The following is a 124,425-nucleotide window of genomic DNA, read 5'->3' as shown; positions in this document are numbered from 1 at the left end:
AATGCTTTTGCAAGAACTCTGGCTCTCCAAAGCAGCAGGGCTTGGAGAGGTCACCCATTTGCCCAAAGCAGTGTTTGGTATCTGTTATTAAAAGTGATCTCAGGATCTGACAGCTTCATGAAAATAATCTCACCTTTGTAGATAAACAGTTGGAAACAAAACACGGAACAGCTCGCCTGCCTCCAGGGGATGTGCCAACAGGTGACAGCAGCAAAAATGCATTTTTCGGGAGCATGTTGAGGCGACGAGGCAGACATGCAGCACGCAGCCCACATGTGCAAATGCAATGGTTTCCCTTCTGCACTCCCATCAGTTTTTTAACTTGTACAAGTATGCTGCTGTGTTCCTCATTACGCGCTTTGGTGAGTAAGCTGGGGGTTACGCAGGCAGCCCCCTCCCCAAGCCCTGCGTGGGCGCATCGCTGACCTTGCCCAGCAGGCAGCGAGGAACCCCCCAGGCAGCTGCTGCTGCACTCGAGCCCTGCCCTCGGTCCCACGACCCGCTGATGGGGTTTGCACCGACCGCCGGCACCAGCTTTGCACCGCAACTGGGTGGGCTTCCACCCAGCACGGCCCAGCAGGGGCACTGCATATGGTTTTGATGTAACTGCCCGAGCCCGTGAAGACCTCATGGTCAGAGCGTCCCTGCCTGGTGCAGGCTGACACGGCTCCTGTGTCCAAATTTAATTATTATTTTGCAGGGTGGTAAATGAGCAGAGCAGCGTGCTCCGGTCCTGCCCGGGTCCACCGCAGGGCCGAGGCTGTGGTCGGGGCTACACTGTCCTATTTCCACGCCCTGGAGCTATTCTTGAACGAAACCTCAGGGCCAAAAATAAGTAAAGAAAACAAAACCAGAAGGACACTTTGAGCATGGTGGGGAGAGGCCAAGGTGCTGCTGCAGGCAGGGAAAGGGGCACCCCTGCCATGCAGCACAGTGGCCAGGGCACCTTCAAAATGGCAGGGGGGAGGCACCAGAGGCAGAGCTTTTCCCGGCTCCCACATCTCCCTACACGCTGTCAGGGACAGGAGTGTGTGCGCCACGGCCACGAACTGGGGAGCAAAGTGATGAGCAAGGAGAGGGTGTACCACCAACAGCACAAGAATAAAGGATCCATCTCCAATCCCCCTTACCTCTCACAGCACAAACCCAAATGCAAACCAACATCAGCTGGGCACGCAGCTTGCTATTTTTTTGCAAGCAGTCAATTTTAGAATAAAAGCGGGAGGGGAGAACACCTAAAATGCACCACATATCAACCTGTTATCAGTACACAACCTTTGTATATCGGCCCTCTGTAACTAAACGTTTCATATGATTTTCCTTTTTCTCTGAGGCAGGAAAACAGATAAAGAAAATTAATGCTATTTACATACCTGGCAAAACATGGGCCACGAGTAGCTCTGTTATGCCAGCACTTTGAGGCAGCCTGAACTCTGGGGAGCAGAAACCCAGCAAATCACTGAGGCAAGGTCACAGCATTATCACAAAACCCAGCACTCGCCGCCGCCACCCAGATCCTCACATGTTTGAGCAATATCTGTATATCAAATTTCCTCTGTTTTTTCGCTTGGGGTTTTTTTGTTGTTTTGGTTTTGGGTTGGTTTTTTTTTTCAGGAGGAAGGAACTGTGCACCAAGTAGGATAAGTTACCAGGACTGGTCCCACCACCAGTCTGCTGCCTCCATCCACATGTGAGAGCCCTCAAACACAGCCACATGACAGAAACAGGAGGAAAAAAAACCAAATAAACCCCCAAAAAGGCTCCATTTTTGGGAGGAGAGCAGGCAGACACCCTGGGTTCACTGCAGAGCCACCCACTAACAACCTGCACACTCAGCTCAGGTATTGAGCTCTCTGCGAAAGTCAAATCAGTGTCCCCGGACAGTCAGACATCTGGATGGCGTGGAGGCGTGCTGCTCCCAGCACTACGCTGGCGATGACTGCCTACCTCCCGGCCACTGCACACACTGCTTGAACCTGCAAAAAACCCCACGGTTGGGCTTAAAAATTTGCCATATGCAACAGAGGCAGATGGCGCTGTGTGTCAGCACAGAACTGCTGCACTTGTACTGGTTTTGTTATTTTGAACATAGATGAGTTGCACAACACTTGTGTATGTATCCATATATACACAGACAAGTCCATGTCTGTTGCAATAAATACCTTAACACTCAGGCACTCATTTTATTTTCCAAAAAGAAGGCTTTGAAAGTTTTCACACTATAATGAACATACTTTTTGCTCTAGGTGAAACAGCATCAGGCCTGGGACAGCAGAGGGCAGGTGCTGCCTCCGCTCCCCAGTTGCAGGTTCAGCTCCTGTTTTCAGAAACTTCATGCGTTCTGCTAACACAAAACGCCAGCTCTTTGCAGCTTTGTATTTCAGTGTGTGAAAACAGAAAAAACTGAACTGCAAACCACTTGCTTGCTCTGCAGCTTTAAGGTCTCTGTAGCAATTTTGGGGGCACAGTACAGGTGGCTGCTAATGCTTGCACTTCACGTGCCATCCTGTATGTTTGACTCCTTGGGACAGTGCTGGGGAGGACGACAAAACTCCCAGGACATGGCTGAGCTGGGCTGGGGGTGTGGGGGGGGTGTAGTTATTTCCCACTGAAGTGCATGGCAGTAAAGGGAGCTGGAAGAAAAATTTCCTTAGAGCATTCAAAAGGTTTGTAACATTTTGGGGTTTCACTGAGGTCAGATGCTGTTTTCCCATGGTTGAGACATTTCTTCTGTTCACATTGATGGCAGCAGCAATTCTGTCAGAAGTTTTTCTGATGGAAATTCTGACGGAACTTTCTTCCCATTGAAAAGGGCAGAGAAACACAATCAAATTCTCCTGGCCTCACCACGTGCTTGGCAAGGAGCAGTTCCTGTCACAGAAATCCATCACAAGGGGCGCAGAAGAGACAATCCCATCGGACTGTTTCTTCCAGAGTTATTCCCATTTTGCTAAAGACAATCAGGGGCCAAGGAGAAGCCCTGCAGCTGGCTGTGGTGCTCAGCCCAACATGGGAAGCTCAAGGCACTTGGCTGTGCTGCAAAAAATGCCACTGCTGGATGGAGAGGTACTCTGAGGATCATGAGGGTCTCTCTGTTTCTCCCACCAAAGCCAGGAAAATAAGGGGGTTGAATAAATGCAGCCTGCGTGCTGTGGCCGCCCCAAGTCCAGCAGCTGTAGCTGGGCTCAGCGCTGCTCCCTCCCACTGCTTTGGCCACACCGGCTACTTATTAAAAATAGATTTTTTTCTTCTTGGAAAGGACAAAAATATAAACAAGAAACCTTTTTTTTAAGATGATGCAAACTCATGTTTCCAGAAACCTGAATGCAAGCAAAAATATCTGCTTTAAACCCCAGTGCTGATTCCTGGGTAAATCACCACATTCAGCTCTAGAGGCCACCCCGAACGCACAAAAAATGCCATGTGGGTGGATAAGAAAAACCTATACGTTGACGTGGCCATTTTTTATCCTTACCTAACCCACTGGGCAAGCTGACCCTTACAACTTCATTGCACAGTCAGCCCAAAACAGGATGCAGGAACACCTCCAGCGATGGCAGAGCCTGCAGTCAACGCTCCCAGCTGCTTTTCTTGCCTGCCCTACAGCAGAGAATGGGAGTACTCCCCTCAGATGCTCACTGCGCAAAGGCACATGCTGCAAAAACCAAACACGCAGGCTGCTGCTAAAAAATGTCTTAAAACCCTCAACGTGAGCGTCTTTTGCCCACGCTACCTCTGGCCATCCAAAACCTCACCCTGTGAAGCGCTGCCTGCCACCAAGCCCCTCCAGACGGCAAGTGGGATCCCCTGCTCGCACACGGATGAACAGCATTTGATGGGGACAGCCCAGTGCCACCAGCGTCCCCAAAAACCTGCCCATCCTCGCAGGCACGTGCTGCCAGGTGCTGGGCACATCCCCGCACAGGGCCAACACAAGCGGGTCCCTCCCTGCAGCCAGGCGGGAGGTTTCCCCAGCCAAGGGCTGAGTTTCCCCCCCCCCCCACCATGGTCCCTGGCAGGGACAGTCCTGCGGGAAGCTGTCCTGGCAGGACCAGCAGGCAGCAGCCAGCTCTGGCACTGGCTCCCTGGCCTTTGGGGAGCAGCCAGCCAGCGGGAGGCAAATTTCAGGCATCGCTGGCGGGGACGTGCGTGCAACCGCAGCACATCCCTGGGAAGGCACGCGAAGGGGACCCACGTGCAGCGGGAGTGCAGCCAGCTACCCGTCCAGCACAGGGTGCAGCAGGGTGCCACATGCCCTGTTTGCAAGGAACACGCCCCTGCCGCTCAAACTAAAGCCAAATCAACCCGGTTTTTCTCTCTGTGCACGAAACAAGGAGGGCAAGCGCTCGTTGTCCCCTTTGGGGAGGGGGCAAAGGCAAGCAGCCCCCTCCCCAGCTGTGCCGTGCTGCCGCTCACCCCAGTGCCACTTCCACAAGGATGAGGGTGGACAGGGGGTCAGGCATAAAGTGCAAGAAGCAGTTTCACAGAGCCCGTTCAATCCCACCCTTTGCCACCTCTTGGCCATCCTGCTCACAGGCTGGGCTTACCACAGAGCTGTGGGGCACCCCTCACTTTCCCGGACAGACCCGAAAAAAAAACACCTCCCGATCCCCATGCCCAACAGCTGTCCCCAGGCAAACACCACCTCCGATGGCCCTGGGGATGCAAACCAGCCCCGCGGCAGAGCCGGCACCCCGGAATGTCCCCGCTGCCGGAGCAGCGGCACTGCTTGCTGGAGACGGGAGAGTTGGTGCTGCCGTGCAGAGGAGCCGGCAAACACATCATTACTACAATTTTAAACCAAAGCGGCGGCTGTCACCCAGCCCTTTTTGCACCTCTGGGCTGCAGCCAAATCCGTGCTTGCCATCTTTCACCCCAGTGATGGGGCTGTGCACCAGCGTTTTTGTACCCACAACCCTGACGGGCATCGTCACCATCACAGCACCCCAACTCCTCAGGCAACGAATGGAAGGGGTCCAAACAATATGGGGCAAGTCACAGCCGAGGTATCCGCTGTGAAGTGGGGACCAGTGGGGTGAAGGAGGCAGGGTCAGGAAAGAGGATTGTTCCCAGAGCAGCTGCATGGGGAAGCTGCGCTTTTCAGAGCTGATCTCATACAGAAGCAGAAAAAGGTTACACAAGGCAGAAATTAAAACATAAAGTCCACTAAAACCAGGAGCTGTTCAGCTCCCAGCTTTTGTAGTGGTGGTAAGAGTCTACAAATTAAGTGCAGTTTTGCTATAAGTAGTAAAAAATTATTTAATTTCTTTACTGGTTCTTGAATTCAGTATTGCAATGCCCAGCAATGATACCACTGACCCCAGTCAGCTGAAAAGCATGCACCCACTCACACTGACCCTTTGGAGACTGTCCCCTGCAGAGCCACAACTCCATACTGTAAAACTGTGCAGCTACGCAACAGCCCGCGGCTTCCTCCGTCAGCATCAATACCCATGCTGTACAGCTTGTCATACACACATGAACGAGAAAGACGGGCCTGGAAGGGATTTTAAACAAATAAGGTGTTGTTTACTTGCTTGCTGGTAGGAGAAAAAAAAAAAAAAAAGGCACACTGAGTAAAAGAGGCTTTACCCAATATGTACCAGCCCACAATAAGCCCTTTTGCCCTGCTCACCTGCATCTCTGCTGCAGGGCACCTGGCACCAGGGGCCACTGTGGGCACCCAGAACCAGTGGTCTGGGAGAGCCCCCACACCCTGTGGCATCTCCTTTCCAGCACCTCAGGAAGAGCAGAGCAACCCTTGCTCACACTGCAGCAGGTGATGGCCATAATATAGCAAAGCCCCAGGCCCAGCTTGCTGGGGTCATTAGCCAGCTTTTCAACGTCACTGCTGGGTCACCTAGGGGCAAGGGTGGCCCTTCAGGTGCCTGGAAATAGGGGGCTAGGAACACCCCTCAGCCTCTGCTTTCCCCCTCAGCCCAGCATGCTGCGGCTCCCCATGCAAACAGCCTGCCCTTTGCTCCCTGCTCCCTCCAGTCCAATCCCAAATCGCAACATCCGACTCCCCCAGGAGAGAAAAACAGCAACACCTCAAACCACACCATTGTGGAGTTCGTTGGTTTTAATGGTAATTAAAGAAATCAACAGGGTACCTTTCAGCTTTGAAATACAAGTGCAAAAAGGATACAATAGAATGTTTTCTGTACATTTCTTACAAAATATTACATACATCCCATTCTGAAGTGGTACTTCACACACCGCTGAGCCCACGCACCGCGTGTGCACGCCAGCTGTAGCTTTTGCTGCTTATGTGCAGGACATGGAGCTAACGGAAAGCTCCCATTGGAGTCTGGACAGATGCTTTTAGGGCAGTGGTAGGTAAATATAAGAGGTGAACACAGGGATCTTTCTGCCCAGTATGCTCAGGCAGGGCTCCCAGAGAGCCGAGCCACCACTGTGCCCTTGTGGCAAGTGGGCAGCATCACCCTGCTGGCACTCACAGCTCTCAGCTGCTCTCTGGTTTGGTATAGGAAATGGTTTTTCTTGCTGTGGTTTGGCATTTTCCCCTGTGTCTGGCATCACCTCCCACTTTGCACCCTGTGTAGTTGTGCCCAGGTTGAGCTCTGGCAAACCTGCCTCCATTTTATCCACAGCATCTTCTCAGAAAGAAGTCAACCAGGCTATATAGCAAATAAATTAAACCCCTCCTCCCCCCGTACCCCCAGCACCGACGAGGCTGCGAGGCACACGTCAGTACCCATCCTGGCAGTCGTTGTCATCGTAGTCAGCAGCAGGCTTGTGGTAGGCACCCGGCCGCCGTTTGCGGCTCCTGCTCTCCAGGCTCTGCAGCGAGCTGTCATCCCCGCGGCTGCTGGACTCACGGGTGGCATCCTCCTGGGAGTGGCTCTCGTCCTTATCATCATCGTCGTCCTCCTGGGAGTCGCTGTTGTTGCTCTCTGTGGACCTGCTGTCCTCGCCTACGTTATCCTCTTGACTGCCGTCATCTTCCGGTGACGCGCTCTGGCTCTCCGCTGATGTGCTTGGCATGTCCCCATCAGGGTCAGAGTCATTCTCGTCCTCCTTTGACTGCTCCACGGTGTCCTCTGCAGACTGGCTCTGGTCGTCCTCATCTTCCCCGGACTCGCTGTCAGGTGCGGATGGTGCACTCCTGTCCTCGGCAGACTCCCGGTCCTCCTGCCCTTCCTGGGACCGGCTACCACTGCGCTCGCTCGACGTGCTCACCACTTCCTGGGAGATGTCCTCCGGGGACTCTCCCGGCTCTTCATCTGACTCCTCATCAGTGCCGTCCCTGGACTTGCTGCCGTCGTCCTCCATGGAGGGGCTGTCCTCCTCGGAGCGGCTGGCACTCTTTTCCTCTGACTGGCTGGTGACAGGCTCTTCCGACTGACTGTTGTCCTCTGTGGACAGGCTGTCTTCTCCTGAGTCGGTGTCCTCCACCTCCGGGGACTTGCTGTCACCATCCTCCCAGCGGCGGGAGCCAGCCCCCCAGCCATTCTCTCGGCTGCTCCCCAGCGCGTGAGGGCCAGCACGGCGCCCCTTGTAGCTGCTGCCCGGGCCATCGAAGATGGAGGGGTCGTCACCCTGCATGGCTTCGTCCTCAAAGTCGTAACTCTCCTCCTCCTGGCTGCTGCTACTGCCCCCTCCCTGCCTGTAGGTCCGCTCATACCGGCTGCTGAGGTAGTTCCTGTACTGCCAGTGGTCCGACCCAGTGCTCTCGCTGCTGCTGCTACTGCTGCTGCTGTCTCCGTGCCCTCTGCCAGCCCCGGCGTCCCCACGGCCAGCGTCATGGTCATGTTCGCCTGCCCCATCGGCACCAGCTATGTAAGTAGGACCTTCACTCCCCTCCTCTTCCCCATTCATATCAAAGGTGTCATCCCCACTGTCATCCTCCTCATCCAGGAGCCCGCCAGCGTGGGAGGGAAGCCCATTGACTCCAGTGCCACGGTGTTCTCCGTTGTCACCATCATCAGCATCACGTGCATCCTCCTCCTATGGAGGTGACAAATGAAGACAAATGCAAAGGCTTGCAAGTCGCAGGCACTATCGGCACTGCTCACCATGCAGGCCAAGCACTACCCTGACCAACACCAGATTTGGGGCTAAGTGTGCTTTCCTGGCAGAGCAAAACACCTCTCTCCGCTCACTTACCAGGAAACCAAGGCTGTTCCCATCCCGGGCACTTGTGTCCTTGTCGTCCACCCAGTTCAGGCGCTGAGTGTCCTCAACTCTGTCTCCCTTCTCTCGGCCACCATGCTCACCCAGCTCCTCACCCACGGCATTCCCACCTGCCAGGTCCCCGGCAAGGGCATTGTCCCCTCTCTCGGCACTGGCAGGAGGATGTCTGCCATCTCCACCACTCAGAAGGTTGCCCAGCTTGTTGAGGTAATCTTCACTTGCTGTGTCCTGGAGGCAAAACATGACACGGTGCTTTGGTTTGTTAAACACTACTGCATGTTTACTGTTACTGCTGCAGGATGATACATCACTCCTAAGCCATGCAAGTGCTCAAGCCTTTTTCATTGCTCACACCTCAGCCCTCCCGTTTTTTCTGCTGATGCAAAAAAAAGTAGCCACCAACAAAAGGACAACCCAGAAAAGCCCAAACCATGATGGTTCAGAGCACAGAAACTCCTTTTTTCAGCACCAACACGGGTGAATTGGGAATGTGCACAGGGAAGCAAGGTAACATGATGTGAAACCAACCCAGCTTGAAAAGACTGAGTAGATGGACAAAGCCCAGAGACCAGCAGAAGCAGCAGCTCTTCCCCCAGGTGCCTGGTCCAAAGATGCCAGCTGGCTCCCCATCCCAGACTTGCTCTACAAGCAGCTGCCACCTGTGGGACTGGGGCACCCACCCCCACACCCCCCCGGCTTACCTCCTGCTGGGCACTGCGACGGAGGCGGGCAAGCTCACGGCCAGGCACCTAAACACATCCAGGAAACATCTGATCAGCGATCCACGTGCCTTGGCTGGGCGAAACTGCTGGGGTTTGGGGTTTGAGTACCTGCCCGGTGGGTACTTACGGGGTGAGCGCAGGCTACAGCCCAGAGGAGCAGCACCAGGAACGTGGCCCTCATGGCAGTTTTGGTCCCTGTGGCTGCAAAAGGAAGCAAATTATTTGCACGCTAGAGCAAAGCTTTGCACGTGCCCCTGGCTGTAACTTGGCCCCATAAAGCCCTTTCAACTGATACAGCCTTGCTGTGCCGGCACACGGTGCTCAGCCTGGCACATCATCCAACAAGCCAAGGATTGTCCTCGTGCCACCTCCTGGCATGTCCTGTACAGGAACTTCCCTTTAGTTTGGGATTTGAAATACCTGGCCATGTTCTTGCAGATTTTTTGTCTAAGCATCATTAAAGAGTGGGAAAGCTCCTCCGTAATTCCCTGTTCCCGCAGTAATATCACCTAACACCCAGCTGAGCTTGGTGACCATGACAGGAGCTGGCACCACAGATGGGCAGCACCGTGAGACCGCCGGCTGCAGAGCTGCGCCTCCCACCCAGTGCGGTCCCCACAGCCCTGTAAGACCTCCCACCATCCCAAAGCGGAGCACCCCGGTAAGATAACCCTGTGGAGCGGTCTCTGGGTCAGTCGGGCAGCCCAGCGGCACTGCTGCCTGCACAGGCAGGTAAAGCAACGGGGCGATTTCCTCCAGCTCTGCTCTCATTTTCCAAGTCTCTTAAGCAGCCCAGCACTGCATCCCCGTGGGGCACGCTAACCGCACTGCGCATCAGCCTGCGCCCGAAATGCACTGGAGCGGAGTATCACGCTTCTCATTTCTTCCCTTAGGAAGCAACACCTACATGCCAGCTTACAAGTTTCTCCTGCTTTGTACCAAAACTTGCAAGGAAATCTACAACCCCTATCCCCAGAGGCTGCCGTTTTCACTCCGTGCAATGCCAAAGCAACCCAAAGAAACCAAAACCTTTACCTTGAGGTGTGGTACAAGCTGGCATCTCTTCCGGTGCTCGGGATGGGACGAGCTGGCTGCCTGTGTTGGGATGCCCCGGGCTGTGTGCCCCAGCGTGGCCGCACGGGCATTTAACCACTGGCTGGCGCCGGCCCCGGGCAGGGGGCAGCCAATGGCACCGGCGGGCAGCGCTGCCACGCGTGGAGGTGTCACCGGGAACTGGCCTCCCACGCTTCCTCCGGCCTCCGCCGGGACGCCAGCCCTAAAAAAAGCTCCTTGTGGTTGCAGGATGACGAGACGGGCTGGCAGTTAATGACCAACTGTGCCGGCCCTGTGTTTTGACTGCTAAATTTATTCCATTCACACACTTCCCGCCATGACACACACAAACAACTACAGCGTCACCCACGCCGAGCACCGGACCCCGTCCCGGGGACGGCATCCTCCTAACACGTGCACTTCGGAGCGGCATTTGCCCTGTGCCATGCACCAGGGTTCTGAAACCCACGTGGGACTGTTCACCTGCTGGGACTCGGCCTCCCCCAGCACCTTGGGGCAGGAGCACAAAACGCTGTGCGAGGAGGAGAGGACGTATCTATTTTCATGCCCACACACGCACTCTTACGAGGGAGAAAGGAAATACTAAATGGAGGTGCGCAGGGAGGATCCCACCCCCTGTACAGAGGGAGTGTAGCACCCCCAGCACTTCTTCCAGCTGCTGGCCAGGGGATGAAACCGCTGCTCTGGAAAACATGGGCAACACGTGCACAGGTGTATGGGCATGTATACACACAGGCATGTACATTCAATTATATATATGAATACATATACACGCTCCACATACACCCTAGGGTTTCTTGGCGTAGCATGAATTTATCTACTCCAAACAAGGCAGTAAGGAAGCAGTGCGGATAGCCCCTGCTCACTCACAGATAATGGGAGAGGGAGTTTGCAAACCTCCACGTGTGCACACATGCACGTGCCCTGACACAGCGCAACTGCACCTCTTTGCCCGTGCAGTTTAGGACAGGACCAGCACGTCCCAGCTGTACGCCCGGCTTTTCCCTCTGCCCTAACTTGGGTGGAAGGAAGGCAACTTCCTTGCCTGTATTTGGGCATTGCTAAATACTCCATGCCTGCAACATCCCCTCTCTGCTAATAAAAACATGCCACAAGCGCAAATAGGTTGCTTTGAAGCAGGCAACGAATCTCTGCTCTGCAAGCTGGGTACTCCCCACAGCCAAGCCACAGATGATGGGCACAGCCGCAGGTGAGGGGGCCAGGAGGAGGGTGCCTACGAGTGGTTTATTGGGGGAGAAGCGTAAATGACGACATTGATGCGCTGTGAGGAGCATTTGCACGTCCTCCCTGGGTGGGAGGAGGTGTTTCTGCTGCCCTGGGTAGAAGAAAGAGGCCTTCACACAGCAGAGCCCCACTCCGGGGAGCCACCGTGGCAGGGGAAGCCTGCGAAACACAGTTCACTTTCAGCAGCAAACAGCTCCTGGCCTGCCCTGCTGTAAAGCCCTGGCAACCACAGTCACCTGCAATGGCTTCTCGGCACGGGGCCCCAAATTCCCAGAGGTGGGGGTGCAGACCAGGAGACATGGCGAGGGCTGTAGGTTTACAGGAATTCACAGGAGATGCTGGTGCTGCAAAATCAGTGACTATAGGAAACTTGAGCAGGGTGAAGATTGTGCCAGGGTTCTATAAACTGCAGATTATCTGAATTTGCCTGGGATGTATCATCCGCAGACAACAGAATCCAGAAAGCATCTCCCGTGCTGTGACACCACCACGGCTCAACAGAGCATCTTGTGAAACCAGACAGGTCAGTCTACTGTTGCAGATGCCCGCTTAATTCTGTCCTCCAAAATCTCCTGCCTTTTGCCCCCATCATTACCAGCCAGGGGACCACGCGTGTCTGCCCTGTGAGGACCGTGCAAGGACCACGCAGGTGCCGAGTGCGACAAGCATTTTTTTTCTCCTTCCTCCTGCCCCCCATGCAGGGAGGCCCCAGTGCTGCCCCGGCCCCGCTGCTCTCCCCACAGCCCCTCGGCCTCGAGACGGGCACCATTAAGCTGCTTGCTCTCACACATGCGCACACCTTCAGCAGATGTTTTCCCTCTTCTTCCCTACCCGACCCCTGCCGTAGATACCGTGGGATGTATTTTCCTCTCAACCTGTGACAAAATTATACCCCTGTCCCTGGCCAGATATGAGTTCACATTGCCAACCTTTTTTAGGCACCTCCAACAATTACCATGTTTTGTTGTTTGGGGTTTTTTTATGTCAAACCTGCATTTAACTCAGCCCCCAAAGACCTGGTGCTGCCTTACATACAAGGGCCGCTGTGCGAGAAGGGGATAAACACCAAGCTGCGCGTACCCAGCTTCTTTATAACACAGGTCACTCACTGCCCCACCAGCCACCCGCCCTGAGGTCACCTCCCTCCCCTCTGGTGGCTCCAAAATGCCCATGGCACCAGCACACCCAACAGCACTCGCTGCCAGCACCCCAACCTGACCCCAAGTCCCTGCGACCTCCAATAGCCCTGGGTCTGTCCCCCAGATCCCTTCCCGAGAGCACCCCACAGCATCAGCCAGACCACCCAAGCAGCTCTGCCTTTGTTTTGCAAGGAAAAGAAACCCCAGCTCACACATTGTAACCTTACAATACACCTTTTAAAAAAAAAACAAACAAAAACAAACAAAACCAAAAAACAACAGTAATATTTAGGATTATTGTTGTTACAGCAGAGGTCAGAAATGGACTGAGGGTGGGGGAAGCAGCTGTCTGACTCATGTTTTAAATGCCACTGTGCATTTCCTCAAGTCCTACTCTCCCGAGATGCTCGGTCCCTGCAGATAGCTGGGTCAGGAAGCAGTGGGGCAAGGAATATGGGGGGGAACCTGGCCAGGCTAAAGCTGGCACCCTCAGGCTACCGGGGAGGAGGTGGCTGAGTCAGAGATGAGAAGACTGGCAGGGCTGGTAAAAAGATGCAGGAATATCACTTTTTGGTTTGACAAGTTGGACTGTGCAGTGTTCATGAGGACAGAGAAAAGATGAGCACAGACAGCAGGAGGGATTAGAGACACCAAAACCAAGACAGAAGTTGGCACTGCAGAGAGCAATCTGATGGTGGAGGCACATAACAGCTGCTCTCCTGCGTTAACTGAGACACCTCAGCATTGAAAACTCAGGAAATTAATATTGTTCCAAAAAAACCACTGTTCCCTCTCTTTTTTTTTCAGCCCAAGGTATTTTTGTAGTATTTATGTTTCTGGTGCGCTTCTCTCCTGATTATACCTATGGGTTTAACAGCAGCATCGAACGGAAAAAGATCAATGAGTGAACTGGAGCAGGAGAGACCAGTACGAGAGGAGGATTCAAGGCATACATCCTCGGCCCTTTCCCAGACACTCAACACCAGCTCCTGCCTTATGCTCAGATCCAAATCCAAATCCCTTTGCTGAGCGCCTACTGGTGACAGCTGCTACAATGCAGTGCTGCATTTTCAGTTGGGAGCAGGCAGGAAAAACCTTGCCTCCTAAATATTCGTTTCCCCACTATGTGCCACATTAGCACCAGGAATTACCCAGCGCCCAATCCCAGGGGACTCAATCCCACACCGCTCCTCTAATAAAGGGCGTTCAGCCTTGCAAACCAGCCAGCTTCCCACATTGCTACCTGCTTTGCAAGTGGACAGGCTACAGCTGGCAGCTGTGGCCACAGAGGGGAGAAGCAGCCTGGCTTTGGCTCCCCTGCACATGTGAGGGATCTGAGCAAAGGCGTCATGCCCATTCCCTGAAGTCTGAGTAAATATTACCTGCGCTTCATGGCATTAATGTGACACATAATGCAATAGCTAATGATAACATTTTAGGTGTTTGAAGAACAGAATTGATATTTCAACTCTTCCCGGCAGCAAGCCTCAAAGTTAGAAACACTGCGATATATGGCAGATGGAAGTTACCGTCGTGTTTTTCACAGTGTGGAGGTGTGCACAAGTTTGGTTTATGCTAAGCCTTTAAAATATGCAATTTCTCCTCACTGGAAAAAAACACATCATAGGAGCCTGAGTCCTGGAGCCTTGAATTGCACACACAGGGTCCCCCTAATGCTAGACCCCTGCACATGACCAACAGCCCACTCCTCTTGCCCCCTGACGGCACAGGGGTAGGATCATTAACCCACCCTTAGGTGTCTAACATGGAGTTTCCTTTACAGCCAGTGAAAAAAAGCACTTTTAAGGCACCAATCATTTACCCTATTTCAGGTGCCTATTTCAGGCTAAAATGCATCGCAGACTTTTTGAAGTCTCCATGATGCTGTCAAAGGAAGGTGACCAGCGTGCTGATCTTGTCCTACCAACAAGATGCACCATGCTCTTTCCCAACACACATGCAAGGCGAGTTCCCAAAACGCCTCTCTCCCCACCTCCCATGCCAGCCCCATGCTCCCTTCACTTCCATTTCTAGCATTTTTATACCACCCTCCTCTGAGCAATGGGCTCCAGGCTCTTCACAAATGTTTTTCCCTCAGAAGAAAATGCCACACAGAGGCACTTGTCAAAACTAAACCTGTGTGGCCATGCCCATCTCTCCTGGAGGCACACGGGCTGGACAGCAAGGACCCAGCCTGCAGGCTGGGCTCCACGCAGAGAGAAGTGATTAACTCTTGAAATTAAAAACAACTACAGGAGTAACAATGTGATTACTTTTTCCAGATGCAAAATATGCTTGCCTAATAGGTGCCAGCTCCCTTTCTTTTACAGGAGCCAAAAGTGCTACTTGTGAATAATTGGGTGTGCTCCTATTGCCAGCTGCTGGTTTTTGGGCACACTCAACCATCACATGCAAAAGCCTCTTCCCAAATGCCTGCAGCAGCTGGGAAGTACAAACAGAGCCTGCTCAGCACCTTGTACCTACATTTTTGGGGGCAGGACAAAGCTGGTCCCTCTGCAGCCCCCATCCCTCCTCACTAGCATCTCCACACACACAGCTCCAGCCTCTTCTGGGCAGGGGAGCCACAAAACCAGCACATCACCTTGACAGTCTGTTTGGATGAAGGTTCACAGGTGTTGTACGTGTTCTGTGCTACTTTGCAGTTTGTGCTTCTACTTGTTGCTGGAGCGAAATGCATGGAGCAATAATTGGTATTCACATTGTGCCCATTGCAGCTGCAAGTCGTGGCTGGGCAGGTACCTTGTGCCATCTCTGCCAGATGCGTGATAACAGATCCTCAGGCCCTATAAATCCATATTCATCAGCCAGCTTGTCTGAGTTCTCTAATTGGAGGCCATGACTTCATCAGCTGTGGACCAGGTGCCTGGTTTCTCTCTGGCTGCTGTCAGATCTAGCACATCTTCCTGCACACAGGCACCCCTGCAGCTTGCTGCCCTCCGTCAAAATAAGGGCAGGGACAGACGCCCAGCTCTGTCCCACATCGGGGACCGGTGTTGACACTGCTGGCACAGGCACCGGGCAGCCCCAATAGCTCAGCACTGACAGCAGTAATCATAGTGACAGCAATGGGTAATTACGGCTCCTAAAATTTCATTCAGAGTACAATATCTTCTACAACCATTCCCTGCTCAGAAGTCAGTCCCTTGGGATGTGGGAGCAATAAGTATTTGTCAATCACAAGCTGGAAATGGAGCAATAACAGCCCTAACGTGAAAAGCTCTCTTCAGCCATCTCCCTGTGCTTGCCCCCGCTCCAGCTGGAATTGCGGAGATCTGTGCCAGACACCAGCAAAGCAGTGCGATGTCAGTGCTCTCGGGAAATAAAATACAGCAATGAGCTGGAGCCAGCTTTGCCCACACATCAGCTGGCAGCTTGGGGTAACCTGGTCCAAGTTGCAGGTATGAAATCTCGCCAGCTGCACTGTGTGTACCTGTCAGATCTATAAATGTTTCACAGTACCCTGATTTCTTGTTTCAGAGGAAAAAAACACTAGAAGGAAATAACTGATTGAAATGATCATATGAAATAAGGACTGCATGAGTGCAGAGGCACAGGCTGCCCAGAGTGGGCAGAGGGGTCAGGATGGGGTTGGCAGCTCGAGGGATGAATACATCTGTACAGAGAGCCAGACCCTCCTCCTGGAGGGCGGTCAGCACTCCTCTGGTTTGTGTGCTGTCATTATGGCTCACTTGGTCTAAATTTATCACTGCTTGATGTAGCTGGACAGGAAGCATTACCACAGTCCCCTGGGAGTCTGGAAAAGCTGGATAGACACCATCAACATAGCCCTGAACAAGAGACCAGCAGTAATTTGGCTTATATCTCCAAAGGACAGAAGCCAGTTTGCACAGTTTTTCCCACTACGAGCTTCATCCCATGAAGATGTTGAGCAGCTGTGAGCTGGGGCAGCCCAGCCTTCAGCCAGCCTTCTGGGTGCAGAGTGCACAACTCCATCAGGGAACAACAGAGGAAGATGGTCCCCGTCACTGACTAACCCTGTGAGTGGAAAGCCTGCCCCACAGTCAAAGCATCATCTGTTGTGACAAGGTCTGCAAACTCCTTGCAGATGTGTCCTGTGCCAGGCCCCATTGGAAAGAAGGTTACCAGACCCTTGGTCTGGCTTGGGATGATAAATTGTATCTCCAAGTTTGTCCAGTTTGCAGTGAGCTAAATCCCTGAAATACTTGAGCTGACATGTTCTGCCCTAATGCTGACAAGGTGCCTTTCCTTACTCTTAGTCATCTTTGTTTTAATCTTTACAATGTTAATACCTTTTCTTTTTAAAACAAGACCGAAAAAGAACCAAAAAGCAAACAAAAAAAACACTACCAAAACCCAAACAACCCCCAAAAAAGCCCAAAACAGAGAAGTCTCAACCAATAAAACCACAGAAAATAAAAACAAGACAGAAGATATTAAATCTCTGGGACAGCAGAAGTGCTTTCCATCAGTCAAGAAGACTTATTTCTTTATATGCAAATTTCCTCCTGTGCTTACAAAGTAATTAAACCCTCACTGTTCAAAACCCAGCCCAAGCCCAACTGTAGGACCACATCACACATTGGGTGAGTTTCCCTTTGAGCTGAGCTCATTCAGCACAGCACCCGTGCTGCACACAGCCAGACTGCTCGTCTGATGGCAGAGAAGGGAGTCAAACCTTCCGCAAAAGGATGCTCAGGGCAGAAGAGGCAGGAGAAAAGAAAGTCTGAAGCTGCCTGCTTCCTTGGTGTAGGAAGGACAGAGGAGGAAGGTGGAATCCAGATGGGTCCTTACCCACAAACACTCTAGGCAGGTGTGAATCCTACAGCTTTGCAATAGCTAAGGAGCCCCATCACTGCCCTTCTGCCCTCGCCAGCCAGAAAGGCAGTGTTTCTCCGATTTAACTCACCAGGAACAGTCTCATTTCCAATGCCAAAATGCTTAGCAAACCCTAAAGGCGTTTCACAGATGTTTTGGCAAATCCTCTTCACTTAGTTGATGATCTAACTATTAACTATTACTACATGAGTCCTGTAGGCACATCTTCCATGATATTTCATAATGTATAAGGATCTATATAATAAAAATCCCATAGAAGTTATTCTACATTATATAGGAATCTACATGCTTACATTAAACTGCTTTCAGTAAGAAACAAGTATTAAATCCAATGAGATGTTTCTTGGTTTTCCTTAGTTCCTAAAAGAGCGATAAATATGGGGCGTGGGTGGGGGTGGGTGAAGCAGTGTTTTGAATGTCAGAAGGACAAAGGAAAACCTGGAATGATTAACTGGAAATACTTTTCCTGAAAACAACAAGTGGGGTTGTAGGTGACAAGTCCACACGAGCGCTCAGCCAGCAGCTCAAGCGCTGGTGTGCATTTCCCAGGGAGGCTGTGCACAGTGCACTGCCAGTGCACTAAAAGGCAGCTCAGGAACATCACCCCAGCACTTGACAGCAGCCGCCTTCAATCCTGAGACAGACATCTGCATTTGTACTCCACATTCACATGGACTGCAACAGGAATTGAATCTTACTGCTTTTAACACCTAGATTTAGAATCAGTTTACCCAATTCAGATACCATTTATAGGTCTGGATCAACCATTCATTCTCAACAACATGATGACTTTAACACTCCTCCTCGTTTGATCTATTCATGAATAAAGCTTCCACCTCCCCCCATTTGTTCTTTGTAATTCTGTACCAATCAACTTAAATGACCACACTGTAAATGACAGACTGAAGTCTTACACAACAGACTAATTCTGCTGGACAAGTATATTCACACTCTGTTAAACTTCCAGCTGAATTCAATGGTACACCTCAAAGGAGTTAAGTACGTGTCATTGCACGTGCTAATCGCAACCTTTTGATTCAGGCTATTTCATCTTCACTATTCTGACTGGAAACCCCTCTTGTCACACAATGCTTTTTTTCCTGCATGCTGAATGAATAGAAGAATATTGCACAGGCCATAATACAAGCAGAAATCTTAAAAAAAAATTAAATGCTCATAAGAAATGAATACTGGATAAGCAATTACCCTCATGCACAGAATTCACACTTTTGCATAACCGGTCACAAACAAAAAAGATGTGGAGATATGTTTGATAACCAAGCAGGGAAGACTGATGCAAACAAATGCAGGCAAGGTACTGGCTGGGGAAGCAGGGCCAAGAATATCTGCCTGTTCCCAACCTGCGTGGTTCCACAGCTGGAGCAGATACACAACACTCCCCTGCAGTTTGGGGGGATTTTTTTGTATCTTCAGGGCTCAAGTCACTGACAAAAGTTTTCCTGAGGGTTTGTAGTATTTGTGCCTCTTGAAATGTATGCAAGCCCTGGCACTGCCTGCCTTCTCAAGTCACATATGCTAACTGTAAGGTGCCTGTGCTGCGGGAGCAGCCCTGCTCTGCCCAGATGTAATTACATGGTACACTTTGGGGCTTTCTGTAAGGAAGTGGCATCACCAGCTCTGTCTTCCACCAGGCATCTCTCCAGAAGCAGCCCAAATGAGAATGCAGAGCCATGAAAGGACTTCCTCCATCCGCCCGGGGAGAGAGTGGGAGGATCCCTGGAAGCATCACCCCAGCTTACATGCCAGGGCATCCTCTGTCTTCAGCAGAGTCTGGCACTCCTCACTGAAGAAATCAGGCCAGAATCACAAAAACTGATCCATCTCACCCATAGTCCTCTCAGCATTGTGAGCTTAAGCACTTCACTACCCAGCCCACACTCAAATCTTGCCCATGCCCACAGCAGTCATCTCTTCATATGACTAATGTGCTCTAGCAGGTAAGCTCAAATCTTTCCATTCCCTCCAACGTCTAATCATACAACTGAAAAATAAATGGAATAAAGGAAGGTTTTGGTTTGATTCTCCTCCCAATTATTTTTTTCCTTTTAATGAAACCAAACCCCAAAATAAAGCTAGTAACAGCTGGCCGAGTATTAATGCAAACTGTGCACTCAAACAGGCATTGTGAAAAAACACTCAGTTTTGTGAGCTTTTCAAGAAAACCCATTTTCCAGCATAGATCCATTAGCAAAAGCAGCCCATGCCAGCTGCGTATTGTACCAGGGCAGCCCTGCAGCACAGCATCACTGTTGCTGGTGGCAGACATAAGATTTCTGCTGAGCTGGTGCAGGCTGGGGACTGACGCCAGCCAGGCTTGCTCTGTCTGAGCTTTTCCTGACCTGCCTGCAGCATGTGCTGTATTAGGTTTGGCTATGACGGCCGTTTTTCTAGCTGACCAGGCACTTACAGCCACAACTCCAATGCAGTGATACAGCGTAGGGAAATGCTGCCGTAACGGAGGTGCGGGATGCAGCACAGAGGGGCACAGGTGTGGGGGGCAAGAGATGGGCACAATCTGTGCACAGCTCACTGATGCTTGGCCTTGGAGCTTTAGGGGTAACAAAATAGTGTTATTGAGAATTTTACATGTAGAAATATTCTAAATTAATATTCTTTCTTTCCGTTTCTGTCACAATTACATCCTGATGCGACAGCCACGGAGATCTTGCTCTACAACGTGTGGTGCTGCTGACAGGCTGTTTTATTCTGGCTGTGGACCTCAGCAGCTGAATTACTGGGGGAAGGCAGGAGACAGTCACAGCTCCCTGCAAGATGGTGCCTCTGCACAGTGCAGTTTGCTCCTAGTTTGAGTCCTGCTTCCCTTTGGGCACAGGGAGACAGGCACCCATGCCCACGCAGGGAGAAAGTGCAACATCCTTCTTCCCACCACCTCATCCTATGGTAAAACTATAATTTAATTCCTCTCCCCACAGCTAATTTTGGTGTTTCAGCACTGAAATTAGTATAACTCGTTCAGAGAGGAAGTCATTGCTACAGCACTAGAGGAGGGTAATTGGAAATGAATACCAGTCTTTGATTAAAAGATAGATGTCTAAAACCCTTTTAATAAAACATACCAAAACAGACATATAAAAAAGGCCTATCAAAAGAACACTCTAATCCCTTATCCTTACTCCATTTAGGCAAAAGGCAATGGAAACACTTTTATAACAGTACTGTATAATTTACCAAGGAGTTTCTGCAATGGCAAGGAAATGATCAAACAAAGCTCTTTAAATAAAAGTAAATAACAAGAAAATGAAATAAGTAGAAATCAAAGTTTTACTATGTAAGACACATCTTGAAAGTCCAGAGTAAACACAACCATCTGGAGTCATCCATGAAGCCTTCACTCAAAAAAAAAAAGTTCAGAACACATACAAAAGAGGTGAGATGGATTTGTGTAAAAATCCAAGGAATTAACTGAGGACCAGTCAGAGACACATCTTAAACCAGCTCAACTACATCAAGCCTTTACTAACCCAAAACCTCTCCCCAAAGGGGAAACAAGCCCACGTAAATGCCTTGTGCATTTCTGGTGCTGGGAGAGCCAAACACAATGGACATCTTATGACAAGAGTGTTTTTCTCTCCTCACTCCTCCCTTCTTGCCAGAAGGTCCCTGTCACCCTCTGACAAGCAAGCTGCCTGCTTATTCCCCTCCCAGCTCACCCCATCTCATTGCCCCTTTGCTCCCCTCTCCCCAGTACACATCCAGTGACCTGAGCTGCCCCAAAGAGGGATTGGGACTGCAATGAAAACAACCAGACACTGCAACACTGATGCTGCTTGAGTCCACAAGATATTTATTTCCTCCCAGTGTCCTGTTCCCTTCATGTTTAGTTCATTTTGGTTTGAAATAAAGATCTCTCCAAATAAAAACGTGCGGGGCGTGGACCGCCTTCTAAAACTGCTCCCATCAGGTAATTCACAAGTGGTATTTTTAAATCCATCACTCGCTGAACAACAGATGTTACACCCACCCACCCACAGACACTTCTTCGCCGTGTGAGAGGAGGCTGTAAGCAGCGAGACGTCACACACGCAGATGGCAGATTTGATAGGAGCTTGACCTTCGTGCTGTCACGGATAACACACGCTCCTCAATATTTATTTTTATTTGAGGAAAAGGCCATTGCGCAAAGTCAAGGATGCATGCAGCAAGGGAAAAACGTGAGGGAGGAGAGGAGCAGTCAACCTGGGCAAAAGTCGGGGGCACAATGCCGTGGGCCAAAACCCCCCAGTGCACTGCAAAACCCTGAGACCAGCTGCCTGCTCCAGGGCGATGCCTAGCTGCCCTCAACCGAGTGAAAAAAGCCCTGAAAAAGAGCTCCCAGCAGCAAGGGAAGCTCCCTGAAATGCTGCCTTGGAGGCAGGGTAAGAGGGGCCCAGGAGCAGGGCAGGGCTTGTTTAGCTATACAAAACCACACTTAGTTTTTGCTGGTTCCTGAGCAAGAGGGAGCCAGCATTAGAGCTGAAATAAGCCACTTGCAGGCTATATGGAATATTAGCAGCAGAACCAGGACCATGACGGGAGACACTGATACTCCAGGCTAAGGCCACGCTGTTCCTGAATCAACAAGGAACTGTGCAACATTGCACAATTTTTATGTCTCCTTTCGGACAAAGGCTTTGCTGCTTGTCATCACCAAAGATCAGAGCATTTACTAAATAAACAGTCTTGACAAACTCCTTTGTGAGTCTTGACATGCTTTTTACATCAGCTTCCCCATCACAAGTGGATATGGCTTTTTTTTCTCCACTTACATTTGTTTCTTGGTGTTCCCAAACAGCTGCAGAGCCATTTCATGTGGCATTAGGGTTCAATACTGAATGAAGCAGCATCCATCCATAACATGAAACGTGTTTGATCTCCTGCCCTGAGACTTAAATCCATCTACACAGGCAGTCTTAAGGCAAGTACTCAGTAAAACATCAGCAACGAGGTAGATGAGCCACAACAACATCCAAAGCTATTTGGACAGCAGTCTCCACTGTGTAACTGTCTGCTTCTGCGTTACGCTTCCCCAAAAGCCTCTAACTGCACTGTGTGTCTGAAACAATTAAGCAAAGTAACCACCAACTCTTGAGCCTCACTTGAAGATTGCATGATTTGTGCAACATGAGTGCTTTCAGCAGAATTGCCCTTAAAACATCCACGCTGACCTCAATCTCTGAGTCTCCTTATTAAAGCAAAGGCAGCCTTTAATATGGCAAGATGAAGCACACCTCTGCAGCCTCAAACTACAGAAGGGTTCAGGTACAGATAAGATCACTTCAGTTTAGAGCCATGTCTACCTCTTGGTGGTTTAAGGACTTTTCCTGTACTTTTTTTCTTCTTCTTTTTAAGAATTTGGTCAACAAAGCATTTTGAACAATACAGACCATTAGCTGAGTCTGTCTGGCTGAGGGGCAAAAATAGCCATCCCTCAGTCTGAGCTTTAAAATAGCTCCTCCCCAATGGGAGTCAAATGTTCCCCAGCTGGGAAAGATGTTTATTTCCCTCCCTTTTTTTAAAACATTTAATTTCAGCTTATGTAGGCAATGTGGTCAAACATGACACAGCCCAGTGCAACAGCTCTCAAGAGACAGTATGAGAGTCTCTAATACACTGACTGCATCATGCCTCGAAAGATGAAAGCCTGATTTAGCAGCAGTACACACACAGCCTCGTCAGAGCCTTGGCCCGTTTTGGAGTCAACTCCCGCACATTATAAGTGTGATTCATGTCCATACATTCAGGCGAGAAGAATCCTGGCTGACACTTGTTCTCTTCTCAGGTTATCATGAAAATCATACACAGAAATACACTCAGTACAACATTTAATAAAGATAGATCAAGAAATAAAGAGCAGCAATATTTAAAAAAAGCAATATATGGTTTTGACACATCGAGATTGCTGAAGGATTGGAAAACACCAATAAAGGAATTGTAATATGCAAGTAGACAGAACTCTTGCTATATGGAGTAAGATATTGGTGGTTGGGAGCTCCTGGTCTAGTGCATAAGATAAACTGTGAAACCACGTAGTCTGTATGGCTCTTGAACCTGTTTTTAGATGCAGAGCTGACCAAGTAACAGGCTAAAATGAACACATGGGATGACTTTTAACTTAGTCTCTCTGTGATTTTTTAAATGTTTTTAATGATATGCCACACTTTTGAGACTTTTCACTGAAAAACCTCTTAGGAGATAGCTCAGTTTCAAAATATTCATCATCAGCTCACATGCATTTATTATTACACTCCATCTTAAGAGATGCTTGTTAATCTTGAAAGGACTCAGGGCATCGCTGATCTCTAATTGAGAAGGGCAGTTTTTAGAGTCAAAAAAGCTGTGCTGGGATTTAATTTTTCAGAGCATAAAAATTTCAGTCCAGATTCAGTACAAGGAGCCTTCAGAAGACAGCTGAATTTTCTTTTGAGGTAAAATAGAAGGAAGGAGTAATGTACTAATACTATTTCATCCAGAGGATTCAATATATATGCATACATATATATTATATAAACACTATAATTATCAGTGATTTATTTTCAGTAGATAATTAATTTAGAAAGCAATGCATGCAAAAATACTTGGGCAAACTTACCTGTCAGAATATCTATCATGACATACCTGATGAGCCACAACTAGCCATACACCAACATATCTAGATATTCTGCTGCCTCCTCAAGAAGGCAGCACAGAAAACCCCTCACAGTATCGCTTTGGTGCAGCACAACTGAACTAAGGTTGAACAGAGCTGCTCAGAGGCACCAGCTGCCTCCTTTCCCCAGCACTGTCTCCAAACAGTTTTTCTACCTGGCTAACTCAAGAAAACTAAACTCCCCATAAAATACATCCGTGGTCCACACAAACCCAAACAATTATTTCCAATAGAAAAGGACAAGCAATACTTACCAACCTTTCCACTAGGAGCTCGTACAGGCTGTGGTCTTTTGAGACTCTAAACTATTTATACAGGTATCCTAAATGAAGATCATTTCACAGGCTCATGAAAGGCTTCAGGTGCACCATTTGGTAAGGAAGTTACACAGAGAATTCCCTTAATTTCCTGATCAGCTGTTAATTAATAACTTAACAGGCAACCAGAGATACGCTTAGAGCCCTACCAACACCATCTGGCAGACTATGATCTGCAACAACCTGGGAAGCCATGGTACATCCACATCAGCACTCCATGATCAGCCCTGGCTGTAATCAGACTCAAACTGTTTCATGTCTGTCTGTTGTTTTGTGGTTCTTTTTTTTGCCCTCCAGTAAAAAGAGAAAAAGCAAGGACACGTAAGCTAGGTACGATATCATGGATACAATAGCCAGTATATGTGCATAGTTTCTTTATCTACTCTAAAACCTCCACTTGAATTCCAATTTGCTTACATTTTTTCATTTCAGGGTAAAGCATATTTGGTGGAAAAGTCAAACTTTATTTGCGAATCAGAACTAGCACCGAGGTTAAAACATACTTTACATTTAAAAAAACCTGTAAATTCAACCCTTGTACCTGGTATGGAAGTGGATGGCTCAACACCACTCTCTTGTGGGCAAAGACCTGAAGGCCTACGGCTGTACCGAGCATGCAGATGTGCAGACGGCTCCAATAAAACAAACACCTTTTCAGTCTAACTCCCTCTCCCCCACAGTCAGTTATGCCCACAAACCTTTTCTGCCAGGGAATACAATGCAAGGCAGGCATATTAATAAATGTAACACAAACTTCTCTGAGCTTTTCCTCTGTTTCAAGTGTCTGTTTAGCAGCTGTCACAGAGAGACACGGATAAATCAGATTTTCTCACCTCCCTGTACTCATTTGTCTTCTTTCTTCCATGTTTAATCTTTCTTTATGGTTTGCTTCAATATTCTCCCTTTGACTTTCCTCTACATGTAGTTGTTTTCCTTCCAACAGCCATGCTCCTCCTCACTGCAGGTTAGACTCACTGAAGACCGGCATGTAATATTCACCAGTAAGCACTCATTTTGCCTGAAAATACTCTTAAGGAGAGCCCCACATGTCCAGTTTTCCCATCCTCCTGCTGGATAATGCACGACTTCACCATAACAGTGTAGGCTGCAATTAAAGAGCCAAAGTCTAAAATGAAACCAGGCATTTCATGTGAGGTACATCAATAATTGCACAGTACAGCAGACAACCAAAACAGGACCCACTGATGCTCCAATCAGTGATACATCAATGCTTCCCAAGCACATGTTGATGGAAGCTGTCACGTTCACTGCTGTCTAACAGCCATGCATGGATCAGGCAATTTGGGGAATATCTGGTCTTAACTAATTAAATCGAGGTCTAGTCCAAAGTCTACTGAAATGAGAAAGCATCTCTCCACTGACATGGCTGCTGAGATGCGTCCCACGTTTTTGCATGCAGCACACAGGCTACAAGCACAGCACTGAAACGCAAATGGAAACCAAAGCAAAGATCAAGCCGGGATATCAGGACCTCTGGCATAATACTGGTATTAAATTAATTCATGCCCTTCTATTGTTGAGCCAGAATTGATGCAGCCATACACTTCATTAAAAGGTCATCTAGCTGTCAAACACACTAGTCCTTCCTCCTGAGTAAAACAGAGGTGGGGACAAGATATAATTATTCTTTTTCCAAATGAAATCATCTAATGCCTCACAACAATAATTTCTAGGTTGCAGTTTTCCAGCACAGTGACTACTTGGCTTCCCCCTCGCCTGCATACTTTACCACGATGGTACAGCACCTCTTTCTGGTGAGAAAGCTATTAATTCATCAGTGAAAGCGTTTCCAAAAATTATGCTACCTGACAGAGTGAGACTGGCTACAGACTTCCTCGCTAGTACTGATGGTTCTGAGACAAGCTTAAGCTGCCTGCCTGATGACACTCATAAAACAACCAGGGACCTCTTCCAGGCCAAAGCGTTTTGTCATCAAATGCAAACCCAGAAATTTTGATTTAATGAAACATTTTGCTAAAATGTAACAGCTTTGATAAACAATGTATAATCCTTCAACATCCTCAAAACCAAAATGTTTCCTCCCCCACTGCTCTATAAATACCAGGAAAGCTCTTTAAGCACAGAAACAGGCAAAGCTTAGAAATCACATACGTGTTTTCCAGTTATAACCTTCAAACCCCTACAAATTTCAGCTTCAAGTTCCTGCACAGTTCTTCGCAGTCTGACACTTTTTTGTGAATTAACAATTTCAAGACAATGTTAATAGCCATTATCTTATAATCTTACGAGTAAAAGAGATAAATACTTATCTAGCATAAGATTAGCATTGGCGTATTTGTCCTAATTTCTGGGGAGCCATCTGAATATCTTTCTTCTATTAGCTGAGGATCTCTCCATACCTGGAATATCTAAAAATCACAGAAAAACACTTATCTTTGATCCTCCTATAAAACTAATCTGATAGTACAAAGAGGGATGCTCATGGCACACAACAAAGTTTTGAATAGATAAAACCAATCAACTTTTAGTAATGCACAACAAAAGAAAAAACAAATGGGAAGTTCTGAAATATCACCACTCCTTTCAGACGCTGTCTAGCTGACAGACCAGCAGAATTTCAACTCCAATAGGCATGAATTAGTTTCCAGGCAAAGAAGCAGAGATAAAAGGGGAAGGGATTTAAAGAATTTCTCATGGGGTTTTGACAAAGTTTTATTTTCTGCTTGGTCTACAGAGGGAGGGTTCAGCTGTGATTTCGGCCTCTCTATTTTTTTATTTTTTTTATTTTATTAACAATAAACTTCAGAGTTGGCCACATAAAACATGCTAAGTTTTCATAGATTTCTCACTGTGTCCTGACTAATCACCTTCACAATGTCTATTACCTTTTGGGATGAACAGAATAGAAGCTAGTAAAACTGTAACCTTAAAAAAAACGTATTAAAACGTTATCTAAAATGACTGAATTTTCAGTTATTTGCACTACATTCTTACCATTCATATACTTTATTTCATTTTACTTTGACCTTTCTACCAATCGTGTCATCACAATATGCAAAGCGTCCTTGTTAGCAAGACACGATATTGACAGAATGGAAAATTGGAGGCCTGATCCGCTGACTTTACCACATATGCCCCTGGAAGTGCCTCTGGTCTTAGGCTGGTGCATCAGCTCCTCTATTTCTGATCTGAGAACCTCCCAGAAAGTATTCCAGTTCAGGAGGTGCGTTTTATGGAATAATGAAATGAGAAGGAAAAAAAGAAAGATTAAACTCCTTAATACTGAATCATTACAAAACCAAAAGCCACAAGGCATCTGTTGCAGGCAGACACCACTTGTAGAGGTTTTCGCACTTATACCAGCTTGCTCTGTACTGTTGCTATCAAACAGACGGTGCAGCCATGGCAACAGCTTCAAAATAGCTAACTCCTAAGAGTTATGTAAGTCTCTCCGACTGATCCTATTTTCTACATTTTTTAAATTAGAGCTTTGCTCTTCACTCATCTACCTTCTTGCTTTTTACATGCTTACACATACCACGTACAGTATATCGAAACAACACTGAAAAGTTTAGCAAGGACCAGCATCCTCTGTGCTTTCCTTTCCCCCAGGCCCGCAATGTGACTGCCCCGGCTGATCCCTTAGTTCAGCTCTTCTGGGGACAGCCAATGCGGCAGAAACTATTGCACCCGCTCCCTTGGGCTCCCCTCCCCACAAAAGACTAAATATGTCCTTCCCACACAATGGCTGAGCTCCACTGGCCCAGAGCCTGTGAACACTGAATGGTCTTTCTGATTCAATTAATTCAGCAGAATTACACTAGCCCATTAACCCCCGCCTCATCCCATGGAAGCCTAGAAGATTGTTTCCTTTAGTTTTAACAAGACCCATAGAGTACCATCTTCCTTCACTGAAGCTTACGGCAAAACACACTTGCTGAGAGAGTCTATATCAGACACCAAAATATATCACAGGAAAAGCAGCAACATTTTGCAAGGCTCAAGGATTTCCAGTTCATCGGTGGCTAACCAAGAAGGAGCACCTCTTCTACTGCTATGGTACTGTTTCTTCTTTATTTTTAATTAAAACCTTAGAATGCCTTGTATCTAACCCTCTGCAAATTTTTTTTTTCACTTACTGTGAAATAGCTGAAGCTTTCAAGAGTATTGTTGTTTGTTTAAGGATAAATAATTTCAGACATTTATGCCTAGAACAGAAAGAAATTTCTTTGTATTAGAAAACACTATATAGTTATTGTGTTGAGGAAGATGACCTTTATTTTACTGCTGGGACCATTATTTTCCCTGTGCTCCTGCAAAAAAAAAAGCATTATGCGATGGCCAACAAGAGTCAAGCAAAATACATGCCTCTTGGAGAAGCATACAATCATCCAGCTGAAAGCCATAGTGCGATCTGATTTCCCAACACTTGTCAGAGTCTCCTGTAATATCGGTTCAGGAGCCTTAATCCAATAGACAAGGCCACAAAAAAGCAGATTCACCTTTCTGTTTTCCCATAACAGAGAGGAGAGATAGAAACTGTGGCTGGTCTTGGAGGAACCTTTCACAAAGACATTGGTAGAACTGGTAAAAACCTGTAGTAAACAGGACATCCATGAAGGAAATGCAGATTCTGGGAGACAACAAAACCCACCAATTGTTATAAAATATAGAAAATAATTCTGGCTACTAAAGAGGTCTCATTTTGACCCTTCTCACATTAAATCAAAGCAGCTCGCTCTGAAAAAATACCCAACAACCTAAAAACCCAGATCTCAACAAGTAAGAAATAAAATCAAATGGTAGAAGGGAAGTATAACAGATCAAACAATTACATTAAGTTAATGTGAATGGTTTATTTAAAAACTGTTTTAACATGTCATGAAATACTGTTGGGTTGGGGTGTTTTGCATTCAGCCATCAAGGACTTACGGCCAATGGCTTCTGCAGCTGTAAAACTGGTAGCATCAGAGGGATCGATTCTCATTAGCAGCTATTTACTGGTACAGAATGAGTGGGATAGTTTTATGCTTTGGAATTTATTTTTTATTACAATCTCTTCTTTTACTCAGATCAGATCTCTGCCTTTTATTTTTATATATGTACACACATAAGCCAGCTTATACACATATATAACATGTATACACACACACTCTCACAAGGGCTTTTGAAACAGACCTAGACATAAGAATGTGCTGTACCAGTTACAATTCAAGAGTATGTGTACATCTTGGTTATAGAAAGAACAGACTTTGCACAGAGGATTCTCCATTTCCACACTCATGAGTTCGCCCTTGCACACAAATACTCGTACACAACACTCCATCCACTCGGAGTATTAGTGCTGTGATCACCACCTGGCTATGAGGACTACATCTTTACAGCATTTATCAGTGAGAATGTGGGCATCAGCATTTCTTGCTAACAAGCTTGACACGGCACCAAGCAGAGACCTTTTACAATAATTACAAGACATCCAAATTTATTGCAGTCCAAAAAAGTTTCAATGGGGTGATTTAAAAAAATCACATTACATGGTTTCTCAGTGACACTTTGGGTATATATGAAAGAAAGCTCAATTCTAAAACTTCTCTATCATTTTAATAATTAGGAAAATAATTTCACCTGGCTCAAGATTTTACAAAAGCTTATTACCCAAGTCTCATCCTCATGAAATGAGCATTCATGCCCATTTTACACAATGAGAAACGGAGTTCCAAAGTTGACCTGTTGTCTTCCAGATCTCTTTTCTAAATTCCAGACAACATCCACACTCATTAGCGATGGCAGAGTATTGGGCAACTTCATCTTCTAGAGTTAGGTCTAACAACAAAAGCCTACACAGACTTTTCTGCCAATGGTACAGCTGAAAGTAGGTCAGTCTGCACAATTTCTTTTGTTAAACATAAGGCATTTGTCACCTTCCGCCACAGCTTTTGCAAGTTAATCACTTCAGGGTGCCATTTCAAAAGGCAAGAGAACCTGCTAGGTCACAGCTGCATGAGGTTTGCTATTTCAGTGGCTGACAACAATGCTGAATCAGAAACAAAATACAGAGACAGCAGGAAAAACTGCACTTGGTACCTCGTCTACTCTTGAAATTCTCTCTAATTTTCAACTAAAGATGCAGACTTCCTGCTATGAGCAATGAGAAACAGTGAACCCTGGTGAAATTCCTGGGTGATTGAGCTAGGCTGGTGTACAAATTGCATGTGGTGCAGCATAGCTGAGAAGGACAGGCAAGACTAGCAGGCATGCCAGATGCCATTACTTCAAGCCCTCTAGACAAAAATAGTATCATTGATCAGTGTTTCAAGCGGCTGCTGACATACTATTAGAATGGCAGCCCTTGTGCGGGCTTGCTTTCTGTCAGGGATAAGCTCACAAGTAGTCTCTCTGATCCCCAAGAGTGCATTGCTTGAGGTTCAGCAAAGATGCTGGCAACTGCAGAACCCCAAGGAATGAAATAAGCCCTGAGCAGCAGTCTCCGCAACTGAAGGTCACAAGCAGTCATCCGAGATGACTGCTAAAACTTGAACGGTTGAGTTATAACCTTTGGGTTTCCAAACAGAAGACACACAGTCATGAACCTTTAAATGGCACTTTTTTATGCACTCATCTTAAGGATAAACTGATGTTTAAGTCGTGATCCATTTTTCCAGCTCTCCTTACTGGAGGGGAAAGCGTTATTGTTTGCAAGTTCAGCAAGCCAAGTAGATGGATAAGCATTCAATCTTTTAAAACCTACTGATGTATCAGAGGTTTCGGTTGCCCCATCATACACTTCTGTAAGCCTGATCATAGGCTGGGACTGATCTTTGCCATGCTCAGCAGGCCCTCAGACGCATACAGAGATGACAGGGCAGGACTGCTGCCTGCAGCCCGTACTCAGACAGGCAACCCTTCTCAAGTCCTGGCAGAGGCTCTCCAGAGCTGGACGTACTTTGCTGCGCAGCAGCTGCAGGACCCTACCTCGGAGCAGTCTAACGGGGCCCACTGCATCTGTGTTCAGTAAGACTGAGTGCACCAAAGCACCCGTAGCTCCATCTCAGCTCAGCAGCTGTGCACTGTCCTCTGAAAAAGGGTCATTCAAGGGTTGTTTACTTAGAGCAATTATCACATCCACATCAGGAAAAGCAATTATTTTTTTTTCCCCCATTTTAAGCTGAGCTACATGTATCCTGCTGGGAACCCACTGCAATGGAATAAACAACTTGGAGCTTTTGCCTCCTCCAAGTTTCAGGCAAGACTATTCTTCTTTCCAAGCCTGAAAAAGGGGTCAGGGCCTAGTTAGTGTTGCTTTCTCAATACCCGAAGCTGAAGTATTGTTAAATTCTTCATTTCTTGGTTAAAAAAAAATCATACTCAAGAAATTTCATATTCATCTTTCAGCTAAGTGTTCCTACAGATTTTCCTGCAGAGTATAGCAACTGCCTTTTTCCAGGGGGGTGTCTGCTTGCTTTTAAAATAGCTTCTTGTGTAATTGTTCTTTACTGACAGTTCTATTAATCTTATATGTCACAAAAGCTTCTTTTTAGAAATTCTGTTCTGTAGGACAAATTGGTAAATTAAAGTAAGAACAAAGTATCTTCACACTTAGATTTCAGTGTAAAAAAAGTGAACACCACAATGCAGATCCTTGCTGCATATGACAGTTAGCTAATGCTTAATTTCTTCCATTGCCATAATCTTAGTTGCCATATATTACATACAACCCATTTCTCATCTCTGCACCTGCTCAGGCTGGCTATTCTATTACTTCAGCAAAAATGACTTTTTCTTTCTAACACTGAAGGACTAAACGAGCAAGTACCAAAATCCCATTGCCATGAGCCACAACCTTTGCAGCAAAAAGGGCTGTAGGCTTGCAGGAAGAGTTGTGGGGTTCTTTCCCCTCACTAAGAGCTTTACCCTTCAAGCTGAAAATCCCTTGGCTCCTGCTCCAGCAAACCACCTAAAACCCTTCACATGGATTATGTATAGCAAGCAAAAATGTTCTCCTGGATTCTGGCAAAAGGTCTTGGCATATTGCGCAACCAAGCCCCCAGAGGCTAACCAAGCACGGAGTGACACCAACAGAAACACTCCTTTCACCCCTGGAGGACAGAAGGGACCACACTCCCTTGTACAAATATATTTTTTTTCTCTGCCTGTTGAAGCAGCTGTTGTGATTGATTTTGCAGCTTTTATAACAGTCACCCCAACTTCCCCTACTGGTCTCCCTTCATGAGTACTGTCAGCATTGAAAAGATCTTTGTGACTACGGCTATTGAACTTGTCTGGCAGTTTCCAGCCACGAGTCACAAACAGCTCCCTGTACTGGCTGCACAATGGGACTGGTATCACAAGAAGGAGACATAGAATTACATGGTTAGCTTAGAGCAGTCAGGTCCACTACGAGGCACCATCGAAACCCCAAAACTCCTTGCTCTGAGAACAGTGGGAGGAGACACTTCTTGCACAGGAACTGGTAGTGCTGCCATATTCATAAAGGCAAAACCCAGCAATTAACACTGGCAATACTTGCACATGCATTACAGTTTAAGCGTGTGTTTCGAAATGCTACTTAATGTTTGGGGCAGATTATCCTACTAAAGGAAATATAAATCCTTGCAACTCATTTGGACTATCGTGACTAGAAGAAAAAAGATACTCAACTAGACTATGTTCCTATACTCTATTCAAGGTGGTCAGACTTCCCCAATAATTAGACTTATGCTTCCTATGGGCCACTGTGGGCTAGTTACTAAGAGAAAAATACAAAAGCCCTGTCCTGCCACCTTCACTCAGGTTTATTGCAACCACTTTTTCATTATTTGGACAAAGGTGGTAGAGGCAACTTTTACAGCCAGTGACAGAGCCAAATTTGAAAACTGTAATTATAAATAAAATACAACTTGCAGAGCTTTTCATTTATTTCATTTATTTAGCTTTTCATTTCATTTCTCAAACTAGTTTACCAAAACAAATATGACAAATGACATTTTTAGAAAAAGAAACTCAGTTAAGTGACATGCCCAGAGCTGTGTTGCTCACCAGGAGCAGAGGGAAACAGAAATCAAGACTACCTGACTAATTCAAATAACTTTCCTCAGGCACTTGCCAGGCCTTCAAAAGCATGGTATACAGTTTTTAGGGCTGTACGTGAAACTGGATTATGCCCCTGCATTTCTGGCAAGTCGCCTGCATGACCCTCAGTCTAACAAAACTTGCCTTAATCTGAAGTGACTGCCCATACACAGTCCAGTGAGGCATTTTGTATATGCTCATTAATGGCTTTTGTGGTATTCTGTCTTTCCCTCTGAAAATATCTTAAACAACTAACTCTTGGATGCCAAAGAGATAATAGATAATTAGATAAGAGATAATGTGGGGACTAAATCAGTTAACTGCAAGAAAAATAGTTTGCATACTAGATATGCCCCACTAATGAAGTATTTTGCTCTTCATTAGCTAAAAGATATTGGCATTAAATAACATATAACTTTTCCAAAGTATACACTTCAGATCTAAGCACAGCAGTAGCCAGGATGCTTTTGTAAGCTTCTACACAAAAAATCAATGTAATGCTCAATGTAATGCTTCCTTCTTGTTTCGCCGTTCTGGCTCCCATAAATACAAGCTCCCCTGGAATTCTCCTTTTCAGGTTTTGGGTTCCTCTCCCTCCCCGGGAAAAAACATCTAGGTGACCAACATTTTAAAACCATACATTGAGTGTCATGTGATTGAATACAGTTGACCTAACTGGCTGAAACCGCTGCCAGTTTCTTCATATGCCAGGGAGTTCAACCAGCAAAAGACAAGAAGTTCTTCAACTAAAGCAAGAAGATAGGTGTTTCATTAGCAAAGGGAGAAGCAGTGAAAAAGGGTATGTGTTAGGTGGAAAGTGAAAATATTTTAAAGGGCAAGGGGGGCTGAAGACCAAGAAGACAACTTCCAAGGAAGAATAGCCAGTAGAATGACAGCAGAAACACAAGCAGAGTGAAAATCCTACTGATTCCATACAAACACAGAAAAAAGAACAGGAGAAAATTAAAAAGAATAAGAAAGGAATACAGTAAAAAAAAAAAAAGGGTGGAAACAGAAAAAATATGACTTGTTTATTTTTGCTTTTACCAGTGATACCACTACAGCCATAGAAACTTTCAGTTCATGTGTGCTGCAAAAGTGAGAAAATTTGTTGGTGACATCCGAGGTAAAAATGAGTTGCCTGTCTCACTCACATGAGGGTACTAGCATAGACTGAAGAAGTTCCTAGTGCATTGTGTGTTCTTCCAGCCATTCATCTTGCACACTACTGCGCAGCAGAGTTGGGTCTGTTGCTTCCAAAGCAGGACTGCACCTGTCTGTCAAGCAGCCCAGACAGCATTTCTGGGCTTTGAGACCTGCTGAGCAGAACTTCACCACTTAATTCTTCCTACTACAGCCACAAAGGAGAGCAGCCAGGAGACACCTTGGCTGTAGAGATGACACAAATAGGCACTGTCTTAGAACTAAATAAAAAGGGACATTTTTCACAAAGTATCTCAGAAGAGTGGATAAAGATTTACAGGGCTGAACCTATGTACATTCATAACTCTGCCTTTCAGTAACACCACTAGACTTTGTGAACACAGTCCTGTAAAAGAACTAAGACCAAAGTGTCCTCTAGATAAGCTGGTCTAACACCTGAGTTGACATAAAACTGAACACTGCTTGGAAATTTTGTGGGTCTTCAAACTAAGCAAATTACAGCAGCCACTACATTGCTTCCATCAGTCATTTCTAGATCATTATACATAAATTCTAACTTTATTTCTTTTCATATTGCTTGCAGAAAGGAAGCCTCTAAACCCTACCACTGTACCATTAACTATTGTCCTCCACGAGATCTGAAAAGCATGAAGGCTGTAGCTCTCTTCATTTGTCTTATAGGATCAGCTTTTGCTATTCCAGTAAGTCCTCATCATGCTGTTATTACTGGGCACTTAATTTCCCATTCTGTGTTATCCCATTGACCTATACAAGATTTTTTATTTACATGCAGATATTGAATATATTTGTCTATTCTAGACCCATCCCTTAAACTACAAACTGGGAACCCATGGACAGAAAACTCCAGAAAAGGTACTCTTCTTGTTCTTTAAACATTAAGAGGCAACCTATATTATTAATCTCAAATATATAAAACACATTAGCACATATGTAGTGGTTGGCAAATTGATTTAGGTTAAAAAAAAGTAGGCCCTCTCACCCCAAGAATTAGTACCAAGCATCTCATGCATTGCATATTACATAGACAGAAAAAGAACAGGACAAAATCTAAAGCTCACAACAGAAGTTTCACTTATTTGAAAAAACTACCTTAAATGAATCCATATAATCATTACATCCATATCCATACAAACAATAAGCTCCACTGACAGCCAAATCTGTGGTTATCGCTGCTCCAGTAAAAAAGGATGCAAACCTCAATTTATCACACCAAGTGATCATATGCAGTCTCAAACATGTTAAAATTTCAGCCATCATATGTTTCATTATTCACAAATACAGCATTAGATACAGCTCATCTTGCAAAGTACAGTGTGGCTGACAAGCCAGATATACAGCCCTGATGCTAATGAGACAGATGAGTTCACCAGCCCTATGCCATATATGCATGCTAATGACAGAGCTCACAGTTTTGCGTTCATGGTTGACCCAATTAAAATTCCTTTTTATTGCACCATTCGGGTGAGCATTTGTGGTTCAGATACAATGGACCTTGGCTCCAAGCCAATGGATGTTTTGGGAAAAACTAAATTCAGAGCATGCTCTGTAGTAAAAAATGCAAAATCCCAACTCTTATGCTAACCTTTTTTTTTTAATTATGAATTATATGCCACTCTGCACAGCTTTCCACATCCATTTCATTTCAACCCCAATGGTGCTCTGCATTATGAAAACAAAAAAAATTAACTTTTCCTAATGAAGTATCCAGCAGAACAAATTATGGTATAAACACTAGTTTGCAGCCTACAGCTGTCTCCCAGAAACGACTCACACAGAAGACACTTGCATGAACACAAAACGTTGTAATACCTGACAAATCACCAGTTCCAAGTGAATATGCAACATCTATTAAAGTCCAGTTGTCCCCTAACAGTAGCTAATTACAGCTACATTGACCAAAATTTGCCATCATATTAAGAGACCCAAGTATCTTCACGAGCAACCGAGTTCTAAGTATATTCTATCTTGGGGACAAAGGTATAACAAAAAGCAGCAGCTGAAAGCCACATCCAGGCATGTCTCTGCATTGAAGTTGTGGCACATAACAAGGCTTCCTGTCAAGACATGAGCCACATCTTTCTCAAACTACTGCTTCAAATACAGGCACCCATAATAGACAATTTTAATGACTGTTTGGTCTTACATTTTCTAACTCTATAGAACTGGAAGCCCTTCAAAGATGACTGCTTTTTGCTTAAAGACATATAATATGTTGTACACAGTGGTGCCCAAAAACACATGTAAAAAAAACCCCTGCTCTTGAAACTTTTCAAATGTTTTAAAATCAGCTTGAGATGCTTGGTAACACATAGATCACTTTTTATAAGGTCTTCAGGAAATGTGCATTTAATCTGGAAAAGCTCTTCACTGAATTTTATTAGATTTGAGCAAACACAGAGTCTTTCCCTGAAAAAGTTAGAGTTGGAAATGACAGAGCGCATATATTGCCTAGTACTTCTCCTGCATCAGCAAATACACTAGGCAAAAGACAAATTTGTAGAACATTCAGATGCCACCTGACATTAGGAAATACGATATAGCTGATCTGCCAAGAGCCAAATTAATATTTCTAATCCTACCATTTAAATTTGTATCAGTATTTGTTAGTGGAATGTTTGTTTCCAAGCAGTCATGACTCTGCCCACACTAAAGGAAATGCTATCGCAGCAGCTTGGGCACTGAGGTCTCATCTTCACAAATAAACCCGGCAAAAGCTTTAAGGAAAATCAGCATCAGGTGCTATATTTTATAAGCAATAAGCAGCACTGAACATCCATAGGTGTTGTTCAGAAATACATCGGATGTTGCTGCTGTTGGAAGTGCCTGTACTCACGCAGCAGCTGCTGTGATGCTAACAGCAGCAGAAAGACAATTGCTGCAGCAAGAGCTAACAGTCATTTTAGTACCTGCTTTCTCCCCAAGCATTTGAACCTTTTCCACTGAAGTTACTCTTTTGCTATTGGCTTGACAGCATGCAAAAAAACAAAAAAAGCCACTCAGCAAATACCTACGACTCCTGCTAGTGAGCTTATGATACAGTAGTTGCCACCAAATACAATAGTTCCTGACGGAAGGAATGATGTATCATACTCAAAGTAGATGAATGCATTGATTGTGAAATAGTTAAGATGCAGTGCGCTCCTCAGGAATTGCTACGATGACACCTTGTGAAAGGTGCTGTCTCTCTCCCCTGCCCCTCTTTTCCCAGGCCTCTAATTTATCTGTGTAGGAAGTTGAGTATCACATCCCTCTTCTCTGAGGTAAGTGATAATTACTGCAGCCTACAAGTACCTGAAGTTATGACACTAAATTATTAGTTAAGCATTTTGAGATTTCACAAGACACCCGTATGCATCTATCTCCTCTGAGGTCTTAAACATAGGCTTCTTCAGAAACTCCAGCAATAAAAGAAGGAACAGAAACAAATTTGCTGAGAAATAGAAATGACATCAGCTGTGAATTTCATGTTCTGGACTACCTTAAGAGGAGCATTTACAAAAAAACAGTCAGTGTCATGTTTTGCAATACAAGGCAAAAATAACATTGACTTCAAATAAATTCTAAGATTTATTAATCTACTTGTTAATTTTTATTTTTTTTTTTTTAAGACTGAAGATATTCATCCTGAAGCCCCAGAGGAAGAGAACACAGGGTATGTAGACAAGGGTGATTTGCTGCCCAGTCACAAAAACCTAAAACCAGAGGTATCAGTACCAGAAGCTGAGCACAGGGCTGAGCCCCAGACCACTAGAAAACAAGGAAGAACTGGTAGCGAGCATCCAGTGAAAAATAGCCTAAAAAGCATCAATTTCCTTGCGCTGCACAATAAACCAGGTTTGGCTTCTGGTAACCAGGACAGTGACTCTGGAAGCAGTGGCAGAGGACAGTCCAGCTCCGAGCATTACCAGTTCAGGAAGCATGAGAAACACAGCAATACAGCCAATCGACATGTTCTGGGCAATGCAGAAAACCCCCTGGATGCTCTCAGTCTTGATCGTGAGCATAACATGTGGAAATATAATAAAAATACAGTTGGCCTATCTGAAAAAAACAGCGAAAGTGATGAAGAAGAAGGTCTGGAAGAAGAGGATGAGGAATGGGGGGAAGAAACTGATTACAGAGATACGAAGCACAAAGGCCACCAGAAAAATCAAGGTAACCAATACAAAAGACAGCAAAATGAAAACCATATGCAATCCGATGAAATCCTGAGAGATTCCAGTCAAGCAATCCGGATAACCAAGAGACATGGTGAGAAAACTGACCTAGAGGAAGAAGAGAAGGAGAACAGCCAGAAGGCGGCCTATGAAGAAGAAATCCCCCTCTCTCAAAACCCCCATAATGAAGATCAGGATGATAAACAGCAAGGACAAGAGAGGAAAGACAATATTCAATATCAGAGTGATCATGACACAGTGGTGAAAAGACAAGATATGGAGGACAGTAATGTGGATGATGATGGTCACGACAGTGGTGATGTTGGAGGCGAGGAAGATCTCAGCAATACCTGGAAAGAAGCAGCCTATGAGGAAGAAGAGAGAATCCAGAGTAATGACCAGGAGAGCACCAGTACTGAGCATGAAGAAGAAAGAACCACTGAAGATGACACTGCAGTTCATAGAGACACCAAAGATTACCAAGATGTCAAGATTAAAGACCTTACTCACTCTGAACAAGATTATTATGAACATGACCCACCTAATTCTGGCAGCGAGCAACAACTGGAAACGAGTAGCTCTGTTCAGAGCATGAATTCAATGGAAAGTGAAGATAAGGTAAATCCTCTTTAAAATAAAGTTGGAATACTAGAAAAAGGGGGGAGGGGACCAGTCTCAAATTTAAATTCCTGATGACTGAATGGACATTTTGGAGAAAATGAGATCTAATAATTTATTAATATGCAGAACTCTCATCTCCCCTCTTATTCACTATTCATCTGGTTCATGCTGTGTCACTTCACATGTAACATTTAGATGAATCGTACTAGAAAGGAAGTGAGCACAACTCATGTAAGAGCTCCAGCCCTCATGAGCTGTGTAACGAAACATACAAATAAGTATGGACACACAGACACAAAACCTGGAACCCAGTCTCAAGCTGACTAGGAAAGCCTGTTTGCTCCTCTCTCCCAAAGATTTTTAAACACTACCATACAAAAATGAACAGCTTGGAAAGGCAGGGCTAGAGTGCCTGGAATAATTACCATCCTGGTGGCTAGGGCACTTTCACACAAGATGAAGGATGTGGGTCCTGTCCCTTCAAAGGAGGGTGTCCCATACCCTGGTCAGCCATTAGATAAGTAGTGGACTATCAGGGGTGTTCTTCAAAAGAAAGGAGTGAGTTTTCCCATGGCTGCTAAATAAGGATAATATTAAAAAAAACGATGGGACGCATCCATTTGAAAGAGGGCAGGCACCTCCCCACAGCAACAAAGAAGGGTCAGAACTGAAGATGTGTCCTTCCCTTCTCCTCCTGCTTCACATGTCTGGCCTGGCAGCTCCCGGTGCTGCTGCTCCCAGGCACCATGGAGAGGCAGTTCATGCTCACTCACCTGGAGGGCCTAGTACAAACTAAGACTTGAAGCACCAATTCTGCCAACCTCAAAGCACCATGCTACTGTATGTCAAATACTGCAGAACCTCCAGATGCTCAGGCCCTTACTGAGCTCCTGTTTCACTCTCTCCACCTCCTACTTTTTTTTTTCCCCCAAATAACTGAGTGCCTTAATACTACCAGAGGCTTTATGTACTTCTCGTGTATTTTGCATAGCAAGCTCTTTCTGCTGAAAGCCAAGCAAACTGTGCCTCAGTCAGCTCTATATTTGTACCTGAAAAAATTTTGTCCAAGTATTTTTTTCTTCCCAAGATTTACTACAACTTCTGCTTATGTCTCTGTGACTGTACAGGTTAAGACTACAGGCAGTTCCTATGGCAAGATGGAAAGTGCGAGCAACAGGAGTGAGAAGACTTTCCTGGGTAAGCCACAAGCAACGCCATCATGTAACTGCTAACTCTCTGCAGCTGGGGAATCTGCTGGTCTGCATTTCTTTTCTGCCTTTGGCAGCACATGATTTCACATGACTGAACTGTGCTTGTGCATAATCCTGCATTGCAGTTATGTTTGCAGAGAATCCTTTCCATACACCCTTGGATTTACCCATTTGTTTGTGAAAAACATGTGTAGACAGTGCACAAATTTGTGTCAGTTATACAGGAATGGGAATTACCTTGCATTGAACCCATTCAGTTTCAGAATAGTAGCTTGAATTCACTAGGAGTGGGACAAGTACCAGTGCTGGATTCAGCAAGGCCAGATGGGATATGTTTCACCAAAGGAAGCTGGAAGTAAATGTCAGTCCTTACAGAAGAAACAGCTTTTTCTGAGAAATTTATTTCCCCATCCAACTCAAACCTGGGACTGCTAGAAGTCTCACAAAAACCCTCATTTAAAGTTTGGTTTGCTTTATTCAATTCAGTTGCATTTTAACAAACTTAGAAAAAGCACTTGACTTCCTGGTGAATATCGGGCTCTATTTTGCTTTGACTGTGAGTAGTACCTGACAGAAACACTTAGCTTGTCCCATCCCCTCTAACAGTCCCTTCTTCTTGCTATGATTGCTAGACCCATGTAGGAACTTCCACTGCAAAAGAGGTAAAGTCTGTCATGTGGACAAACAAGGGAAACCCAGCTGTATTTGCCAAGATCCTGCTGCTTGCCCTTCTACCAAAGACTATGAGCATGTAAGTATTTCATTCAGTGCCCAGCATGGGGGAAAGCCAATAAAAATGTTTACAAGTTAACACATTCCCCTGCTATTATTTAGAATAATTCTACCCTAAAAAGCATGCAAGTAGGTTTGGATGATTCCAGTAATTGTAGAAGTATAAAGTAGCCAAACTCACTGACTATAGCTTGATAATAGTATGAACACATGTAGATACATTGTACCTAAAGTGATTTGCTTCACTTAGTCTCTCAGGGATCATAGCTTTTCCATGTCACTAAAAGTTCTATTTATCCATTTGATGTTTTAGCGCATATATCGAATACTAGTACATATCTAGTGTAATAATCCTGTACCATCTCAGAAACCATATTACTGCCACACTTGTATTTATTTTTGTGTCTCGAAACTGGGTAAGTACAGACAACTAATCCTTACATAAGCTTATAACAACTACAATTTTTAATACTTCTAATCATATGTATTCCCTGTGGGTATTCACAACTGCTACACCACATGTTAATGATACTTTTATTATTGTAATGCCTAGATGAACGACCAGAATTTTTCTCAACACAGTGGTGGTGGTGGTTTTGGTTTTCATTCCTCCTCTAGGTTTGTGGTACAGATAATAAGACTTATGATGGCACATGTCAACTCTTTGGCACCAAATGTCAACTTGAAGGGACAAAAATGGGACGCCAGCTGCACCTAGACTATATGGGCTCCTGCAAATGTAAGGCTTGATTTTCTATGAAGAATTCACCTAGGTATAAAGAGTCAGTAACCTTAACATCCAGCTAGCCCTAAGTTATCTGCTTTCTTCCTGTGCTCTCCCCCTTCTCCATCAATTATCTGCTAATTAAGATCTTCAAACCCTCAACATGTCTAAAAAGTCACTTTTTCTACAATTGAGGGTATTAAGCATCTGAATCCTAAAGACATCCCTCCTGTGCTTACACCAATTTGTCGTCAACTCTGTCTTCCTCCTGCACTGTCTTACACACTCCCATTGTTATAGCATCTGAAGATGTTTTTTAATACCTTGACCAGAAAACCAGTATTTACAGCCAGTTAATAAATGAAAGTGCCAAGTCCAAAAAAAAAACCCCAAAAACTACTTAGATGCCAAATGCAGAAGTCAGAATCTAAAAGCCAGAATTGATTTCTAAGCTCTTCAATTGCTGCGTACTCTGGGAGGAAAGTGCATTCCCAGCCACAATATTCCTTTGCTGTTGAGAACTCTGCTTTCATGCAACTGACTGGTAAGTTTCACTGCACAACTCTGCTCAGAAGCTGCACAGATATAAAGGTTGTGGCTTGTACAACTGGTTAAAAGTGTGCACCAAAGAATTGTATATTCATAATTCAACCCATTAGTTGCATTCCCAATTTTATGTATGAACAGCTCCATCAATTTTAAGTTTAACTGGAAGTTTGCTAGTGAGAATCAAATCTAACTTGGCTCAGAAATGCTCAAATGGGGACTTAACAGATCACTTACTAACAAAAGCTTTCCTGTTTGGCACAGACATCCCCTACTGTACTGATTATGAAGTGGATCAGTTCCCCCTCCGGATGCGAGACTGGCTCAAAAACATCCTTATGCAATATTATGAACGTGATCTGGATACTTCTGGATTTCTAACTGAAAAGCAAAGGAGTAAGGTCAGCAACCCCTTTCAAATAAGATCATGCAGTTACATTGTTAAAGCTGGACTAACCATGTGAAAAAAAGTGATTCACCTTTTATGAGTTCTCCCATTTCCTATGAGCATTCACTTTCTGGTTAAGGCAATTTAGACTCAATTAGACTCACAAGTTGCAAAATACATTTACACATCCCCTCACACACATTTAAGCTGAGACATTTCTGCTATGTTTCTTTTGTCCAAGCAAATGCGAGCCAAGTGTATTAACCTGAAGTCAGTGTCTACAGACGAGAGGCACAAAAGTCAGAATTAGTGCACACTTAGATAAACATCATTCACTTGAGAAGACACGTGTCACAACCTGGACTAGACAGACCAGGGAGTCCTGCTGAATTCAGAATTCCCTCAGGCTAACTTAAGGTGAAATGACACCAATCGATCATCAGTTAAACATTTTATTCATGACAGAAGCAAACTGAATTTGGGCAGCATAACAGTAGGTGGTGTGGTTTCTCACAACAGGAATTGGCATGGAACTACCTCAGTGAACCCTGTAACCCGTGGTAACCATGTACATCAATTCATGGAAGACAGTAAGGAGAGCCCTCCCGTTGAGTCAGGAGGTTCAGAGCGGACCCCCTTGCTTTCCAGACTCCTCCTCAGAGAGGAGCCTAGGGACGGCTGGATCCACTCCTAGTCCCAGACTTGGTCAACAGTTTGTGTCTAAAGGGATGAGGTGTAGGGATTATGGAAAAGGAAAAAGAAAGAGAGAACAAGACAGGAGGAAAAAAAGGAAGAGAGAAAGATTTCACCGGTCCTGGGTCCAGCATTGGTTCAGTCAGCCGAGGGGTCCAGTTCTGGTGGGCTTACACACATAGAGTTTCAGTTTGTGTCCTTTTATTATCCTTGCCCCTCCTATGGGTGGGCACTCAAACTCATTAAGCTAATTAGGTGTCCTGATCAGTTTGTGAGCCTTTGGGAAATGGGTCAGTGAGCTTGGGGGTTGTTTGGGGAGTAACTTCCCCTTCCCTGCAGACATGATCTTTTGCCATGCATGGTGACCTGTCCTGCTCAGCATATCAGAACATCATATCAAAACGGCATGGTGAATTGCCCTGTTCAGCATATCAGAACAGGAAACTGCACCCTCCAGCATGCACTCCCCATCCTGTTGCTGATCAGCTGCTTTTCACCTGTGGTTCCTTACTAGGCAGGGTTTGTTATGTAGAGATCGTAGTTAGGCAGAACTTGCCCCACCGCGATGTTTGAGATGTAAGAGACTGAAAGAGTTAACAACATGAAATGGCTTCTGTTCAGGGAAGTGCTTTGTGACAAACCTCTTGGAAAGGTCAACTAATACATAGATAAGGATGACCCAATTCATGCAGTCAATGCCATTTTCCAAAGGACTTGAGGAAACTAAGCAGTCATAAGATTGAAGGTCTCGATATGGGTAACTTATTAAGAGACAGAATAAGAGGGAACAGCCAGCCAAGAGCTCACCTGTGAAGTCCCATGAGTTGAAAAGACTTGTGCCATTCAGCTTTCGTTAAGTGACCTGGAAGATGAAGGTAGGTGAGAAAGTCTGAATACCTGTGTGTTGCCAGCAAAGGAAGGAAGAAAGGCTTGGACTCACCATCCAGAAAACTGCTCAAGGACCTCACAAGGTTGACTGGGCAGTCATGCAGCAGGATTTGAGACAGAATTACAATAGAGAGTTTAGGGGACCCTCATGGGGGCAGGGGATCCCTGCCTTGGACCAACCAAAAGCAGCTCCTCTTCTGTTCTTGAGACACACCTTGTACTTGGCCATCAATACTCAAATACCTGAAAATGCACTCAACAGTTAAGGCTATTGTTTACACTTCTTAATGCAGTCACATACACTGTCCATCTACACCACGATATTCGAGGGCTATAAAATTACACAAGTCTGACACTCAGTTTTAAAAGACCTGCTTTCTACCATCCAGTTAGACCTCCAGCATCACACCACATTGGCTTATAGCTGAGTAAGCATCTATTACCATTAGGCCTTTTTTTTTTTAGAGAAGGATTTATGTCAAGTGAATTGGTGACAGTAGTTTGTTTTTGAAGATAGAGATGCCATAACTGCCTAAAAAGCCATAACTGTTAGAAAATAGTTTAAGTTAAACCAAGACCTGGGCTGCTTTAACTCAGGAGTAGGAGGTGCACGCACTAGGTCACAGCAGGTTTATAGCAAATATGCTTGAGCAACACCAAAGACTACTTACACAGTTACCAAGAGGGACATTGACCTACCCAGAACATCTCATACTAAGTATATGAATTAGATGACTTCTGAGATGGCTTATTTCACACCAAAAGCTGACTTGCTTCCCTTGGGAGAGAAGATCAACAGATGACAAAATTGGTTTTATCTCCTACTAACCTGAGGCTACTGCCCTGCTTAGCTGGGTCTGACAATTAGGTCACAGGAATTTCACTTCCTTTCTAGTTACTACCAAAGTTGACGTGGAGAACAACAAAAATCATCTGGACTACTTGAGGCAAGCTTTTCATGCTGTGCATAGTCACAAACACTAAAACACATTTCCCATGGTATTTTATCAATTTTCATTTCTCCAAACCACCTCCTTGCTGGATAGTTCTCTTCAGGACAGATCTTCATCCATAAACAAAAAAAAAATATCAATTTCTCTGTTGTGTTCAGGTCAAAAAAATCTACCAGAATGACAAGCGCCTCATGGCTGGCGACCACGCAGTTGAGCTGCTCCTGCATGACTTTGAGAAAAATTATCACATGTATGTGTACCCTGTGCACTGGCAGTTTCATCAGCTTGATCAGCACCCTGTTGACAGGTAAAAAAAAAAATCTTTGCATGTTCAGTCAAAGGATTCTCTACAAACAGGACCAGTCCCTCAGCTGATAGCAGCCAGTATCCCCCTCTAACACAGAACTTCTCTCATTGTTCTGCTAGAGCCATGTCTTAGGTCAGAACCTCTTGCCTTTCATAATCATCATGTATCACACCTTAAGCTATACAGTGTCTTAATAGATACTAATGCCCTGATCCTGGAAGAAAACAAGGCTCATGAAATCCTGTTATTACTGAAGCTAAGAGCTACAGGCTAAGTACAAAGGGCAGAGGTCTGTCAGCAATAATTCACTAGTGAGGTACCCATAGTTTTCAACTAATACAACAGAAGTCTCTCACTTCACGAAGCAAATATGGTAAGGACAGCACCAGTGTCACAGTTCAGAGGAAGCCCCCAGCTTCTGAGAACGACTCAGATTTCAGGCTTTTGGTCATGACACTCAGTGGTGCGATCCATGTTTCAAGGCTGCAGGCCCTCAATAACTCATGCTGATCACACTTACTGTCTTAGAACAGAGCTAAGCACCTTTGCAAGCTTGGTTTCCTGAAGATTAATGGCAAAACTCCACAACTGATGAGTTGTGAACAAGTCACAGTAATACTTGTTCTAGAAAAAAGTTAGTGAACAAATAGCAGTTAAAACATTTTAGTTCATCAGGTATTACACATCATTGTCACAACCTGGGACATTCACTACAGAAGGAGCACAACAGAATCCACTGGGGCATCTCTGTCAAAGCCATCATTGTCAACTTCTAGCAGCTTAGATCTTTGATGATCCTGATGATTTATTAATGAAATACATACTAATGAAATGCTGCTCTTTGTTTCAGATTATTAACACACTCAGAGCTTGCACCTTTGAGAGCTTCCCTTGTTCCCATGGAACACTGCATAACCCGTTTCTTCCAAGAGTGCGATGGAGACCAAGACAAACTCATTGCTTTGAAGGAATGGTGCCACTGCTTTGGGATTAAGGAAGGTAAACCTAAAAGAACAGGCAGATGTACAGGACAAAGCGTTCCTATCAAGACTAGGCACATTCTCAGACCACAACATAGGGGAGAGAAGTTGTAGCCAGAAGCTCATGGCTACTGTGCACAGAGGCAAATGGAACAGTAACAAGACAACTGCAAAAGGTGCAACGTTCATGAATTGTTTTATGAAGATAGGAAAAAGTCATGTTTTCCATGAGGAAAAATTTGGGACATAGTTTGTAGTAAATACCAAATCATTCCTGTGTGGTGTCTGACCCTATGCTCTGCATGTCTCGCTCTCAAAAAAGTCTATTTTATCCTTCAGTACCAAAGGAAAGGCAAAGCGAGCTTGTACTATTAAATCAGTGGTCAAAGCATATTGATTGAAAATGCATTTAAAGATCTCAAGCCAAGTAGGGAAAACAACCAAGATCTCTCACTGATTAAGTAACTATGCTCACCTCTAGATTACTATATACAACACAAATGTTGTCATCACAGTGTAGTTGCAGGTCAAACCATCTATTAGCTAACCTGCCAGATGCAACACGTGCTCAGATGGTGCCCAGCAGACTGCATGCATCAGGAGGCTTAGGCAGGGACAGTTTCCAAATCCTAAATGGGTTAGGCATATGTTTGGTGCAGCTCAAACCATATCAAGACATCTCTAGGAAAGCAAAATGCTAGGTACTACCATGCTGGTGATGTCTCTAGAATTAGGCAGCAGCTGAACAGAAGCTGTCATGACAGCAATTTGAGATTTACATGACTACATTTAACCTAAGGCATTCTTTTCCAATCTACCTTCTTCTGATCTAGCTCTGAGTAATAGCTGAACAATACTGCCAGTCATTAAGCAAGGGTAGCGGTAGCACAGGTTAATCCTAGAACAGTTACATGACAGAAGGCATTTAGCTAAACATGCAGACTAAAAAATGTGTTCAAAATCCTACTAGCAACTCCCTAATTTTAAGTGGAGGCTGATTCTGGTCAGAGGTCAGACATGCAGAGCCTTCACTGTGCCCAGAATTTTTCCAGCTCTTCTGAAGACAATTTACTTCCACATGTGGTTTGTGACTGGTAAGTTGCAAGGAGTTATCATAATACACATGTACTCCTGCCAGTAATTGTTCATCCAAAGAGGGGTTTAGGGTCAGTCATTTATGAAGTGGGGGGTGGAAAGGATTCTTGGCTCACAAACAGATCAAGGAGACCTAACACTAGAAACACCTATCAAGAAGGGACTAAATGAGTGGCTCCTGAATATGACAGCAGCAACCACACTTGTTTTTTGTTATGGATAGTGTTCCCCTACATAAGCCCTCTGAAACTTTAGTGTATCACTTTCTTGATAGTGGTACAGCATAAAAATGTCTCTTTGGCATCAAACATTAATAACATTTTCTTCTTTGTTGCAGAAGACATAAATGAAAACCTCCTGTTCTGAGCCTGGCTGAATAGAATCCTAGTGCTGCACTAAAAGTGGTGAAATATGTGAATCCTGTTTATTTCTGTAATTAACGGCTTCATAGTTTTCAAGATAAAGGTGGCATAAGGTCAAATAACACAAGTACAGAGAAGTTCTACATTCATAACAGCAGAAAAATTTAACTACTTCAAGTGGTACATAGACAAACAACCAGTGTTTTCTCCCACATGTACCCCTGATCTCTGAACCAATAAATAGTACTAACCTGATGACTTAGCTGTTCACAAAACCCTTCAGTAGAATTATAGGAAGTGGATTTTACCATACGCTGAAGAAAGTTACCTTGAAATAGGACTTGTTTCCTTTAGTTACTGTATTGTCAGTTTAACATGCTGCATAGAAGCCTCAAATAAAATAGAAGTCTACCTAGATATATGGTTTTGTCAGAACTTTGTCAAAGAAAAGGTATCAAGGCAATGGTTCAATGGTGTCACAACCCATGCTGGACAAACCAGGGAGGGGTTGTGCTGAGTTTGGAATTCCCTCACACTAAATTCAGGTGAAGTGACACCAAACAATCAGTTAAACATTTTCTTTGTGGCAGAAGCAACCTAAACTTGGAAGACAATAGTAGGCAGCATGGTTCCTATTGAAACATCTGCAGAGGTAAGGAAAAGAAAGAGAAGAAAAGAGAGAGGGAAACAAGAAGGGGGGGGGGGGGGCAGGGAGAGAGAGATCACCACCTTTGGATCCGGTGAAGTTAATGGTCAATGACACTGACAGTTGTGGTAATCCTCCAGCGATCGGCATGCAGAGGGCTCCTCCTGTCTGCATCTTTTATAGCCCAGTTCCCACCTTTTCTCACATCAGTCATGCTCCTCTTGGTTTTCTGCACACCAACTGCTAAGTACTTATATAAGTCTCAATTTTCTGTGCAGGCACCATCATGGGGGGTGGTCATGAGCCCCTTCCCCAAATAAACTCTGGGTGACCCCTGGCCATATACAGTGAGTTGTTCCACCCAGTTCATCAGGACACAGGACTGCGCATCCTCCAACATGTCTCTGACAGTGCCTTGTGAGCAAGTTCAGTTCCTTCCCTCAACCACAAAAGCCAGGCCCCGGTCTCTGTCCATCACTACAGGTGTTTGAGGCATTAACTCTGTCCAGTCTCTCACAAATGGAAATTTAATTTTAGATTTAAAAGAGGAGAAGAAACTAGAGTGTAGGTCATATACACCAGTCCTTAAACCATAATTCCTAAAATACATTAAAAAACCCATGCTTTTCAGTTACTTCTTCCCTCACCTCTTGAAACATAACAATAATAGTACCAATGCCACACAGCAGAATTCCTGCTGATAAACTGTGTAATAAGGTAATTGTATGAGTATGGTGAGTGTGGATACATGTCAAAAGACTGATTAGCAACAGGTCCACCATCACAAGTAGAGGATGCAACAGCTCCAACACCTCATTCTCCTTAGCAAGCACATTCTTTCTTCCCTCCACAGAAGAACCAACTACTGCTACCATTTTTCCTGAGAAAGAAATGCTAACTATTTCTTTCACCATCTCCCAACTTTTCCTTGCCTGAAGACAGGCACAACTTAGGCATAAAAAAACAGGACAGAATAAGACTATTCCTGAATCTCATTAACTTTGTGATTTTAAGCCAAGTACTTCACCAAAACCACTCCAGGCATGCTCTGCTGTAAACAAGAAGCCCCAAATGCTATTCTTACAAAGGAGGATCAGAAAACACCTTTCACTTGAACCATGTCACCTTTCCAATGAAAAGAAAATGGGATTCAGAAATGCTGTTTCGGTAGCTCCAATAGTGAAAGTCCACTTGCACGTTGCTAATTTGCTCTTGAGCCAGCAAGGGCTGCTAATTCTAGTCCAACTCCAGTCTGATGCCCTGGGAGACAATGAATCAAGCTATGATTATTTTCAACACAGGAACTTCCTACACAAAAGATTATTTCCCACCAAAACCAGTTTCTCTGACAGTTTCTCTTGTAAGCCTGACTTGTTGCCCACTTTACATTCTGTAACATCACACAACAGTGTATATAAATCAACCTGGATTGCAAGTACAAAAGCGTATTCTCTGTGCTAATTCCATCTGAAAAAGATCCTTTCTCTGGAACTTCAAATGTCTCAGGGAAAAAGTAATTTTGACAGCATTTTTTCTGCCTGAGTGTAGTCTATTGCTTATTTGCTCTTTCTACAGCCAAGAGTCAGCTACCTTAAAACAATCAAATGTAGTTCACACAAGGGCAACTCACAGGGGATTGACCTATTCTCCACTGAGGCTAACACTCACCATTGCTCCACTCTAACCAAGCACTAGAAAGAGATACAATGAAATTTAATTTATCAGGGCAAACAGGAAAGATTTTCCTTTAAACAGTCCAAGTTCTGCAGGACAAACAACCATCACCAAGATGATTATAGCTGTGGATATATGAAGCATCTAACTATTAGGGAGCAGATCAGCATCCCACATGTTTTGAAATTCTCAGTGGTGCTGCCACTTCTGCTTTTCCACTGCAAGACACAGAAAAGGAGCATTTGCTAATGTATGCAGATGTAGATGCTACAGTACAGTCACAGTATGAGAAAAATTTTCACCTGAGCTCTTGGTCATCTGCAAGGGGACAAGCACCACCAATATTTAATCTACAAATTATAAGACCATTAAGAGTAAGGATGACAAGTGAAAGCTAGTTTCCCGATCAGTACTTTAACTATATTGTTACCATTCTAGCTTAACTTATAAATATTTTAATCTTTATTATTTCTTCATTTTGTGAAGTAGATAAAGTTAGTGATAATTTTATTGACCTTCTGCAGATGTGATTGTTCCCATTTAGTTTTAATGAACCTAAATTAAACATCTGTTTAGTCATAAGTATTTTCCCTCTCTACAAGGGAGCATATACAGTGAAATCACATTCCTACCAAGACTCAGGCACCCTTTGAGACACACACAGATATTCATATACATATGCACATATAGAGAGTACAGTCACAAATGCACTCACTGCTCACACTTAAACCATGGTACAATCTTATATGCGTGCAGCTGGTTATAACGTGAACGGGACTAAAATTATCTGACCTACTGACCTTCCCTCTATTTCAGCTAAAACAGCGGGTCAGTGTTAAGTGAGAAGAAAAGCAGATGGGGATAGATGTTTTTAGACAGGTACATTAAGGTATATCAAAGCCCAGGATGCAGCCATAGCTTCCAACCCTAATGGAAGCCTGACAGCACATGGGATATTCAATGAGAAACATGAACCTGCACTTCCCCTCTCCTCATATTCTAAGCCAAAGCACCCACTGCTACAGACATAACACCCAACCAGACAATGCTTCCCTCTGATCCAGGACAACCACTGCCAAGTTCTCTGTAAATCAGGTCTGTCCTCAGAACCTAGAACTGTATGTGTCAGGGCAGGCATCATTATCAGCTACATGCACTAATCCTCACAATAATAAATTCAACAGAAATGGCCTGCTCTCATCCATTTAGGTCTCATCTGCTACGAGGCAGGACATTCAGCTCAAGGCAAGCATGAGCTCCTCCTCCATTAAATGGGGTTTCTTTGAGTCACTGTGAGTAGAGTTTTCAAGACAACACATAAAAACAGAAAAAAAGTTTAGCTATATTTTGTTAGCTTAGTCTTAAGAACAGACAGAACACCATAAATACCACAAATCAGCAACACCAACTCCGTCTGGTTTCCACCAACTGGCACCAAACAGCAGTTAACTCACAAAATCTTTCCTCCAAAATTTAGTGAAATTGCTCAGTTAAGTGGGTTCCCTCTGTGCGAAGAGCTGCAAGGATCTGATCCAACATTAACAAACAAGAAGGCTACAGTTGCCAAAGGCAAGCTGGCTTACCTCTTCTCACTGACTTGGCCATCTGAATCTCCTTTTCAAAGGAGATCAATCTCCTTATCACTGCTCTACTGATACCAGATGTGTTTGCATTAAGTTTAATTTTCAGTCCTCCTGCACGGCCACATGGAAGACTCTGAAAAGGAAATACAGGTGACCACTATCCTGCCTGTGGATTCTGGCTCAACAGTCCATGCCAACAGGCATGGGGTCAGAATTTTACACTTTGTGGCAGAACACTGATCAGCACTACATGAATGCTTTCCCAAAAAAACCATCTTTATGCTCTAAACTCTGGATAACATGTTCTTACTCTTGATGGCCTTGCATGTACTCTATGGGAAAAGAACCTATTAGCATTTCAGCACATTTCCCAAATATATCTGAAGTGTATTTCCATTTTGTGTTTTGTTTGGGTTTTTTTTTTGTTTTTGGGGGGTGGGGTAGGAGTGGTGGGTTTTGGTGGTTTTTTTTGTTGTTGGTTTTGTTTTTTGTTTTTCACAGTCACTGTTAATAGTTATTTTCATTGAGGATGAAGACAATCTTTCCAACTAGTCAACAAATAACTATGCAAACACAAAAAGAGCTAATGTAGAAAAACCTATAAAGCGCATGGTTTCTTTCTTTCTGCTCTTTCATGAGCAGTATGGTATGATTCATGACATCTTGTGGTTTTCTGATGCAAGTGATATTACTCAAAACTCTGTATATAGACACCAGCCAGTCACACAACACTGTCACTGGACCCAGACAACTTAATCTGATCCACTGACCAGCTGTTCAACATGCAGTCCAAAGGTAATACAGATGCTTTAAAGTTACCTGGACCAGATTTCATAACAAAAATCATTTGGGGTGTGGCTGTAGACTGCATGACTGTGAATGGGAAGGAAAAAAATTTTTCCATGGTGAGAGCGGTCAAGCACCGGCATAGGTTGCCAGAAAGGTTGTGGATTCTCCATCCTGGGAGATGCTCAAAACCTGACTGGACAGTCCTAGACAACTTGGTCTAGCTGACCCTGTTTGAGCATGTATGGGGAATGGACAAAATGATCACCAGAGCTCCCTGCCAACCTCAACCATTCTGTGAGTCTGAAGAAAAAGAGCATGTGACAAGAACTACTCAGAGAAATAGCAATGCTCTGCTGCTGTGCCTATTGCTTAAAACAAAAAAATTGCAAAAGGCTTCCATAAGCATTGTTAGGAAAGAATAAAATTAGGGAGAGGTAAAATCAAAGACAAAAATAACGAGAAGTAAAATGCTGTCAAGATCTCAAAGTACAGCAGGAAGCAGAAGCATAGCAAGCTTTATTCCATAATGACTTATCCTGACCAAGTACGTGAGCAACTAAGATAGAGATGACAGTTAAGGTCATGCCACAAGCCATACTCAAGAAGGAACAGCTCCTGCTGTCTGATTTTACTTTCTCTCTACATCGAGATCCATACGCCCCACAGGTCTTTCCTTTTGCCAAAACCAGGACACTGTAACTTTGTTTTCAATCTGCTTCACAGGACTCTCTCTCAAGTACTAAAGAAGAAACTAAATGGGCATCCAATGGGGGAAACATTAACATTGTAAACTGGAAATCACATGCTTTTAAACTAACACAGCAGCCTTAAAAATACTCCTGTTTGCTACAGGCCTAAACTCATTTGCATTATTACCATTCCAGATTCTCAACTTATTATTGAGCCCTCCTTAAACTTTAAAGAAAAAAAAAATAATTGTAAGCACTAGCAACAAGCTCATACCCAGCCCAACAACAGGGATGGTATTTTCTCCATTAGCTGTTTCAGCTGACAGTATTACAGATGTTGAAGATTAGTAAGTTCCCTTCGCAGGACTATCTTTGCTTTCTAACAAGAAAAGAAAAAAATCAAAATCAAAATGAAATACTTTCTATTTTTTTTAAAGAAATACAAACAGCAGGAATTACACTGTACTCTAAAACAAATTTCATTCTTTTTCTGTAGGGTGGCAGCAGTGAAAGCTCTGGTACAGACAGTATGGAGGATGTAAGTCTTGTCTTTGTAAATTAACAGAATCTCACTAGTTCTAACATTTGTATTTAACTGGGGATTTTGGTACTGAACAGGAAAATACTGACACAAGATGACTTTCTTTCCACAGCAACCAAACAGGTTCATGAAAGCTCTTCATCACTTCTTTGGACACCCAGGCTGCACAGCTGCTCTGCAGGCTTATCAAGCTCAAGTCTGAGGTAATTAAACTGTCTGGTAGGACAATGGGACATAAGACTGCAGGAAGCTCTAGCTGGCCAGGGAACACTCCATCAGGGATACTGAGAGAACAGCTTCCGAATGACAAACTACCATAGAAGGGAGCTGGGGAGGGACTGCAATTTATCTTTGAAGCTCGAGAAGAATAATCCACTTTGCTTTCTAATTAGTAGATATGCATTCTATGGGATAACTTTTTTTAATACAAAACCCCTCTATTTCTTCAGCTTGAAAAAAGGTTACAAACTCTCTCAAAATTCTGCTGCTGTTCCTTAGATACTCTGAGTATTTGTCTGGGTATCCCAGTCCTTGAGGGTAGATGATCTCTTAGGTATTTTTAAAAAGTAGTTTAGGATAAGTTAGAGGCACAACACATAGGACTGAAAAACAACTTTCCAACATATCTAACTTGTATTAATATACAAGCTAACATCACCCACGTAAAGAAGTTGACCATTTTCCACAAGATTTACCAAATGAAAAAAAATGCCACTACATTTGACTGAAAGAAAAATAAATAACTCTTAACATTACCTTTTCCTTTGAAAGGAATATAATAACTCTACAAGATTCCCAGGGTTCCCCATATAAACATATGTGACTCCTCCAGATTTCATTAACTAATTGGAAGGGGTAGTGATGAAAAGGAACAAGCCCTAAAATCATTCGTTAGTTAAGCAGGATGTGGCCTACAGTCTCAACAATGCATGAGCATGTCACAGTACCATTACAGAAGGTAATGCCATACCATGACATTTATCAACACCTTACTTCAACACATGGATCAAAATTCATTAATATCCCCTCTCCACATCTCAACCACAACTTTTAGCTGTTGCTGTCACCAACTCTTGACACTTTTAATCAATTAACATCAATTATCCCTTGGTTAAAAACACAGGGAGAAATGTCAGCAATTGCTGTGCAAGCTCTTATCAGCATAAATGCTATAGAAGGCTCACATCAGCCTCCTGACTGCAAGTTACTCACATGACCTGAACTGTAAAAAACCCACAATTTACAAGATTATACTTTAAGGCTGCTCTTTCCAATGATCCTGTTTATGGCACAGTCTCCCAGCAGCTGTACTGCTATGAGCAGTGGGGAGAGAGGAACCTCGAAATCCAGCTCCTAAAATCAGTCAAGTCACATCCTCCAACAGTTATCTTTTTCAACAGAGGCACTGTCAGACATTCAGATGTGAATACCATCCATACTGTAAACTAGAAAGCAATTAAATGTGAAAACCAATCTCTCAAAACAGAAAAATCACTGAAAAGACATGCTAAGTGAAAAGAAACTTCACTTTATTTTGTAGCACTTAATTTAAGTCATTATTCAGGCTATCATCCTACAAGACTCACTTCCCTTAAGGATTCATACTCCTGGTGAGAAATCAGTGCAAAAATACAGAGCTGAGGTGAACAGCCTCTGAACTACAACCAGGCAGAATCCCAGTGCTGTCACGCAAGTCTGCAGATATGAAATAGCTGCAAATAATGAAGACAAGAAACCAAAACAAAGTAATAGCTCCACATTCATCTCACTTCACAGTAGCTGAGAAATCAAAAGCAGCAATGTGAAGTCTCTGAAAAAGCCTCTATTTATCACTGCCAAGTGTTTTTGCCAGCTGAATTTCATGGATTTTTCACTGAATTTCCACTGAAAAGGACAATGTCATCTGTTTCAAAGCTGGAAAACATATTCTCCCCTTGGTGCCTCATTTACATCACTCTCAGCACTCAGGACCAGGATCCTCACTCCAGTGGGCTCCCCGCTTCTCAGTCACAAGCTTAATGAAGTAGCTATGACTTGCATACAGCTTGATCTTCTCGCTGATGTCAACCCACTTCACTACTCCAGCATCATCACCTGCTTCCAGAGGCAAATTATCCATTGTCTCACCTGTTCACAAAAAAAGTTAGGATATGCTGTTACATTCTTTCCTGCTTTTTCTTCTCACATGTCATCAGTTCTGCCCTTCCACATGGCTCCTTCACAGGCAGCAAACTTCAGCTGCTTCTCAGAGAAACCAACTAAGTTGCACACTGATACTGTGCCAGAAACCTTTTTCATACTTGCACTATTTTAAGGCAAATCTGAGTGGCAGAGGTGGCATTAACTCCTTGTTACTACTCCTAGGGTACCATCAGCAGCACAATAAGTTACTAGAAATCATTATGACAACTTGTATAGACTACCACAAATTTAGCCAATCCCTCTGCCTTGATTTTTGACTAACATTTGACTGCTTTCTTTCTCAGGTACTGTTCTACAGGACAAACTGAATTCTGAAACTTATATATGCTTATGGAAAACCAGAATAATTAAAATTTTACTAAAGGCTCCAAAATAAAAAAATAGTACTTCAGGAGCAATGTAGAATTGCTCTCTGAAGTTTCTTACTCTGTTTCCAAAAAGTCCCAGGAGTTCACAAGACAACAACCAAATAAATACTTTTAAAAGTATCATAAAATGTTGTATTGGGTCTGGCTGAGATGGAGTTAATACTCCCCACAGCAGCCCTCATAGCACTGTGCCCTGCATCAGTAGCTAGAAAGGTGTTGATAGCACACCAGTGTTTTGGCTACTGCTGAGCAGTGCTGGCACAGCATCAAGGCTGTCTCCCCAACATTTTTGCCCTCCCCTCAATGGCAGGCTGGGGCAGGGCAAGATCTTGGGAGGGGACACAATCAGGACAGCTGACCTAAACTAACCAAACAGATATTCCATACCATATGACGTCAGCTCAGATATAAAAGCTAAGTAAAGGGAGACGGGGGGGGGCATTTTGTCTTCCGGAGCAACCACTACGCGTACTGAAGCCCTGCTTCCCGAGAAGTGGCTAGACATCGCCTGCTGATGGGAAGTAGAGAATAACATCATCTGTTTTTTTTTCTTTGCTTTCGCACGCGCGACCTTTGCTATCACTGTATTAAACTGTCCTTATCTTGACCCACGAGCCTTCTGTTATATTTTCTTCCCCCCCAGCTGAGGAGGGGGAGTGATAGAGCGGCTTTGGTGGGCACCTGGCATCCAACCAGGGTCAACCCACCACAAATGTATATTAGAAACAAAGACCGAAGGATCAGTTTCTTCACTGTTTCTGGGGACTTAGAAATCAAGGACCAGCGACATGTGAAACTTCACCACTGGTATCTACTACCCAAATCACAGTGGAAATGTCACTACATGAAGTCTCTGACTTGAACAAGTCAGACACACCTAGACTGATTTATCTTAAAAGGTGAGAGATGAGAATCCAAGATAACAGGTCAATCTAAGAACTAGCAACATATGCCCATTCCTACTGATTTATAGAAACAAAATAAGGTCCAACAATTACTCTGGCAGAGTAACTGAGATAAAAGGTCTCAGAGCAATTACAACACCAAACCAATAAATGCAGTGAAAATCTGCGAGCAGCCAGAGGCAACATTCCTGAAGCACACACTAGCTACTAAAGGAAAACTAACAAAAGAAACAGACTATCCTTCCACCTCAGACTCATTAAAAAGAGAAATTAAACCAACTCAAGATAAATACAGTGACAAGGAACCCTTGTCCAATGTTCAGTCTCCATACAAAGGTACATGGTCCATAGCTTAGAACTAGCTAACAAATGAATAAATAATTTGCAGCCAAAGTCCATATATTCTTTATTTCAAGACCAACAGAAACCAAACTGTCAACAACAGGGAACAACTGCCTGTCACAGCTGAACATCTTGGGAGACAAGAGACCCCCACGCCCATTGGTTTTAGCCCAGTATTTTACACCTGACTTGCATGCTCCCCCAATTTCATTGCCAACCTCAGCCCAACATACATCCCAACTTCAAACCAACATATAAAGTAAAAGGCAAAGACGAGCACATGTGGAGATACCCACCAGTTTCATCATGATAGTTCACAGCCTCTGTCTCCATCCAGGCATTATCAGTGTTACGAGGGTCATCCACATATCCTCTGTACACCTAAGGCCCCAAACAAACCAAAACAAGCTCAGTGTCACAACAAACAAGGTGGAATGAATAAGATTTTTTCTTTCTCTCCAATACATTTGCCTTTAGAGTTTTCAATAGTCCCTTCCACTTCCTACACCATGACAACCCTAGCATCACAGCTTATTTTCATTTCAGCTACATTTTTTCAAGTTCCATACAGCTGCGAGTTACATGCATAGCTCAAGAGGCTATCACAAGAGACACAAAGCTCACCACAAAGTGCTCCTGGCTGAACAGCTTGTGGAGCCGTTTCTCCAATTCTGCTTTCTCCTCAGGTGATTTCTGCAAGGAGTTCAAGGCCTCCTCCTCAAATTCTCGCTTCAGGGTAGTGCTAATCTTCTCCCCTGGATCCACCATCCCCTTAGAGGGGGGAAAAGAAAAAAAGAAGTGACTATCCCTCAGATTCCACTTGGGTTTACTCCCCTTAGACTGGCTCTTGGTATATTACATCCACTTGCATTATACTCTGGACATGGAAGGAACTTTACATGCAGTTGTAAAGAGCAAGCACATACATCCTTCAAAACCTGCAATGGATTAAATTGTGCCTACATTAAGCAAGAGACATGGTGAGAATCAAATACGAATACTGCCTTGCAATGCAGAAACAGCAGAAGGCATACCAGCTGATGCTTGGGCAAAGCTAGTTTAAGGAGCACTTCTCACCTCTGCAACATGAGGTTGTTCAAAAAAGCACAATTCTATCACACACACACCAGTTATCACCTTGTGGCCTTACCAGCAGGGAAACATCTACCATCTCTGGAGCTTTGCTCTTACCCCTGGAATGGCCCACTCCCCACAGTCTCTTCTCTTGATAGCTACAAACTGTAAGATGTTTTTGCCAGTAACTGGATGAGCAATTTTATTGCCACTTCTGTCCCTCTTCCACCTGCAGCAAATGACAAACAAGAACATGCTTTGCTGCTTCTTGACACAAGGGCCTGGGAGAGGAACAGCAAGGCACCCATGCTGTTACCTGTGCAAGGGCAAACAAAGCAGAGAGAACAGTCACGGGCAGGGTGGGGACAGGACCAACAGATGGCATCTGGCAAGATTGCCACCAAGGGCACAACACCGAGCTTTTCACGCACCTCCACCAACTGTGTTTTCCTCAGCCAAAAGGGCAGAACCACCCAAGAGCCACATTTCTGTAGCCATGCTGATAGCAGCAGCTCCTTTGAGAGCTATGTCCAGCACATCCTACCAGCTGTGATGCTCACCAAGCTGCACTTGTGCCTATCCCTCACAAGCATGCCTTCTGCTAGAACAGAACATACATGCAGGCTGCAACACCTCCGAAGCACCTCACCCAGCACCAGCGCACCACCACAAACACCCACTGTTGTCTTCAGTATAGAATTAAGAAGAACTACCAATAGTTAAAGCAAAAAGCTATCTAAACAAAGACAAAATAAAAGCAGCATTTATTTTACTTTCAAGGAAACAACTCAACAGCATTGGCAGCCTTCTGAAAAGGGGAAGTAGTAAAATGTATTAGGATGATTTTCACAATGGTTCTATCTTCAGCATGGCACTTCTCAGCTTGCACCTTTGTTAACTATGCTATCTTTTCTGAACGCTTTCTGTGTGTACAATTGTTAGCACGTACACACAGATCCTGGCAGCAAAAGCACCACTAAAACAGAGCATACACTGACAAAAAACAAAAAAAAACAAAAAAGAGAAACATAACCCTGCCTCCTCCTATAACATACTAGGCCAAGTTAGTATTTCTTACAGAGCAAAAGCAGGCACACTGCCTTTTTTTTTTTGCAGTTGAGTCATTATGACAGAAAAACCTATTCTTGCAATTTAACATGCCTCATCTAAGGCCTTTTGGCATATTATGCATATGATATCAAAGTAACACATAATCCTTTCAGTTTTTACATTTGTTACTGAAGATTATTTGTAAAATGTATTTCTATTGAATTATGCTTCCTGGTTTGTTGATTTTCTTTTTAAATCTGCTTCCTCAGCATTTCAGAAGTGACTGCCTGTCATTAGCAGTGAGTCCTTACTCTTTTCCAGAGACAAAGACTAAAAAATTATGGCATTCATGTTCTACATGTCTATGTATCTCTCCAGACACCCATACCTGAATAGGCTTACACATAGAGGAACACACACAAAGGGCCTCTGAAAAGTAATAGCCTGTCCAGAGATGCACAGAAAAAGCTAAATGCATGGGGTTTTTTTGCTGTGCTGCAGGGCGCCTTTCAGTCACCTGACACTTACCTAGTTACAATAGGATCAGCAGCATGGTTTGGTCCCCAGCGCCCTAGCAGTCCTCTGCCTGTGAGGCCAGTCCTTCCCACCGGATTTCTGAAATAAGCGGCACAGTACATTAAACATATTTACCTCCCCACATTCAAAATATACTGCAAGTATTCTAAAAGAAGCAGCTTCCAAGAAGCTTAAATAACAACAAAGAAAAGGATAGCAACATACATTTGGTGCCACCATATGCTTTAAAGAGCAAGAGAGACAAAGCATGGTTTTCTCCATCAACCTCTTTGTGTCTGATTGTACAGGGAAAGGAAATATACCCAATGGCTTTGTCACTTCTCAGATCTTGTGCCCCAAAATGCTCCTGATCAAACATTACTCTCATTGCACGCACAACGTTGTCTGAAAATGGAATCTAGTTTCCAAGACTACAGATGAACAGAGCATTCAATTATGTACAAATGGCAGAAAGAAAAATTATTTTTAGGTGAGATTACCCATCTGTGCTATGCCAGGATTTGTCAATGGAAGCAAATACTCTTCCACTCCGCCATAGCACACAAGTGGTACAAAAGCTTCAAAGCCCAACACCTGGTCAAACTGTGGAAAAAATTAATACCACAGACCCTACTATTAACAGTGTTAGACCTCCTCCAACTCCAGTGTCACCGCAACCCTCCGTTGTGGTACTGCTGGCTAACCTTTTAGTGCCTCTTTGACACAACCTTCTTCCAAAGAAAGAACTCTCTGGCCCTGAGGTAGCATTTTTCCTGTCCCTAGGGGAATCAGGTACCATGCATCAAAACTGATAGACCTGAAACTACATCACTGAAATGAATATGCAAACAAAAAAACACTCACCGGGGCCTCCCATTTTCAACCACATACAAGCCGTTCAGACTCCTCCTCTCCACTTCTCCATTTCTCTCATTGAATTTGGGAGAAAAACCTTTATCACTGTGTGGAAAAGAATAATTTAGTAGAGATAAGTTATAAAACGCAAAACACCCCTCTGCCCCACAAAAGCTTGCAGGCCAACCACCAGATCAGCAATACCCATTTGACCGATGAGCAGTTTTTACCAGAATTTAAGTTGCAGGCCCTCCCTTTTCTAGAGGAAGCTATAAAGTCTCAACCTTTATTGACGACAGTCTCCCTGTATTTAGTTCTGCAGACAGAAGCACGTCCCTCAAGAATTTAACGTTGTGTCTCTCTAGGTTTTCATTTAGACAAAGTGTTTCAAAGGTGCTCTTGTTAAGGTTAGAGAACACAGAAAGATGTTATCCATTGATAAAACTAAAAAATATTTTGCTAATAAAAAGATTGAGCAGAAATTTATGAGATATGATTTATCAGAGTTACAAGCTAATAATCGCTGATTTTTCAAAATTAGCTTAATGCCTATGTATAGCTCTGAAAACCAGTAGAGAAGCAGCTGTCTACAGAAGTACATTTACTTTCCCAAAAGCAATTCCTCTCAAACCATCACAGGTTTCAAACTACTGATTAGCTGCTTCTACACAATTCATTTGGGAATTTACACTAATACCCAAAAAAATGACACTGTATTTTCAAGTATTACTAACGCCTACTAAAAGATTACCTGACACTTTTCCAACTATGCCTTGACAGAACATCAGCAGACCTACAGAGCCTAAGGAGCAGTGTGCCTTGCAATCAGCAGAGTACTAACAAAATTAAGAGCAAACAGAAGCACACGTTCACACAGCAATGGGAAAAGAGGAAGGTAAGGCTGAAACCTCAAGTGCCATTTTCTTCTGATTTTTCTACAGATGTTCATACAGAGGAATCACCATTTCACATTATCACAAGTTACACTAGATGCATGCATCTAACTTCCCAGCCAAGAAGGATACAGCATTCCTTGAAAGGAGAATGTATTCACAGAATCAATAAAAAAAATAATCAATATACACATTCAGAAAAAAAAGAAATACAGTCATGCATTCAACCTGTCACCTTTCCTGAGTCAGAGCACTCAACTCAAAAACTACAATTCTACTTTAATTCTTTTCTCATCTTGCATGCAATCCATGAACGAACAAACAAACAAGTATATTATGAAATTGTTCTCCCAAATTCTTAAGGAGAATTAGGAGATTTTTACTTAGCTCACAACACAGAGAAGCACCACTCCACAGCATCAACAGCTGTCCACTATTCCAATTAACATTACTCTTACCTCAATCACCAGCTCAGTCAACTCATGTGTCAAAGACAGTCACAGCTAATCCAAACCATTCAGTTCTCTAACCACCATTTTTCTAGGTCTTGACTCTCACACATCACTGTAGAATCACACTTCACTTAAGCTGATGATCTTCTTAACTCTGCTGATCCCTATTTCCTGCTTCCATGTTCACAGGAGAAAAGAGCCACAATTTACACTCACTTGATTTGGGGATCCGCCCAACTGGGTCCAGCCAAAACAGACATTGCAGTGTATTCCACAGGATTATAATCTTTCCACTCAATTAGCCAGCCCACTTTATCTTCAGGCACTTGACTACGCTCAACAGGTGATCCTGGATAGGGGGAGGTGAGAGCTTTGCTGTGGTAGAACTTAACATTGTAACTGTTGAACATGTTAACTGGATGCAGGTGGGACCAACAGTTTGCAGACAAGTTACTGAAAGAAAGAAAAAAACACCTCAGGCTTTAACCCTGTTATTTAATCCCAGGTATACAGAGTACATTACAGCAAGTGGAACAGACTAGGCTTTTTCAACAAAACAGCTCTCAGTGATATATTATTGCTTCTTTCAGACATCCTGCAAATGTACACCTGGACCAACAAATTCTGAATTTTACCTTCAGCTTCTTGAAGCAGAAGAGTACTCTACTAGACACACAGGAAGATTTCATAGCAGCGTGAGTGAAAAAGAACTGGAACTGCCCTTCCAGGCTATGTGGGACACTGACCAGTTATTAATCATATAAAAGGAACACCTCAAAGATTTTTACCATAAATGCAGAAGGAAGGTCTGCTTGAACATTAAATCTCTGCATGGGCATTTCATCAACAAACCAACCCAGCCTTACAAGAGTCCTGCTGTCACATCCAGTGGTAAACCAGATAAGAGCAAGAATGAAATATCCAAGCGCCTGAGCAACACAGCTCTACAAGTTGCTATGACCACCAAAATATTATTTTGTGCAATGCTGAGTAGGATAACACATACCTTGTTTTTCAATTTTAAAGAAGGCTAGAACTATCAAACTAGTTAAGTTAAAAGAAAAAAAATACTTGAGACTCCTAGTGATTTTATTTTGCCATGGGTTTTCTGGAGCTGAAAGACCAGTCAACAATAAAATACTTAACAGCAGATTGGGTGACAGTGCCCGATCGTCAGCTCTCCAAAATGCTACACAGATTTCCTTCAACACACAAAGTAGCCTTCCTGTACTCAATATTTTTTTTTAACTATTACAAAAACAAAGATGATTACTCCAGAGAAGAGGCTCAAAGCTCAGCAAGGGGCTATAACCTACAATAGTCCTCTAAAAACAAGATATTTGTAAGTTCTTAGTGAAAAGCTTTGTTTTTTTTAAATCAAAGAATCACTTCCAGCATGTAAGGAAACATATCATCTCTGCAAAAATGCATCCAGGTTTTAACAAGTTAACATTCGAGCAAAGTGATGGTGGGACCAGTGAGTTTCTGACAAAAAAAAAGAAAAAAACAACTCGTACACTAGTATTAACCCTGCTATTTGAACTCAGATATGCATATTAGGTTATAACGAGCAGAATGGGCCAGGCTTTTTAAAAAACAGCAGTTCCACTTCTAAACTCCCCACTCATGCTATGAAATCTTCAGGTGCCTCTACGAGAGTAGGTTCTGCTTCACACTGAGGTTGAGACTTCATTGGTCACAGTTACAGCACACGTGTGCCGTCACATTTGCTGCTGAGTTGATGTTCTCAAGCACAATTCAGTCCACAAACCACTGGAGGCTCATAAAAATCTTTAACAGATATGGGGAAAAGGGCATACTCAATAGGGTGCCAACCTCCACAGGCAGGCCAACGTTACGTCGCTTTCGTATTCTTCAATAACTGCATCAGTTTAGAGGACGGCCTGATTTTTGCTTCTGCTGTTACAAATATTCTGATAAGTTAAAATTTTATATATAAGCTGGGTTTGATCAAAAGGTAAAGACTGTAGAATATAGGGGTTTGAAGCTCGCAATGTAGTCATCGAAACTTAGGAACATACAAAATGTGCTGTATACAGTCATAAGAAAATAAGTATTGTCTAAAATTAGTTAACCATAGCAACTTCGACCGATTTGTTAGTTTGTAGTGTTTTGTCCTAAGAAACTAAGAGAGATCGTTATGGACCTTAGTTCTGTTGCTTAGAAACCCCACTTTGATCAAGATTCCAGTTAGTGGAATTAAGTAAGATTAACCAATGAATGTTTTAGTATAAGAATATTGATAAGGTGGTGTGACTGAGGGCCAATCACTAGAAACGTTAAATTCAAGAATTAACATTAAATGTACTTTTATGTAAATCTAATACATGATGGCGAAAATCATACTGCGCAGAATCACATAAGAGAGGTCAACTATTGGACAAAGTGAGGAAGACTATGGAAGACCACCAGAGGGCTTCTGAAGACCACCAGAGACATCACCACGCCTGCGTAAAAGGGACATTTACATATGCTAATGATTTATCGGACAGTTGATGATTATGTATGACATTTTCCGGAAATTTAGTGAATATGTATAACAGGTGTATATTTAACCTGCATGATTAAACCAGACAGGTGCACACACTAGGTGGAGTGATCCCCCGTGTGCCCAGCGCTGCAATAAAGGAGTGCCTGCTTCTTAACGTCTCATTGCTGTTAAGGAGTTTTATTCCGGATTTCGGCAACACTGCCACGTCCAAAGGCGACGCTGTCAGCTACGCAGCACGCCCCACGCCAAGCTCCCCCTCAGCAGCAGGGCATGGCAGGGCAGCCCCGAGACCTCGGCCCAGCAACAAAATGGCCGCTCCCTCGAGAACCGGCCACCACCTCAGCGGGCCAAACACCAGCAGAGCCACCCACTCGGCAGCACCACCCCGGCCCGGCCCAGCTTCGCAATCAACAGGCCACGGTACCTGAGGGGAGGACGGTGCTGGCGAACGCACCGGCCAGGCTGGGTGGACAGCGCAACGGCGAAAGAAAACACGGCGACTGCCCGTGCGAAACCGGGCCCCGCCGCTGCACGAAGGGCGCCGGCAGGAAGCGGCATCGGCGACGACCCCACCTCGGCAGAACCAAGCGTCGCCTCAGCTCCACAGGGCCCGGCCGGGCCTGAAATGCTGGACCGGCTGGGCGAGGCAGCCAGCTCCGAGCTGCCGCCCTTCCCCGAGACGCCGGTTGCCCCCCCCCCCCCCCCGAGCGCTGCTGCCCGCTACCTGCCGGGACGGGCCGCCCCGGGCCCCGACCGACCGGTCGGTCGAGCCGCCGCCGCCGCCGCCCTCTTTACAAGCTCGCCTCTCATTGGGCGGAGCTTTTCCCCTCCCCGGACACGCCCCGTCCCCAAACGCCGCTCTCTGACTGGTCGCTGCGCCGCCGGGAGGCGTGGCCGCGCCAGGGGCCCGCTCGCGTCCGTGGTGGCGGCCGCCGCTCCTGGCGCCCCGGTCGCCGTCCGGCCCCGGCGATCGCGATCCCCGCGGTTCACGGAGCCCCGCGGGGCGAGGGAAGCCTGGGGCGCGGCCGGGGAGGGACGGGGCGAGGGGCGGGTTCCTGCCGGAGCCGGCGGAACGAGCGGTGCGTGTTCGGGCGGGCCGCGGGCTGCTGGTAAATCATCAATCCGCATCCTCGTCAAAAGAGGCTGAAGTTCGGTCGGGTGATCCGAGGCCTGTCAGCCGAACGATGAATCCGTTTCTGGACCTGCTCCTGTTCCTGGCTACGCTCATCTACTCCTACCTGGAGGCTTTCGTGAAGCTGTTTGTCCCCGTGAAGAGGAAGTCTGTCGGCGGAGAGCTCGTGCTCATCACGGGTGCTGGCCATGGCGTGGGGAGAGCGACTGCCTTCGAGTTCGCCAAGCGCCAGAGCAGACTGGTTCTGTGGGACATCAATAAGGTAATGGCACCCTTCGTGTCTTGACTTGTTCACCTCTGAGGCCACCGGGGTTTCGAGAGCGTGGCAAGGGCCGCACGCAGGTTGCATCCACGTCGCCGCCGCCTGCGTCCGCTCCCCTCGGCTCGCGGTCAGCTCCCTGACCGGGGCACTGAGCCGCCAGTACAGGGTTTGGCCCCACTCGCACCGGGGGACGCAGGTGTCTGGGTGTCTTACTGAGTGCGAATCAGCGAGGCAGCGCGCACGGCACAGCAAAGTGTGCCTGCAAGAGGGAGCGCAGCGGTCAGCCACCTGCTGTCGGAACCACTGCCAGGGCTGGCAGAAAAAGGCACGCCCAGACCAGAAGCCTGTTTCTATGGAGAAGCAGGTTTTTACCTTCTGCTCGCTGTCTCTCTAGCCTCAAGATGCTTTGCGTACGTTGCTGGAGGATGTGTCTCTACTCATATTGACGGGCATCGCTGCGCTGAGTTGTGTGTGAGCCCTGCTGCCCTCTGGCACGGTTTGGTGTGTAGACGGTGCCTTGCTAAATGTTTGCACTAGCCCAAACTCTTTATTTCAGCTCACTTGACTAGAACGCAAAAAGACCTTGGCAAGCGGAGGACGGACAGCTGCAGACATGCGGAATGTCATTCAGGAGGGATCAAGGCGAAGTGCTGTGTGTGGGAGTGATTGGCTGTACAGAGGGGTGCGTGGCTGGGCAGCAGGGTGCGGGAAAGGTTTCTGACACAGCTGATCAGAAACTGCAGAGCAGTTCATTATGTCATCCTGAAGCTGCGAAAAAACCCCAGCGCACCACAAACAAACAAACAAACAACCCAAGACAAGCCTAGCGTAAAGGAATGTATAAATAGGGAGGATATTGTCAAACATGTTCCGTGTCTGTTCCTGCCACCCATTACGGCTAAGGCCAGACTCTGGAGGGGTGGGAGGAGGCACGGCACCTGTCTCCCGATGCATAAAGGGCTGCTGCCGAGTAGAATGTTGTCCATGTTCACTGGAACGGGGGAAAAGGAATAAACTTAGTAACGAGCAAGACCTGGCTTTGGTGCTGGGAAACAGATTGTAAGGGTGGGTGTAAGCAGGCACTGAAATACAATGCCAAAGGAGGTGGTGGATCCTGAAGGTTTTAGGAGTATGTTCCCCAATCCAACTGCCTTGACAAAGGTCTCGTTTCTGGGGGGCCATCAGCCTTAAGCAGCAGCTGGGGCTGAGGGGAGCTGCCCAGTCACCCACTCCAGCCACCTGCACAGCTTCTGTCAAGTGCTGAGCTGTCCCGGGCCATTTGTGAACTGGGGCTTTTCACTGCACAGGTCCCCATTGGCATGGCTTACTGGCACCTGGGGACAAGGCTACAGCAAAGTCACGTCTGCCCTCACTTACTGGGCTGACAGAATGACGTGGGGGAGCTTCTGTTCTGTGTGCGTCAAATGCTGTTCTTGGAAGAAATGTCTCTCCGCATTGTGCACTTTGGAGCACACCTCTCTTCTCGCATGCAGCCTGTGAATACAGAAACATATAGGGCCACTTTTCATATCTCGGGGGTGTCGGCTGGGCCTGTGTTTTACGAGCTCTGCGTACAGTCATGGTGTCTGCCTGCCGTGCTGTGAAAGTCACCGAGTGCCCCCTTTCTGCAGCCTAGTTACGTGTGCTTTACCAAGGCAAACTCGCTCTTGTTGCCACGTTCCCTTTCTGGCAGTCACTCTACTCTGGTCCAAAATTTAGGTCGGAATACTAGCCCTCCCTCAGGTGCTAGCTACAGCTCTTTCCCTGGGTAGCCGTGAACGGTTCAGGGGCTTGGCAGTCGGTTATGCAATCAGGACAAATCTTCAGCCTCTAACTGGTCTGCCATGGTGCCCGAGCAGCAACACGCGGACAGGGTACAGTTGCGCATGCGTGTCTGTCTTTTCTGCCTCTTACAGCATGGCGTTGAGGACACGGCAGCAGAATGCGAAAGGCTGGGAGCCACTGTTCACGCCTTCGTGGTGGACTGCAGCAAAAGGGAGGAAATCTGCAGTGCTGCAGAGAAGGTAGGGCAGCAGGGGCACATCCAAAAGCTCACCCAAACATGCTCGATTTTCAGAAAAGTCAGGAAAACAAGAGAAGGGGTAGCGTACGCAAATTGTACAAGCCCTTGGAATCTCCCCACTTCTTGCTGCTTTCTATATGGAGAGTGAAGCAGCACTTCTGAGATCGCAGGCAGTCTCATCCTCTTCTGGGGGGCTCTGGCATATCACACCTTGTTGCCAAGTTTGCTCTTTAGACTTCCAGTCCCTGAAGGAACTTCAGCCTTTTAGTTTCCTGAGCACCACGCAGACAACACTGGGGACATTTGAAATATTTTATTGTAAAGGATATGGTGCAGCTGGCTCAAAACAGTCTGCACATCTGTAGTCCCAACTGTGACTACACGGAGCACACTGTGTCTGTAGGCAACGTGTGGAGGAAGACTGTAAGCACTGGCAGTAATTAAGGGAGAAGCCTCAGATCTAAACCAGATTTCATGGTATTACTGCACAGGTCCTACCACATCTGGAAACGTGGCGCAATCTTCCTCTCCCTAAAAGAAAGAACATTAACAATTAAATTAATTGTCGCTCATCCTCCACAGCCTTGCATTTTTTTGATAACAAATGACATGCACCTTTCTGTTTTTTTCTGTCCAAAAGGTGAAGAAGGACATTGGGGATGTCTCCATCCTGGTGAATAACGCCGGTGTGATTACAGCTGCCGACCTGCTCTCGACTCAGGACCACCAGATTGAAAGGATGTTTGAAGTCAACATTCTTGCTCACATGTGGGTAAGGGCCACTACTATCTTCACACCTATGTTTTTTGGGGAGCGTTGCTGAGGAGGCATATCTAGACTAACAGTTATTTTCAGCTAGCAGTGAATTACAAAAGCGTCTGTCGGACATGTACAGCACAGGGGCACCCAGCTAGACTGACTGTTGGGAAACTTGATTAGCCTCTTGCTGATCGGAGCCTGGCCCAGTTTTTTCATTCTCCCTTTCCTCTGCATGAGCTAGCCAGCGACGGCCTCATCTGCAGCACGGGTGGGTCTCTGTCAGAGGGGTATTAGGGTTCCCTCTTCACATTGGGTAGTTTGGGTGCCCGCAGCTGAGCGCTGAGACCCTGCAAGTAGAAGATACGCAGCTGAAAAATACAAACCAATGTTTTTACCGGCTCACCCGCACAAAAGGCAGCCGGTACGTGGCCCGAATGGCTGGGCAGGTGTGGGTCGGGCAGAGCAGGAGAGGGGCAGCCCCGCAGCTCCCAGCACAGCCTGGCTACAGGGCGCAGCAAGGCCTGGCCCCTCCCTGACTGCACCCACCAGCCTGGCCAATCTCCCCGGGCACTCTTGCCCTCATGGTTTGTACCCCGCTGGGTCACCGCCTTCCCTCCTGGCTCCTTGAGCTCCTTCCGAGCCCGTTTCCCATCAGTGCTGCCTCTTCTTACGATTTGTACCTCTCTCATCTCTCTGTGGACTTTCTCACAGCTTTCTCCCAGCAGTCTTGAGTCATGGTAGCACAGCTGGGCCCTGTCAGGTCTGGGCTGTGGGTCCTTGGCATGCCCACAGCTGACTCCTGGGGTAGGGCAGCTGCCAGCAGGACTTACAGAGTGGGAGGGTTTCACCTGTTAAGGACTTGTTTGCAGCAGAAGAAAAGAGAAGCTACAGATTGATGAGTGTTTTTATGGTACATGCTGAGGTGAGACACTGGCAGCGTCGCCGCTGACACCTGAAACCTAAAAAGCAGCACAGGAAAGATGTGAGAATCAGCTCCTGTTTATAGCCGACTTCCTGAAACATTCCCGCTTGGAATTGTTGCAGTTGTACCTGCTGAATGGAGAACGGGTATCTCCGTGGCTCTCAGAATCCGAGGTGCTGTACAGCACATAGCATTAGCCATAGCATTAGTCGCTTAATTAACGATAGTCAGGGTCAGTGTTGAATATGCCTAAGAAAACATTGTTCTTTTCCCCCTTTCCTCTCCCCCACATTTTTGCCTCTTGGTTTAAATGACTCTCAAGACCACAAGAGCTTTTCTGCCAACCATGATGAACAACAACCACGGTCACATAGTCACGGTGGCTTCGGCAGCAGGTCACTTTGTGACTTCTTTCATGGTGGCTTATTGGTAAGTGATTTTAAAATCAGCTCTCTTCATTTCTTTATTTTTAATTGCGTCTTCTCCATCAGCAAGCACAGAGCAACCAAAATGTCGTGGTTTCAGCCCAGCCGGTAGCAAAGCACCATGCAGCCACTCGCTCACTCCTCCCCACCGCAGCCACGGTGCGATGAGGAGAAAATACAAAGAAAGGCTCGTGGGTCGGGACAAGAATGGGGAGGGATCATTCACCACTTATGGTCACGGGCAAAAGACAGGCTCAACTTGGGGAAGAAACAAAATCAATTTAATTTACTGTGAATCAAATCAAAACAAGGATATTAGGAAGTAAACACAAACCTTAGAACACCTTCCCCCCACCTATCCCTCCTTCCTTACTCAACCCCACTCCCGGTTCTCTCCACCTCCTTCCCCCGGCAGTGCAGGGGAACAGGGGATGGGGGTTGGGGTCAGCTCCCACACCTTGTCTCTGCCGCTCCTTCCTTCTCAGGGGGAGGACTCCTCACTCCTCCCCTGCTCCACCGTGGGGTCCCTCCCATGGGAGACTTTTCTTCATGAACTTCTCCAACATGGGTCCTTCCCACAGGCTGCAGTTCTTCACGAACTCGTCTGGCATGGGTCCTTTCTGTGGGCCGATCTTCAGCCACACGCTGCTCCATTACAGGCTTTCCCATGGAGTTGTGGCCATCTTCGGGGCATCTGTTCCCCCACTCCGCTCCATGGCCTGGGGGGACACAGCCTGCTGTCTTACCACGGGCTGCAGGGGCTACACCTCCTCCGGCACCCTTCCTCCCCCTCCTTCTTCACTGACCTCAGTATCTGCAGAGGGGTTTCTCTCACTTTCCAATCCCCCTACTCACTGCAGGTTCCCCTTCTTAAATCTGTTCTCCCAGAGGCGCTACCACTGTCACTGATGGGGTCGGCCTTGGCCAGCAGCGGGTCCGACTTGGAGCCAGGGAAGCTTGCAGCAGCTTCTCACAAGAGCCACCCCTGTGGCCCCCTCCCCCACTACCAAAAAACCGTGCCACACAAACCCATAACACAAAATAATCCTACCACTGAATACGGTATGTCCAAAGGGCCATGCTAAGGAGGAAAAAAGCACAACAGCCAGCACTGAAGGATGCCTGGAGGTTCCTGCCAATTTGCTTATCAGCTCTGACTGAATCGGGAGCAATGCTTGTATGAAGGAATAGTCATGGGATACATCAACTGATGAAAGCTGCTCTTTTTTTCTCCCTTACCCATCCAGGCTTCTGCTTAGCAAAAAAGGTATTCTCTTCCCTTCTCCTTCTTAGAAAGTAGCACTCCTGTGAGGTGTTGTAGTGTTGTCAGGTAAACCCCTATTGAGTAGCTTTTTAATCTTTCTACCATTGTGGCAGTGACTGTAGTGTACAGAAATACTTATGCCATCCTGAGATAAAATTGCTTTTCTACTTGAAACACCTCTAGAAAGTCACAGTGCCTGAACAGAAAAACTGTTAGGTTGCATATTGTCATTCTGTGTCTCATCTAGCCCTCTGTAATAGCAGCTCCAGGTGGACCAATCTTCCCCTGGGAACACTCCTTAGAGAGTCACTCACTGTTGGCAACATGAGAACTCCCCAGCCAGGGATTTTACTGGGATTACACTCTCCAAATCAATAGCAGTCAATAAACTGCTTCTCTGGTTCTACTTCTGTTTGGTGTCAATTTATACTCCTGGCCTGCACCAATTTCTGTGGCATTACTTTCCTCAATATTCCATGCATAATGCTCCTCCATTTCAAAACTCACACACGAAAGCCATGAGACACTCCTGTGTGGTACAAGAAACAGAAGAGAGTTGTTCTCCATTTCTACCCTGCCCATCCTTCTTGATTTTAGAGATTCAGGCTGTGTTCCTTCGAAGCATCTTCTCACATGGGAAAAAAAGGGAAGTCCATCGATTGATGCACATTACTTCTCATTTTCTAAGAATTCCTGACATTCATCTGTCTGTTAGCAACTAAGGTGCCTTTTTATGAAAGACACCCACTCCACATGCCACCATTACTCCCCCAGGCAGCAATATCTAATCCAGCACTCCACTCTGGGAAAGTCAGAATTATTCCCTGCCCTCTCCTCTTAGCTGGATTACATTTTTTTTGCCTCCTAGTCAGTACTGTGTGATCTTTTAGGCCATTTCTAGTTGTAGAAAGTTAGAAATAGTATTTCTGCCTTCTCATTTGTGCTTTTTCCCTTCCTGCAGTTCAAGCAAGTTTGCTGCTGTTGGATTTCATAAAGCTCTGACAGAGGAGCTGTCTACCCTGGGAAAGGATGGAATAAAAACTACGTGTCTTTGCCCAGTTTTTATAAACACCGGATTTGTCAAAAACCCCAGTACAAGGTAACTATCAGAACTCTGCCTTCCTGTCCTTCCTTCTTTGCATCAAGGCACTACATATTAGCCCCAGCTTTAGGCCTTGTATTCTGCCTGACTATATAATACTGGAGATAAACTGGTATATAGGATTGGCTAAAGAAAATCTGCAGTGTCATTTAACCTACATAATGGTTGCATTGGAATTACCCAAGTCTGCGCGTATGTGAAGCATCCTACCTCAGCTAGTACCACCTCTGTTTTACTGCCGTAGCTCTTACATGTATGCTTTCCTGTGTAGGCTTGGAAAGGTTTTGGAGATTGAAGAAGTTGTAGAGGCCCTGATGGAAGGAATACTGACCAATCAGAAAATGGTTTTTGTTCCATCACATCTAAGCATTGCTTTACTATCCGAAATGTAAGTAGCAAAAGAAAACAAAAAAGGGGCAGGAAGGGGGAACATATCAATGCTAACTACCTGAGTATAGAACCCTCAAACTTGTAACATCTGATTCAAGATTAAGTTTTATTTTATAAGGAACTGCATTTTGCACTCATGGTAGTAAATGATATGGTTTTGCAGCCTAGAGAAACCCTGGAATGACAGCTGGGCAGACATTCACATTCAACCTAGTTTCATTTATTTTGTATTATCTTCAGTGTTTGACATCACTATACTCATTTATCAGTCCAGATTTGACATCTATATGCCTAGAGTAACTAGATAATGTGTAACTGTCTGCAGGAGAGAATATTACTTTTTAAACAACCACCCATCTGAAATATTTTAGTATGAGAAGAACATATAACAAGGTAATGAAATAGCAGTGGTTCCTTCTAATGACAACAGCCGATACCATACACAAAGATTTTTTTGAGCCCTCTCATAGGTCCTTGTAATCCACTTTCTGCAGCTAAGTGTTCTCAGTGGAGAACTCAGCCGCTCTACAGGCTGATTGGGAAGGAGAGGGAGAACAAGAGCACACTTTTTCTTCACAGATTGCTATTTTCCTTGGGCTTGTGAACAACAGTTTCTCTGAACCAGCAGCACCAGTGTAGTTCTAGAAAGAGCTGAGCACCTGCTGCTTATTAGTGTTTGTTTCTTCATGTCAACAGCAAAGACTGAGGTCATGGGGGCTGGGAAAGTTGCTTCAGAAGGGCTCTATTGCTTAGCTCTACTGCTTAGCTCTACCATGGAAAGCACGGATCTGCCCTCTCACATGTCCTTAATAACCAGTGCAGCTGCTCTGCTGAGGAGGTGTTTTCATCAAGCTCAGGTTCCAAATCTGGAATTCATATCAGAACAACTAAATTAAGTTTTCAGTTAACTTCTGCAGTATGTCATGAAACACTTGGTAATATCTTGTTTGCAAACCTGACACCAGACAGTGGGGAAAAAGCTTTTAAGTCTTTTTGCATCTCCAAGAGCTGCACGCTGACAGTGCAAGTCTGCAGAAGCATAGAGAAGTCAAACCTTATGCTGTCAAAGCTCTTAAGATAACTTTGCTTTTTTGTCTTAATGTGGGGCAGTGGGACACAAAGAGACATGACTCAAAAGAAATCCTAGGAGAGTAAACTGCACCTCAGTTTTAACATCTCATCCTTCCATAGGCCTGCTGCTTTTCAGAGCATAAAACACTCAATATGTACCTATCTCTGTTCAATATTGATCCTTCTTGGATCCTGTAGAAATATTGCAACCAAAATACTGCCCAGTAGATACCCAGCCTTAGAACTGTCATAAAAGCATATGGGTGGGATTGGAGTTAAAACAAGTCAGAGATTGATGGAGGCTATATGTTCTTTGGAGATAATGCCCAGTTTAAGCCTTGGTCTGTCTGTGTGCACACGCTTCTGCTCCCGGACCAGCTCTTTCCCTCACCTGTGGTGCCACTTTTTCCCATAGTTTGTTTCTTATCCCACATTTGATTTCACGTTATTATCTCTTTCAGGTTGTTTCCAGAACGTGCCTTGGCTTTTCTGAAAAAGCTGACTGATACCAAGTTTGACGCAGTTGTTGGGCAGAAAAGCACTCAGTGAAAAGCAAAAATTGATTCTCACTTCCCAGTGGCACGAGTGAAAACAGAACATGTGCTGAGCGTAGTTCAGCTGGTTTGATTCAGAGCAGAACTAAGATGCTTCCAGGCCACCATCTCCAAGTGCACCTAAGGGTTTATCTCACACCTGCAGCAGGGACATACCTGCATAACATGGAGTGTCAACAAAGCAGAGATGCAGCTCTACAAGTCTAAAGGGCTGCTTTTGCTGTATGTTGTATCACCTCTATCTCCTAGTGCTGAGGCAGAAAGGAATTCCTGCAAAGCCCGTCTGTGGGACAGCACAGCTGCCTACTTGAGTGCAAAGGGATTGCCTGAGAATATGTTAATTTGGACACATTCCCGAGCAAAAGTATCTTGCAAGAAGCCATTTATAGGAGGTGGGTGGCCTGTTTCACCTTAGTTTATCTTTTTCAATTTAAAAAAATGTGCTCTAATAAACACTCAGTTTTGTGTGCTTTTCTAGTGAGTACCTGAAATAATACAGCCTTGTTTCTACTGTAATACCCAATTATATCAATTGTCAGTTATGCATTAGCACCATCAACATGCCTTATTCTAAATAAATACAGTTCTCTAACCCAAAGGTGTCTCCCAACAATGAAAGTGGTAACGAGGTCCGAGCAAGGACAGCGGAGCAGGTGCTAAAACGGTGAAAGGGTCAGCCAGAGTCTGCTGACCACCAGACCAGGCAGCAGGGACGAGTCGGGTCCCCCGTCACGCTGGGAAGCCACATCAGGATCAGTGTGGTACAGGCCAGGCATGGCACACTGACAGCACAGCCCACGCAAGGGCTGGGGCCAAGGCCAGGGCTTAAATGCAGGTGCCAGGCCAGGCCTGAGCAGATTGTGCATGGGGGAAGGCTCCAGATGAGCCCTCTCTCAGCTCCCCATCACAAGCTCGTGGCCTGCTCTGACGGGACCCACCTTGACCAGGAGGTTAAACCCCCAAAGGTCTTTGGCCTGCAGTACAAGAGAACAGCATCTGATGAAACATGTGTCAAAGACCTCTTCAGAGCACAGATTATCTTTCCGCCCACTTGTGCAACTCCAGCTGCACCAGGCACTCGCTGGCTCACAGCCGTCCAAGGGAGGCCTGAACATGCTACCACCTTTGGCACAGCTGGAAATGGGTGGCTTCCACTAGAATCCATCCCACTCACCTGAGAATTTCATGTTGTTCTCCACACTGAGGTTCTTCAGAAAAGGGAGAGCTCTCATCACCCAGCTCCTCCTGCTCTTGGGTGGCAACAGGTAGAAGTTTGTGCTGCCGGCAGCACAAATGGTTGCTAAATGACACAAAACTGGTTTCCTTTTTGCCATGTAACAGTCATGTAACAGGACATTCAGGGTGTGTCAGACCACGGGTTCCCAGCTTGGGAACTTCTGCTTCACGGTGCAAGATTCCTGTAGCCAAGGAAGGAAAAGAAAGAAGGGGTTTGCAAATTTCGGGGAAGGTTAAAAAAAAAATGTTAAAAGCCAATTAAAGACTGTTAGGTTGTATTTAAAACCAAACCCCTAAACATTTAAGAAGCATGCTTTATGAGTCCTGCAGGATAAAGGAGGCCAACTTGCATGCATGTTCAGGGAGTTATTTTCTAAGTCTGTTTTCCCTGCCACAGTGGCATCCCCCAAATCTGATTTATTGTGATTTAATGTCATGTCTACTCTGAAAGAAGTTTTTTGTTTTGTGCTGCTTCTGCTTTTATTTGAGCTACATATTCAGCTCTTGCTAAGAGGATGGGCCTGTCACAACTGAGAGCCACTTGCTCTTCTCCATGTTGCCTGAGACTGCAAGTCTTCTGCTCAGCATAAAGAAGCAGATGCAAGAGGAAGGATTTAAACCTTCATCTCCTGAACACCAGTGACAGAATTGAACCATCAAGCCTTCTGGGCTCCTCAGTTCTCTTTCTGGCCACAACAGACAACTGAAGCTTATCCCAGAGTCTGGTCATTATGGGTGCCTAGCAGGAGCCTATGCGAACAAGCTTCATACAGCTGCCTACAGCCAAGTCCCAAATTTGAAGAGTGGTACCTCACATCCTGGCTTAGAACTCGTTATGAGTCAGGTTAGCGATTCTGGCCTCATGCTCTGCCTCCCTCTGAGGTGCCTCTTGGAGTCGGCGCTTCTCTGCCCTCCCTGCCTTCTCTGTCTCAGCCACAGCACTGACTGGAGCCTCGTGCCAGGAAAATGACAGCACCGCTGAGCTGTGCAATTAGGGTCTGGCCCAAACGCCGATGTGTTAATTAAGAACAGAATGAACTTCCAAGAGAAAAGTAGGAAGTGCCTAGCTCTGAATCTCTCTGCTGGAGTCAACCCAGTCTCCCACAGACAAGATGAGCAATGGTGCAGCTAAAGCTCTGGGACATTGCCTAGAGGTCTGCAGAGCTCCTTTCCCAGGTCTTGCAGCTGTTCCATTTTTAGGATCTGAGGACCCCACAGGGATTTTATGTACCAGGTGCACTATATATTCCCAGAACTGCTGCACGCAGCATGCAGATGCCACTGCTGTGACTGCCCTGCTAGCTGACAGAGGCTCAGTTCCTCAGTGTGGGAGGCATGAAAGAGAGCTATTGGTATTACAAACCTTATAGCTGTGTTTGCAAGCTACATGGCCAGGCACCACACTCATGCACCATTTTGCAGTCATCCCTACTGTCGAAGTGTTAGCATGCTTCCTGGCATAGTTTTGGCCCATAACCGTGCCTGCCAGCACACACTCTGGCATAGTGGCGGGGGGGGCAATGTGTCCATGGGTAACAGAGCTGCTGGGCAGGCGGTGTGGGTGAGACCATCTGCTTTGCAAGAGGAGTGGAAGTTTATGCACATAGAAGCATTCCGAGGACACCATCAATATCAACACTGAACAAAAGAGCAGCTGTGATAAGTTTCCCTTTGTCCACTATATATGCAGACCTGACTGGTCTGAAATTTCAGAGGCTCATTATTAGAGGAAAGAACAACATTTAACAAGAATATTTAATGACAATATTTAGCATTTGTAATTACTGTCTTCATCATGATAGGTAAAATTTTCAAGAGTCTCGATAAGTAGCTTCAGCTCATCTTGGTCACATCAAGTCTTACTGAATTTCTGATAGCATGGTTTAAAGCTCATCACAGCACTGTAGCCTGATCTGTCTCTATAGCAAAGTCTGAGAGTACTTCTTTGTAGACTGGCTCTGCTGCATTTTTCCAAGTCCTTGAATCCTACTCAGAATGTTAGGAGAGTCATCCCAAATTGTGTTTCTTGTCACAAACCTAGGCTGCTCACAAGTGAAAATCATGGCTGTACATCTTATTGCCACTGGCTGCTAGCACTGAGGCCCCAACCTCATGATTTGGGCAAGACTCATAGTATTTTAATGCTTGCAGTAATGCCAGTATGCATAAAACAATACGCAATTTTACACAGCATTTCAGAACACGGATTTCTAAATGCACAGAACTTCTTGAACCCAGCAGTTCAATGAAAGGGGGTTTTGGTTTGGTTTGGTTTTTTTTTTCCTACTGCTTTACTGAAATGAAGCACCTGAGATCACTGGCTGTTCACAGTGTGATAAATGAATTTAGTCTCAAACAGGATTCCACTCAAAATTTACAATTTATTAAATGAATAAAGGCAAGCAAACAGCGCTGGGCATGCCGGGAGCTTTTGCTCTACCAAGACGCGCGCTGTGAAAAACAACCCAGCTTCTTTTATAGTCTAACGTTAGTTACATACTTATACTAGGCGTGTCCTTCCAAAAGACTCTCCACCTCCTGGTTGTGCAGGTGCAGTAGTTCTAGAAACTTCTCGAACTCTCCTCATCGGCTGAGGGGTCCTCCATGCAATGTATCTCCCACCAAGCTCCCCACTGCTGGGGCATGACAGCAGACACCCTGCACAACACCAGCTGCGATCACCAGAACCCAAACAAGTTCACAACAGACACCTCCCCCCTAACAAATGCATATAACAAATTGCTCATACACTGTTATTTTAATACACCCTCTATTTATATATACTAAAGATCACCCCGTTCATAACCTCGCTTAATACTATGATAAATGCCTCAGTTCTCCCCTAGGATCTCTTGTTTAACACTGTGCAGTTAACAACCGGTTTTGGGCTGGCAAAAAAGAACTCTATAAATATCATCTGTCTCCTCCTGGCCTGCGGTTATACGAGGACCGACAAAATAGTTAAAGATTACAAATACAGTGAGGGTCACATTTTATTATGTGGCCCTAGCATTGTTTATATTGACACGAATCAGATGAACAGATTTCACAACAGTGTTGCAAAACTGTCTGCAAAATTCTGAAACACATTTTTGGTACCCTAAACCTTTCAGATTCTTTCTTTCTGCATCTAGTATCTGGCCATACATTTTGCTCTTTTCGAAGCAGGTATCTTGCTTTTTGTAGTTATGCTACAGTTTGAGCTCACCCCTAAAAGGATCGCAGTTTTACTGCAAAGCCTCTATTAGAGTATGAATAAGCTTACATTTATCCGGCAAGCCAGGTGTTACTAGGAATAAACATGCTTTCATGCAAACTATTTCCCCTCTGTGTTCTCAACTAGTAGCTGATCATTTTCCAAAACATCACAATCAAAATGTTTTTCAAGAAACATTCTAGTTAAACAGATGTTGCAACAGGAAGATATGCTTATTGCTCAAAAATCACCCAGTGACAATAGTGACTGTGTTTTTATATAAAGCTATTCCAGACACTCATGTTCACTAGTGCCTACCAGCTTGCTAGTCACGAGGTAATCTCTAATGGGAAAAAAACCCAAACACTGAGCAGGAACTTGCACTAATCTTCTGATGACCACATAGCTTTGATGATGAAATGCTGCTGCTTTGTTTTGAAGAGTTGACCTGGGATACAGTAAAAAAGAAGTTCTTCAAGCCTTATAGCACTGACATCTGCACTCTAAGAGAGGTGAAAAATTGAAGAACATGCAATAATCGTTTTTAATATTATGCAGAGGCGGTGGTCTGCATTTACTCTAGTGATTTCTGTGTAGTTACACTGAAATTATACTCGCAAAAGACAAGATTCAAGTCTCTCTTGTTATAAACGCTCGTGACAAATTGGAGGAGCCAATTTGTATTGAATAAAAAAATCGAATTTATTAGCAAGCGATAAGAGAGCAAAACAGCGCTGGGCGGCAGGGGAGACAGTGCTCCGCCACAAGCTCGTAACTTTATGTTACAGTTACATTCCTTATATACATTTCATGTACCCCTTTCTTGCAAGTCTCCGCCTTGTCCTTCTTCTTCTTTCTTCACTTGTGCAGGTCTGTTACTAGGCTGATTCGGTAAATCTCAAGGGTGAGTGTTTTTTGATGTAGAATGTCTTTTGATGTGGAGAAATACAGTCTTGGCAGAATTAATCCCTTTCTCTGGTAAGTTGTAGCTGTTGTCTTTTCCTCCTTATCTAGTAAGTTATAGCTGTTGTTCTTTTCCCTCCTTATCTAGTAAGTTATAGCCGTTGCCCTCTTCCCGTGACCTTTACGCATCATTTAAGTAAGCCTTGTTATTTACACAAGGCATATGCTAACTTTCAATATGTCTCTTCCCCCTTCTCGATTTCATGAACAAAGTTAACCCGTTCATTACATCTCTGGTATAAAAAACAATGGGGGGGGGATTATTTATCTGGACCTCAGTTCTCAAAGCCCTTAAAGCATACACGTGCAGTTAACAACAGTTATGGCTGCACAGCCTAATCATTAGTGTTACCTTCCCAGTGAAACACTTGTTCATGTGGCACATTTCCACTTCCATCCTTCTCTCTGTCTTTGACATAAAACAGTATCAAAAGCCCTTTTAAACACAAGCACAATTCCAAGGGGATTTTAATGAGCTTGTCTGGGAGGAGGCTACACCATGATTTACAGCAAACAAAGTAATATGGGACAAAAAAAGATAAAACATTTTAGATGAATTGGTTATTTCCTTAGAAGTACCCTTTTAGGTAACTCAGAGCTACACATCAGTTCCTGTAAATTTAATGAATACTTTCAGCCAAAAAAAAGTGTAAAACATTTTGAGGAAGATAAATTGAGCCAAGTTTAATTTTACAGGGGAAAAACAAATGTAAACTTTTTTTTTTTTAATTAAGTCAACAAGACAAAATATGTGATTTCCATGGCTCTGATATGGAAAAGACAAAGAAAACCTTTACTCTGGGATATGACGATGCAGATCCTGCTTCACAAAGGCTCTGCTTTTTATACATACAGGCTAGTTGTTACATAACAGATCTCTGTTTGGCCAAGGAAGCTCAGCTTGGGCCACGCAGCTAACATTGGCCACAGGACACATCAGGATCGCAGTGAGCCAGTTTAAAATGACACATTTGATAACTTTCTCATTTTAGGAAGTTTAGAAGAATACAAGTGCCGTAAGAACATTCTACTGAGCATGAGCTACATTTATTCCTCACAAGGACAAAGAACATTGAGCAAAACCAATCTGACATTAGCACACTAATTAAGAGGCACAGTTACAGCTAACACAGCGATGTTGCTCCTGAGATTTAGGTGAGTATCTCTGCACAGGACTACGGAGATACTTTGTAAAGGATACTCCTTTTATATCTGTTAATTGTAATGGATGCAAAACCAGGAATGAGTGGCTGAGAATCATTAAAAAATGCAACATTTTATGAAAGGAGTTTATACTTACTTATCTTTTTATACTTATCTTCATTTTCTAGATAAAGAATTCCTGACTCACAAGGATTATTTGTTCCTAATCCATATGGTTAATCAGTAACCAATTCGGGGCAGGAGTGGCTGTAGCTCACTTCATGCTCTTTCTCCTCAGGAGCAAGGAACAGATAAAAAGGAAGGAATGACAGCATGTGCCAAACAGAGGTGTATTCTCCTTTAGCAGGATGACATTAAGTCCATGTATACCCCAGGCCTATAAGAAAGCAGCAGCACAGATTTTTCAGATAGTTATTTTTCAAGCCATGGATTGTTTCAGTCTTGCCCTGTCACACACAACACTGTGTTTTACATTTGCAGCCTCAGAAGTCATGAAACTTAGGACGCCCCAAACACAGTTACATAAAGCACAGATCCTCTCAAGTTCTTAAACACATAATATGGGTCACAGACAACCAAATCCTAACGCATGATCCTCAAAACTCTAAAGGTAGTTTTCGATAATGTCTGTGCTGTGCAATGCTGAGTTACCTGAGCGCTAGGTCAAAGGCACTGAGAGATATGTTTTGCATACATAGGTAGCCCCATGCTTATCTGCTATCTTGGAGCCCAGCAGTGGTACAGCTGTTAGTGCAGCTCTGTAGTAATATTTTTGGGAAATGGAATTTTCTTCATTCAGCAGCTAACTCAAGGATCTCTGGACAATACCAAGAGACACAGTGCAAACCTATACTCAGTGCATTACACCTTCTTGGCAAGATACAACCATCTGGCATTCAGTCTCTATCTGAAGCCTCCTCAAGGTAGGTGTTTATGCTTCTGTGGGATCTCTCCCTGTAGGCATATTTGACACACACTGATTTAGCTGAGCTTAACACACAAAGCCACAGTCACTCAACACCCAGAAATCCTTTTCACCCAAGCTTATGTCTTGTCTCTGAGCTGTCAGGTCATGATTTCTCTTTTGGACCAAGTGAACTTCATTTTTCCCCCTGAAGAATAACACTGGGAAAAAAAAATCAGCTACGTAAGCTTTCACAGATGGCTCTTTAGTCACATATCTGCTTCTCTTTCTCTCTCTCTCTTTTTTTTTTTTTTTTTTAAGAATTGTTACTATCAAGGAATAGCAGTATTTTTAAATTAGTTTTTCAGAGGGGAGTCGTGTTCTCATAGCATCCCATCTCTACCCCTTGCCTGACTGACCACAGTTGGAAACTATTTCTTAGTTTATTAACATTAATTCTGAATACAAGATTGTCCTGGGTTCAGCTGGGATAGAGTTAATTTTTACAGGAACCTGGGAGGTGGCGGGGGGCACAGCCGGGACAGCTGGCCTGAACTAGCCAAGGAGCTATTCCATACCATGTAACATCATGCTCAGTATATAAATGGGGAGCGGGCCGGGGGGGGGTCTCCCGACTTTCGGTGGGGAAAGTGGCGGAGCGTCGGATTTCGGGGGGTGAGCAGTTGCACTGTGCATCACTCGTTTTGTATATTTTTTTATTAGTACCGTTGTTGTTGTTGTAGTAACTTCTCTTTTTTGTGTGTTGTCCCAGTAAACTGCCCTTATCTCAACCCTCGAGGTTCCGGGTTTTTTGTTGTTTTTTTTTTCTTTTTCTTTTCTCTCCTCCGATTCTCCTCCCTATCCCACCGGAGGGGGGCGGGAGGAGTGAGCGAGCGGCTGCGTGGTCCTTTGTTACCAGCTGGGCTGAAACCACAACAAAGATGTATTAAAAATAGACAGCAGAAAGATACATGAAAATAAAGGCCGGTTTTAAGAATCTATGTTTTAATTTGTTGTGTTTCTCGGTTTAGTAAGTCAGCCTTTACAGCAAGGAGATAAAGTATCGAAGTCTTACAGATCCCTTAAAGCCAATCAACCAACCAAGTAGCTTAGCAACCATCCAGGCTTTATTCTTTTGTTGTAGATTATTTTAAATGATCACTAATCCTGCTACAAAACTTCCAATTCCATAGGCTCTACATAGCCTAACTTCAGATACAGTCCAAAGCTTGGGAGTCTGAGGTCCCTTTCACTACTAATATGCATCGTGCAGCATAGCATACACAGGCTAGTCTTTTGTGTTCTTAAATTATTGTTGCAGAGCTAAGGAGATGGCTGAATAAACTTAATTAAATACATAAGGAGACTAATCAGATTTCCATTTCCTAAAATGTAATTCCTGACCAGTGCAATTTTATAAACATTGACTGCATTTTCTAGAAGATGTTTTCTGATTCTACAATTGCTAACCCAGCAAGCCAGTATAGTTTTAAATTCAAGTCTTTAAGAGAAGCCAATCACATAAGTTATTTTATATTTACTAACAGAACAGAGGGAAAGCATTTACCAGAACAGTCACAATGGATCGCCAGGAATCCAGCCTCAAAGTCTCTCCACGTTCAGCAAAAGGTAACCTCTTTCTGTCATCAGAGATTATACATCACACATGTAAATCACTACTTGCAAGGACTTAGTAGATACATGTATCTGAGGGCAGGAAGGGAGCACTGTGCCAAAACCCCCCAATGACAGCAAAACTAAACAATAGTGTCTTTGTGGGTTTCAGGCCTGATCAAACTATTATGGAAGTCAATGGGACCCTTTCCGGTGGTTTCCAGGGACATTGGATGCGAGCCACAATACATTGCAAGCAGTATCACTAACTCTCAAAACCAGAAATAAGAGCACACAGGCATTAGCTTCTCATTTAGAATAGGAGTCTGTCCACTGATTCCTCCTACCTTTTTACAGAACAGAGTGATGAGCTTGCTGCAATCCCCGGCGCTTGTCACAGGAAGCTGGGAGGTAAGATTTCCTACAATTTCTTAAGTGTCAAGCTTTCATCTTGAAGAGAACCAACCTGGGGGAAATAAAGCAGCTCCCAGGCTGGATGTTGTGGACATGCAATGTAGAAAATACAAGGCCAATAAAGAATAAAAGTGGGCACTACAATAGAAGGCAAGGAGAAAACTGCAAAACACAAAGCTCTGACAAACTTGTTCCCATCAGACCATTGGCTGTGTGCCTGTGGTTCCCGAGGCCCACTGGGAAGCCCCCTTCTTAACCCTCTGACCAAGAGGTCTGTCTGTATGGGTCAGTTTGTCTGATCTCAGCCTTCTAGAAATTGCTCATGGCTAGCAGTGTCTCTGCCACGTACATACAGGTTAGTACCTTTCAAACACATGGATGGATTTGGGGAGGATTGCTTGGTTTTTTGTATTCAGAGAAATAGCCACTAAGGCATTGCTGAATTGGAATTTTCTGAGATGTATCTATGCAAAACCTAAAATGTTTTGGGTTGATCAAAACTAGTGCACTCTGGACAGTTCAGCACATCATGTAACCATTTCAGCTGTTTGCTACTGAATTTTCACCACCTCTGACCTCTATGAAATACAGGGCAGGGTGTGGGGAATAACAACCCAAACCCATTAAATTGTTATATTTTAGATAATAATGATTATCCTCATTTTCCCATGGATGGTGTTCTGGTTCTTTCTCAAACAGGACAGCTCAAATAGCAGTGTTACTTAGTTGGACATTTTTGCTTTTAAACCCCCCCCAAATAAATGTGCATCTCCCCATAAACATAGCATATGTATATTCTGTGTGGAACTGTAAACCTCCAGCCACTCATTCTTGGATAAGCATGGATTTATAAAACACCTTCCTGCTTTTCAGCAGAATTGTGTTGTATTCAGGAAAAAAGGAAATCCTAGAATTATTATGCAGATCTATAGAGGTGAACTTGGCATGCAGCATGAGAGTCCAGCTTTCAACTTTGCAGTATGTAACTGGAAAAACTATTGAGCTATTTAGCTGTGGGGCTGGAGGCGGAGGGCATTTTTAGTTGGCTAGCTGTGCTTGCTTTTGTGCAGGATAGTTATTTAAGAAGACTTTGTACTTCCCAGGGCATGTATTTCTTTAATAAGGTCTTTCTTCGATTCTAACAGCCTGTAAAACATTCCTAGCCAACTCTTTCCAAGTTCTCAAGTCAAGCTTTAAGCAAAATCAGACCAAGACTCACCCTTACTTCTCCACAGGCAGAGAGAGGCACTACAAACTAAGAGACTGAAACAATCCTGAGGGAAAGTGTGTAATGGGAAAACGTGTAATGGCAACATGTATTCCTGCACAGAAGGGGGTATGTGGCAGCACTGTGTGAGACATATATATATGCTGTACAGGCCAGAGCTGGTGGCCAGGTGGGAAGGAAGGAGCTGGTCCTGCCTTTTTCTCTGTCTCTGAATTCATGGAGAGCAGTTCCTCCAAAATCTGAAGCAGGATCACTCTCATCTGTATTACATAGGAGACTGCACTAGTTCAGATTTTGGAAGGACAGGGTGATGGCATTTCTCAGGAATTGTTCTGCCTGCCTCTGCTTCCCATTGAAGGGCAGCTTTTTTACATGCCAAGAAAAAAGGAGATAAGCTTTGGTACATGGCATTGAACCAGAAAAGGGAAACATGGTTATGAGAGAATAGCAAGCCAATAGACTCATTTTCACTGTGAAACTGTCCTGGAATGCATGCCTAGCATAAGCTTCAGCAGCACCTGCGTGCAAATTTTGGTTGTTTTTTTTTTTTTTTTCCAAATTGGCCTGGAAAACATGGTTTTCACAGAAACCGTTCTCTAATGGCATGAGAATAGTCAGAGACCAACTATAGCAAGAAGAATAACTATTCTCATATGCTGCTTGATAAACGAGTGGAGCTGGCACTGAAGGATTAGCCACCCCACAGAGCCATCAGCTCTTGCTGACCCCTGCGGTTCTCCTCTGCCCAAGAAGATGAAGCAAAGCACAGCCAGAGCAACTCACGTCAGCAACAGCGCATCAAAGCCTGGCAGCTACTTTGCGCAGTCACTGTGAACTGCCCAACCTAAAATAAACTCTGCTGCTGGCCTACCATTCAATAGCAACGGAGCGCACATCCCCATTTTTATTGCGAAGCTTCCCTTCTCCCCTTCCCTTCCAGCGCATCGTTTCACAGCGGCAAAACCCCCACGCGTGCAGCTGCCTCCCCTCAGCGCGTCGCGTTGCCGACGTTTCTTAAAAGGCGGCCCGGGCACTCCAGCTGCTGCAGCACAGAACTCCTGCCCCCTCAGGTACAGCGTGGGCCCGGCGAAAGGCCCAGAGAAGCCACCAACGCGGTACCGGCCCTGGCACGGACCCAACCCTTCCTTCTCGGAACGGGGGTCGAGGAGGGGAGAAACGCGGGACCCCTCCCAACGCCCCAGGCGGAAGGGGCGTTAAACCGGGGAGCCTCGCCGCAGCGCGGTGCGTAACGCGGCTCCCCCTCACGACCGCCGCTGGGGCGGGGCAGCCCGCCGCCCACGCGCGAGGCAGCGGCCCTCAGCCCCAACGGTCGCCCCGCCCCGCCCTCCGCCGCGCATGCGCTCCGGCCCGCCGCCCTGCCCCGCGCGGGCGCGCCCGTCCCCCCCCCCCCGCCTCATCCCGGCCGGCCGGCCGGCCCTCCGCCGGACCCCGGCTGTCGGCGGCAGCGCAGGTGAGCGGGGCGGGCCCCGGGAGGGAACCGCGTCTCTCGTCGCAGCCGGAGGGGCTACCACCACCGCCGCCCTCCCCCCAGCCCCTTTCGCCGCAGCGGGAGGGCTGCACCCCGCTCCCGGGCCCCTCGCCGCCATGGTGGGTTGCCCCTGCCTTTATGTAAGTCGCCCCCCCTCTCCCCTCAGGTGTAACGGGAAGCGGTCCCGCTTGCTTTGGCGCGGGCGGGATGGTTTGTCCCGCTCCTTGCAGTCCCCCGCGGCCGTTCTTGACCCCTGAAACGCCCCTGGCCACCTCGCAACGCGCCGACGGCGGGAGGGGGGGACGGCCCGGACCCCGCTCCCGTGAGGGGCTCCTTCGGCCGCGGGGCGGGGGACGGGAACGGGCCCGGCTCCCTTTCGTTGCGAACGGTTACTGCCGCGGCCGGCCGCGGAGACCCCAACCGAGCGTGGATTTCTTGCAGGTTAACCTAGAATTGGTGGAAACCACCCAGAGCTGGATTACGCCCCTTGGAAGAGCGCACAAGGGTGGCGCGCTGCCTGGGCTAGCCTCAGCATCAGAGGGCTCATTCTTTGGGAGGCACCCGTGGGGGTCCTGTGCTCACGGAGCTCTTAGTTGCAGTTCAAGCACAGAGACAAAGCCGCGCGAATAAACTGAGCTGGGGATCCACACATTTCAAGATGGTGCATGTAATTCGCTACTGTGGAGACCGCAGCCCAAGAAGCTAGCACTCTGGTCAGCTTACTGGTTGGCATCTTGCAATGGATAACAAGTAGAGTCACTTCAGTTACCCCAAACCAAATATTTCTTGTGTTAAAAAAACAGCAGGAAATTACCTCTTGCTGCTGGGGAGAGCTTCAGGAGTTCCTAACCTCTCCTTCCTTCTCAAATAGATGAGAATTTCAGATGCCACAGCCCCACCAGCTCTTTATATTGCCCGCCTGAGTTTCCTTCCTGCTTTGATAGGTTCCACCTTTCCATCTCCACTCAAGCCAGTTGCTTACTGGCTGCTGGGAAGTCTCAGTTAATCAAGCTCTTACCCATAAGGGGTGTGGAGGTAGTTCACAAACCAGATAGAGCCTCCTAGTTCGTAGATCTGCATTTCCTCCTTTGCCTAGTCACTCCTATGTATTCTGCAGTAGTAAAAGTTATAAAACTCAGAGATACCTGGCTTTCTGTGCCTGTTGCAAATGCTTCTGGAAGTACAATCAAACAATTTACACGTGTGACTGTAGAAAAGTACCGCAGCAGGTAAAATAGCTCATCAACTGTTAATAAGCTAAAACCACAACAGGTGTGTCACATACAGCTTTGATTGCTTGTAACTGAGGTTAAGCTGCAAAAGGTTCAGCCACCTTCTTTAAGCAATTGGGTCTGAGGCTTTTGAGTTAGTTTGGGCTGATTCCCCTATAATCTGTGTGAACTCGCTGTGTAATGTAAGAAGTGTATTGGCTTTGTAATGTGCCAAGATTGTACCTGTAGTTTCTGTGCAGCATGTGATTAGCAGTGTACTTACGACCTTGTTTATTTTATAAATTATTAGTGAGATGTCAGTAGCCTGGCATCCAGTTTTCTAGCTGGCCATTTATTTGTAAAAGCAAGTTTAATCAGTGTGGTCACAAGAAGACACAATCATTGTGTAATTACTGCCAGTAATTTGATGCAAGGCAGCATAGTACCATGTTAGCCAGTGTCTTAGTTCTTCCTCAGCAGGCTTCACCAAACAGATTTTGTAATAATGATTTCCTGCATCAATAGTTGTAGCTTCTTGGGTTGTGAAGCCTTTTATCTTGTATTACCTCTGCCCCCTCCTGATTTCAAACAGATTTTGAAGGAGCCTCACAGCTCTGGGACAAAAGGAAAATGATATTGCTTTATGGTTTGAGCCATTTGACTTGTGAGTGTACCATGAGGCTGCAGCCTCAGTGAATCTCGACTCTAGATGAGAGAATATGATGACGGTTGGCAGCTAAGGCAGAGAGCTCTGAGAGGATGGGGCTGGTGGGTATATGGGAAATGGTGTTTGGCTACAGCTCTAGGATGTGCTGGTGGGTGCCATGCCTTGATTTATGTGTCCAGGATAAAGGGCAGCTGGCAAATGACTTCGAAATTATTTTGCTCTCTGTTAACACTTCCCAGGAAGGGCTGGACTAAACACTGCTGTGGAGACCATTAAACTATTGTTATTTTAAATCAGGTCCATCAGAGGAGACAATAGTGTCTCTCCTTGGTAAGGGCCTGTTCTGTGTTATTAGGAATGTAAAGTACTAGTTAAAATTTTCATTACCTATCTACCAACACTTCACTATGGTCCCAATAATTGGACTCATTTGCAGTGTTTTTTCTTTTGTGTTCTACTTTTTGGATATTGCCAAGGTTACCTTGCATAAATAAATCACTCGAGTGCACCTGTATCTATAAAGCAGAGTCCTTCTTCACTGTTTTGGGGCTTCTGATACGTTTTGCTGATTGTTCTGAAGCAAAAGTAAATCAAGCAGAAGTAAATCATGGCATATTAGGTTGTTTGGTTTTGATTATGCAAAATTGAACAAAATTGTCAACCTGTCATCCCATAAAGCTCAGAGGACAGTTGGCCTTTCTGCTGTTCGATGGAAACTGGGATTAAACCTCAGTAGAACTTTGTTGAGCATAATCATGTATTATATCAAAGGAAGCAGGGAAGAAGCTATCTCAAAACAGGATTAAGGGATTGCCAGGCAGAATTCTTTCCAAAGTGAGATTTTATCTGTGCTTTTCATGCTCTACAAGACACCTTTTCTGTCACATTTTTCCAAGAAAGAGCAGTCTGTATTCACTGTTTGTGCGTCTACAGCACCGATGGGGTTTTAGTTACAGAAGAAGATAAAAGATGGTGGCAGCTGTACCCATTTCACTGTTTTCTGAACTACCTGTGTGACAAGTAACACAGAACAATAACACATGTCAGTTTTTGCTACAAAGAACCTTTGAAATTCTGAAAGGATCTGGAAATTTATATTCATGTTGTCTTAAGAAATTTTTTTATTAATTTCTACAAAAGGAAGCCTGGTGGTTTTAAACAAGCTAAACCAGTTAGATACGTGGTTTCTGACTTTTTTTTTTTCCCTGTTAAATTAACTTTCTGCTGAAAAGTACAGTAGGCTTAGGCTTGTATTACAGTGTGTAACTTGAACTTTCCCATGTTTTCCAACCTTGTCTGATTTGACCTAATTAGCATGGGCATCTGAGCAGTTTTGCCTGAGGTTGCAATAACTCCTGTGACAGAGTTGGTGAATGGAGAAGGGGAGAGCACTGACGTTTTTCTATGCTATTTTGTCAGGTTTTTCCCCCCATGTTCCTTCTTGGTGATGCAGCTGTAACCAAACTGAACAGCGAACAGCTGCTTGTGCAGTCCCTGCCAAAGCTGCTGCTGGGCTGCAGTTTGCACTGCAGCTGCCTCCTGCCCTTCCCACTTCTGTCCCTCTGTCTCTTCCTCAGCTCTGCCAGCTGCCCTCTTTTCAAATGTTCAGGTTTTCTTAGTACAACACAAGACAACAACTAGCCTTGTTCTGTTAGTGTCCTGGTTTTAGCTGGGATAGAATTAATTGTCTTCTTAGTAGCTGGTAAGGTGCTATGTTTTGAGTTCAGTATATGCAAAGAATGTTGATAACACACCGATGTTTTCAGTTGTTGCTAAGTAGTGTTTAGTCTGAAGTCAAGGATTTTTCAGCTTCTCAAGCCCAGCCAGTGAGAAAGCTGGAGGGGCGCAAGAAGTTGGCACAGGACACAGCCAGGGCAGCTGACACAAACTGGCCAAAGGGGTATTCCATACCATGGGACGTCACATCTCGTATAGGAACTGGAGGGGGGAACAGCTCGGGGACTAACTGGGTGTCGATTGGCGGGTGGTGAGCAATTGCACTGTGCATCATTTGTACATTCCAATCCTTTTATTATTACTGTTGTCATTTTATTAGTGTTATCATTATCATTATTAGTTTCTTCTTTTCTGTTCTATTAAACCGTTCTTATCTCAACCCACGAGTTTTACTTCTTTTCCCGATTTTCTCCCCCATCCCACTGGGTGGGGGGAAGTGAGTGAGCGGCTGCGTGGTGCTTAGTTGCTGGCTGGGCTTAAACCATGACAGTTAGCTGCATTAAACTGGAGAAGATCTCATCACTGCATATGCTTATCTAATCTTGTGGTCAGCAGCACCAGCGTGTCATCAGGCTCTGTATTAGACAAGTTAGTTTTATACAGCCACACATACAAGCTCGTATATATTTATATGCATGCAGTCTGTTTGTACTCAAGTCACTTCCAAAACCTCCCTGTTCATAGGGCTACAAACTTTGCATTTACAGAAGGCAAATTTCTTGTCTCCTTCAATTAAAAGGCCCTTTTGTTTTCTGAGTGAGTGAGGCTAACTGTCCTTCTCTGTACAGACCATGATGTGATTTTTTGTTCATCTTGTGAGTTGGTAACCAAAATTACATACAGGATACTTGGTGAAACTTCACCTGTGTCTTGATTTCTCCTGGACTTCTGCCTTCTTTTCTCCAACTTACTTCAGTACCACCGCTCATAAAGAGCATTGGATTTACGGGTATCATAATACTTCTCACCTGAACACTGCCTAGTTGTGGTTATAGTGGGGGTCTTGGTTTTGTTTCTGTTCTGTATCACTGAAATGTCTTCCTCCCTTGTGTCAGTGGAAGAATGAGGACAATCCCCTCTTTCTAGGTCACTGTCTCCCAAGGTACGTGACAGGTGGAGCAGGCCATGTACTCCAACATCTAGGTTGGCTCGTCGGCCAGCATTCCTGGGGTTTCATTTCATGACACAGGAAAACAGAGCGATGTTCATTCATGTCCTGCCACTGTCTAGTGTCTTCATTTCTCTTTGCTTCAAAATTATATTGTTTGAGGTATTTTACCTATACTGAACATAAATACTCTATGATGTGACTTGACTTGAGTAATGTTACACTTAATTCCGTTTCAGACTTACCTAGAATGTCTGAATCAAAATTGCTTCACTTCAGGGTGTTACTGTTATCTGAACTGTAGCAGATATAAGATAACGTGCTTGTGCTCTGACCTCCCATCCCTGCTTGCTTTTCTAAGTTTGATAGTGAGGAATAGCTAGGAGGGGATCCTCAGTCCCTTGCCTGAAGACCAGAACACCAACTCTGGGGTCTGGAACAGCTGCGCTCTGGGAACAGCAGATGCAATCAATATTTCTAAATATTTAACTTGAACAAGAAAATTGCTGGCCTGCTCTCAGCAAACAATGGTGAGCTATAAACAATATGTGGTTTGTTTTTTTATTCAGACAGTTACTCCTTCATTGAAAGTGTCAAACAGCTGTCTACAAGGAATAACAGATGATGTTATGAATGAGGCACTTCCTTTAGTTTCCTTAGAGTCGGTCACTTTCTGTGATGGCCACTTACATTCTTAGTGTAGTTGAAATACTAGACTGTACCGAGGCTGGAAGACTTAATTGCCAAGATGAAAAGGGAGCAGACGTTACTGAGGTTTTGAATGGCCGTGGCAGTGTTTCGCCCTAGAGAGGGAAATAACTCTGTGTGTGTCCAAGTGTGCAGCATTCACCCAGTACTAAACTAACCTCAAGTAGTTGGATGTTATTGTTGCATTACTGTTGATTTGGGGAGCAAATCTGTAAATGGCTCTTCTCTCTGTTTGTGGATTCTTAGTACATAATTAACAGAGCATCATGCACGCTAACCTAAATGCTGATCAATCCTCCTAGCTAGTGGTTCTTAAACTAGTGAACTTCTATATAATTAAAGATGTGAAAGTACAACTTCAACTTCTTGCCCTTTTCATCTGCTGTCCCTTCAGGCTGTGCAATGACAAACCTATGTACAATTCCATTTCAAGCTGGAAGGAGGAGTAGGTTTGGACTTGAAATATACTGACGTTCATGACTTCTGTGTGACCTTCAGATTTCCAGAGTTTAGTATCTTGATTCAAGAAGTGCTACTAAAACTCATTTCTGTTCTGTTTAAAATCGGAGAACAGTAAAAGCCTATAGCTAAGCATTCAGGTCAGCCCAAACCAGTATTTTCTGCCAGTGGAACATCTGTTCTCTCCTTCTGTCTGGATCGTGATCAATTCTATCACACACTGCAATACATTATCTTAATATTGTGTTTTACATCTGTAATATTACATCTTTTCATCTTTAACTCTAGTAGTGCATCATGTTGGTAAGACTGGCTCTTGACTTACCTTAAACCTCTGATTGTGAAAATCCCTTGATTTTTCAAATAGATGATATAATTCATAACTGCTGTTTCTCAAGCCAGATACAATTAACAGCCAACTGGATATATACAGTGACCTGGCTCTCCACAGCTAGTTTTACAACTGTCTGATGGCTATAGCTGGTACTTTCCATAGTAGATGATGATTTGTTTGAAGGCTCAAACTGTGAGATGCTGTAATTAAGACAAGTGGAGGATTTGTGGATGGATATCTAAAAAGATTTGGACGATGTATCACGGAAGCTCCTGAAGCGGTGACTTGGGAGAAGAATAAAAATATTACCTACGATATTATTATCTGTCACAAAGTCTCATCAAAATTAAACTGAAGTGTGTCCGACTATTGCTATCTGAATATTTCCTTAAGGTTATAGTAAACATGTTAATTTTTAACATGTTGCAGAAACTTCTTTTTACTTGAGGAGCAGTAACTGACTTGTTCTCATGTTCCCATACACTTATTTGATATTGCCATACTGGGAGCTCCCTTGTACATGGGACTCCCCTATCTACGGCTATGAGCCTGAGTAACGGCCTTGGTCTCCTTTGGTGTGATTTCTGGCTTCTTCCCTTGAAATATCAAGTGTGTACTTAGTATGTACTAAATATATTAATACAAATACGTGCTCAACTTCTTTTCTTACAGGTGAGAGCTCAGCATCTCCAAGAGCTTCATTTGATACAAGCATCAGATACAGATGAAGGATATTGCTTAAAATCAGTTATGTTTGGCTTTTGTGTTATTGCTCAGTTTTTTTAAAACATAAAAAAAAGCCACCCCAGCAGCAGTGATTTATCTTAAGACTCAAGGGTTTTGTGTTGGTGTTTACAATGGCATACCCAGAATAGGTAAAATGTACACCATCAGCCTCTTTTACAGTGAAGCACAGAACAGTTTTGGAAAGTATGTGAGCAGTTGCAGTTAAAGCATGAGGATAAATATAGCATATGTCAGATGGAAAACGTTAAGAACTTGGGAGCTGCGAACTATCGTTTAGTAGTCAGTGGCAGTTCTGTCTGACAGCAGTGTTTCTACTTGGCTGCAAAAATACTGTTAGATGTGAGTAGCTAGGGAGTGGTGAAGTGAGAGTGTCAGTTAAGGAGCAAAAATAAGCAAGAGTTCCCTAGAAGTGTAGGCTAAAGATGCTGTATCTTACCTCTGAATGAATAATACAGGATGCTTTTCAAAACCCTTGTACAGCATTTCAACTTCTTTCTTTTTCCTCTTGCTTGTCTATGTTCCCTTTTGTAACTTCAGTAGGTTGCCTCTGAAGCTCTGTGTTAGCTTCGTATCCCAATGGTAACAGCGACTTCTTCGAAGGGCATGTTTGTTGTGGTTTGAACCCAGCTGGTAACAAAGCCCCACGCAGCCGCTCGCTCACTCCTCCCCACCCCGGCCATGGAGGGATTTGGAGAAAATATGAAGAAAGGCTCGTGGGTCGAGATAAGGACTGGGAGGGATCACTCCCCCTTATGGTCACGGGCCATAAGGTGTTCCTCTCACATTCCAATCCCCCTACTCACTGCAGGTTCCCCTTCTTAAATCTGTTCTCCCAGAGGTGCTACCACCATCACTGTTTGGGTCGGCCTAGGCCAGAGGCAGTGGGGAAGCTTCTAGTAGCTGCTCACAGGAACCACCCCTGCAGCTCCCTCCCCCACTACCAAAAAAACCCCCACCACACAAACCCAAAACAATGTTAAACAAAGCCAAGGTAGTTAAGTACCAGTAGTGGACGATTAATTTGAAGTTAAAAGAGGACAACCAAAATATCAACATTTTTTCCTCCTAATGAACTGGAAAAACATCTTAGTATAGTAATTTGACAAGTCTGAGAAGTTGTTAAGTTTTCAGCAGAAAAAGGTATTCCTTGCTATAAACAATATAAATATACCGTGATCTGTAATATCGTGGAGCTAGTTTGTGGTTTTGGAAGAAGTAAGATATTTCTCTTAGATATATTTTAAAAGAATACTTCCCTTGCTAACAGCGCTATTAGTGAATATTCTAGGCATGTTTGATCTTGCTTTAACCTGCCTGGCTCAGTGCAGTGAACAGCCTTGTCACTGCACAGGACATGGAGCTGACAACAACCCTGTGAACTACAGCAGAAATGAGTATGATCACCCTCAAGTCACTTCCTGCTCTTTCTCTGGTACCGATGCATGAGGAGTTATAAATTTAGTAATAGGCACAGACACTCTCAAAATACCCTGGAAGAAAACCAGTTCTGCTCCCAGACATGTGACTGACTGACTTACATTTTTATTGTAGACAAATTTTTTGTTCCTTCAGTCAGTCCACTTCCTCTAACACCAGAGTCCCTGAGCAGAAATCACTGAGCTACAGCAATCGTCAAGTCTTAGGGTAGACTGGAGAATGAATGCATAATAAATTAACCAGAAACCATGAAAACCAAAGCTAGCCAGTGTAAGAGAGAAACACACTACTAAATATGCTCTCCAGAGACTTTGTCTTAAAACCTTACAAATCCTTTTTCTTCCCTTGCCAAAAATCTAACAGAACTCTTGCTTGTAAGCTGAATCAGTAACTCCATGCTTTCAAATAGTATTTAATTTTTTTCTTGTGGACTTTGTAATCATCCTCCACAAAGCATGTGGATTAACAGCCTAAATCTCACTGAGTTGGCTTTCGTGGCTTTTAGACACACAGAACAAAAACTTAAAATATGCTACAGAACTGGAAAAAAATTTGCACTGCCCCTACTGCTTAACTTTTTTTTTGCAAATAAAAAAGGTCAACTTCAAGCTGAACCTAACTGATGCTCACAGTAGCAGGAAGAGTAAAGTATTTGAGTGACAGGAGCAGAAAAAGCCTTCTCCCCATTGTCTGTGGTATCCCAGATTTGTCGTTCAGCCCTGGGAAAGCTGTGATGTCAGTATAGCTAAGATTCCTTTAGTCTGAGCTGCATAAATCTTAGACACCTTAAATATCTTCAGCTAAGCTGGGCAAACAGTCTAAAACAAAAGCTAGCAAGCAGGAGCAAACTTTTGCCTAACACGCATTGTCATGCTTTAAATACCAATATGTTGGATTAATAAACTTGCTAGATAAAAGGAGATAATTTTCATTCCACAATTTTTCTGTAAGTGTAAATTTTGTTATCTAGTTCTGTAGAAGCTTGTTATATTTTGCTTACATTTGCATAAATGGATAAAACACTTAAGGATTGCTTTAGCTTTTGAAGAGACCTAGGAAAGCTGAGTGGTATGTACAAAATAACCGGCAGGGTCAGATCAATAGTCTGTCTGTGGCAGCAGTGATGAGAGATGCTACTTAGGGACCAAAGAAGCACAGCTGTCTGCAGGCCATGTCCCTTCTGTTCCTCTGCCATCCACAGCAGTGAGATCAGCAATGTTAGAAGATACATTCTTGGCTTTTCTTTTTTATGTCTTTTTCCAGAAGCGTGGGCAACAAGTTCACAGACAACGGCTTTTCCTAAAGGTACCTGCATAGGATTCTTGACTGTGGGTCTTTTTTCCCCTTCTCCCATATTCCCCAAGTCAGATTATAGGTAGTATTTATAACACGTAATCAAAGTGTTAGGTACTAGCAGTACCTAATGTCTCATCTGCTTTTTTTGTGTTTTCTTAAACAGGAAGATGAACAGAACGTAACAGCACTTTAGGACTTGACTTCTGATGGGCTGGATCTTTTCTTGGCAGGAGTTTTTGAAGATTCATGCAGTGAAAGAAGAAACAGCCAATGGCTTCAGAATCCATGGTGCCAGAGCAGGCAAAACAACATCTGGTAAAGGGAAAAAGGCGGCAGCAGCAGCAGCAGCAGCAGCAGCAAACTAGGTCTTCCAACAGTGATGGTGAAGATGACATCTTTGTATTTGAAGCAAATGAGGCTTGGAAGGATTTTCATAGCTCTCTTCTTCACTTCTTTGAAGCTGGAGAGCTCTGTGATGTTACACTGAAGGTGATATTGTCACACATCCATTTCATTTAACAGTCTGAAGATTAAGCTACAAATAGGTGTGCTGGAGGTGGCTGTGAATTTAGGCAGGGGTATTGGAAGCCATAGAATAGCTGTTGGATCCGAGGTATCTCTAGATATGCTCATGGGGTTTTTTTCTTCTTATTTAGGAAGTTTACAACTGAAATGTAAACATTTAAGATATTGACAGTCTGAGAGAGGAAGTACATGACTTTGACGCCACCCAACTTGCCTTCTAAGCAAGTTCCCACAGTTGATCAGTGTATTACTGTGCAGTTTCAGCTCCTCGTAGCCTCTTTGTTCTCACACATTTTCATCCCCAATTTTATCTCTATTTTTGCATTCTCTGTTGCTCTGCTAGATCTTTCCTGGCAAACAGGATTTCTGCAACAAATCCAACTTCCAGCATTCTCAAAGAAAGGAAAAAAAAAACCAAAACAGGCAATTATGTTCTACAGTTGATCAAAGAGTAAAGGAGGAGGAGGAAACCAGTTTTATGATTCTTGCATAGCATTGCTTTAATGCATTCTTTGTAACTCAGCTGTATATTACTTATATCCTGATCACAATAAATTTATATCTAGCATCTGTAACAGTGGTCGCCAGCACCTACAAGTATTAAGTATTGCTTAGCTAGACATCTTAGTAGTGCAAGATAGTTATGTAAGAAAAATATACCTATACCAAGAACAAATGACAGATGCCTTTAAGAGAAATTGTTTGCCTGCCACTTTTACTATTAGATATTAATATGGAAAATCCTTGACAGGTGTGTGTCTCTTGTGCCCCCCCCAGTAGGCATCTCATCTTTCTAAAACGCTTGGGAGACAATGGAGGTCTCTGAGAGGAAGAGGGTTTCTGTCCTGCCCCAGTAGACAACAGGAGTAGAACAAGCCAGAACATTTTTCTGTTCTGCTTTGCAGCAGGTATTAAATTGCCTGTCACCAGCCATGGAGCAGGCACTAGATGCAGCAGCAAATAGGTCCAGTGCCTCATAACAGTTGAGTTAATGCTCATAGGACACTGAATGACAATACTGAAGCTGCTCCGGCCAGCACCAACGCCATGAAACAGAACTTGCCTGAGCTCGTCATCAGGTCTTTTTACATCTTGTCATTTTAAAAGGTGTTTTGGGGAAGAAGGTTCATGTCAGAGCTCTTTAACAACCCTCCTCTCTTCCCTTTTCTTGCCCTCATCCTCGCTTTTCTCCCTTTCCACCCACCCTTGCGAAAAAGGCAGAAAGTCTTATTTTATAAACGTAGTTAAACGTATACTTGTGCTAGGGAGCTTGGCTTGCAAAATACACTTTACTGTGGCTGCAGCTTAACTTCCCCTGAGTTAGGCTTGTATTGTTCATATGTATTATTTGTGTGAAGCTACTTCAGTAATTTAAGAATATTAGATTGCATGACTTGGCTTCCAGTCCTCAAGTAGAGAAGATAATCTATGGAGGCTAGAGCAACCTAGGTATGTACATCTTACCGTAAGGCTTCCTAAAGCAGTGATTTTCAAGTAACCGTTAACTCCGTCTTGAACTAGAATTTTCTGGAGGGCTTGATTTTTCTTTCTCTAGCGCTCAGGCATTTCTTGTGTTTTAAGAATAATGATTTCTCTACTGAACTTTCTGCTTTTGTGCGTGACCTCTGACAGTGAGCAATTCTGGCATTGCTGTTGTCAGACCAATTATTGATTTAACTGCTGGATCTTAAAATATGATAGTTAATAACTGGAGGGGAACTTTGATTTCAAAATACCAAGAACATACTAGATATTTAAAGTTAAGCAGATTTGGGTAAAATAGTGAAGCCACTTAATTCAAAAGAAAGATGCAATTAGAGAGTGGGATGATGGACAGAATAACAATCTCTGAAGGTGAGAATGGCCTAGGAGCTTTTCCTGATATAGCAGGCCAGCTGGTACCATCATTTTGCATCAGTACTATAATTAGTTGGAATGCTGACATTGTGACAGTGATAAACCACGGGAGACTTCCTCTGCTCCAAAAAGTTAAAATCTGGAATGTCACCTACTGTACTGCTACTGTCATATGAACAGCTCCCTGTTAGAAGGCGGAGAGTGGCAGTTGCGTACCATCTATCTGCTTTTCTCCTGTTGGTCTGGTTTTTTGTTTGTTTGGTAGGTCTATGAATTGTTCCTTCTGGAGTGATCTAATTAACTCACACTGAGCCATCCATCTTTTCCTCTCTTTTAATGTCCATACTCTTCCATGTGTGTTTGCTTTCTGTACTCAACTCCCTGGTCACCAGGCAGGTTACACTTGTGTTGATAATACACACTTTTAAAAAGGGTAGAGCAATTGTGTATTGAAGCAGAGGTAGAAAAAACTCCAAATTCTCCGTTATAATTTAATATCCTTTTTTTTTTTTTAAACTGCAAGACAGCTCAGTGTAACACATTCATCTGGAAATGAACATGTAATTCGAGTCTGTCAGGGAAACTGGTTGCTTAACTTGGCCATGTGCTTGTTAGTGCAGACTGCAGAATGACAAAGGCTGTAAGAAAGCACTCTTGTAACACCAATAAGTAGTAGATTGTTCATTTACCTTCAATAGTTACATTGTCTTGTAATGTAATTGAATTCTAGAATTTTGTAAGTGAAAAGCTTATTTTGCGCTTTCTGAGCAGAATTTTGAAAAATGCCACATCTTTTGTGGCTAAACAGCTTCTAAAAATCCTTGAAGTGATTGGTAACTCTGAATAATCCCTGTAATAGCTGTTATTACAGTAGTTTTACATGAAGTTGCTTCTATAAACAGCATTATGAATTCCTCAACACTAGTAAAAGTCCAGAGGTTTAAATTAAGTAGTCTAAAAATGTCAGTTTACAATTCCCTGCCCCCCCAAACCTCTGAATACACATAAACCAAACAAGTGCCTAGCAGTCTCCTCCTGTCTCCAAGATGTATCTAGAAGGTTCTTAAGGATGTTTCATTTAAAAAATAGGACACAGCTCTTAAAGAAAAGCAAGTTACGTACATCAGTGCTATTGCTTCCTTGTGTTATTGCCTTGCCCTACTCTGACGGCCAAGTTACAACTCAGATCCGTTTGGGATACGTTGATGTAATGTCAGAAGTACAGGGCAAGTGGAGTTAATTTGTTTGAACAAAATACAGTAGCTCAATGCATACTGAGTTCAGAATTCTTACTTCAGCTTAACTATCCCTCCTTTCACAGCTGAAACTGACATTCCAGTAAAAGACTGGGTGTTTTTTTGTTGTTCTTTTTTCAGGTTGGTTCAAAGCTTATCTCCTGCCACAAACTGGTGCTAGCTTGTGTTATACCTTACTTCAGAGCCATGTTTCTTTCAGAAATGGCTGAAGCCAAGCAGACGTTGATTGAGATCAGGGACTTCGATGGAGATGCAATAGAAGACCTAGTGAAGTTTGTGTACTCCTCCCGGCTTACTCTGACAGTGGATAACGTCCAGCCTCTCTTGTACGCTGCTTGCATTCTTCAGGTGGAACTGGTAGCAAAGGCATGCTGTGAATACATGAAGCTGCACTTCCATCCCTCCAACTGCCTGGCAGTCAGGGCATTTGCAGAGAGTCATAACCGCATTGACTTGATGGACATGGCTGATCAGTATGCTTGCGAACATTTTACAGAAGTGGTGGAGTGTGAAGACTTTGTGAGCATGTCACCACAGCACCTCCATAAACTCCTGTCCTCCAGTGACCTGAATATTGAAAATGAAAAGCAAGTTTACAATGCTGCTATCAAGTGGCTGCTAGCCAATCCACAGCATCATGCTATGTGGCTGGATGAAATACTTGCGCAGGTAGGGCAGACCAAGGTGCTGGGCGCCTGTCTTGTCACTGGTTTAGTTGTATAATCAACTGTTTGTACTTGGGTAGATCTCAAGAGGAAAAATATTCTTAGCAGTCGGTGCCTCATCTGGTATTCACAGCTGTTCAGTTGACAGTGGAAGCAGGTTAGATCTCTTGAATATTAGGAAGAAGTTGTATTCTCCAGTTTCTGTAGAGAGAAGAGTACTCACTTCATGCTCGTGGCTGGGGGGTAGGGAGCCAACAAAAAGCTGTATCTGCGTTAGAGCAGAAACTTCTTAGATTTACACATAGTGGAGAACATAAAGCCATCACTTCACTTGGTTTGATGCTACTACAGCCTGAAATGCTCACTTCCCCTGCTGGTTAAGTATTTGTACTTAAGAAAGGAGAGTAAAGCTGTTGAGGAGGTTTTTTACATGATTAGGAAAGTAAAACTGTAATGGAGATGTGTCACATAAAGTTGTGCTAATTCTAGAACTTCCTGTATGTTTAATTAACAAAAGACCAAGATGTATTAGCCCTATGAGCAGGCTAGGAAGCTGTTGTGGTTTAAGCACAGCCAGCAACTAAGCACCACGCAGCCGCTCACTCACTACCCCCACACCCAGTGAGATGGGGGAGAAAATTGGGAAAAGAAGTAAAACTCATGGGTTGAGATAAGAACGGTTTAATAGAACAGAAAAGAAGAAACTAATAATGATAATAGTAATAAAATGACAACAGTAATAATAAAAGGATTGGAATGTACAAATGATGCACAGTGCAATTGCTCACCACCCGCCAATTGACACCCAGTTAGTCCCCGAGCTGTTCCCCCCTCCAGTTCCTATACGAGATGTGACGTCCCATGGTATGGAATACCCCTTTGGCCAGTTTGGGTCAGCTGCCCTGGCTGTGTCCTGTGCCAACTTCTTGCGCCCCTCCAGCTTTCTCACTGGCTGGGCTTGAGAAGCTGAAAAATCCTTGACTTCAGACTAAACACTACTTAGCAACAACTGAAAACATCGGTGTGTTATCAACATTCTTTGCATATACTGAACTCAAAACATAGCACCTTACCAGCTACTAGGAAGACAGTTAACTCTATCCCAGCTGAAACCAGGACAGAAGCATATGCTAGACCCCTTAATGCTCACTAGACTAGCACTGCTGGTTACCTGTAGGATCGGAAAGGAGTTTGGAGTTTAATCCTCTAGACTTGATGCAAATCCACTGCTTCTGAAAGAAGGTATCAAAAGGTCACTTAGCTGAACTTATTTAAACACCCATCAGACCTCCTCCTGTCAAAACGTTAGTTACTTCAGTTATTCAAGCTCCATATGTGCTGGTTATAGGAGTTTAAAATACAGTATTTGAGACAGGTATGGAGAACCTGTGCTGGGGAGGAGGGGGTACATGCCATGTGCTGCAAAATGCCCTATGTATCTTAGCAGGTAGGATCAACTGTGCTGTTTCAGTTGTCACTGAACTCCAACTTAAATATTTTGCATTTAGCAGAATTGCTAATATTGGCATCATGTGAGTAACAAGAGGTGCACTAACATGCTGCTGTCATTGTCTTCTTGCATCATTTTTCACACTTCCTGGTAAAAGATCACAAGTGTTTATTAACTGTCTTCCAAAAACGTTCACTTTCATCTAGACTAGCATGAGGTTTTAGGTACAAAAAAACACTTCAGTACACTGTAATTAAATTCACAGGCAATATAATTTGAGATTAAAAAAAAAAGATTGATTTTTATTGCCCAGTTTTGCTAGCAGATGAGATGATTAACAGCTTTATTCTATTCAGGGAAACCAGAGTCTGGAATGAAGCAATGAAAAAGTAAATGCCTTCCTGTAAACATGGGTTATTTGCCAGAGTACATGGAGCCATCAGTTGATTTGGACATTACTGCTGGCAGAAAACATGACTGGGCTTCTTGACAGTTACTATCCACATCATAATCAGCCATACAGGTTTTGCTGTTATAATGAGGTTCTGAATTTGTGAGCCTTGAGTTCTTACCGCATCACTAACCTTATGAGTATTAGCAGGGCTACGGTGGTGCTTTTAATTAGCCTAAAATAAGCTGGGCCACGCTAAAGGAAGAAGTGGGACTGAAAGTGAGTGGGCAAGGAAGAAGTGGTAGAGACACGTGCTTACGTGAAGACAGGGACACTTTGTCAGCGATTTTAAACCACCATGCTGCTGCTCTGAGAAGCACCAGAGATACTGGACTTCTTCACCATTGCTGCTGAGCTAACTGGGAGCTGCCTGACAGCATTGACTCCAAACCTTAGGAAGTCAGATGGTGATTTACTTCAGTCCCCCCCCGCTAACACCTGTCCCACCTTTGCATCTGATTGTACTTCATATTCCTCACTGTTTCTCTCACAAGGCCAAAGGAAAGGCTTGGTGAAATAAATTGACTGTGGGGAGGAAGGCATTTCAAGGCAGTCTTGGAGAGGCTGACCTTATTTCAGATCTGCCCTGTCACTGGGGATTGCTCTGGGCAGTGACCACCTGTAGCCTTACCCAGAGCAAGCCTTCTGTTCCTCAGCCTGGTCACCAGCACTCTTCTGGGGAACCACAGGAAGGATTTGAGGAAGGAAACAATTAACTCTCAACCTTTTTTTTTTTTTTAATCCTGCAGTCTTGTCAAGTCCACACTAGAGAAAGGTGTTACTGCACTAGCAATACCTCCTTAATAGACACTTAGTTCATGCTGACAGTGTTTCCTTTTTGACTTGCCACCCAAAGAAAATGAACCATTCTAGCAAAAGCCCTCTATACGCTGGTACAGCAGTGAGCTGAAAATTCATACCCTCAGCAGACTACCTGACACAGACTATTCTGGTACAGTCACAGATGCTGCCTGTGTCACGCCAGGCAGGCGCAGTTGCAGTACAGGCAGCGGCACTTCTTCCTCTGCTCAGCCTGGGCCAAGGGACAGTTCTCCACTGCTGCTTAAATGCAAATGGTTGTAGCAAACGTTTGTCACTAAAAAGAACTGTTCATATCACTGTTATTCTGGAAAAAAAAAAAAATGAAAGCTGCTCTTTTTAGTGAAGAGTGTGGGGCTGGCAGCTGGCTCAGAAGCTGCCATCTGTTACGCGTGCATCACTGTAAATGGTGAGACTCAGTCAGTTCAGCCAGTTACTCCAACTGTGTTCATTTCTGTCAGGTACGGCTGCCTCTCTTGCCCATTTGTTTCCTTATGGGTGTTGTGGCAAAGGAAGAGATTGTCAAGCAGAATCTAAAATGTAGGGATTTGCTGGATGAAGCAAGAAACTACCACCTTCACCTGAGCAGCAGGGCAGTGCCAGACTTTGAGTACTCCATTCGCACAACACCAAGGAAGCAGACTGCTGGTAATTAAATGTGTGTCTGATTATCCAGTAAGGAGTGTGGAGAAAAGGTGGTGCATCTGTGCAGGCTTAGATAGCTTGATATAAATGGTTGTTAATGACTTAATGCAAAATTGTGAAAGCCATGGTATACCTCTGGGAATTAGGAAATGTGCTGCATTTTTTCCTAGCAGAACGTTAGCAGTCATTTTCTTTCTTTGAAGCATTATTTATTTGTCATGATCGGCTCTATCTGTATTAAAGCTAGAACTGTTAAGTATGTTATGACCAGGCAGTATGCTCAAAGTTATATCAAAAACAGTGGACACTTATCTGTTGGTGTGAGAAGGTTGAGCTAACTTTTAAACTCCTTGGCTAACCTACACCAAAAGTGACTGATGAATATTAGACTGCAAATCCTAATTTTTACTTTGTTATCTTTAACAAACAATCTGTTCATCACCCTAAACAAAATCACAAAAAGCATATTTAAAATATGCATTGTTTTTGCAAGAGCATAGATAGTTAATTGCCATAGCATCATGCCAAGCAAAGGCCAGAATCCAGCATCCAATTATACAGGGCAATGACTGTGCCCCTTGAAGTGAAATACCACTTCTCCTGGACTACATAATTTTCAGTTCACTCTGCTATACAACTTTATCTGCCATCTTCCTGCTGGTTTTCTGGAAACCCGTTTTGTCTTCTTCAGGTGTGCTGTTCTGTGTTGGTGGTAGAGGTGGATCAGGTGATCCATTTCGCAGCATTGAATGTTACTCTATCAGCAAAAACAACTGGTTCTTCGGCCCTGAAATGAACAGCAGGAGAAGGCACGTGGGTGTGATCTCTGTGGGAGGTCAGTAACCCTATTCAAGTAACCCTATTCAAAAGGCACTTGTTTACTCCTTTTGCTGGAATTGGTACTTCTACTAAATAAATCTGTCTTGCAATGGCTTAACTGTTGGATATTCTTCAGTTTAGCAAAGCTTCTTCTTCATGAAGGGGTTTTTGATTCTGAAATGATCTGAGAGCATGCTTACTGAAAAGACATTATTGCGAACTGAGAAAGTTAGGGTTGTTCAGCCTGCAGATAGCTTTTTAGTAGGGCTTGTAGCAATAGGACAAGGGGTAATGGTTTTAAACTAAAAGAGGATAGATTTAGACTAGATACAAGGATGAAATTTTTTACAGTGAGGGTGGTGAAACACTGGAACAGGTTGCCTGGAGAGGTTGTAGATGCCCCATCCCTGGAAACATTCCAAGTCAGGTTGGACAGGGCTCTGAGCAACTTGATCTAGTCAAAGATGTCTCTGCTCATTGCAGGGGGGCTGGACTAGATGATCATTAAAGGTCCCTTCCAACCCAAACTATTCTATGAACTGTATATAGCCGCTTGCTTTAATAGGCAATTGAATTTTTTTTATTCCATTTATAAAGAAACAGCCTTACACAGCAGAGTCGCCCAGCATTTGCTATCTCCCTTCATACTTAAATCCGTTCAGGCAAGTCACTAAGACCATAACTCTTCCAAGAGCAGACCTACCTTTATTTTTGGGTCTCCATCTTCTGAAACCATGTCTGTGCAATCTAGAGCAGCTTAGCACCCATGATGCAAATTTTCCTTGTACATGGTAGCCCCCGTGTTGCTGCAGCAGAACAGGTATCTTTATATCCCCATAGAAAATCTGGAGAGACTGATACAAATGTCCAAAATTGATCTGACCTGCAGGACTGAAGTTATGGGAAGATCTTTTGTCTACGTATCTCAAGCTTTGTCTAAGTTCATGTTAGAACAGATCTCTGGTTGAGTACAGCATGTAAAAATATAAAGTCTGTACTTATTAAAATCCTGATATTGAAAACATTTGAAAACTTTAACCTTTGTTTGAGCTTTTGTCTTCACATAGGCAGGGATATTGCATAAATGAAAACTGAAATGTTGCCAAGCAATCTCTGTACCAAAAGATGTGTTTGTGTTTCAGGTAAAGTCTACGCAGTAGGTGGGCATGATGGAAATGAACACTTAGGAAGCATGGAAGTATTTGATCCTCTCACAAACAAGTGGATGATGAAGGCATCAATGAACACAAAGAGGTACCCGTCTCATGATCCAAAATATAAGTCCTAGTCTGTGATGTATCATTTCTTGCTGATGCTGAAAAACATCATGTCTGTCCTGTCTTTATTTGGGTTCCCGAACTATGTTATTTTTAGGAAATTTGTTTTCCTAGTTTGGGGCTTTATGCTATCAGACACCTTTATTTACCACCTGTAAAGCAAACACAAATCTGCATCACATACTTGCATACATCACATATTTGCACAAACACAAAGTTGTGTGTAACGTAATATTTCACTGCAAAACTGCATAATCCCTCTCTCTAGGGAGAGGCCCTGGCTGGTAACATTGGTTATGTTTATGCTTCGGCTTTCTTTTGTTGCTCTATCCTTTTCTTTTTTTTCTTTTTTCTTTTTTTTTGGGGGGAGGGGAGGGGGGCACAGTGTGGCTGGCTTCTGGAGCAGAGAGCTCTTCTACTCCAGCTGTGCTTACATTCTGACATCTAGGGCCTTTCTGCTGTGCCCAGTAAAGAACTTGAAACTGATTAACTGGTTCTGTGGGTTTTCTGCTCTTTTTAAGAATGAGCAAGATAACTGCCATCAGAACATGCACAGTGAAATATTTCATGCCCAGGAAACAATAGCTGCCTATGTTCTTGCCACAAAAGGCCAGAAGCACTAAAACACTGACAGTCAGATTGAGGATTTTTCTTGCCTTTTGACATTTAAGATTCTTTTAAGGAGCTACTGGACTCACAGATCTGTATTTTTTTTTTCTGCTGTCATTTAAATCAGCCTCCATAATTCTACATTCCATTTTGTTATTTGTTGTTTCTAAAAGCATCATGTACAAGTAGGAGTAAAATACCGAGTTTGGCTAAGTCCTAAAATTATTTGTAGCTGTGACCTAATCAAAATAGAAGACCCACACTCCTGGAAGTGGCTTCTTGCTCCTCTTCCTCCCTCCGTCATGCCACCACTCCAGGGCATATTTTTGGCAACCATCAGTCCTAGACTTCTGTGACATTTCTTACTCGGTACCTTGGTAAATGAAAGGGCTGCCATGCCTTGGCTACACTCCACTCCTCCCATTCACCGAGGTGGTGTTGGAATACTTAGTTGACAAAAAACTGCCACCATTGATGGTGTCTATGCTGACAGCTGAGTAGAAAGATTGTGCCTCCCTTGCTCCTGCTTAGGTATCTGTGAACCTGCCCTCTGTGTAATGAGACAAGAATGTTCTCAGTGAAACAGTAAATCACCTGTCTTGGTAGTTAAAACAGAAACTTAATGCTCCATTCACTTAACTCCATTCTAGACCATACTTTTCATTTTGTAGTAGTGACTGTACTTTCATATTAGCAGATTCAGTAGAAAAAAATCTGACAGCTATTTTAACACAGACTTAATAGAAAATAACAGAATGGAAGAAACTGCAATTAAATCTTGCTAGAGTTCTGTCATCTAATATCCAGCTCAGGTTTGCCTTTTAATATATATTAATCTCACCCCCCAAAAAATCATTCCCAAATTGTAGCAGCAGCTATACCAGTTAAAACCAGCAGGTTTTGGTTCCCCATCAGATTCAGTAAAACAAGATAGGAAGTGTAAAATTAAGTACCAAGACAGAGATATCAAATAACTAAGACAATCTCATATCTCCAAGCATGTAAGTAGAGGACTTGGGCCTTAGGTGACATTCAGTCAAAACAATATTCCATGCACCCCACCTTTATTTTTTTTTTTATTTTTTAAACAGGAGCTTTGTCTTTTTGCAGTCTAAAAAAATTCTAGCTGCAGCAGTCCTAACAAACAGGTGCCTGAGAAAGCTGAGGTGAAGTAAAGATAAAACTCTAGAGTCCCTCTAATGGGAGGCTGCAAACATACAAAAGGCTTTCAGGATAAAGCTGCAAGACTGATACAGGTGTGCAGAGGGCCAGCCACAGTTACTGGTCATTATTTATTATAAACTTCACTTTTAAAATTTTCATTACTTTTTCCCCATAGTTTAAAACAGGTGCCAGTCACTTGATCCGTCTTTCCCATTCCCTTTCCTTAAGGATTTGCACTGAGGTATTGATCCTATGGTTTTCTTAGGAGAGGAATTGCTCTTGCCTCCCTTGGTGGCCCCATTTATGCAATAGGAGGTTTGGATGACAACACTTGCTTCAGCGATGTGGAAAGATACGACATTGATTCTGATCGATGGAGTGCAGTTGCCCCAATGAACACTCCCAGGGGAGGAGTCGGCTCTGTAGCCCTTGTGGTAAGTGACTATTTCCTCCCAAGTCAGGGCCAACTGAGGAACTGACCTGCTTTTCAAATCTGCTTTTACAAAGTGGAACACAAGGATTTTAAACAAAATGCACCTGGTGGGTCTGAGCACCTCCGGTCATCAAAATTCTATGGAACTGTGCAAAAGGTGAGGTATTTAGGATAATACTCATAGCAAATTGAACCACGCTCCCTGTTTCAACAGTACTTGAGGTACTGGGAGCAAGTACCAGGACCCTTCTAACAACATCAAGCTAATGCTTCAGGTCTCATTCAGAAGACTCTGGTTTGTCATGGTTACTATGTTTAAAGGTACTGAGTGCCTCTGCACTTTAACCCCCTTCACCATATATAATCTGCAAGATGTCTGCAACACTATGTAACTTTTTCACTTCTTTAACTGGAAGATGGCGTTTACAATTTGTTGGATAATTAAGTCTGTTGTTGGAATTATTAAATAAAAGTAAATGATTAGCAATGTGTGGATATACCATGTTTTCCTATCATTCTAACATTGCTTATGAAAAGCTGAGTAAATACATATACATGACAAATAATCTTTCTCTATACAACTGTTTTCCAGAACCATGTTTATGCTGTGGGTGGCAATGATGGTGTAGCATCTCTTTCCAGTGTGGAGAAATATGATCCCCATTTGGATAAGTGGACAGAAGTGAAAGAGATGGGTCAGCGAAGAGCTGGCAATGGTGTCAGTGAGCTCCATGGCTGCTTGTATGTTGTTGGTGAGTAGGGATGTGACATTTTGTAGTGCTGTTTCTGCCAAGTACTGGTATTTGGAAGAGGCTGTTTTTGCTAGAGGAACTGGGGAACAGATAGACCTGACCTGTACTTTGTGTTCCTGGGCAGGAGAAGAAAGCAAGCACAACCAGGGCATGCTTAAACCAAGGTATGTTAGTGAGGAAATAAAAAGCCATTCCTAACCCACCTTTAGGGTGGCCTATACTGTTCAGGACAGTATGTCTATATAGAAAATCCTCTCGAGACTCACTAATCTTGAGTTTCCTTTTAGGAAAATTATTCTGAAGTTCATGCACTTCTAAAGCACTCTAGTTCCATTTTGAGTGTAGACGACAGTAGCTTTTTCACATGGTGATGATACTTATTCCACAGCCTGTTGTCCTAGGCCTGTCTTGTTCTGCTCTACCTTGCATTTACCTGCTCTCCTGAGGGGGGAAGGTGCCAGGTAGGTATGATGTAGTAATAGGTTGCAGAGCTCTGCCTTGTCTATTATAATAAGTGATTTCAAAAGTTTCAAGTAAAATGCTCATCTGACAGCTGCCCCAGCAAGGGGAATGCATCACTGAAGTCTTACTTGAGGATTTTTTTTTCCTACTCAAGTATTCAGCAATGCTGTAATTTGAAAACAACGCAAGAGCGTGTTTTACTTAAGCCAAAATAAGATCAGGACCATCCTTTTACTGGTCTTAGTTTTTTTTTCTATTTCAAATTAGAAGCTGTTTCATTATAACTATGTGTAAGATGAATTCAAGGAGAAAAATAAGAGAAATACCACTCCTTGCAACTTGAGTAGAAGAAAACTGTCACTCTGGGTGATACAGGAGGGAGAGCTGTTAATTTTTAGGAACTTGTAAAATTCATGTAAAGAAATAGAGCTGGACACTAGCCCACTGAATGCTGAGAATAGCATGATAATGCCAGTCTTGGATATCACCAGCACTAGGAGTGGCTAAGAACTGATAATGTGATGATTCTTTGCAGGTGGCTTTGATGACAACTCTCCACTGAGCTCAGTGGAGCGGTTTGACCCACGCAGTAACAAATGGGAATATGTAGCAGAGCTTACAACTCCGAGGGGTGGCGTTGGCATAGCGACACTGATGGGTAAAATTTTTGCAGTTGGAGGTCATAATGGCAACACGTACCTGAATACAGTGGAAGCATTTGATCCCATAGTGAATAGGTAATTTAAACTTTTCTATTTGGCTTAGTAAGACAATGAAGTTTGCCTACATGAAAACACAACATAATAGAAATAGTGTGCAGCAGGAGTTTCTCTGTTGTTTCCTCGTCATAATTGAGTAATATCCATGACTAGTGATGCAGGAGTGCTGCTTATGCCACTAGGTTCTTGTAAATATTTAAGCACCTCCTCCTCCCCTCCATCCCTTGCCCTCTTCCTTTCATTCAATAAGAATCTACATTCTTCTGGTTGTTTCAGTCTGATTTTGCACTAAATTTACCAGAGAAATAAGAATAAACTAGCAGGGTGTATTTTTGTGCACAGTAAACAGCTAGGCTGTATAATAGAATTTCAGACACAGAAAAGAAATACTTTCAGGTTGCTCAGAAAGGACAGGAACTTACTTTTATTTTTTTTCTTCTGCCGTCTTCTTAGATGGGAACTCGTCGGCTCTGTGTCACACTGCAGGGCGGGGGCAGGCGTGGCTGTGTGCTCTTGTCTCAGCAGCCAGGTCCGGGATGTGGGCCAAGGATCCAGCAACGTTGTTGACTGCATGTGAGCTCTGCTGCCTCCTCCAAATTCCAGAAGAATGATAGTAGGGAGGCACTGCAGAGCTTTTAAACACCATGTTTTGTACGGTAGGTTAAGAAATAAAACCAGCACATTTTCTTTGTGAAAATGTTACCTTCTGCAACTGTAAAGCTTTTGGTGGCTTTCTATCAATAGTGATACAGAAAAGCCTGTGAAAACATGGAATAAAAGTGGGACTTACAGGAGAAGACCTGCCAAGAGCTGCAATCATCCCATTTTTAAGAAGTTGCAATTTCAAAATCATTTGAGGCAGCTGTTGCAAGGACTCATTATTGAACCATAAACCAGGCATGGGGTGAGGTGAGAGCGCGGCAGTTAGGACTGCTGAGCCTTACCCAACAGCCCCGCTACTTGTTTTCTGGAGGACTTGAGTGCCATTTAATAGAACTTATTTTCAGGAATGTAGTCTTAAACATTTCCTAATTGTACAAGAGCTTTGTAACACAAAACACAAAGTGTCTCAAGTTTTAGAAGGTAATGATATCCCTGTTGCACACTAAGATAACTGGAGCAGAGAAGTTCACTGCCCACCTCCCAAGGGACTTATGGCAGCAGTGGCAATTGCAGGTACTTAGTCTGAAACCTGTCTTTCAAAGTACTTTCTCAAGCTAACACACTTGTTAGAAAGCTGAAAAAATTCTTGACCTGAGTTTACTGGAAGTTTCAAGTCTTCAAAAAAATTTATAGTAACTACCCCCCCAAAAGGCAACTTTCTGTTGAGAGGTCATTCCTGAAGTAACCAGTGTAATTTGTCCTACTTTGAGATGATACAGTGTATGAAAATGTAGGCTTCAGTGGTGTCTGAGTCACCATTTTCATATGAAATAGAAACATAATAAAAGTTGCAGTATTCTGGAAACACCTTTAAATGCAACTCTAGAAGATGGCATGTCCAATTTCAGTTTCCAGTAGCAACTCTGGGGTAATTCTAGAGGTACTGGCTCTTTTTAAGATAGTTAAGCCAGAAGGATCTAGCCTCAAAACAGGTAGATGACTTAAAGCTTACATCAACCAAAGAGAATCAGCAACAAAAAGAATTGGAAATTCACCAGTTCTTACATCAAAAATTGAAATAGGAAGTTGACAAGGCTGTGTACAAAGACATCTTGTTATGCAGTCAGACACCCTGAATGCCACGTAAAGTCCAGCTGGAAAGACTGCAGATTCTTGTTCTGGCATCACCTTGAACAGACCAACAACTGACAATCCTTTGTGACCAAAGTTTCACGTTACCAGGTTGTTACAAGTGACTAGGGAGAGCAGCAAACTTCTCTGCCTTCAGTACCAGGTGAGAGGCAGGACAGTACGAGCATAAGGCATAGTCATGTTTTGCTGTTGAGTTACCATAATTTAGCTTTTCTGTTTCAAATGGCTTGCACTTTGGTAGCACCCAGGGTCAAAGTGAATGGTACTGTAAATAATGAAACATTGCAATAAAACATTTGTACTTCAAAGCACCTTGTTTATAGTATGACTGGAGCATGCTACTGTGGGGAAGCATTTGAGTATTTTTGGTTTCTGCAGAGTGTAATTCTCAACAGGAAGCCTTTATCAGCAGGGAAAATCCTGCGTTAGAGCCATGAGCCATACCACCCTGCTACTGCCCTTGTCCCCATGCGAGGATGTGGTCACCCTTGTGGCTCTTGATCTTGCTAGGAGGGGTGGAAAGAAGAGGTGCAGGTTCCCTCTCTGGAAGCAGACAGGTTCTTCTATGGATGTCCTAGCTAACGAGAAAACTTAAGAGGGAAAAAAATGAAAAAAGAAAAAAAAAAAGGCAAGTTTTCCACAAAGTAACACTGACCATGAAACCAAGTAGCCTGGCAGTGCTGCTTGCCAGCTGATACATTTCTCCTCTTGGTGGGAAAGTGCTAGCACCCACAGGTACAACCTGTAACTCACACATCTGGACCACACTGACAGCAATCACCTTCCAGGCACCAAAGGGAGGCGTGTGTGTTCAGCACGTTAAGGGTACAGCAAATGCACTGGGATTCTGTACAGTGTGGGAGGAGCTCTGCTGCCAACCCTGTAGCTGGAAGTCAAACTATACTAGGGCTGAAGACAATCGTGAGACAGACACTTCTGTTGTATTTCAGTTTGTGCACCCTGCCCCCCAACATTTGTGCTCAGGCTTCTGGAGGCATATCTTTTAGGGCTGGCAGGAAAACTGCCAAAAAGGTTTACAAGGAACAACCCTGTTGCCAGTATAGTGGTGTCCACAGTATTAATCTTAGATGGCACCAGAACTACAAATATTTTGTGCAGAACTGTTTTTAGGAACACTTGCTGGAAATGTGATAATGATGTCAAAGTATATTAAAAAAAAAAAAGTATAGGATTACTGTGGCAACAAACCGTAATGACTTACCTGCATATAAAGCTGCTGTGATTTAACGCCAGCAAACTCGTTTTTCTTCTTCCAGTACTGGCAACAGGATAATGGTAACAAAGTAACCTCCCCCAGGCTGGGGAAACAGAGCAGCCTGCCCTGGTTCCCCGTGGGGAGGCAGCCCTCCAGTGGCAGCAGGCCCTCACTCCCACTGCCTCTTCTAATTTAAAAGTAAACTCGGGATTTGCAATAGCAAAGTCTTTAAACATTCAGGCTCATGAAATCATTGCATCTAAACATGATGCACGTCTCATCCCAAATGTGGAATTGTTACTGCTTCTGTTAATGATGTTTTTCCTGTATCCTTGACCTCACCCATAAAAATCATAAACCCGAAGGTGTCTATGAGTACCTCCCTTAAACACAAAGAAAAAATAATTTTGGAAGACTCGCGTGTGGTTACAGTTACATCAAAGTTCCCGGCCTGCTGATTTTAACCATGTCACGGGCTTCCTGGAAGAGCAGGACCAGATTCTGGACCACTCTTGACCAGCCCCCTTGGCCGTGCATCTCCAGTCATGTGTGTGCAGCCAGTGCTGACCAGCCACCCTGCTGCCTGTCCACCCTGCTGCCGCCCCAGGTGCTGGGACACGCTGCCTCCCCATCTCAGCTCTCCTGCTGCCCCACAGCAGCCCTCAAGCATGATGCTGCTCCTCACCTCAGGACTTGGAGCAATTCTTCCCAAACCATACCGCTGCCAAGGGCAGCGCATCATCTGCTGTGCCTTCCACAGCCGTGTTTGTCTTCAGGAAGTTTTCATCTCGGCACTTTTATTTATGGAAGATCAATACGAAGACAAAGATTTCCCTTTAAGTTAGATTTCTTATCACTACATTAAAATAGTAATTTCTGATGGTATTTTTTTCAGGACATGCCGTAACACCATGATGATGCAAGGATCTTGCATGTATTACTGTTTATTTCAATTTTGTAAAATACGTCCTTTCAATAAAATCTTAAATTCGTATCTTATTATTTACGTTCAAAGTGGATTGTGAGAATTTGGTTATACTTTCACAGCTTTGAATACTTTTTAATATTGCTCTTCCCCAAAGGCATCTCATTCCTAATAGAGCCATGCTTGCAGCAAAACTGTTTGGCTTAGACATTCTGCTGAAATATTCAGATGCGGACAGAAGACTTCAGAAGGTGATGCACATGCTACTTGCATATTTTAAAACGTAAACAAAATATATGCATGCATTCTTACTCCCATCAGAAAGACTACAGACTTTCCTCCTGCTGAATACCAGCTGAGAGAAAATTATTTCACTGAAATGTCTGCCTGTAGAGGGGGATGCAGCCCAGCAAATAACCAAGCCTTCGCAGAGGGCTTTGCATACACTTCTATTTATGCCACATAACCAACAGGTAATCAACCAACGGCCTCGGGCTGCTGCATGGAAGCAGGAGGTAACAATGACCCCAGCCAGGCACTGGAGGGATCCTGTGTCTGTCTCCAGGATCTTCCTTCAGGTGGGGTGGGATCTGGGAGCAGTTATTCCAGTGTCAGAGTTCTTAACCCATGTAGCATGCACTCATGTAGGGCAGACTGAACATGTCAGAAGCAATTGATTCATCAAAATCAAGGAAATGCTCTTGCTTGTGATCTGGAAAGACACTTCTTTATTTAGAGCAGTGGAAAGGTAATTAAATAAAAGCATGACTGGCAGCGGATTCTGAAACCAACACTCAGGCTGAACAGCCTCTTTATGCTCAATCCGACTGCATTCAAGTGCTAGCAAGAGAGATGCAGACCAGCAGCAATAAGATTATCAAAGCCCCAGGAAATTTTACAAGATTGCTTTGCTGCTCTGAACTTTTCTGTGAACTTAACTAAAATCAGGCTTCCTTCCTACGTCCTGACTGCATGACTTCAGTTCTGTGTCTTACCTCCACTTGCAACAACATTTTCACTCCGGAGTGATTCCATTTCTTCTAAGTGTTGGAAACGAGCCGCATGAGAAAATTCAAGTCAACAGGCAAAAGCATTTACAAACAGCAAACACTGAGGAATGGGGGGCAGGCCTCGCTGACTCAGGGAAACTCCTGAGTAAATAAAGGTTTGTTAAAGATAAAATTGGGTGCTCAGAATGCAACACTGATTACGCAGCTTCCCAACAGCTCCAGCCCAACGTAACTGCCCTGAACCACAATGAGTAACAGAAGTGGTTGCATTTACCTCGTTTTCTGTGTGTCCGCTCTGTTTGCCAAGACAGCTGCAGGATGCTCAGTATGATCTTGCATGATGGGACCACAGCTCCAACACAAAATGACACTGAGATTCATTTTACAAACAAGTTGTCATCAGGCGATAAAAATTCAGCCAATTAACCTGTCCAAGCTTAATTAGAACAAATGCCTGGAAAGTCCATAACTCCAGATTACTCCCACAGTTAAATAGAGCTTTTTAGGCTGAAACTGCTTTTAGAACTATTTTCAGCATCGCTGCAGTGCACAGTTTTGCAAACCCAAGTACTTTATTCCAGATGCTCCACTTAATTTTTTTTGCTGGCTGCTTTTATCACATCTGTGTTTGTTTTCTAAACCTTTGCATGTTCTCTCAACTGGAACTGGCAGCAAAGCAAAAGCACTCCTAGCCAGGAGATGAAACTTGTATTTGTAATTCTTTCCTGGCTGTCAGCATGGTTGGTGTTTCTGTCACTTTGCAGCATTTCAACGCAATTCCTTGGATTCCAGACAGTTTCATTTTAAAGCTGTTCCAGCACAAAAAAAAAAAAAAAAAAAAAGTCAACAGGGAACTATGTAATTTCTGCCATCTGACTTGTCTGGTCTGCAGGCGTTGTTGTGTTCCATCAATACAAGCAAAAAGCCCATGCAAATACATACCTGCCGCAAGTTTTCCACTGAAACGGTAACTTGATCTTTTAATGAGTACACACAACCTACGTTAGATGGTGCGGCAGCCAGCATCCAGACAGAGATAGTAAGAGACGTGCACTGGGCTGTGATGCAGAGAACACATGCATGGCTATGGCTGCCTGCCTGGCTTCTAAAGCGCCCCTGCTACCTGGCAGTGCCCCACAGGAGAATTTCTCTGATACTCATTAAATAAATGGTCCTGAAAATTAATACTCCAAGCAGGCAACTATGCAGCTATAGCTGTTCTGGGAGTGGTGGCGAGGCTTGGCTCTGGTTACATAGCCAACGAGAAACATTTTTGTGTCTTCATTTGTTCGATGGGTAAGACTTAACTTGGGCCAAGAACCATAAGCAAATTATCTTCCCCTACACACATTTTCCAAGAAAGAAAAAAAAATTGGACAGTGCAAGTCAGCACACCTAACTCAGCACAGGCTGCTGGGAGAAAGTAATTGCAAATCCATGCACTGTACTGACACAGTCCTAGTCAGACCTCCAAGTGAACGGCTGCCAGATGAAACAAATGGCACGTTACAGCTGCCAATATGGTCGCATTTAGGTGTCACGTTGTCACCGCGTGTTACGCCACATGGCAACTGTCTCCTCCCGCTTCTCACTTTTCTTTTGTATGAGCAGCTACCAGCTCCCCAGCCAAAATCTTGGTCAATGCAGGACAGAAAGGACAGGAGTAGAAAAGCAGAGCCAAACAGCCCTTCTTTCTTCCCGTCCTCAGTGGACATCCCAGCTGCTCTCACTACTGCTGTTTGGTTCCCAAGGTCTTCCTTTTACCTCCAAGAGACCACCATGCCTCTCTCTCTCTCTTACCTTTTCCTTTCCCAGCTCCTCACACCTGGCTCTGCTTCCCCCAGCTGGTTTCCTTGCTTTTTATCACTCCCTACCCAACATGGGTTGCTGGAGCACCCCTAGGTCAGCTAACTGTAATAATCCATCCTACCTAATTACCATCAAAGATCTACAACTCCATACTCCCTCCCGAGGACCAGCTCCTCTGCTCCACACACTCTTTTCCTGCTTGCAACGTCTGCACACACACGCACTTCAGCTTTCAGATGAAGCCCATTTCACCTGGCACCAACACCACTCCAAGGCTTGCCAAAACTCCCTCCAGTGGAGCCTGTCCAAGAGGAAAAAAGGAAAGCTGGTATGGGCAATATGGGCATACACTTGCCTTGGTCTGTAAAGACCGTGGCCACAGAAACACACAGCACAGCCCTACTGGAGTCCTTAGCTGGGTTGCTGCTATGTCCAACTCTTGGGGTCAGGCTGAGATTCATCCCTCTGCATGCGTGTGGTGCTGAGTCATGCCCACTGATGACTGGTTTTTAGCAGAAGGTTAGCTACCACCCTTAATTAAAGTTTTCCTCACTGAAAGAAGGTCAAAGCTGCCAGACAAAATGAACAGGTAAAACAGAAGAGTAATTCTGTTCTCTTTTTCATGTTATCAACCAGAAGACAGAGGCAGCGTTGGACCACTATGCATGCAGTCATTAGGAGAAAGGAAGAAAAGGAAAATACATACGTACCAGGTATCCAGAGCTCCGGAGGACACTTGGCCCAGTAGAACATGCCCCAGTCTCAGGCAAAATAAATGGGATTTGGAAACATGCTTGAATATTTTGCTGAAGTAGTACTTACAAATGAATCCCTGCATCAGAGTGCCGTCAGGATGGACGCCTGAATTTCAAACTTCAAGGTTAAAAAACTTGAAACACACCATTTTGATATATTCCCTCAAAAGGTGGCAATGAGGTGAAGACAGTGGCAAGTTCGTGCTGTTGAATATTTCAAGAAATTCAACCACATACCAATCACACATTGCACAGCCACATCAACCCTCACCTCTGAGCAAAGCTGCACCCAGCGGCTGTGCTTGTGCAACTTTGTGTGAGCAAAGCACGGGGGAGGGTGAGACATCTCAGCTTCAGATCAGGAAAACAAGAAATTGCCCCTCCCCAGGCAGCTTGTTTTTCATTTCATCTTTACAATTTTGACCAACATCCCTTTCATCTGAAGAACTTGAAGACAAGCAAGTCAAAATTCATATTTTAATTTTTTTTTATATATATATATATACACACACACGTGCAGCAATTCATCCTCAGTACAGAAGACAAACAAACAAAAGATCTGTGGCACAATTTCTTTGGAGAGGTTTTCTTTCTTTTTTTACTTTTTTTTTTTTTTTTAAGCTGTATCACAGATCTGGTTTTTGTCTTTTTCAAGGACTATAAAAGGCAGCTACTTCTAATTCACAGAAGCCTTAGAGTGCTGATTCAGTGCTGAAGTCAAACACATCAGTCTCCTCCTCTCACTTATTTGCACATCTTTTCCCACTGGAGACTCCATTTTGCAAGAGGTTTGGCATCCTCATTTCTCCATGGGGCTCTAACACTTTGCACCTCTCCCATGCCCAGGCCACTCCTGTGTCCCAGCACATGAAGAGCTGCTGTGAGTGGGGAGGACTAGCGTGTCACTCCCCACAGGACGAGGACCATTTAACAGATTTAAGACCAATGTTCTGTGTTCAAGAAACCTGACAGTTAATTTTTAAGGACGTTTTCACTGAGAATTGCAGATTTTATTTACGCTTGAAAATGATGAGTAAAGCAGGGTGAAAAAAAGAGAAAAAGCCAACCCTGTATGATAATAGTTGAAATAGAAATCCCACAGAAATAACCTAGAAATGCAAGGACAGAGTGGCTGGCAGCTGAACAGACAGGCAGTGGTTTGACCAGTGCGCCACAATTCACGTGCTGCCTGGAGACCTGATGACACGAGCCCTACTGGCACCCACAGCACTACCGTACGCATTCACGTCTCAAAGAAAATACCACCCGTGAAACCTTCAGCTCCTGCCCTCCTTTCCAGATTGCATCTTGCTCAACCCCATTCCCCAGGGACCCCTGGAAAAACAAGACAAAGCAAAAGCCTGACACCAAATCCTAACTAGCTCTTCTCTGAACAGCAAGGAGAGTTCATGAGCAAGTTCAGAGCCTGCTGCACCTCATGTGTAACAAGCAAAAAGTTGCACAAGTTGGAGCAACTTTCAGAAATACCTTTCAGCTGCCACAGACCACATACGGGCTGGTACGTGCCTTCAAATACTGAAAGTGAACAGAAAAAAGCTATTGGTTGGAATGCAGTTTTGCTGGCTCAACAGAAGTGGACAACATTGCCATTTTGCTATGATATGAAACACTGGACCCAAAGAAAACCTTAAACTCAGCAATACTGAGTAGGAGAGGAGAAAAACACAGCAGGAATTTCAGGAACCCTGTAGCTTGGCAAAACACATCGCAAACCAGCAGTGATCGCATGCTGTCATTGCAACATGCACAAGTCCTCATTTCAGGAACATAAAGTTTAAGGAAACACAATCAGAAATGCTGATGGTGGCCCAGGAACACTGTCGGTTTCAGGTAGTGACAGGGCTTACTAAAAGCGCAATTAATATAAAGCAAGCATAGGCTGTCAACGGGCTATTTTAGTGTTTGGAGAGCAGCATAGGGCTGAGAAAGTGTAATCAACTTTAATGCAGCTGTTTTGCCAAAAATAACATTTGTCTCTGAAAAGGGTAAGCCAAGCCAAAGAGAGAAAGCAAGCTAATCTATAATGTATAACAAATCTCAGAATAAATTAAATGTGGTTGCAAAATTAGGTTTGGTCAATAAAGGCTCAATAAATAAATAAACACCACCACAGTATTATTGGAAAACAACCCCAAAATATTTTTGGCAGTTTTAGCCCAGGGTGGGCCGCTGCCCCAGGCAGAAATCTGAGTGGGGTGGTCAACGCCTGCTGCAGCCCTGTGGCCTCCTTCTCCCCCTTCTCCCTCCCTGGCTTGTGGATGACCTCCCCTGCTGACATGTTGCACCTCCTTCCTCTGCATCCCTCCCTTCCACTCCCCATCTCCACTCCACCTCCAAAACTAATCCTCCTTGCTTTTGCCCCAAGCAAGGAGTCTGGGAAACATGCCTTTTGGGGTGGGAGGGGGAAGGAAATGGAGGGACAGAGGATCCGAATAACCCAGGAAAAGCAGCTCCACCCTGACCAGCAGACAGGACAGCTCATGTCCAACTACGCCTCGCACCCCACTGAAACCGGAACAAAAGTCACAGACGCTTAATCCACATGTGTATGGCCACAACCACAAGCTATCTTCCTATGCTCTTCTTACCCTCTGTGCATCTTGCAACCAGCCTGGGGCCAAGCTGGTTTCATGCCACTTGGAAGACTAATTGATGGCAATGAACTGAGTCCCAGTCCCACCTCGCCTGAGCAAACGCACCACCAAGCTCCTCCTGTCTAGTCTGTAGCTAAAAATCCCACCAGATGCTCATCTGGGGATGTTTCACATTTCTTTTTTTATGACTAACTAGATGTTTTTTCCTTTTATTCTTACTTCAATACCAATTTTGCCATTGGGATTTTAAGCATGCAGTGAAAAAGTGCATTGACCCCCAAAAAGTGTACATTCCTATGTACAACATCTGTAACAGCAACATATCTAGCGGGTATTAAAACAGGTTTCAGTGTCGTCTACAATTTACATACTACATTAGAAAACCACATCCATTATTAGCAAACAACTTAGGTGCAATGCCTGTTGCAGAAAGGACCTGAATTATACACACAAATTATATCACAATAGTGCATAGAGAGATGCAAAAATCATTCTTCCAAGAAACAGTTACATTGCCCGACATAAAACAAAAAGTGGGAAAAGCCCCAAACAAGAAGTGTAAGGCCATTGCAAAGAGATCACCTTGCACAACCAATGAGAAGCAGAGCTACCACGGGGCATGAAATCCTGCAGGATTACCCAAGGGAATTCCTCCTTGCAGCACTTTAGAAATGTATCCGTGAACTAGACCTGAGCAGACTCTCCTCCCAGCACCGAGTCCTGCAGCACCTTTGTGGCAAACATGGAGCAGTACGCTTCAACTACTATTTTTGTGCCTTGTCTCCTTGTTTTCTTATTTAACTTGTTCACCTGCATGAAACCAATCCATGGGATTTTCCTGTCAGCAAGCGCTTAGAGCCAGGCTTTGCTGGCTGTCAGCGGCTGACCCCAGCACAGTCTTCCTTGAATCTGTTTCAGGAGGATAGGAGGTAGATTTCTTGAGTCGTGACCCTCCTGCCACTCTGAGCATCTAGATTTGCACACATTCTTGTTCCTACAGGAAAGGGCAAGGGGCAATAAACAGGGGAGCAATTGAAACAGAGGCTTCTTGTACAGAAATTCATGCTTAAACCTCATTCAGAAGGGAAACACTAAGACCATTCAGAGAGAAAAGGCAAATTACAATTTCTCTACAAGAAGCTGAGAACATGAGGACTCTTGCAACAACTCATAACAAATAGGCTACTTCATTTATTGTTTATTTCCCCATATGAATGAATCAACCATCTTGGAAACTCCATCACACACAGGGCAGAAAAAGTTATTTACAAAAGGGACATACATCCCTAAAATAAGTTTAAGATGTACAGATTTATAATGGGAACCAAGAGGGAGGGGAGAGGACAAAACCAAAAACAATGACATTGCAGTCAGACTTTGACTTTCAGTTACAGAAGAGATCTCTATCTCCATGTAAGTAGGGTTTTCAACTATTAAATAAATGGCATCTTAAAAATAGAACATTTGAGAATTTCAACACATGTATTATTTCTTCTAAATAAATATTGCATGGAAATGATTCTGTTTTGCCACCATAGCTGCCTCCTCTCCTCCTGGGACTCAACCACCACCTCTGTTTTTCCTTGGATTCATGGTTTTGTTTCCTAATGGCAAATGCTATTTCCTCCACTGTTATGTTTTGGTTTGGGTTTTTTTATTTATTTTTTTTTTGTTTGGTTTTTGGTTTTTGTTTTTTGGGTTTTTTTTAAAGGCCTGAACAGGCCCAAGTCAAAATGACGAGCATCTTTCCTAACCCTTTGCAGGCCTCTGACCTAGCTCAAGGTTGAAATACGATGGCTTTTCAAAAATTTCCTATTATTTAAACAGTCTTCTCCATGACCTGAAACAAAACACAGCTTCTTGCTATGTAGCTTAGTCCTGAGGCTTCCACTGATCGCTTTTGAAATGAGAGCCCCCAAATAGCCCCCCACATGCCCGTAACACAAACTGCCTGTGATCTCATTTCCTCCGAAGCCTGGGGGAGCAGGAGCAGTTCTCGCACAACTGTCTTTGCATGGTAGCAGAGCACGTGCTGCCTTTTCCCAACTGTAAAGAAGCAAATGCCAGTAGTTCATCTGCCTTCGCTGGGTGTCTTCTTACCAACTTTGCTCACCCGGCACCCTTGCACGAGCTTTCCTAGGAGCAGGACAACAGATTATCACTCTCTGGGCAGCAGAGTGCCCAAAGAGCAGGCGAGGACAGGACCTGGTGCACCCATGGGCTGCACCAAGCTGGATGCAGGAGCGGGGCAGCCGCACACCCTGCCTCGCAGGTTGTGGCAGGCAGTTGCCCCGGGGCTGGCAAGCCATGAGCAAGCGGCTCTCCGACAGGAACCTGGCCTGGCAGCAGGGAGGGAGATGGGTGTATGCGAAATGAAGTACCAGGGGTACCCGTGTCCCTGCTTCACCTTATGCTTCCCCCTAAGACTTTGCTATCATTCTTACAGACTCCCACAGCGGTTTTCAGGTTCAATAAAGCTTACTGCCTGCCTTCCTCCTCCTCAGCTGGTGATCCTAAAAACAGCTTTGTTTGAAGACAAAGTCAGAAGAAGGCATCGTCCCACTAGTATGGAATCAAGCTCCAAAGTGCACGTCGAGCCTTCGGGCCGGCTGGCCATCGCTGCGCTTCCTGAGAACAAAACAGTTAACACTGAGCCTCTCTCTGTCCCTGGCTTATTCAGAGCAGTTGCTCCTCCAGGGAGGAGGAGTACAAGTGAAGTTTGATAAGGAAAATGGGGAGGGGGGGGACATGGACCTTCCTTCCATTGGTTAGGACAACTTATCCCTGAAATGCACTAAGGCTTTTGATAAAGTGAACGTAAAAGGACAGCCTCTTGAAGCTGCAGGAAGACCCGGCCATGATCCCGGCAGTCCTGCGCTGCCAGGGGAGACAAGAGGAGAGCTCCCTTGTGCTCAGGACAAGGGCAGGACCACAGCACACTCCTGCCAGCTCCTCCCAGAGGCAAGAGGACTCCAGGCTTCCTTGTGGCAGGGCTCATTTCTACAGAAACTACTTCTGGAAATGCAGACCTTTTGTTGATATTTATTTACTGTCCATTTTCGGAAGCCTCAAAACCACAAGAAGGTACTTTACAAAGGGGGTACTGCTACATGCATGCAGACCTGTTCCTCCATCCTGAAATTATGTGGAAAAGGGAGCTAATTCTTTCCTGTAAGCACAAGTATTTTGGGATACCATCCTTCTCTTTGCCACTCCCACGGGTTTGTCAGAGATAGGGCGAGGGATGCGAGAGGGGACCAGAGGGCTAAGGCACACTATTAGATATGAGGACGGCAGGACGCTGCTGTCATGCAACAGGAAATCTTTGGGTAGAGAAGGGTGTCATCTTACTGCATACACTAATGCCATGGATGCTGCCTTCACTGTTACTGTCACCTGCAAAATTGCAATTTCAAAACTGCAGCTCCTGACAAGGAAAAAATGCTTGCAAACAGTTAATTATCCCTTTTGTGTTCT

At 44.4% G+C, this 124,425-nt stretch overlaps 5 protein-coding genes and 3 long non-coding RNA genes across 20 annotated transcripts; 3 read left to right on the top strand and 5 right to left on the bottom strand.

Moving 5' to 3' along the window:
- Positions 1 to 6,067: 6,067 nt before the first annotated feature.
- DMP1 (dentin matrix acidic phosphoprotein 1) lies at positions 6,068 to 46,470 on the bottom strand. Of its 3 annotated transcripts, XM_075034393.1 has the most exons (7): positions 44,409 to 46,470; positions 44,276 to 44,330; positions 9,915 to 10,155; positions 9,007 to 9,080; positions 8,859 to 8,906; positions 8,131 to 8,385; positions 6,068 to 7,971 (listed from the first exon to the last, which is right to left on the bottom strand). In XM_075034393.1, the coding sequence occupies exons 2-7, from the start codon at positions 44,309 to 44,311 to the stop codon at positions 6,712 to 6,714; spliced, it is 1,914 nt and encodes a 637-aa protein (XP_074890494.1). In that variant the 5' UTR covers positions 44,312 to 44,330; positions 44,409 to 46,470; the 3' UTR covers positions 6,068 to 6,711. The 3 variants fall into 3 exon arrangements, with proteins under 3 accessions (XP_074890494.1, XP_074890487.1, XP_074890502.1); XM_075034386.1 differs by having other exon boundaries at positions 44,276 to 46,470; XM_075034401.1 differs by lacking the exons at positions 9,915 to 10,155; positions 44,409 to 46,470 and having other exon boundaries at positions 44,276 to 44,293.
- SPARCL1 (SPARC like 1) lies at positions 34,224 to 49,726 on the top strand. The gene is made up of 10 exons (XM_075034522.1): positions 34,224 to 35,076; positions 35,195 to 35,248; positions 38,005 to 39,171; positions 40,302 to 40,371; positions 41,018 to 41,136; positions 41,736 to 41,856; positions 42,652 to 42,788; positions 45,468 to 45,616; positions 46,467 to 46,615; positions 48,029 to 49,726. Exons 1-10 carry the CDS (start codon positions 35,023 to 35,025, stop codon positions 48,055 to 48,057), a joined length of 2,049 nt encoding a protein of 682 aa, XP_074890623.1. The 5' UTR covers positions 34,224 to 35,022; the 3' UTR covers positions 48,058 to 49,726.
- A 5,757-nt stretch (positions 49,727 to 55,483) lies between these two features.
- Positions 55,484 to 66,288, bottom strand: NUDT9 (nudix hydrolase 9). Of its 2 annotated transcripts, none has more exons than XM_075034480.1 (8): positions 65,869 to 66,288; positions 62,849 to 63,085; positions 61,297 to 61,392; positions 60,445 to 60,531; positions 58,984 to 59,095; positions 58,417 to 58,563; positions 58,089 to 58,173; positions 55,484 to 56,102 (listed from the first exon to the last, which is right to left on the bottom strand). In XM_075034480.1, exons 1-8 carry the CDS (start codon positions 66,270 to 66,272, stop codon positions 55,933 to 55,935), a joined length of 1,338 nt encoding a protein of 445 aa, XP_074890581.1. In that variant the 5' UTR covers positions 66,273 to 66,288; the 3' UTR covers positions 55,484 to 55,932. The 2 variants fall into 2 exon arrangements, with proteins under 2 accessions (XP_074890581.1, XP_074890590.1); XM_075034489.1 differs by lacking the exon at positions 65,869 to 66,288 and adding an exon at positions 65,569 to 65,848.
- Positions 66,186 to 75,518, top strand: HSD17B11 (hydroxysteroid 17-beta dehydrogenase 11). 2 transcript variants are annotated; one of them, XM_075034500.1, is made up of 7 exons: positions 66,186 to 66,538; positions 68,455 to 68,562; positions 69,202 to 69,333; positions 70,565 to 70,671; positions 72,893 to 73,030; positions 73,305 to 73,421; positions 74,956 to 75,518. In XM_075034500.1, exons 1-7 carry the CDS (start codon positions 66,329 to 66,331, stop codon positions 75,041 to 75,043), a joined length of 900 nt encoding a protein of 299 aa, XP_074890601.1. In that variant the 5' UTR covers positions 66,186 to 66,328; the 3' UTR covers positions 75,044 to 75,518. The 2 variants fall into 2 exon arrangements, with proteins under 2 accessions (XP_074890601.1, XP_074890609.1); XM_075034508.1 differs by lacking the exon at positions 70,565 to 70,671 and having other exon boundaries at positions 69,202 to 69,329.
- A 6,480-nt stretch (positions 75,519 to 81,998) lies between these two features.
- LOC142033934 (uncharacterized) lies at positions 81,999 to 88,438 on the bottom strand. Of its 2 annotated transcripts, XR_012651407.1 has the most exons (4): positions 86,639 to 87,009; positions 84,473 to 84,591; positions 84,079 to 84,151; positions 81,999 to 83,435 (listed from the first exon to the last, which is right to left on the bottom strand). It is a non-coding gene; the product is annotated as an uncharacterized LOC142033934 (long non-coding RNA). The 2 variants fall into 2 exon arrangements; XR_012651408.1 differs by lacking the exons at positions 84,473 to 84,591; positions 86,639 to 87,009 and adding an exon at positions 88,071 to 88,438.
- Positions 87,184 to 111,482, top strand: KLHL8 (kelch like family member 8). Of its 7 annotated transcripts, none has more exons than XM_075034421.1 (10): positions 87,184 to 87,238; positions 97,124 to 97,449; positions 100,719 to 101,267; positions 104,445 to 104,631; positions 105,320 to 105,463; positions 106,590 to 106,701; positions 108,763 to 108,931; positions 109,523 to 109,682; positions 110,680 to 110,881; positions 111,317 to 111,482. In XM_075034421.1, exons 2-10 carry the CDS (start codon positions 97,231 to 97,233, stop codon positions 111,438 to 111,440), a joined length of 1,866 nt encoding a protein of 621 aa, XP_074890522.1. In that variant the 5' UTR covers positions 87,184 to 87,238; positions 97,124 to 97,230; the 3' UTR covers positions 111,441 to 111,482. The 7 variants fall into 7 exon arrangements, with proteins under 7 accessions (XP_074890522.1, XP_074890543.1, XP_074890554.1 ...); XM_075034442.1 differs by having other exon boundaries at positions 87,195 to 87,375; XM_075034453.1 differs by having other exon boundaries at positions 87,195 to 87,396; positions 97,191 to 97,449.
- LOC142033931 (uncharacterized) lies at positions 101,264 to 111,416 on the bottom strand. 2 transcript variants are annotated; one of them, XR_012651406.1, is made up of 4 exons: positions 111,286 to 111,416; positions 106,151 to 106,338; positions 102,435 to 102,495; positions 101,264 to 101,464 (listed from the first exon to the last, which is right to left on the bottom strand). It is a non-coding gene; the product is annotated as an uncharacterized LOC142033931 (long non-coding RNA). The 2 variants fall into 2 exon arrangements; XR_012651405.1 differs by lacking the exon at positions 111,286 to 111,416 and having other exon boundaries at positions 106,151 to 106,675.
- A 1,565-nt stretch (positions 111,483 to 113,047) lies between the features above and the next one.
- On the bottom strand, positions 113,048 to 118,610 carry LOC142033938 (uncharacterized). The gene is made up of 3 exons (XR_012651412.1): positions 118,401 to 118,610; positions 115,755 to 116,578; positions 113,048 to 113,208 (listed from the first exon to the last, which is right to left on the bottom strand). It is a non-coding gene; the product is annotated as an uncharacterized LOC142033938 (long non-coding RNA).
- Between the last annotated feature and the right edge of the window lie 5,815 nt (positions 118,611 to 124,425).

Source organism: Buteo buteo, chromosome 1, assembly GCF_964188355.1.
Source record: "Buteo buteo chromosome 1, bButBut1.hap1.1, whole genome shotgun sequence".
NCBI lineage: Eukaryota > Metazoa > Chordata > Aves > Accipitriformes > Accipitridae > Buteo > Buteo buteo.
Note: the sequence above shows the minus strand (reverse complement) of the source record. Positions and strands in the feature narration are given on the sequence as shown.

Coding starts and splice junctions, on each gene's coding strand:
- DMP1 (XM_075034386.1), bottom strand. CDS start 44,311: ATGGCACAAGTCTTTTCAACTCATGGGACTTCACAG. Junction 9,081..9,914: donor AGCTTGTACCACACCTCAAG/GTAAAGGTTTTG, acceptor TTCCTTTTGCAG/CCACAGGGACCAAAACTGCC. Junction 8,907..9,006: donor CTGTAGCCTGCGCTCACCCC/GTAAGTACCCAC, acceptor GGATGTGTTTAG/GTGCCTGGCCGTGAGCTTGC.
- SPARCL1 (XM_075034522.1), top strand. CDS start 35,023: ATGAAGGCTGTAGCTCTCTTCATTTGTCTTATAGGATCAGCTTTTGCT. Junction 45,617..46,466: donor GATCAGCACCCTGTTGACAG/GTAAAAAAAAAA, acceptor TCTTTGTTTCAG/ATTATTAACACACTCAGAGC. Junction 46,616..48,028: donor CTGCTTTGGGATTAAGGAAG/GTAAACCTAAAA, acceptor TCTTTGTTGCAG/AAGACATAAATGAAAACCTC.
- KLHL8 (XM_075034421.1), top strand. CDS start 97,231: ATGGCTTCAGAATCCATGGTGCCAGAGCAGGCAAAACAACATCTGGTA. Junction 104,632..105,319: donor ACCAAGGAAGCAGACTGCTG/GTAATTAAATGT, acceptor TGTCTTCTTCAG/GTGTGCTGTTCTGTGTTGGT. Junction 105,464..106,589: donor GGGTGTGATCTCTGTGGGAG/GTCAGTAACCCT, acceptor TTTGTGTTTCAG/GTAAAGTCTACGCAGTAGGT.
- HSD17B11 (XM_075034500.1), top strand. CDS start 66,329: ATGAATCCGTTTCTGGACCTGCTCCTGTTCCTGGCTACGCTCATCTAC. Junction 73,031..73,304: donor GTCAAAAACCCCAGTACAAG/GTAACTATCAGA, acceptor TTTCCTGTGTAG/GCTTGGAAAGGTTTTGGAGA. Junction 73,422..74,955: donor ATTGCTTTACTATCCGAAAT/GTAAGTAGCAAA, acceptor TATCTCTTTCAG/GTTGTTTCCAGAACGTGCCT.
- NUDT9 (XM_075034480.1), bottom strand. CDS start 66,272: ATGCGGATTGATGATTTACCAGCAGCCCGCGGCCCGCCCGAACACGCA. Junction 60,532..61,296: donor GTTGAAAATGGGAGGCCCCG/GTGAGTGTTTTT, acceptor CGCTTATTTCAG/AAATCCGGTGGGAAGGACTG. Junction 56,103..58,088: donor GAACTATCATGATGAAACTG/GTGGGTATCTCC, acceptor TTTTGTGAACAG/GTGAGACAATGGATAATTTG.